Source organism: Pyxicephalus adspersus, chromosome 10 (assembly GCF_032062135.1).
Source record: "Pyxicephalus adspersus chromosome 10, UCB_Pads_2.0, whole genome shotgun sequence".
Lineage (NCBI taxonomy): Eukaryota > Metazoa > Chordata > Amphibia > Anura > Pyxicephalidae > Pyxicephalus > Pyxicephalus adspersus.
The window spans coordinates 43,077,767-43,221,945 of NC_092867.1; the positions used below are offsets into that span (position 1 = coordinate 43,077,767).

Sequence of the window (144,179 nt, forward strand, 5' to 3'; positions counted from 1 at the left end):
AAAAGGCAAGGGAGCTTTTTTATCATAAGCATAAATGCTTAAACTGTGGGATTCCCTACTTGCACAAGCAGTATTGGCAAAATCAATAATCTAATAGGCTGGTCTGGATTGTTTTCCTACTGCAAATAGTTTCCTTAGCTTTGGTATTTAAATTAATAACTGTCTTTTTTCTTATAACACCAAGTTTGACTAAATATATATACTATGTAATGCATGCACATTTTCTATGTTTTATCCTTTTAAAGACCCTGAAAGTGCAGAAACATACCTGCTGATCTGCTAGAAATTCACTTAACTGCTTCTAATTGCTTTTATACTACTGACTTTTTTTTTTTGTTATGGGCCAACAACACATTTTTTGTAGACTGGAAGGTGTCTGTCCTTCCCCTTCCCAATCCTTTCTTTTGTTAAGCAAGTGAGTCCCTCCCATTCTCCTCATCTACACAACAAAGGGAATAATTGTTTTTTGTAGTACTAGATAAGAACTAGATAAAAACTGGTGGGGCTAATTAGGCTCCTTTCTGACTTGATCAACAGGTCAAAGAACAAATATAGCAAAACTTACGTGAACTTTAGCTTAGGTTGCTGAGCATAACACAACAGTTTTTTTATTATATCATAATTTTCAACAAAAAATTATATCTTCACAAAACATAAATATCTCTTAGGTGTGAAGATCCTATTTTTACACAATAGATGTACATTGAGCTGTTGACGCCTCATAGAACTTGGTTATTGGCACCCTGAAGCTAGCAGCAATAACCCATGCAGTATTATCTGTGATTTGACTTTTACTTTAAAAATAACTGAAAAACTTGATAAAATAACATATGCTATAAATTCATCTGATTCATGAAATGATGCCTTTAGTATATGAAAAATCAATTTTCAGTTTAAAAAAAATCAAATAACACTTTTAATGGAAAGTACCACACACATTATGATTTTACAAATTTTACCTTATGAATACTTTTTAAAAAAATCTCCACAGCCAGTAAGGCGTCTAAGGCCAGTACCTTTTTTTTTTTTTTTAAAAAAAGTCTGCTGATACTTGTTGATTGTCTTGTAAAAAAAAATAAATGGTTGTTACAACTACAGTCGACACTTCCAAACATATCTTTATTCAGCAGTTTCAGAATGGAGCTAAAGGGCAGCAACCTAATGTAGTCATGCAGGTAGACATTGTCAGGATGACCTGCTGAAGTTCCAACTGTGCATCAGAATGGAGAAGAAATGAGATTTATTTGACTCCAATCGCTTGTCTGTTTCCAGGTGACTGTAGTTCCAGGTGAGATAGTTTGAGTATTTTAGAAACTGAAGATCTGCTCAGATTTTCCTACATAACAATCAACAATCTCTAGCATCTTACAGAGAATAGTGCAAAAATTAGAAAGATCCAGTAGTTTTCCGGGCATAAAAATGCCTTGTTGATACCAGAGGAGAATGAACAAATTAGTTCAACAGTGCCTCGGATCTAGTCATTACAACTAAGGTAAAGAGCATCTCCAAACATACAACCTTCGCAACAATTTAGCATTACGTAATGTCACAGCATACCTTAAATTATTGCTGACCATGTTCTTCTCTGGCTACTTCCAGCAGGATAACACAATATAACACAAATCTGAAAACATTTCTGGTTTCTTGAACATTACAATAATTCACTGTACTTAGACTTCCTCTGTCACTAGATCACAGTCTAACATAGCATCTTTGGGATGTAGTGGAAAACAGGGTATGTGCATTGTGGATGTGCAGCCAACAAATTTGTAGAACCTGCATAATGCTATTATGTCAGGATATACCAAAATTCTTGGAGAGTGTTTCCAGCATAATGGTAAATCTTTTCCACAAAGGATTATGGCAATTCCAAAAGGTAAAAGGGGGTCCAAGCTGGTATTAGCAAGGTAAACCTCATGGGTGGTAAGTGTAGGTACCTTAGGATGAGTCATATTTGCAGTTTAGAATCTTCTAAAACTGGATTAGATTAATTGGTCATGTCTTCTTTCCTGTGTTCTGCTTTATGAATAGAAAGAGGGGAAGGTCAAAGAGCAAGTGACCAGTTCCAACCAGCATTAGGAGGAGGCATTTGGAGACCTTTTTCTGCCTCTGTTTACTCTAAGGGGCTTCAGAGACATAAGCTGCGTACACACTTCCAATTTTTATCGTTCAAAATGAACGACGAACGAAACGACGAACGATCGATTGGGCAAAAATCGTTCGTAAAAAAAGTAACCAACGACGCCAACGAACGAGGAAAGTCAGTGGAAACGAACGACCGGACCGGCGGATCGGATTGGACGAGGATCGTTGACCATCGTTCGTGTGTACGATCGTTCTATCGCTCAAACGATCGTATCTATTGTGTGTACAATATCTACGAACGATCGTGTCGTTATCTGTATGTGCAGGATCGGTGCTATACGATCGTTCGTAGATATCGTGCAGGAACGTTCGTCGTTCGTTTAACAACGATAATAATTGGAAGTGTGTACGTAGCTATAGTCCATTGTTGAAAACAGACTCTCTGGATCCCCAGATACAGAAAAAAACTAAAGGTACCTAGCACTGATCTGTTGTCTTCCAATAAAATTTGTTTTGCAGAATTCTTTTTGAGAACCTAAAAGTCCTAAAAACTTATCCCTACCTCCATCAGAACCTCTGTGATGGTGTATGATATAATAAAATGGCCATAAGACTTTGCAGGAGGTTTGGGATCAGATGGGGTTAGTATGAGATTGGAATAAATGAAGAAAACGCTCTGGTTTATATAAAGGTATTAGGTGTGATCAGGTATATTTAAGTACCACTAAGTATTTGTACTTAATTTGTACCACCATTTAAAAAAAATGCCCAAGTATGTCAAACACAAGTGGCATCACTTATTACAGTTGTGTATAAACCCAGTTGTGAATGGTTTTCCTAAGTTATCCTTATGGCTTATCCTATCATAAGTTTTATATTTTTGAAAGGTACCTACACAAAGCAATTTCCTCTGTATGCATGTGGGACAGATTTAAAGGGGACCTATCATTAAAATAAACATTTTAGACAAAATTATAGGTTGCATATTGCAGCATCGCTAAATTATAATATTATTTTAGACTAAAAAATGCATCTTTCAAGCCATAAATAAAAACCTGCTATTCAGGAACTAGGCAAGATCATGATCTGTGACTACCAATCATTATGGCATTGTTTTCAATAAGCAGAGAGATAAGAGGAGCAAAGAGGTTGCCCTCTGTACACTATCAATATACTATACATATATGCATTTTACTACATTATTACGTCAATAGTTTTAGCGTTTATAGCCCATTCACAGTGTTATTATACACATTTACCTCGATGCATGTACACAGCTAAGCTTTTGTTTTCATAGTGCTAGTTCCCCTCTGTTTGGTGCGTTGACGTGTTTTTCATGCATCAATGCTTGTTATAGAGCCTATTGATGAAAATACATTTTTTGTTAGAACAAATGAAAACATGTATGGAAAGGTGTGAATTCTGATTTTTTTTTTTCAGTTTCAGATAGAACAGGAAAGGAATATTTTCTGCCTATGACTACAATGGTTTTTTTCCCCCTTCTCTGATACCAGGACAAAAAATGAGACAAAATAACTGTTAGGGCAGATTCATACCTGCGTTAGGATTGAGTGATCCCACACGACTCTCCGCAGCTGGCACCCTGCCACTCGCAAGGTCACTTACACCTTGGAGCTGGTTCTTAAAGAAGCAGCATCTGCACATTTGACAGCTGGCGGCAGTGAGCAACAGTGATTATGGCTCACGGCTGCCCCTATTCCTTCCCCATGGGGCTGCTGCTGGGAGGCGCTACATGTTCCCTGGCATGAGGAAGCAGTAAACGTGCTGCAACCTCATGGCCAGTGTGAACATAGCCTTACTGTTGCAGGACAACACAGAGAGCAATGAAAAAGTTTTGTCTCTAATATTTACTAAATGATTTTTGGGTTTGGCTGTGTCCCCATATTAGTAGAGGTTTCCCGAATGTTTTGTCCTGACAGGAAGTGAAAATCCTATAGGAATGAAGTCCTGTCAGAAACTCTAATTCTTAGCTACTCTATTCATAACAAACAGTTTTGCCTTGAAATATTAAAATATATTAAACCGGCCTTAAATAAAATCTAAAAAAGGCTGCATTGCCACATCAGATTTAATCTTTACACATATGAGTATAATTTCTTCTACAGGTATAAAGCTCTGTTGGTATAAAACAACACATGGGCAGTTCTCCTCTTAAACACCTTGACAAACAAGGACTATTCTTCACATTATCTATTATTTCTGAGCAGTGATTGCTGTCCAAATCATGTAACTCATGCTACCAAGAAGACATCTGTTGTTATTGTGTTCACTTAATGGGCAGCCACACTGTTGCGCCAAAATTGGACATATCATTTTACACAATAGAGCTGATTTACAAAATCCAGAGAAAAAAAAAAGTATGAATCAAAAGTAGATGGAGAAAAGTCTAAATGCATATCGTTGTAAGCAAAGACTTTACTTTTTCTTTAGGTATTTATTTTTATACAGGCACTGATCGATAACTTTATTAAGTAAGTTCTCAACAGCTTGGTAATGCATCTGATCACCCAATCACATGGCGGAAACTCAATGCATTTTGGCATGTAGGTAATATCAGCATGACCTGCTGAAGATCTAAGTACATATGAAAATGGGAAAGAAAGGTGATTTAAATAACTTTGAAAGTGACAAGGTTGCTGTTGCCAAGTAGGCTGGTATACAATTTCCAAAACCGCTGATCTACTGGAATTTTCACTTACAGCCATGTCTAGGGTTTATGGAAATGGTCTGAAATAGGGAAAATATACAGTCAATTGTAGTTCTCATGGGAAAAATACCTGGGTAATTCCAGAAGAGGATGATCAGACTCATTGAAACTGATAGAAAATAACTTAAATAACCACTCATTGGACCTGATTTAATAATGCTCTCCAAGGCTGGAGAGGATACACTTTCATCAGTAAAGCTGGATGATCCAGCAAACCTGGAATGGATTTCTTCAAAGTCATTTGCTATTTGTCAAATGTTTTGAATTCTGGACCAGGTCCTTTCCAGGTTTGCTGGATAATTCAGGTTCACTGATGAAAGTGTATCCTCTCCAGCCTTGGAGAGCTTTAAAAATTAGGCCCATTGTAACCGAAGTATGCAGAAAAACATTTCTGAATGCACAACACATTGAAGCAGATGGGCTACAGAAGCAGTAGGCCACAATAGGTACCAATTCTGTCAGCTGAGAACAGAAACTGAAGGCTACAATTTGAATGGGCTTACCAAAATTTGATAAGATTGAAAAAGCATTGCCAGCTATGATAGGTCTTGATTTCTGTTGCAACATTTAGGTAGTAGGGTCAGAGTTTGGCATTTACAACATGAAAGCATGGATCCATCCTGCCTTTTGTCAATGGTTCAGGGTAGAGGTGATGTGAAGGCGTGGGGTTTTTTTTCTTGGCACACTTTGAGCCATTTAGTACCAATTGCACATCACATAAATGCCATAGCCTACCCTAGTACTGCTGCTGACTGTGTTCATCCCTCTGACCGCAGTGCATGCATCTTCTGATAATGTTACTTCCAGCAGGATAATGCGTCATGTTACAAATTATCTGAAACTATATATATATTTTTTTAATATTATGGAAATGATAGCATATATTATATAAATTATGGAAATGCTATCAATGTCTTTCTGGAGAGAATTACCTTGACTTCCTGCCTGAGAAACAAAGAGAATGTAGGTGTAAATCTCTTAGCTATCAGTGGAACAAGTGTTGCCATTAGAGGATTTCCCTTCACTTTCTATTCTGGTGACAAGTATAATATTATGGATTTCCTATCATTCTCTGACAATGTTTATCAGAATAAACAAAGATCGTTAATCTTACCAGATGGGCCACAGACATCCAATGGGTTAAACCCTGAAAAAGGTTACAACCCTCCTCTATTTAAAAACAAAAAGAATTGGGCTGGAAATACACTTTATCTAATTGGTAATATATAATAATCACATTGATATTATTTTATTAATACGAATAATATGATAGTATTAGTAATTTGCATTGATATTATATTAATATGATAATATCAGTAATATAATCTTAATATATTCAAATATTAGGATCATTTAAAAAGAATATAATCATTATTATTGTAATATTGTTATTAATAATGATAATAATAATAGCAATTAAATCAAAATAAAATTAACAACAATGTTGGTCAAAAGAGAGCAGTCTCAAAATAGGCTGTATTTACAAAGCAAATCAGGAACAGCTAACATTTATTTTTACTGTTATTTTTTTAGAAATATAAAAAAATTGTTAATATTTAACGATAACAGCATTGTTATTACAATGTATGTATTCTGTAATGTAATTGTAACAATGTTGTTTTTATTATTATTGTTATATTATTTAACAGTAACAATATTGTTGTTTATTATTATTATTATTTTGTTATATTGTTATTTAATGGTAACAGTATTGTTGTTTCTATTGTAGAATATTATTATTAATAAACAGTAAAGGTTGCAAATGACAGACGAATACAGACAGTGGCACAGGAGGAGAGGACTCTGCCCCGAAGAGCTTACAATCTAGGAGATTATTGTTTTGTTTTAAATATAACATTGTTGTTTTTATTATTATTATTTATAACTTATAATATCTTTTTTATTTATTATAACAATATTGTTGTGTTTATGTTTACTATGATTATTTTAATATTATTTTATGATAACATTGTTATGTATAAAGTGTGAGGAGCTGGCCATACACAGACATGGAATGACTTGTGATGCAGCAGTGCTGTAACACACAGCCCCAGTGTCATTGTGATGGGGTGTACACACTGGCAGAGGAAATAAATCAGTGTATTTGTTTCCAGCAAGGATCAGGCTTGTCCTCAGTGCTCAATCCTCTTGTGCAATCCCTCTCCAGGCACAAGGAACATGTCTTGCAGGACTCGGCTCCATTGACTGAGAGATCTGGAACAGGTTTTCCTGCCTACCAGCAAGCATGGTAATAGAATAGGCTATGTAATTTGACACTTCAACTTACTGTGCTCCCTGCTAGTTGATTCACTTACTCACCCACTAACACTGAGCTCCTTTTTACTGTCTGTGGGTTAAAAAAAAGGGACGGAAAGCAGCAGAAATCAGGGGGAGTAGAGTGGAAGTCTGCGATCTAGCCAGAAAAGAGGATATTATTCATGTGTGAGCTCCCAGCCTGCCTTGCCTACAGCTGGTAAGTTTAATATCTCTTTCACACCTCTGTGTCTCTGCCATCTGAATGAGAGATTCACACAAACAATGGGTGATGGAAGTTTTCAGTGGATGTGTGTTGTGTGATATGGAGGTGAGGAGCTGGCTTTCCCCCGATCGGAGCTGGGATTGTGTGCAGGCAGAGATGAGCCCTGCAAAGCATGCCATGGCATTACTGGAGGCTGAGTTTGGGTCACCGGATCTCCGATCTGGCCATTGGGCTGTAATTGGTAAAGTTAGGCGAGATGGATTGTACCTGCATTAGGCACAGCAGCTTGGGTATGTTGTTGGCTGGTGATTGCTGTCTTTGTTGTGGCATGGAGGTTTAAAGGCACAGTAGTAGTCTGTGCAAGGAATGTGAGCTCTGCAGACAAGGGATTCCCTCCATAAGATTGTGCATGGAATGTGAGCTCTGCAGACAAGGGATTCCCCCAATATGATTACTCAGATATTTCCAAAACACACATCTGGCTGTAATGTTGTAACAAGGATCATCAGCATTAATCTGTCCTCGTGCTGGTGTAAAATTGGAGGCCTATTTTTGTGAAAACAACCTATACAGTCATTCAATAATTGGCATATTTACTAGTGTTAATTTGATCAACTGTGCAGCCTTTCTGCCTAATGATGTATTAATACATTAATCATGTGCATGTAGATTCAAATATTCTCTTTGCTTTGTATTATGTCAGCTAACCCTAATACAAATCACAGTGCAGAGATTGAATCTTATTTCCTAGTTGTTATGCCAGATTGTGTTTTTATTTTAATTCATACATCTACCACTGTCACATAAGTATATATTATTGTGACTGATTGCAGATACTTTATTATTTGTGTGTACAGATGTCCCAACAACTAGCTGTAGCAAGAGGAAAAGGTTTTGAATAGGAACTCAGCCCCTTGAAGGGGGAGGGAGCCCTATCAGTGTAATCTGCCTCAAGATATGCTTCATTTACAACACTTAAGGAATGTGTGCTTTCCCCAAAACATTGACCATCTTGGCCAGTTCTAAAGAATCAGAAAGTCTGATTCAAACTTCAGATTTCAAAAGTTGAGCAAAAAAAACTGTGCTGTGTAACTTTGGCTTTGCATAACCAGCTGATGGTTACTGGTGTGTATATTGAAAACACTCCCCCTATAATGTCTACTGTGACTGCCTGAATTTGTTTAACCCTGTGTACCCCAAGCAAGTATTCAATGAAAACCTTGCGATCTCTTATTCTGAAGATCTCTACCCTTGTGTTTCCTTTTTCATGAATGAATTACTTCATTCTATGTTTGCTTGTGAAGAAGTGTGTGATTAGATTGCTAAGCTTTATTTGTATCTTGTTGCTGCATAACTACTCCCCCCCCCCCTGTAGAATAAGATTGCTGCAATATTTGCAAATTTCAACATATTTAATATGTAATGTACAGGGCCATTATCCGATTATGACATGCGTTTGCTTCAAAACCAATTTCATTACTAGTGTCAGTACATTCCACGGTTTGTCAGTGAATTGTCACCCAGTTAGCTATTGTTGTTGTTGTTGGTATTTGTTTTGTGTTTTTTTTTTTCCTTTGATTTTGCATAATTATTTGCAAGAGAAAAACAAACCACTCAGGAATACCTCAGCAGAGCTATAAAAGTCTAGGCATGATGTACAGTACCTACATAAAGACTGCGTTACTGTCTGATTGGGCAGAGTAGATATTCTTGTGCTTCAGTTCATAATCTGCAAAAGGCTTAATGGTCCTGTGGTGCCAAAGGAATTGCTTTTCTTCTTTTACTTCTGCAGACCTCAGTGTAGCTGCTGTTCTGACTGCTTTTTCAAAGCCTTGACATGAGAAAGGAGGATTTAACTTGGCAGCCTGAACAAATGCTCTTTCAGAGCTTTGCAAAGAGATGGTATGAGTGCGGTGAAGGAGAATAACCAAGGATAGGGGTTTTTATGGGTCTACCTTAGCAAGTAGTCTGCAATGAAATGGACTTATAAATATATTTATCCTTTTCCAGACAGGGTACAAAACAATCGCATAGCTGCTAATATCTCCCATTGAATTGTTTGGCGAGGCTAACATTTGCCTTTTTGCCTTTTGTTTTAATTTGACTTTTGTTTTAGAAAGAGATTTGACAGCTATATACCTGCTGGTCAGAAAGGCCTAATAATCAATTGGGGCTGCAGGTTTTGACCATAGCACTGTCAATGGGTTGACTTTTTTTTTTTATATATCTATTGAACATCACTACTTGTGTATTGTGCACTGCTTGTCTTTAAGTTTTTGCATTTGGAAACAGAAGTGGGGCCCTGATAATTTAAAAGTTATGTTTGTTTATTTTAATTAAAAGGTTTAGTTAATACTTTTTGTATTTTTGTTTTGGTATTTCGACTTGTTTTATATTCTGTCCCTGTTTCAGATCACTTGTCTGATGGTTTGTGATTAGTCACAAACTGGGTTTTGCCAGGTTGCCCAAGTGTTTTGCATTCTGAAAGGAATTACAGACTGGTTTTGGTACCATGCCCTGTTTGCAGGCTGGGGTGTTATTGTTTTATTGTGGCATCAATCTTGTGTGGAAAAGGGGGAGGAAAGGCTGGTGTTCTGTGAGCTCTGATTCAGGTTTGTGAATGACAGAAGACTTGTGCTGACCCCTTTTTTTTCCTCCTTGTGTTCAAGACTAGGATGTTGAAACACCAGTCTTCAGACAAAAGGCACATTGAGCAGCAAGGTCTGCAGCAGAGCACGTGTGACTTTCAGGCTGAATAGGGGCTGACTGAATTTAGTAATGCCCCCCTCCCCTTTATATTAAGGTTGCAAAGAATAAGGACCCATGTTTTCAACTTTTTTAATCTTTTGCAAACTTACAGGGTATATACAAGACATTTCATATATACGCAAATCAATGTCATATTGTGCAGAAGCAACAGTGTATATAAGTTATAAAGTTTTTTTTTAATTACAGAATTTTAATGTTGTGGCATAAATATTTTGTACCTATTTGAATAAATATCATGTACCCATTTGGATAAATTGGCGAACAGAAAAACTTTGTTTTTATTGGTGTGAAACTGCTCTGGATATAATAGTATAACAAGTTAACAGGATAATCAGTTGAAGACAATCAGATTTCACCTTTGGTCAGGTTTAAAGCAATCAGAGCAATGGAAGATGACTGTTGATTGGTTACTATGTAAATGCTTTTTCTTTGCTAGAAAAGGGGATTTACTTTACAAAGTTAGATTCAAATTTAGTTGATGCTGTAATAAGTTGGTATGGCTTGATAAACCTTGCTAGGTGGTATTTGTATCTGAGTCAATCCTAAATGTAAAGAAAATAATTATTGGTTAATGTACTTTTATTCTTTATTTACCTGACCTTGAAAGTGTTAACAAAGCACTCCAACTACAATTTAACAGAAGAGGATGATGGAGAGTAAAAACACTGAAAGACAGAGTTTGAGGGGTGGATTTTTACTCTTTGCATAGCATAGGGTAATGGGAACAGAACATCTACTCCAAGAGTTGTAAACCAATAATTTTATATTAAACTAGTTTTTTTTTTTTATTAAAGCAATATAACTATCCATCCAATTGTATATTTAAAAAACTAAAAGGGAGTATGTAAGAAATGAATGGCACTTTTTCAGCAGGGGATGTGTCTATGGCTCTTTTGGTTCTTATGGTATAATGTAGAACATCTGGTGGCTCTAGGATGCTGTTATGGTGGAATCATTTGTGGCCATGCATTATCCAGGCCTCTGTTCCCCTGGCATTTACTAACTGTTTCAACTTTTACATAAGGTAACGTTTTAAACTGTATTAAAAAGAAAATACACTTGTAAGTCGCGGAACTTGCCCACAGTTTTGAGGCATGTCTGAGGAAATTTTGTTTTTCAGTGATACAATGGTATATATAGTATTAAGGACTGTATTTGTAGTATTGTAGTAATGAAATATTTACTATAAAATATGCCTCCCTGTTTTTTACCTATGTATGCCATTTTTTTTATTGTGATCATCATCACAGTTTGGATTTTGAACATAGAGGCTCAGTGCACACCACTTCCCATGTTGGGCAGAAACATCCTGTGTGCTGTTTTGGATTTTTTGTGGGGTACCTGTTATGGTTACCTGTGGGCAATAGATTCTAAAAACTTCCCAGATGTTGAAAAAGAGATCCATAATTCGTTGATGGTCTGTATTTTGGATGTTTAGTATACAGTAATTTTCTTTTGCCTGTATAAATCTTTTTTGCTTGATGGCTAACTAAACGATCAGCTGTAGCTGTGAATGGCAAAGCCTAGGAGTTGAGAGAGATTTTCCCATTACTACACCCAGTGTTCAACCCAGACGTTTTAAGCTGGGTGGGTAAAACTGTAGGCTGGTGGTGGCCCCCGTATTGTGACCCAACTCATCAATAAGTCGGGTGAGTACAGAAAAGTGAGGGGTGATGCGCCCAGCTAAGAGGGGCTGGGGAAAACATGCATCTATGCAACTTGCTGCCCTGTGGTCCTTCTGTGGTTCCAGTGATTGAATTATATAAATAAATAGACATCATTGCTATACTTTATTTTATTTAGACTTCTTTCGTAGATCCTTTGCTAATTGTTGTTTATGTATCTAAAATGATAAATGAAAAAAAAAAATTTAGGCCAAGTCTTAAGTCAGAAGATGGAAGCTGTATTTATGCATGTCATATACAGTGTGTAACTATATTTTTATGGTATTTTGTTTTTGCTGGTGTGTTTATTTGCCATGTAACTTGAAGTTACAAAACTTTTTTTGTGTTCTCTAATTCCCAACACATTTCCTAAGTGTATAAAGTAGCAAAGTAGTTTGTGTGACACCAATGTATAAATCATTTTAGAACTAATAATTACATTTATTGATGGGTGTTTTAAACACTTTAGCACTGTTTCAGCAATTAGTAATTTGTTTGCTAGGAGTTTAAGTCATAATAAATTTAATGAACTCTTTTTCTCAAGGTGAATTACATGGTGAATACATTGAAAGATTAACCACTCTGTTTTCCATTTGGTATTCATACTGGTAATTGCCCTATAATAAATCTATCCCACATCATCTAAGTTGTGTCTGCCAACTCTACTGCGTAAATTGTTTTGTCAAAAGCAATAAATAATAATAAATAAAGTTTTAGACTAAGGAAGAAAAAACAAAACCTATGTGTTTTGTCGCTTTTTTTGTCAAAGTGAAAGTAAAAATGTCGCAACGCTTTCCTTCTGTTTTCTGTCTTCAAAGTAACACTTTGTATATTCAGAGTTTTCTTTTATTATAATGTTTATTGGGTTGTACAACAGGCGTACAGAAGAACTTCTGTCTACTTGAAGTTACCATTTTGTCAAGTTTTCAATGTCTGTTTTTTGACCGAGGATGTTTTTGTTAGCTTTTAGTTTGTATCCCCATAGAGGGAATTTTCTGACACTTCCTGTTCTGTCTGACACAATAAGAAGTGAGGAAAATTCTTACAAGTAAGAGCACAGACATCACCGTGTTTCTAACCCTCCCACACTATATCTACAACATTAAAGAGCAATTTGTTGGAGTTAGACTTTGGGTAAAAACATATTGCAGTGTTTACTAGAAAGCTTTTTCACATGCTGGGTTTATTACATTTTCGGTCATTTAATTATTCATTTTCTTGGCCTGACCTAATATTTATTAAAGAGGCAAGAGGAGTTACAATAAATTGTCTTGACCTTTTTTTTCTCATCATTGCCAACATGGAACTGTTTAGATTTTTTTTCTATACACATACATGAAAACTATCATAAATTCACTGCGATGATGGCATGAGTACATACATAAAACTATGGATTCCACAAACTATAAAGCTGATTGTAAGGGGTCCGATCTTGGGAAGATTTTTGGTGATATTTCAAAAGCAAGAATATAAACCTTTTTGTACATGGATGTGAAAGCTGTAGAACAAAATTTGCTTGCTCTAAAGTGTTGAACTTCTTCTATCACCTGAACATAATAAATTCCCATTCTGGTGACCTTGTGCTTTAAAGGAAATTTGTTCCTGTTTGCATTTATGGCACAGGCATTCCTGAGATGGCAAAGCACACAATATGAAACTGCTGCTCTTTTAAAACTCATCAATGAGAAAAGTACAACTGATATGTTACAATTCTGCTGAGTAATAAAGCATTTCAGTTAACCACAAGACTCATGTTTACAAGGCCTCATAAACAGATTTCATAACTAGATCTCTGATTGGAGATTATGAGCAGAATGTGAGTGAGAGTTTAGACTTGGAAGATGAAGCTTCTCCGCTCTAAAAGCAGGTAGTTTTATATCAGCGCCAAGATAAAAATGCGTAAAGAAAAAAGGGAATCAAGTTGAACCGTTTGATGTCGGTAATAGATGTTAGATGCAGAATATGTGTGAGCTGACATAGTCGTATAAAAAAGGATTATATTATTCCAAGACCACTGTGGATTTGTCTTGGGAGGGTCAGTGGTCATCTAAGCCTTTAGAAGTGGCTGGTCTGTAAAAACCTGCTCCTCCTCCCTCAAGCCTGTGGTGTTTCTCCCCAGGGGAAGTATATGAAATGTGAGCCAGTAGCCAGCTGTCTGTTGTGTGCCTGAAAACAGCTCTCTTTTTCTTTACTTTTGGTTTGGATTTTACAAACCTGACTTGTCTCATGCAAATGCTGTTTTGTCTGTGTTTGGCTGAGCTATATTGTTTCATGGTTTTCAGTGTTTTGTAGTGCTGAGGTGTGACTTCTTTTGACACTAACCTAGGGGTTTTAATCTTGGTCATATGAACCTGTAGGCATTATCTAACGTATTTGGCCTTTTGTCATTTTCTGGCTTCTGTGGCATTGGTTACACTAGTTGTTGACTGGAATCCTTCCCTTGGAATGCCAGGGTTCCTCTGAAAGGTGTTTAGGGTTCTATAAACAAATGTTAGAGGCATTATTCCCACTGATCACCACTAATGTACTGTGAGCTGTGCATATAGTAATTATAACAGAAATTCTCTGAAGACCTGAAAGTTATTTCAAGTGTTCCCCCATGTTAAGAAGCATGAGAAAGACTACTGTCCAATGATTAGACGACATCTAATGATTTTATCCACAGCATTGTCTATCGATTCAAAGTGTCTGATTACTAAACAGACCACTACTATAAGCAGGAGTACTCTGACTTGCTCATCCTCTCTTTATAGAGCAGGCCGAATAGTTTCAGTTTCCAGCAACATATATTGAAAGTAATAATCCTAAAGCTAAAGAAAACAAACATGCGCTAATTCAGAATTAGCATATGATGGAAAGATAAGCGGAGGTTTGTAAAATAGCTTGTAGATCCTAAGATACAGGCAGTTGAACTAATATACACATCTTGAATTTTACTGTCAAAGTAATCCTTTGTACAACTCTCCTTACTGTGTTGAGCTTTAGGTAAGTTTAGGGGCTGAAATGTCTGGAATTATGATTTAAATGTAAAATTTGATGGTAAAATTTCCATATATCTTCAGTTGCTGGCAAATGCAGGATTTACTAAAGTTCAATTTCAACTTCACCATGGATTAAAATTAAAAAATAGTGTCTTAATATGCCCAAGTTTCATGAACGTGCTACCTGGGGGCACATATCAGCATGATTGTCCTGGTTTCCAGTTTTCTTGGATTGGCACAGGGAGCAGGGATTGCCAGAAGAAAAGAAAAGCCTATATTGGTACTGGACCTAACAGAAGTGTTCAGAATAATGAGGAATGGGGGGAGGCGTGAGTAAACATGGTTGGTGACCAAGCTGTATTCCTTAACTGTTGTGAATGAAAGGGAGGTCACCATCCTGAATGGCTTAATTGACAGCAAATTTAAGTCCTTTTAGTTGATAAAACTGTTTATATGTATTTCAACAGTGTATTAGTCGTATACCTTGAAGTCATGAGTCTTTTTTCATTCACAAAAGCTTCTGTTTTAAATTGTTGCCTTTGGCATTTACCGATAGAATCCTTAAAGGTCTAATTTGTGTTCAACAGATAATTTTTCAATTTTCACGTGCCCACCAAACAGTGGCATGTATGTTACAGGTTGTTCTTCAATTGATTATTTAGATCCAGCAACCAACCAAATTTGGATTTCACTTAAATAGGTTGACAGGTTTCCAACGGCCATTCGTATTATATACTCATGGTTTAATGGGTTGGTTTAATAAATACAAATATTTGAATTAGGACGTGTGTGGCTCATTACAACCAATCAACTACTTTGTTTTATGGGTCTAGAGTTTTTATTAGTGTTGGAATTTAAAAAGAACATATGGTAACTTCTCTATTGTTTTTCACTATCCTTCCCTTTAATACAAAATGTTCCTGCTGCTGTCCTACAAAACAAGTCTTTATCTAAATCTTTTTTTGAGATTATTAGAGGACATAAACCCCTATTCAGAGAGACAATGAGCATAACAAACATACATTGGTATTGTATATTGAATGTACGTTTCTACTGATGTTAGGTTTGACCATTAACAAATGATCTTAATATGTACGTTTACTGTTTTCAGCATTTTTTTTCGTTCTTCTTTTCTAAATAAAATATGATTGCTAGGATAGACTGTAGGTTTCTGACTCTAAATGGGCCCTTTATTGGTTAATCGTGTCATCCTTAGTAGTTTGGAAGTCTGTGTTGGGGTTAGGTCCCTGCTGGTGAGGCGAGGGGGAGGAGGAGATACTGTCTTTTGCATTGTTCTGCTTCCTGACGGGAAGCAGAATCACATTTTGTGACCTTTATGTCCGTCTGTAGGGAGAAACTATGTGGCCTCCTTCACAAACATTGCTAAGCTCAACACAGGTTTGTTCAGATCTTCCACCACTGTTAGAAAAGTGGAGATTTTAATGCAGTTATTTCTAAATAATGGCGTGCTATAAACCCTATCATTTGTATTTTTATTCTCATATCCCTAAGACATATTCCATAAATATTGAACCTGCTGTATTTCTCACCTTAACGGTAATAAATCGTGTGGTTATTTTATTAACGTGTTTGAAAATATGTGAAAATAGAAGGACTTTGGAAGGCTAAGAAAACATTTGAGCTGAGTAGTATGTCTGTGTGTTTTCCTATTCACTTTTTTAGTATTCGGAGTACCGCTGAGAAAAGAATAAAAAGAATAATAGGATTAATCGTCTAATACTAAAAAGGCCTTTATCTGTAACCTGCATATGTGTAGGTGCAGTTCGTTCATGTTTCCTATCAATGAATGTTAACTTATTGCTAGTATGCCTCTGAACTGTGGAATTTATTCCTTGTTTGCACAGTAGACTTATTCATGGATTTGTGTTCTACCTGCAGTTTTTTTCCCTCTCTGTGCACTGCTTGCTTTTTATATGTGTGGTGCTTCTGTATGTTATCTCCTTGCACACAATGGCCCTGGTTAATGTTTAAGGATCAGGTAACTTTTCCAAGCCTGCCTGCCATAGAAGAACCAGGATACATATTGTAAAATGTGTGCATAGATGATGTGTCTTAATGACCACTTCAATAGATATATGCATGCATACGTGTGCCCCACACACATGTATATGTTCTACCTACAGATGTGTAAATAACATACAAACTGTTGTACTAGTGGAAAATAAATCTTTAACCGGAGTGCTGAGAAGACAGTGTTAACCACTATGCCAGTCATTTCTAAATTTATTAAGTTAGACCTAAGCCTTGCAATTCTTTTTTTCCTGATTATATTTTCAATTTTTATTTTCCTATGAATTATCTTATAGTTTTACATGATTCTTTGCAGTCAACAAGTATTTGATGGGCCATCTACTTGCTCAATAGTTGAACAATAGACTATTTCATAAATCATATTCTCCTATATTCTCTGTTCAGCAACATTAAAGTCCTAAGCAGCATGGGTTCTGTATGTTGTGCTATGATTTTGGCGTCTCTGCTTTCCAGAAACCTTTTTCCTCCATTTTCGTACAATATAGGGAGACTTTGTCTTTTTGTAGACTTGGTTTGAGGCCAGAAGAAACACCGGAGCCAAAGATACATTCCAAATGGAACTGCTGTCACCTTTTCCAGGCCTGTGGAAAAGGAATATATTCTGCCAATAGTGCACTTTTTGTTCAGTCAACGATACAGAGCGCTTATATACCTAGCGATCATTTATTTAGTGGCTTGAACTAGAATGAGCTTCTGTTTCTCACGATATTCATATCTTAAATATATCACAGATTTTATAGTCAGGAAAGCAGTCCAGCATGCTCCTCTGTGTCTAGCTTTTGCTCTCTCTTCTGCCAAATAATGAGCTACAAGCAGGGAGATTCCTTGCCGTGCTTATTGGAACATTGGGTGATAAAAAGCATGAAATACAATGAGAGGTAAAGCTATAATGAGGTGGGAATAACTTCCCAAATATCATGTGTCTGTGGTTGCTGACTAGAAGCATAAACTTCTACTTATCATGTTGCTACAGGGAGCAGAGAGTTTCAGGATCATCACAAAATCTAGCTGATCTCCGTCCAGGCCCACATGTGCTTCACTGGTTGCTTTGATGAAATTTGGCAGCTTTGGTCACAATTCTGCTATAACTTGCTGTGCCCAGCTTTTTGTGTGCTAGTTTTTCACCCAACAGGTTCTCTCTTTCACCTGCTCTCGTACCATGAAATGGTGGAACATTGGACTAGTGTGACTTGTATGTTGCATTGTAATAACTCATGTTTTTTTTTTTTTTTTTTTACTTATTATATATACTTATTTATATTACTATTTAGACCAATGAAATGAACATTGGTATGATATTGTTGTCTAAATCTTTAAAACCTTTGAGCTTGTTGTTTGCCATGGCAGCTAATGTGAACTAATATGGTACTGTGGCCAATATGTATGTTTGGTTTTGAGTAGTGTAAAAGTGGAAACCTCATTTAAATCCTATTGCTGCCTGCAGAATATTAAGGGGTTATTAAATTTTTACCATACAGAGTTATCTATTATAGAGGCACTCTGCCAAATTAAAGTAATTTAACTGATCCTATATACCTTAGATGTATTGCATTTGCCTATTCCATTAAAGCTAAACTAAAAAAAAAAATAAACAAAAGCAAAGCTACATTTATTCAAAAGTTTCTAAAGCTAAGTGACTTTGTTTTTTTTATATTATTATAGTTGTATAGTTATGGGTTACTTTTAAATGTATAGGTTTTTAAAACTTGACCGTTTGCTAGATCATTCTAACTTTAGGCCTATTAAACACAACCAGATACCTTTTCAGTTTTGCATTTTTGGGGGGAGGATTGGGTTAACCCCATGACCTTGCTATGGATTCACAAACAACAGATAGGATCTCCAATTCAGATTTGCTTGATCCTTCATACACATGACTTGTGGACTTTCATGAATTACCCGTACTTCCCATCAAGCCCCAGGAAATCATTTCTGTCGATAAGTCTGATGTTGAACTGCTCCTTGATTCTGAGGTTATTTACGGTAATAATTTTATGGTAGTGGTGATCAGAAGTGAAAATCAGCCCATGTGTACTAGGCCATAGTTAGTGGTTGGATGAAAATACAAAAGGGCTTTTCTGGAGCAGGAAGTGAATCTATGGTCTGTGAATCTCCTCTCTCAACAAGTTACTATGTTACTATGTCAAACACTACAATAATATTTGTATATGAATCACTATTGAGATACATGTTTACATTTTGCTGGCTTTGTTTACACTGTTGTGGGGAGGGGGTACAATTTTACACTGTATCACACCAAAGAGGAACATTGTGTACTACAAAATGTCATCTCAGACCTACCTTTCTTAACATTTATTATGCCTGAAGATGTCGATTAAACTCAAAGCACATAAGCTTTGTTTTTTGCTGGTACTTTCTGTTATGTATTCCAGTGGCGTCAGCGAGAATCTGACTCTGTTCTGATTTGCAAACGTTTTTCAGCCTATTTTTGCATGGGATGGTCTTCAGCAACAAAACTTAGCATGGAATCGGATTCAAAGGCACTTGCCTTGTTGTATTCTCAACTGGAGTTTTTTGTTGTACCTATGCAGTTTTCTTTAACGTACTTTGTACTGCGTTTTTTTTTTTTTTCACTTAACAAGTCGTTTCACTATACACAGATTCACATGTGTGTTGTGGTCTTCTTCCTAGGTGTTTTGATATAGACACCTTAGCAACTCACATGCTTTATGAATAAGTAATTCCTCGGGCTTATTCTTGGACTTGCACTGTAGTAGTCCTTCCAGCCCATTAGTGTGTTGCAGTGAAGCATGATAAAACAGCGCACAGATCAATTGTCTTTGATCCTTAATGTGACCAACATCTAGTTGATATACCATGATGGGGCAGATATATATATATATATATGCACACACAAATCCTGTCGGTCTATCATAACTTCCAAGTGTATGTGCATTTGAATTGTCTGTTGTAATGTTGATCTAGGTGTCCCTATGATGTGATTGTTTCAGCATGCTGCACTGTATATGTAACAATCATATATTTACACCCTTTGTTGTCTTCTCCATTATTTAAAATGGCAAAAAATGGGCACCTTATGCATTGCTGTTAGGGAGGAGGATAAAAATAGGTCTGTGTTCTGGGTGTGTGGTCTGGGTAAATATGACTACCCCGCATACATATATCACTTGCAGGATGAATGGTACAGGAGACAGCGGAGTTTATCCATATAGTCTGTTGTACCTCATCACATCCGCCTTATTTGTATGACCTGCAGAGCTTCAAATTACTGGCAGAACGAGGAGGCCGGCGTTGGCTCGAGTCAATGGCACTGCAGCTGCTGTGATGAATTCTTTCCTCTCCACCAGCATGCCAGGCTCCATGAGATATTATTGTTCTAAGTCACTCCTATAGACCTGGCCTTGGCTTTATTCTTCTCACTGACACCCTATGAATAAAACAAGCCCCTCTCTGCAGTGAGGCACTGATGATTTGGCTGCATTGTTTGCATGAGCTTATTTTACTATTGCTTTTGACTGACATAACATGATTTATTGTATATCTGCATATGTTTGTTAGTGCACAGCATATTACATGACTTTATGTGACCTGTAAGAGCAAATTATTTCTTTTTACTACAGTATAGTGTGATGTACTGGTTTACTTTTACTTAATATTAAGTGTTATTTTTATTGTGTTATGTTGATATTCCTTAAAAATGAATAAAGCCAAAAAGGAAGTCCATTCAATGAGTTAGCCATATATTAACAATTTACTGTTTGCTATTGTTTACCTTTTAAATTGCTACTACGTGGTGTGCAAACTTTTAGTTTTTTGATAAGACATAAAGTATAATTTTTAAAGCTGAAATATTATTACAAGTATTATTGCTTGTGAAGACAATTCATGGATATGTTACTACAGTATTGAAATGACAAGTAAAGTGTATGAGTTTTTTTCACATATACAGCAAATTTTTAGGTATATGTTGTCGTTTTATATATAAATAATTTTTTTGCCATTTTTGGAACATTGAAAATAAAATTTAAAATTTTTTCCTTGGTTTAAAGCATATATGAAACATATGTGAGCAAAATACAGTGTTTACAATTCAAAGTTTGTTAAAGAGTTTGTGAAACCTTTGTTTTGGTTTTGATTGGATGGTTATTAATAGAAAAAATATATGACCCTTTTTATTCACCAGTGGTATTTACCTACATTGACAATTTATTAGCATCTGTCAGTAAAATACCAAACCATTTCAGTTTGTGTATCATTTTAGATGTTTAGATTGTTCTGGCCTTCTTTAAATTAGGATTAACAGCACTTCAGTGCGTCTGAAATATAGAATTTTTTTTTAATTACTACTGCTGTTGTTTAAGGTGTTTTTGGTTAGCTATCCTGATTTAGGATCAAGCGTTATCTGTAATTGAGTTGAACACCCAATTTGCCATACAATATCCTAATCCAACCTAACATTGGTTGGTCTCCTAGATCTACTACACATGAGCTACTCTAATGCCAATTCTTCACTCAAGGGATCGGTCCAACAATTTTCTCATTAATATTGGCCCATTTGGGTGTCTTGATGCATGCCACACAAATGTACAATATTTTGCTTTTCTGTTTGTGAGAAGGAGTGAACCATAGGAGAAATTCAGATCAGATTTGCTTAACTTTTGTTCCCACAACACAACTTTTGGGCTTTCAATTGGGATTTACAACCTGTCAAATCGAGGACCCAAAAATCAGTTGTTTACTGTATGTAGACTATAGAATGTACTTCATTTTTACTTTGGATTAATTTTGATAGGTGGGTGTTTGAATCATAAGTGAAAGTTAGGCCATGTGTTCTAAGCTTAGGTGGTCACAATCCATCCAGTAATACTTCTTGTATGTTTCACGGATAGGATGGGCGTTTTGGTGTATACATTTTTTAGTGTTATTCAAACCTCACATATTTACCAGATAGTGGAACTTTTGTTTCATACATTTAAAGAATAGTGTACTATTTTTGGGACAAATGGGTGGCCTTGGCATCAGGGGCAAGTTTGCCTAGTGGTAACCTTTTGTTGGCTGCAGTATTTTTCTTATAGTAGAATGTTTATCTTTTTCCTCTTCCGATGAAGACACATCAAACTTACACCAGAAAGTTTACCTGACTCCAATTATGTTTTTTCAAAATATTGTAATCCTCGTGGTTAAAATATTTTTATATGGTAAACTTTGTCTACAAGGTTACTATTTACAAAACATCTGCTTGCAATATTGGGGCTAATGTTATGTTCACGTAAGAACATTTCATGCCAGCAATCCTTTTTCATTTAATTATAAAAAGAATATTGAATTTTCCATTGCTCTCTAAGGATCTCATGTATCAATCTGTTTTTACTTCTCTTCAGCCACCAAGCAGCATCAGCCCTGCTTAATTTAAGCCAATTGGTAGCTGCAGGGAAAAAACTACATTTTTTTTGTAGGAGCAGGTTGTTCTGTATAGCCCAATCCCTTAATGGTGTACATATGGAACTCCCATTTGTTTATTATCTTGACTGATGTTCAAAACCCAAGCAATCTGGATGATATCTGTATTGGGCTTTATTTCTTTCTTTTGACCCAAAATGTGAAAAAAAAAGTTTGCCAAATATTACTGAAATGCTGAATTTAGACTCGGCTACATGCATCCGTTGTTTTTGACAAAAATCATGACTGAAGTTTATTCTTTACCCAGAGTTCTTCTAAAGCCATTCTTTCCAGGTGGTATTTGCAAACTTAGCACTGACTTCTTTCCTGAATAAACCTCAGTGTTTAAACATTAACTGATATAATTGAAAGGTTTTATGTAAATCATTAACCAAGCTAGGTTTATTAAATAATGGGAATGAAATAAAAATGTGCACAGCTTATTTATCACCTATATATTTGAGACTTGTTGATCCTTTTTGTGTTTCTACTGGCATTTATATATTTTTGTGAAATGTAATAATATTCTGTGTCACATCAGACTTTTTCTTTCACAGGAAAACATAAATGAATGTCTGTAGCCATTAAAATTTTGGTCCAGTTGACAATTTTTATCTGCACAGGCTTTATAAACAAACATACTGAAATTGCATGGGTACATACATTTGTGTTGAATGTAATATTGGAAACAAAGTTAAAGTTGTACTGTTTTGGGATATTGTTGCATTCTTTGGTTGCTGGAGGGACGTCTGGCAGTAAATATTGGATGTGGAATCCTAAAGCAATACCTAACAGAACAGCAATTGGCACAAGAAATAGGCTATTGATTTCCGGTGTCTAGTTAGCAGAAGAATGGACTTAGCAGGCATGTATTTTGTGAACTTCTCCCTGATTACTGCATAATTACAATGACTATAGTGTTCATTACCTCTTCTATTGCAAAGCAGTGTTTGTGTTTTTGTTCATTGTTGCCTACTAATAACTTTCAAAATCCAGCTGCTCAAATAAAACACATCCATACACCCTGTAGATATTGACCTTTTTATGAATATAAAGGTCGTATTGATAGTCCTAGATCATTTGTGAAACAGAACATTTCCTATGTACAAAGGCTATACGCTCAGTCTGTGTATTAAAGGCCCTTAAATACTTATTGATAAAAAGATTCTGCTGAGGAAAATTGTCTTATGTCCTCTTCCTGACCTTGGCAACATATGACATCTTCTTGATATGTGAAAAACTGTAGATTTTTCCCTGCAGCTTGATAATGCTCAAACTTTAATACAAATATTTCTAGATATGCTTTTTATTAGAAATGGTTTGGTCCACCCAGAAATGATATTGAAGTAAAGGCTTATGGGCCAATTTTCCCCCTTGGGTCCATTTATGTATTGTATACTTTATAATTCGTAGCTTGCTGTTTACTTGAGCCATTTGGCTGTTTCTGTATACTGCTGCCTATTATTTTTGTTGGAAAGACTTCCCAATATTTAATTCCCTCGCTGTAGGTGAGGTGAAATCTCCTAAAAAGATGAATAGATGTATCCTAAATGAAAAGCCCAAATCCAGGCTAACCTATTTAGGTCATATTCTGGTTGATTATAGCAAGTGAAGGTTTTATCTGCTTCATGACTTCAAAGAACTTGTAATGATGGTTAGTAGATTTTAAAGGTTGTATTATTTTAATACTAAACATAGTTGGAGATTTTAAACAGCTCGGATCTTGGACAGTGACATCACTCTGTCCTATGCGTTTTTTATTTTGATAATCTGTTACCAAGTTTACTGTTTATGAAGTGATTTCCTAACTAGTGACATGATCAGCCTATTTTGGTAATACTGGTAGATTCAAAACAATTCCAGGCAAACCTCTAAATATACAGTTCAATTTACATAGTTACATAGTAAGTCAGGTTGAAAAAATACAATAGAACATCAAATTCAACCACTAGGGATATAAACATATCCCAGATAAAAACCCTATAGACCAGTGGTCACCAACCTTTTGGTTGTTACAGACCACTAATGTCACAGACCATGCATGCACGGGGAGTGTGTGTCACTGAAAGGGGAAGACACTTCCCCCCATATTGACATCATGATGCCGAAACCCCCCAACTCTCCAATCGCAGGTCTGAGCCGAGAACACCGGCCAGAGCCGCGGACCACCAAAATTTTCTCCATCGGACCACAGGTTGGTGACCACTGCTATAGACATGGTTGTCCAGAGGAAGGCAAAAAAAATCTTATTTATTAATTATTATTAATCTTATTTGCCACACCTAGGGATACCTGACTGCTCATGGTAGTAAATATCTGTAAGTTCCAGAACTGTACATAAATACTAATCATTTAGTAGATAAAAAAGGAAATATATACAAGTGAATACATTCTTGAAGTACATTTTATGCAAATTGTATCTGTACAAATATTTGAAATTCTGTTCAGATATTTTTGTGATTCTCATACTACTTCCCACATAGCATATCTAAGTTAGTGACATTTTTATTTCCTGTTGCTGTTTTGCAGTTTCTGTTGCATGCACAGTCTCTCTAGGAATGAACAGTTTTCATGCTGCTGATAGTATGTTTTACCTTTATTATTGGCTAAATAAATTGATTACGGGCAATTATGCTGATGTCTTAGGTTTTTCAAATGCATTTTTGAATTTTTACTGGAAGTTGTTCTGTTTTAGCTGTACTTGAAGTTCTTCCTAAATTTACCTAGATGGAAAATAACAGAATGTTGCCGTGGGCATTGGCTTGACCTAAGTTTGTAAGGTGTGACTTTAACTATTCACTGGAAGCTTACCAACCTTGATTTTAACACTCACATGGATTGTAAATTATATGATCAACATTAAACCTGCCTATTATATTCAGTGTTCTCCTTAGCCCCTTTTAGCCCGGCCTAGCATTTGACACTTTTCAGTAATCACCCGGCGTTTTTTGGGTGGTTACTGAAGAGTTAGGTCACTATACAGGGGCTGCCACCCGCCTACAGCTTCTTCCCATCCAGCTTAAAAAAAAATTCTGGGTTAAACACTGGTATTGTTTTGTTACAGTGGAGAGTTTTTTTGTAATAAGTTTGTGGTGTTTTAGAGATACCTGTTAATACTTCACACTCTACATAAACTATAGCCCAGGTGTTTTACTATTTATTCTTGGAAGGAAAACTGCAGATGATGTTCGATAGTAACGCTAAATGCCCCCCTCTTTTTTTAGATTTGCAGTAGGAAGTCATAAACTGTTCACTCTGTATCAGATGCACTATAATGTCATCAGGCTTCTGTCTCACACCAGAACATGTTGTCTCTTTCCTTTCATCATCGCTGTGTTGCAGTAGAGTACAATCACCGGTGGATTCTAGTCACGTCTGATAGAGAAGTTGAAGGCATTGTTATCCACTTTCCCTTTTTCTAGTACATACCTAGGTTTGGCCTGTTTTACGCTGTTACATTTTAAGAAACGCGTGTTTTCACAGCCATTCTTTGTTGCATTTTATAATTATAATATGCAATATAATGCATATGCATGTTTTTTTAGGTAATCTGTAGTAGTGCTTAAATAAAAAAGATTCTGGCAATGTTTAAAATCCTTGTTTTTATATGTGCATGTAATAATTAGAACAAAGCAAATCTTCCCACTTTTGCATTTTGGTTTTGCCTTCCTGTTAATCGTACTACCTGCAAATCTACCAGAAAAGTATATTAGGTTCAATTTGCTAACCTATACCGAATGTTATTTGTTAAAACAATCACCTGAAGGTATTATTACCCGACTTTTCCAGATTTTTTAATTATTTGTGGCTGCTGTGGCGTTGGTGACCTGCTGGCTGACAAACGTTCATTTTCTTCTGCAATTATTATTAAACAGGATTTATATAGCGCCAACATATTACGCAGCGTTGTACATTAAATAGAGATGCAAATGACAGACTAATACAGACAGTAATACAGGAGAAGAGGACCCTGCCCCGAAGAGCTTACAATGTAGTCAGCTCTGGGGGTCCAGACAAGTCATAAATGAAATTTTTCCACACATTTAAAGAATTCATGTGACAGACTTGTTAAGAGTAAGATCTATAATGATCTATGGCAGGGGGTACTGTCAATGAAAACTGCATATTAGAATATCCAGAGATATTGTCCACTGGAGTTATGTCAATTTAGACTTTCTGTACAGGTGAAGCTTGGCCTGCCCAATCTGAAATCTAGAGCAATCCAACTGGTCACTAAGATCACCCATTACATTTTGAACCAAACTCGGTTGAAATTGCATCTCCTGCTTTAGTGGGTACCAGAATGTGCCGTGTAAAAGGTCCCTAACTTCCATCTGTATGTACTGGCATTGTATACTCAATGAAGTTCAGAGGTATGCAGTGCTGAGGAAGTAGAGAAAGAGGATCTAAATGAACTCTAAATCAGTTAGCAGTTTGGCTGATGAGTGACATCCTGCTAATCCATAGTATGGAGCTTTAAATGTGAATTGAGAGGTAATGGGTGAACGTAATGTGAGTCGAGTGTAGTTGGGATGCCTGGTGCATATTGCTGTATATTGGTACATTTAGGAGTGGTGTGAGGATAAACTGAAAGCTAACCCCCTTACAAGCAAGAACTTTTAAATTCTTCATATTGATTCCTTCATGTCTGAAAAAGCTCATTTAACTGCTGACCTAAAACTCCATCTTTCCATTGCTGTAATGGTACATTATTTAGCATATATTTCCCCACTATAAGAACACAGACACATTTTGTTTGAAAACAAGCCCTGCACTGAAGGTAACTCACATATTCACTTTTTCCATCATGTGTTCAGTTTGAATTGCCTGGGTTTGTGACAGGTTTACTGCAAGTGTCCCACAATTATTAAAAAATTATGGTCGTGTTAAGAGGATCTGTTCTTTTCGATAACACAGAGGGTCATATGGGCAAGTTGGTGCCCTATTACTGATATATTTAACTTTTGCACTTACTTGTACTAATACATTCCTTGTATAATGATCTTTGCATGCTAGTATTTTAGCTAACCTATAGTTATGGTTATAACTGATTATACAATACTTTGGTTATTTGGGATTACAGAACAAATCATGTCTAGGTTTTACAGTTGGGGAGAGTGAAAGTATGTGAGTAGTTTAACAAAAGACAAGTGACCAGGGCTGACACCATTCAATCCACAAAAATACAGCGTCTGCAAACTTAAACTGTGCTGCCATGTTCTTTTTAGGCTGTGTGCTTTCAAACAAACCATACTTGTTAAGTATTTTCTAATTGAACTGTCATGAACTTTAACATTTATTATGCTATCAGTGATTTGTAGTCTGAGATGTAATTCATGTTTTTTTTTTTTTTTGCAATTTTTGTGAGCATTGCATAGGGTGAATTTGCTTGGACATCCACACATGGGACGATTGGCAGCTGTCATCCACTTCTGAACAACCTCACTGTAGAATGATGAACTTTAAATTGTTTAGAAATGGCCTTTGATAACCCTTCCTTGATTGATTGCCAGCAACAACTGGTGCATAGTCCCACTGATGATGTCTTTCCTCCTTGGTATTGTGTTGACACACCCTAACACTTCAGCAAATTGCCAAAATTTATTTTTTTAGAGGTGCTCACGCTGAAGGTAAATAAAGTGCATTTGATTAGCAGCACCTGGCTGCTACTTACTGTTTTATTTTTTTGGAAATGGTTAGGTATGTGTTTTTCTTGCATTTTTAGCCTTTTTTAAATAATGATATAGTATAGTCACGTGTTGTTGTTCATCTGAAGTTGTATTTACCTAATTTTAAGACCTGCTAAGGGACAAGATGCTATATATGTTCCGATCTACAAAACGTTAGGATTGATAAAAGGTGTACTTTCTTTTTCCCATGGCTATATATAATCCTGTATGATAAGTATACTTGTGTGCAAAACTGTTCTTTATGTTTACAGCTTCCAAGATTTATTTTTTTCTGCACCACGATCAACATCTTGGGCTAAAGAGAAATGAATGCTGTATGAGCGGAAAAAAAAAAGTTGAATTTCATGGTCTATTGGAAAAAAAGCTGGAGGGTACTCTGATGTTCCTCTTAGTTTGCTCGGCAGAGCCTCACTTATACAGTTTAGGCAAAAAGCAGCACAGCTAAAACTGAACTGGTGTATCTAGGTCAATGGTCTTAATCCTTGCTTTTTATTAAAGGATGGATGGTCTGCAAAATATTCTCTTATGCATTAGGCCTAGCAATGTAAATGACACTGGAACAGCACAGGCTTGTGGGGGTTTAGCCCTGTATATGGAAGCAATGGTGAACCTGCATTAACCCTTCAGCTGCCAGAAGGCAAAAAGCTTTGTTGGTTAATAAACTACAGTGGTGTGATAAGTGACTGGTGAAGCATAAGTAACAGTCTCAGTAGCTGAGAGGCTGCATTGATACTCTGACAGCTTTGTGGCTGTGCGGAGTATTGTATCCTCAGCCTGAGATCTACTGAAGCAGCCAAATATGTGATATTTAGCCATAACCTGCTTTTTAACTGCAAAGCTTTAAATATTGTCAATAAACTGCGCTTGTGAAAGTTTCTGTTTACTGGTCCTTAATTAATATAGCTGTTATTTTTGAAACCAGCAATACTAATTATAAATATTAGCAAGGCAGAATAGGAATATATAATCTGTATGTGGTTTGTGTCTAATGTTACCTGACCTCTGCATTGTGTAGGATTGTTCGGTGATGGCTTTTGTCTATAGTGAACTCTAGTGTTGTTAGCTTTGGGTAATGAGCTCTGGTTGCAATGTACAGTGTCTTTGATGTGACCAATGCTTGTCTATTTCTTAACAAGTGCTGACACCCAGGTCAACCCTAGAGAACAGTTATGGCTTGGTACTTAGATGCAATCTGCCAGGTAGTTCTAAACGTATGTGCTTATGTACAGAACTACTTGTCTATTGTGGTCATTCATCCTTAATAGTGTTCTACTGGCTAGGGTTATAATGGGCAATAGCATTAAAATTAGGGTTTAGGTTTGTTTACGGGGTAGTGAGAGGGAGCTGAAGGCTTACTTGTGCTTCTCTGCTCAAAAGAAATCCCTGAAAAAAAATTCTCAGGGCAGAAAGCTGAAATGTAAGCTTTTTATAAATCAGTGTTGATATTTATATATATATATATATATATTTATGAGATGAACACACAATAATAGATAGATAGTAATTTGAAAGAGAAAATGTAAAACATTTGTCACTGGCTGCCTTTTTTTCTGGCACTAAATAGAACTAAGAAAATTTGCCTTTTTGTTCATGTGGCCTGATTGATATGTGTCATTTGGACATTGTTTTCTCATTCTTTAGCAGCCAATTGAAATCTGATTAGGGGTGGCTAACACATCTTTCTTAGTATTGTAAATGTTTTTAAAATATTCATTGTTTGGAAAAGATGTGCGTTTGAATAATTACATGGATGTTGGTGCATTCCAGTAGTCCATTGTGTTACTCACTCCTCTGGTCTGTGTGATTTACAAGTATATTTTTGGTTTCTTCTTGCTGTGACTCATTAGTACAGGTTTGTTGTAAATGGTCTCTTTAACTTGGCCTGCTGTGAAACACTGCACACTTTAACTTCAGTGCTGGTTTACTCAAGGGCAGCTATCTCCTCCCATCCAACACAAGCAGATCATAACCCTTTGCATCTGACATGCTGCTCCTTACTTAATTTCCTTTGAGACTTCTGACAGACTGTTCTTGACAGCCAGAAACCATTTGTAGCGCTGTATTTCCTACTTTACTCGTCCCCTCCTCTCTTTTCTTCAACAATTTTCAGTTCAAAGACCGTTACACTTTTGGGACAAGCATATGCGTCTATGCTTATTGATCATTTTATTTCTTTATCTCATCCAGCTAATATGCTGTGCATCATCTTAAATATTCTAGCTCTTTCACTTAAACAAATAGATACATCTTTGCAAATGCAAATATAAAGCCCTTTGTTTGTGAACCATTGCTGCATAATATACCCAGATCAATACAGCCTGCATTCACCTGTACTGTAAAGGGTAAGCACAGCCTGCAGCAAGCACACAGTATAAATTGGCACAGCAGTGCATGGCTCTGTAGATCCACAATAATACACTAACAGTGACGATCTGTTGGAGGAACACTAAGGCGTTACATACATCTGTAAAAGATATTGGTCCCTAAGCCATGTTGACCAGTTCCAATAATGCACTTGGAGATTCACTTTCGGTTGAAGTTGTAATGTGAAATATCCTGTTCACAAAGGTGACCCCACAAAAAACTCGTTTATTTGTGTTTTTTTAATACCCAAGAACAGTTGACAAAACATTTTCCCTGCAAACCACAGGTTAATCAGCAAGCATGTAAATTGATCTTTTAGAAGCATTCAGAATGTTGTGCTATCAAAACGTGATCTGTTAAATAGTATTCACTTTAACACTTTTATAGCCTGCTGGGCAAGAAAAAACCTGATAATCTGTGAATTGAATTCTCATATTTATGAAACATTAAAATTTACTGGTGCTTTAGGAAAATGTCTTAAACAAAAAACAAAAAAAAAACAATGGCATTCATTAGTAAGATTTGTTTTGATATCATCCTAATGGCTTGTGGCCTGGTGTAGAAGGATATAGCACTGTGCTAAGTGTCGCCCCACAATAGGAAGGTTAGATGCACTGGACCAAGCTTCCATCTGTCTCTGTCACTCTGGCAGAGGGGGATAGAGACCCAAGGGGTCCTGTCTTCTGCTGTGATTTGAAAGAAGATGGCCATCTGTCTCCCTGTCACCCTGCAGTGGGAAGGTCCACACGTTCATATGCCTTTTCTTTTACTTATTCAATATGAACTCTGGACAAACACAATGGATATGCAAGTACATTTTTCTTTCTTTCTTTTTTTTTTTTTTTTTGACAAAAGGCTCCACACATGTAAAGCATATGTATCATAACCAACAACAAAGGAATACAAAAAGTATTTTTGGGAAAAAAGTGTGAAAGTACATTTACGTGAAAAAGAGCATTATCCTTACAGCTCCACCATTTCCTAGGACAGTACTAGAGTGTGGTTTCTGGAACATTATCAGTATCTGTTGTACCCAGGGCATTGTCGATCTTTGAAACCCGTTCATACAGGTGCAAAAAGGGGGCTTTGGGCTCACCAACAATATCTTGTAATAAAGTTGGCTAACCCTAATGGGTGAGAAGAACACATCCTTTGTTGAATCCTTTCTCTGCCACTGAAAATTTATTATCACGTTCTGAAGAATTATTTTTTTTTCCATCTCTTGGTCTTGTAGGGCTTCCAAAACAAAAAAAAACTCTGTTAATATGTGATCTATCACTGTAATTGTGACAAAAATATTGCTAGACGTAGGCCAGCACGTGGATTTCTCTTGTGTTATTGACCCAGTACAGCTAAGCTAAATAGCTAGTGGTGTATTTGCAGTCTTTCCGGCAGTCACGTGTGCTTGGAGGCTTCTTGATTTTCCTCTGTTTTCTATAAGCTGGAGAAAGCTGACACATATTGGTAGGAAGTGTGTGACACCATAAAGGAAACCCCACTTCAGTCTGGTTCCTTGCACTTCTTGTCTACACTGTGGTGAATGCTGCTTTTCAGTGTTTTTGTAATCTTAATACAACATTCCTTCTGTGCCCCCCTTCCTATGGTGCATGTTGTGTTTTTAACTCGTACAGAAAATGTGCTGTCTCTAAACTGATGTAACTTATGTTGGTTAAATAATAAAAGTTATATATTTTTTTCTCTTTCTTTTCATTGTTTCAATGGTCAGTGTTTTCTGAACATGAACCATGAATGGTAACTTGTGTATGGTCAGTCAAACTGCTGTTTTAGGAACAAAATATTTGTAGATGGTGAGGATTCTGATTTTAAAACATTGGATAATCTATCTTGATTCTAAAATCTAGCTGCTCATTTTTTATTTCTTTTTTTTTTGCATTTTACACAAGTGTTATGTATGGAAATATTGAGAAATAGATTTCTGCTGTTCAAAGCACATTTATTTTAAAGATGTGAAGAATTTTTCCATCGTAACAAGATGTAAGTAGCAGATTCCAGGATCTCTGCATTTTCCATAAACATTTCCAAAGTCTCCTTTAGACTCTAAAACATTGCACATATAGTGCAGTTAGAATTACCTTTCTGTCCTATGTCTATAAAGGGCATTTCTTCAGCTTCTACGCTTAATTTTACTTTCTCTTAAACTATGGGAAGCGCTATCTGCCTGTCCTGGCTAGAGAAGCACCCAGGTCCCGAGTCATTTTTACTGCAGACAGTGGTACTACTAATCCTAAACTCCACAGAAAAGTGAATGATGAGCTTGTGCAAGAAGGAAGAATTTTCAGCAGGTTACAAGGGGTATGTTTAAAGCTTAACCACTGGATAGGCAGATATAATGTGTAGTCTTATTAGATGTATTTTGTGTATTTCTTTCAGATCTGTGCAGTAATCCATTAAGAAAGTTTTGCTTTGTACAGAAGTTCCTGTAATTGGGACCTGTCACTGCTGCTCTTTCTCTTTGTCATGGGTGACTGGTTTTCCACGTTATGTTGGTACATTCAATTGCAGCTAAAAACCTAAAGTTAAACTCAAAGGAAAATCTAAAGTTATTATTGCAGTAAGGCTTTCCCTACTGCAATCATTTGTCTAGGGTCTAAATTTCATTGAATTTTAATAGGGTCTATTTGTCTAAAGAGAAGTGATACTTGCCTTATTCTTCTGTTCCATGGCAGCCATTGCTAACTTGCTGCGAGTTGTGGGCCACTGGACCTGCACTGTATGGTAAGGCTTCAGAGGGCCTAATGTCTTCACCAAAATCCTATAATAATGGAAACCTCCAAAAAAATTGTGTCCATTTAGACATATAGGCCATATATACCAGTACCAAGATTACAAGCACTCCCTTGGTTACCCGACCCTGTTCTATCACTTATAAAAGTGCTGAGATTTGGACTACATCAAGTAGGTTAGTTTCTGGTGCTGACTTTCCCGTCTTTCTCTGTTTTCTAAGCTCTGTCCTTCTCTTGCTTGCTCCCTTAGAGAATTGACCAAGCAGATTATGGTAGCAGCGAGTATGCTACTTAGGCAGCTGCCCATGAGGGAGAGGGAATGTTTTGGACGCCAGATCAGATTCTCATTAGGCATTTCCAGTGAGCTGTATAACACACAGTGTGCAAAACCATGGTTAGGGCTCTGGCGGGGAGAGAAATAAAGAGATCCTAGCAGCTGGAGGAGGCTGAGAGCAAAAGCAGCTTTGCTGTAATTGAAATAAACAAACAAAACACATTTCCAGACACTGGTTATGAGGATATAATAGACGATCTGTGTGTTTGTGTTTATGCATAGATGCAGCTGACACCTACAAAAACTAAAGATGACTAATAGGTGTGAGGAAACCGTGGTTATGATACTGGTTATCTTCTCTATTTAATTACTGTCAGTGATAGACATAATCTGGAGACAACAGAGGGCTCTGCAGGAATCCTTACATTAAAAAATGAAATGGGCAGGCTTTGTCACTTAGTAGCTGCTAGTTGCATTAGAGAAACCTAGAGGTAAACCATGGCAAGTGTTGAAATTGCTGCAGCAATCTTTTTATCCAACATATGGTTCAGTAGGGTTTATTATTTATGTATGCATTTACTCCCTCTAATTATCCTGACATATTGTAAATCCATTTTACAGAGCTCAAGGATCCATTCACATTGGTCCCTATCTCTTAAAGGAGCGTAGAATCTAAAATATCGGCCTCCCTCATGAACATGCTAGGGCCCATTCGCCAAAAATTCAATTATCCTATTGGTATGTGTTTATAGTGTGGGATAATTTTGGTGCACCATAGAAAACCATATAAACCGGAACAACCTACTAACTACTTGCAGGTGGTGTCCCTGCTGGGATTTGAACCCAATGCTGTAAGTTTGCAGGTTCTCGCCATGTTTGCGTGGGTTTCTTCCGGGTACTCCGGTTTCCTCCCACATTCCAAAAACATGCAGTTAGGTTAATTAGTTTCCCCCAAAAAATTGACCTTAGACTGTTGTAATGACATATGACTATGGTAGGGTCATTATATCGTGAGCCCCTTTGAAGCACAGCTAGTGTCATAACTATGGACTTTGTACAGTGTTGTGTAATATGTCTGCGCAATATAAATACTGTGTAGTAATAATAATAAGGCAAAAGTGATGGCTATTGGTGAATAAATCAACAGGAAAGCTAATCTTACAGATCTGTCTGACCTTTCAAAAATCCAGTCATTCACAATTTAATAATTGTCTTTATACTGCACAGATCTGCAAGCATGAATGAGATATTGTTGTAACATTTTATTTTTGTTTTACAAACATGACATAATGCTTTGAAGTTTCATTTCAGCATTGTGTCTTTATGGTTTTGTATAGAGTATAGAGGGATTCAATTCTGTTTTTTATTGATTTACATGTCTTTATTGGGAGATGTACCCTCATCTGTTTGCCCGGGGGACCTATGTCACTGGGAAAACCAAAATGGTGTGGCTGTTTAACAGAATGGTGGTAGAATGAGATGTTTTTTGTTCCAAAGACAACCATTAGAGGTAGGATTTTCAATATATCCTTTTTTTTCTTGGGGCTTGTTCACACAGATTATTTTGGAATGTTGTGGTTATTGCTTTACAGCTGTATGAAAACGCAGCCATCTCCAGTCAGGTTGCCTTTTGTCCTAGTATATGACAGGCAAAGGCGTGTTTAGGCAAGGAGTAAATTGAAAGTTGACCTACAAAGACTGCAAGCAGTATCTGAAAGTGCAGGTTTTACCACCTTCCCCTTGCATAATCTACCACAAAGACTTGTTCACACAGACTTTTAAAAGAAGGTAACAGAGCAGTTGAATTGTATCCCACCTGCCAATTTACTGTTTCCCTGGGTCATGAGAGTTTTTAACTGAAGATCCAACATTCTTCTATGCATTCTGCAGCATCCAGCAGTCATTTGTTGTCAGTTCAAACTAAATGCTTCTATCCATCAACCACTAGGAAAAAAGGCAATAGTTGGAGTTGTCCGTGTTTTTTTTTTATGCCATTGTGAAGTAATAACCACATCGCTTTACATATGTACATGTAAAAAAGCCTACTGTTCTTCCTCTGGTACAGGTAAATCTAGTGGGGACATCCAGCAATAAAAAAACTGACACTAGTTTTACCACTTTATCTAAATCCATAAAAAGAAAAGTTTGGCAAGAAATGAACCTAAATCTGTCCTGTTATATGATATGTGTTTTGCTCATTTTAGTACAATAATAATTGTATTTAAATCTGCATGAACATGCTACTGCTAACCATGTATGCATGTTGTCCTTTTTACCAGGCAAGAAAAATTGTACTGTTTGGCTTTCCTGGTTTAGATATGTGCTTAGATTGAACGTTTATATTCATGGAGTGTAATTCTGGTCAAAATATTATTTTTTCCCTGCCTGTCCTCTACTTTGAAAAAATCAAATGAGTATTAGGAAGCATTGAAAGTCTGCCACAAAGAATTGTCAGCATGCTAATCTGCTATAAAAGTACTAGGCAGGAGAATTGATTTGGTCTGGATTTGAGTTTAAGCCTTTGCTATTGTAAAGTTCATGTTTTGGCACACATGGCTGCTTTTTCTTTTAAACAATGTAGGTGATTGTAAGTGATAAGCTAGTGATTTCTTTTCTTTTTTTTTTTTTTTTTTTTTTGAATCAAGACAAACTTTTTTTGTTTTTCATTTGTTTTGTCTTAGTATATATAATATATACTTCTTAATAGTGAGCTAGATCAGCTGCAATATTAAACCACCTGCATAATAATCTGTTGAACCCCTGTGGCACCAAACAGCTCTGACCTACTCAAATGTTGACTCCACAAGACCCCTGACATTGTTGTGTGATATCAGATACAAACATGTTGGCAGCAGATCTTTTTTGTTTTGTAAGTTGTAAAGCTAGGTACACACATGCAATAATTGTCGTTAGAAAATGAAAAAACTAACGATTAATATTACAATTGTATTGTGCACAATTCTGTACATGCTGTAACGATGCGATTGTTCAAATATATTTCACCAATAATGTACACGCCAGATACGATCGTTTGAACGATGCAGGAAGTGACATGTAAAGGAGAAAGTGTACTGCAGAACCATCCCCGATTACTGAACGACCCTACACACAATAGAGAGCGATCGTTGCACAATTAGATCCGCTGGGACGGTCGTTTGTTTCCAGCGACAATCCTCGTTTGTCGGCGGCGTTGATCAGTCGGTGTGCACCTTTTTTGTTAATGATTATCTGATGAACGGTCGTTAGTTGTTCATTTTCAACGAAAATTATTGCAAGTGTGTACGCAGCTTAAGGTGGGGTCTCCATAGATTGCACTATAAACTTGCATATGGAGTTCTAAAAGGAAGCATAATTCTAATGCTCACATGCCCATTGTGGGGACTTTAATTGTGAACAGGAGTCAACATGTACAATTTTGGGCACCCAGTGGTTTACCAGTTGCCTCCTTGTACTGCCTATGATAGGAACTATACACTGCATATGGCAACACGCCACAATATATGTTGGAAATGCTTTAACCCTGGCCACCTAGCCATAACAATTGGCTTTTTTCATGTGTTTAGATCCTTTTGCTTGTTCTTTTTTGGGATTCCTCTTCATCCTCTTCAAGAACTGACCATTCACTTGCTGCTTAACAAAATTACCCCTTGGCAGGTGACAAGGTTAGGGGAAAATCAAAGGTATTTATTTCACCTTTTAGCATAATATTATGACTGATTGGTATATGTGGTATGCATATTAAAGAAATTGTTCTATTGTTCTGCCTCCCTGTAAAGGTATTTATGATCAAATCTTCACAACCATGATTAGGTAAAATGTTTTTGTACTAATGAAGGTGCAAAGTGACCCTAAATCCAAATAGACTTTACCTACTGGAGGTGAAATGCTGTACCACTTCTCATATGAGTAGAATTGTTAAGAGCTGATTTTTATAGTTTTGACAAAGGAAACCTTATGCTTCACCAATTACCTAGCAGATCATCTATTTAAAATGTGCTGCATATATATCTACTATGTTGCACATGTTCTTTACATGCTGATGGAGATACTTCAGTTTGTGAAGTAATTTTACGGTGACCATTCTGACACTCCTATGGCCCTTTGTAAAAAATGCATTGTTGTAGGCACCAAGCAGTATAAACCATTTGATACGTTTTTCTCGAACCTGGGAGCACCAAATTCTGGACTTCTCCAATTCGCTAATGTTAAGGTTTGACAATTCCTAATAGTGTCAATCACTGGCCATTTTTACAGTTTAGCTTGCTATTAGGTACATTTGCTAGTGTTTGGGGCCAACAACAGTTAGGCTGCATTTACACATATTTCATTTAATGTGTATGTGCTTTAATAAAATAGAAATGTATATCAACTGAAATTTGCTGTGCATAGCCCAATTTCGTGCATTACCATTGATTTCAGTGGAAAAGGCATGTGCTTTTAATGGATAAGGCTGGAGCTACACTGACAATTAAATCTTTTTGCTACTGGAGGATTTAACCATTTGTTGACAATTATCTCATTAGCATCGCATTGATTTTAGTCTACTGCACATAAGATGCCCCTTAATGCTTTTAATTCTTCCACTAACAAAGAGATTTATTCACTGGTATGGTTCATAAAGTGTGAGAGACTAAGACCACGTATGGCTCGGTATATTGCACTTGAAAATTCACACATGAAAATTCAAACAAACGCTAGAAAGGAAGGCATGGGTACAGATTAAAAGCTCTCTACCCAAACTTGAAAAGAGTTTAATGCCGAAAAGAATTTTTGATGTTCTGTGGTATTACTGTAAGATGTTTTGGACAGCTATTTGTGGAAACTAGTTTGTCATGGCATGACCTTTTTTTAAATTATTTTGCTTAAAACAAAAACTAATTCTAGGTGACATTGGTCCTTTTGTGCAAGATTTTACTGCTGATCTGCTTCCTTAGACCTCTCAAATATAGAACAATCTCCTTTTTTTGGCTGAGGTTGTTAATATAATGTTTTGTTTTTAAATGGCAATCATCAACTTCAGTTGAGCCACTGCTAGATGATCGAAATCCTCATCGACCCTCTAGTTAAAAAGGGAAAATTTCCGAGTCTAGTTCTGTGCTGAGAATGTGCGTTACATTTCTTTTACTTGGCAATGAATTGTGTGCTCAGGGATGAGAGAGCAGGAAGGAAGGAAGAGGTCTAAAGACTGGAAGTGGGAATGAAATGGCATTCTCCCCCAGGGAAGGTGGGGAAATGTAAAGGTGGAGGGGGAGGAGAGCTCTCTGGAAGAATAGGTCTGTCATTAGCATCAGCTGATATCTGTAGGGGAGAGTGCCTGAAGCTTAGGGGGCAGGGTGAGAATTGTTTGTGTGTCCAAATAAAGCTAATGTTTGTCAGAGATGTTCTTTATTTTAGTCTGTGCTGCTGAAGGGGAAGAAGCACAAAGGCTTTAGTCAGATCTTAAGCTATGTACGTATGTGAAATTTCTGACAATGGAAAAGATCTTTCATGACCGTTTCCATTGACAGTACAAATGAGCGCTGTACACATGGCACCGATGAGTTCTATGGAAAGGGGGAGGGGGGAATGATAAATAGGATGCACCCTGCTGCGTCCTCCACCACAGGTAATAATAGTCCTCCTTGGTCAGTCATTTACTTATCTGCCACGGTGAATCACTAAACAGCATCGAAGAACCACTGTTCACTTGCCAAATTTTCTCAATGAGAAAATCACGACCGTTCATCTCAGGAGACAATTATGTAGCGTGTACACGCTTTTCCTAAGATATATATACACACACACACACACACACAAATATTTGTATATCTGCATGTAATTGTTCCCTTAGCCCGTATGATGGCAATACACCAGTGTTTCTCAACTGGGGTTTCCTAAGTTCGCCAGGGGTTCCTCGATCAATGAGCAATCTGTGCCATTCAGGTCAGTTTAAATGACACCAATGACCTTGGGTCAATCTGTAAGAACGACATTCTTCCCAATGACCACCATGCTAACATATTGTGTCCTCTGGATAAAGTAATTATAACAGAGGTTCCCCGAAGACATGAAAATTATTTCAATGGTTGCCCATGTAAAAATCGTCCAGAAAGGCAGCAGTAGACCCACATAAAGGGGTCGTATTATAAAGTAGTGTATCTGACATTCACTAAAACATTTACGAGCCTGTGAATCTTCCAGGCTGTTGTGTTTCAGTGGCAGTAATTTTCTCCACCAAGCAGTGCTTCAGTGCAGTCAGATTCACTTCTTTTTAAATAGATGTTTTTTTTATACAGAAAATGACTGAAATGCTTCAGACCAGAAATATTCTTTTGCAAAGTAGCTGTCATGAGGAGAACAAAATGTTTGCCTCATATACTGTTGGATTCTCATCTGACTGTACCAAAATCAGATGTTTTTAGTAATGATTTAACATGGTGTATGAGCTAGTTAAAATTCAAGTGTTTCTTATGATAATGTACCGCTAAGGAACAGTTTCAGACCAATGCTTGTGAGTAAAATCTGTCAATTTAATTAAACCTTTTTGTAATTGAGTACCCTAAACCATTTGTGTTTGGGACCATCAGTGGAACTACAGAGACCAAAAAAAATATTTTTTTCTGCACAACTGTGAAATAGTTGAAAGGTAATAAGATTTCTCCAGATCATCACAAATTGTTAGTTTTCAGAAATGCTATGATAGTGAGCAGCCATATTGTGTTAGAGCTTTTGTTTGCAAGCTTGCCTGTGGCTTGCAAAGATGTGATGCAAATGCAAGCAGTAAAAGTGAGCACCTGTCATGTATCGCATATTAACATGAGGTGTTTAAAAAAAAATTTTTCAGCTTCTTTTATCTCATCCCACAACCTCTAGGTAGAACTCATACAAAGTTAAAGTTTTTGTTTTTAAGTGTTTTACATGCACATTTTAAGACATCACCTTACAGCTTTAAAGTATATGTACGGGCTCCAATTTTACAGTCAAACCTTTCTCCCCTTTTACAGCTTGTCTAATTTCATTTTCCCTGCCCTTCTTTTACAGGGCCAGCTTTTGGCAATACCTACTGATTCATACACCCTCCAGAACTACATCTCCCAAAAGCCCTATTCCTACACACTGTGTGCATGCTGGCTGTTGGGAGAAGATAGTGGCATAATGCCCATAATGTTTAAGTATACACAGCATACACACACATTTACACTTTCCACATTTTTAAATAAATAGATGAACAAAAATCCCAGAAACCATGTGGCTTACAAATATAAATGGTGTAAATATTCAGATTTTCACTTACTTTGGAGATGAACCCGAGGAGCTGTTGTCTCAAAGACAGTATGATTTATCGATATATTATGCATTCATAATGAACTTGAATTACATCGGTAAAAGTTAACATTTAATAAAATAATGGTTTTGGTTGAAATACAATCATACATTGTATGTTATTCTAACACGACTTGAGAAGAAAACTTGCTTAGGTTTAAATCTTGAGGAATATATCTACCAAGGATTCTGTTTAAAAGAAAAGGGTCATTAGGCCTGCCATTCCATATTTTGTCAGATTTGCAGGATCTACCCCTGCGAGTATGATGCATATATCAGTTGTGAATGATCTAGCCACTGCTCGTTATAATTTAGCCTAAATCTTGTATTTAGAGAAATGGGGAAAGGTTGACTGACTGAGAAAAAAAGTTGAGTATAGGTAAGATATAAGATCTTTTGAGCAGTAGAATTGGTTTCTAATAAATATTGGCTCTACTTTTAAGTTAAAAAAAAAAAGAACCGTGGAAGAGAGAATTAGGATCTCGGTTGTTAAGAGGATTACCATGTATCGGTACTATAGAACTGTAATGGTCAGGTAAGGCCCAGGTCCGTTGATCAGAATCCTAACCTTATTAATGAAGCACGCGCTTCATAATTTTTGTTTTGATTAGGAATCAAAAGATCCAAGAATAGTCATTTTTATGGGGTTGAGTTTATTTATATATATATTTGGCTTGTTGGATTATATGTTTTAAGCAATACGTCTGGCTTTTGAACTGTTTGAGAGTGTGTGTAAGTGTATATGTATTTATTATATTTATCTTTTCAAATACCATCATCAACACACTATCATAGGTCGTGTGAGTCACAGCTGTATGTAACCCTTCACAAGCTTTTTTTGGTGTGCTGTGCACTGGTCATATAAAAGTACAAATACATTCATAAAATGATGTGTGTCTATTTGCAGGATTTAAGCGTTCTGCTAGTCCCGATACCGCTAAAGCAGATGTATCTGGATCTGTAGTACTTCGTCATATACTAAATATTTTCTACACATTTATTTTATTGAGAATTTAATCTCTGGGCATACTAATCTTTTGATTTCCTGCTAAGTGTTTTATGTATCGGTTTTACAGTATGGATGTGACCTAACCATGATTTTCTTCATAGTGTCTGGTTTGTTGTGGGATATATTATGCATTGTGGCAATATGTGCTTTCATCATCTAAAATGTGCATCTGTGTGGTATCTTGCATTTTTGCCTTTCCATTGAACAATTCAGAAATACTGACAGCAGTTAAGAGCTGGCATAGGGTAGCAGCTGGCTCTGAGTTGCCCCCACCTCTTTAAAAGAAAAAAAAAAACCTCTCCTCCTGGCAGGTCTTGCAAGAACTGTGTGAGCCTGAGGACTCCATCCCTCCCCCTTGACAAAGGCTCATAGCGTGCTCACCAGGAGCATTGCGTGCATGACCACAGACTCCCTGCCAGCATCCAGAGGACTGGGAGATCCAGAGGACTGGGAGGCAGGGAAGGGGGAAGGTGCAGGAGAAGATTGCTTGGACCTTGCACTGTTCACAGGCTGCATGTGTTTAATCATTACTGTAGGACCTTGCACTTAACCCTTGTGCTTTAGGAAAGCCTGTGTTTCTGCAAAAAGCAGCTTATAAACCCAGTTAAGGCTACAATTTTCTCTTTAGTCTTCTTTCCCAATATTTATCTTTTCATGTATGCCATCTATGAAAGAAATTAAGTTTTCTGAGACCAATGATATAGTACTTTTTCTCATCCCACTTCAGTTTTATAACACTTGGTATAGCAAGTCACAACAAATAGGGGATTCTGCACTAAAAAAAGCACCGGGGAAACCCAACTGTATGGATGTCTTTATAAGATTCCCTGTGCATGTGTGTAGGATGGTGACAAAGGAAACCCACCCCTGCATTCGTGTCCTATGACCCACTCTTATAAAACATGCACAACAATAAGTGTATTCATGACACTTATTTCACTGCTTGATCACTTGCCAAAAGTCATGTATAGACAGCACAATACACAGACAATACAATTTTAAGATAATTTTTTTTTCAGCAATGGGAGTTGGAGGGTATATTGGGGTGGGGGGGGGGAGCACAAAAAATATATATATATTCAGGTATAGGACACTGCAGGTAAAACACATATTATGCTACAATATAGGGCCTCAGAAATCTGCAGTAATAAGATTTTGACTTTACAACTAGGAAATGAGTTTCATGTTCATGGCAAGCATGCTAAGTAATGTTGAACTGTAACACTTACGGGAATTTTTTAGGTCTCTCGGAGATATATCCCCACAATATTACTAAATAAGATAACAAAATAAGATAAATTCTAGTGTTTGAGCAGTGTTCACAAATGTTGGACATAGATTGGTCACCTGCTTGCATTTTTTAATTTTATAAGTAACTTCTTACAAAGGTAATATATTGCCTTCTGTTCAACCAGGAATAAAGACTAAGGAAACGATTCCTCCTGCCTGCAGCAGACTCATGACAGCATCTTCTCATTCTGTTCCTATTTGATCTCCTTGATTCCAAATTTCTTCAACATAAAAAATATTTAACAAAACCTTTTTGTTTTTTTATTACATATATTTTGAGTGTCCTGCATGCCGAATCTAGCCTGGCAGCATTGTTTTGTTGTCTGAGCTGTCTGGCATCCTGTTGAGGTGACATTGTGATAATGTAAAAATGTTGGCACGTTAAAGGCTTCCTGACCTTAATGGCTATTTTCTTGTAGATCTGCAGGTATAGTACTAAATCAGCTAGCCATTTAGAAAGCCCTCTTTCTGCACCTAGTCACATGGTGTTTCCATAGCCTGACAAGAGATTTAATGTAAGTTCCAGTCTTTATTAAGGCCAAGAATTCTTCCTAAACTTGGTGGCCATTTTCTTGCAATTATAGATCAGTAAATTGGCCGATCAACTAAAAAGTTTGAAGATTCTTGTTCTAGTAGCATCCAGTTGGCAGCCTAGAGAACACTTATGCCATCTTTATAGGCTTGTCACTTTAATCTTTTTAGAATAGAACACACCTGAATTTTGGGTTTGTATTAGTTTATTTTTTCTTCTACTAAAAATAATATTGGGGGAAGTCTTGAAACTCATCATTTTGTTGGTAATCTGTGACCTTTTAAAGGTGCACAGCGTCTCTCGGTATCTAATATAACAGCATTGTTCTACATGGTCCTTCCAGACAATACGGATGTTAGTGCAAAGGAAGCAAGGGTAGATTTACAGAGGACTGTGGTATGCTATGCATAAGCGTTATTCAGCCTATAGGAGTAATTTTCTACTCTGACAGTTGCAGATTTTATATACTAATATAACCGACTCTATTTGTTAGGATTCTTTTGTCAAACATGCTGCAATAAGATAGTCTAGAAAGATGCCCACTGTAAAGATTAGTAGAAAAACGTTCTTTAAGTTTTTCTACGACACGTTGCTGCTCAACTATAATGAAGGATACAAAATGGTTGTAGCGATACAGGAATAGGGTAGCTGCCCTTTTTCTTGCATTACTACTTATTGATGGTCATTGACATGAGTCCAGGACATGCAGATGTCTTGACAGAACTTTCAATTATTGGCAATTACAAAGCCATGACTGAAAAATAGGTGGGGATGCCCATGATGGTCTCCACACATGCACCATCAAAACCATAAAAGTAAGTAGTGATTTAATTTCTTTATTTTAATCATTTAGCACAAAAATTGTGTTCTGGGGGCCAAGACTTTGTTAAGATGGTTATTGGAAAGTTTGGCAATGCTGTAAAGATGCTTTAAATTAAAAAATTAGGTGATAGTATATGATAAAAAGTCCCTTGTTTTTCCTTCAGCTTTCACCATGTACAACATGGTACTGTCAGAATGGGAATATAAATGACCACTAATCCCAGCAGAGGTTTTAACCAATCTTAGCCTATCTAGAAAATTCGAGCTTGAGTGTTTTTTTAAATTTAAACTACAAGAAATACAGAATAAATACATATATGGGAACAGTTTTACTGACCAAAAGGAATGATACTTCTTTCCATTCAGAAAGTAAATTGCCTTGACAACATTACCAGGTTTAGCTGAATCCCCCTCCCATTCATATTCTAAATTTTCTTCATTCTCCTGAAAATCCATGAGTGTTCATGAGCTGAATGTAATACCCAGTGCTACCAGTTATGAAAAAGTATGCCATGCTCCATACTTATAACATTTTATACAGTATATTGTGACTTGAAGCTTAAAGCTAGGTACACACTTCCAATAATTATCGTTAGAAAACAAAGCGATTTGCGACCGATCAACGATGCACGATTATATTTGATTGTATTAAATGTATTTGATTTATATTATATTTGTATTGTGCACAATTCTGTACATGCTGTAACGATATGATTGTTCAAATTAAATACACCAATAATCTACACACACTAGATTTGATTGTTTGAACGATGCAGGAAGTGACATGGAAAGGAGAAAGTGTATTGCAGAAAGATCCACAATCACTGAACGACTGTACACACGATAGAGAACGATCGCCACTCAATTAGATCTGTCAGGACAGTCTTCCATTTCCAGCGACAATCCTCGTTTGTCGGCGTTGTTGGTCAGTCGTTGTGCACCTTTTTTGTTAACGATTCTCGGACGTTCTGTCGTTGTTCGTTTCCAACGACATTTATTGAAAGTGTGTATGCAGCTTAAGAAAGACCTTCCTTTTCTCCTGGCAGCTGGAAAAGGGAATGATCTGTTTGTATGTATGTGTTGCTGGGCTGGTCCAGTTAGGCACACAATCATCTTTGAGTGATCTCAAGACAAATTTAAAGAAATTATTGTAAGCAATGCAGGAATCATTGGTAGAAGAGGTCCTTTCCTTTGCAAAGAAACAGTAGGTTGGACAGGACTCTGGTGCTAGAATGGGGCTTGTTTCTAGTTACCCGACTAAACCTCTGAACAGAGTTTGATCTGGGTGACAAAGAAAGTGTGCAGGTGGACTTTGCTGGTTGTCCTGAATAGGGCTGTTCTCCGCGTTCCTAAAGCACGGAGTCCAAAATTAACTAAAATGTTTAGATCGGCCAAGTTGGCTGACATCTGTAGAGCGATGGGTGTGAATCCCCAAGTATTGGCAAGCTTTTTTACACGGTCAGTCTGTGGCATCTGGGGTGGGTTGCCAAGGTTTTTTTTTTCCTTTGGCTCTTTCAGAGACAAGACTGTTCTATGCTACCTAGTTCCGGACACTGTAAGAAGGAATATTTTATTATATTATAATCTGAATTAAAATAAATCTGCACTATATACTATTGTTAGCGTTTTTCTCCTTTTTACCTGACATTATAGAACCCAGGGATGTTTGAATAATGGTTTTCTTTTTACACTGCTGCGCTACCCCAGAATTTAGCAGTCTCCAGGGACATTTTTGCAGATTTGAATCCCTATATAATTTGGGATTCAAATACTAACATAAATACTGAAATAAGTAATTTGAACCTGTATGGGTGTACTAGGTTTGGTTAGGAGGCAGGATAGAATGTTACCTTACTGATTTAAGCTTAATATACTGTTTAGCTTATAACTTTAAATTGTAGTTTTCCCATATTTATGAGGAATTGTTAGATTTTTTTTTTTTACATCTTTATGAATTGCATTGTTGTTTTAGAGACATTCTGTGCTTTAAAATTGAATTCAGCTGCCAATTTCTTTACATACATACTGTACATTACTGATATTTGGATGTATGGATGTTTTTTTTTTTTTTTTATCTTTCTGCAAGAGCTCCCTCAGAGACTATGGCATTTATGGAACCCTGGATTTGCTTATATGATATCAGTAAAAGCAAGGTGTAACTTTAGATCCAGTGTATGATCTAGTAGTGTGTCATCATGCTCTCTGCTTATATTAGCATATACTCATTATGTTTTTCTGGCATGGCGTCTACCAGAACAAAACACACCTTGGTGTCTGTAATGGGGCCAGTAGTTGTTTTTTACATTTTGTCCTCAGACTTTTCACTTAGCATAAAGCCCATTTATAGAGCTCAGTATAGGAGACTAAAAGAATGGTATAGGTGCTTCTGCTGAAATGTTTGGTAAATAAATTTTCTGGTTGGCATGCCGATCCAGCTTCAGGCTTCATTTTGACCCCAAAATAGTGAGTGTTGACTTCACTGGCTGCACATTTGTTTTAAATTGGTAATCCAAGAAGTCATATAGTGCAGGAAGCCAAGAGACTAGCATCTTTATTACAGTCAATGATCAAAAATTCTAATTGTAAGCTGCCAGAAAGAAGATTATAAAAATGTCTGAAAGGTGATAGGTGTATAAAAGATAGTTGTTAAACTATAATATTTTTAGCTGCTTTGAATGTGGAGTTTTTTTTTCTCATCAAAATCTTAACACATTTTAAGTCTGTTTTCAGTTGGCTCCTAACAGTTTAGAAACGCATATAGTTTACATTGTGGGGTAGCAGACTGTCAGGGGCTGCTATCTGCAGTAAACTTTGAAAATTAATTTTCTTCCCAATGCTTAGAATTTATGTTACAATGAGATATGACTTTTTAATTTAAAGTAAATTAGTGTTCCTAAGTATTCTTTCCCTGAAAATGTAAAATTAGTGTTTATTTTTCTAGAACACAAACTGAGATTGCATTGTGCAGTCTAAGCTTTACTTTGTGAATGTCATAATTGTGTTCTCTATTAGCTAAATTTATTAGACTGAAATTACTTGAAGTCTCCTTGATCACCAAGTGTTGAGTCACACACAATATTTTTATATCCTCAGGCCAGATTTGGGCACAACAATGCACAACTGTGCACCAATGCTAAGCAGGAAAGCAAAGTCTGTATATGTATTGATAAGATTTACATCACATCAAAGTACAAAAAACATTGAATAGTTTTCAGGTTTCCATTTAGAGAGAATATTGGAGATTTCAATATTTTTTTAAGAAGCCTGATAAATACAGTTCAGGTTTGGAGTTTGGAAAATACATGGATGCTGCTGAATTTTTTCTTTCCATCAAGCTTTTTCTTTGCACTCTGCTGTCTTTTTACATTCCCCAGTTAAGCCTTGTGTGAAAGGATGGGTGATAAAGTTGAACCACACAACCTTAGGGCTCCCTCATTCGCACTAGATCCCAGTGGATACAAGACGTTCCTGCCATCCCTGATGTCCCTGCTTTCTACGATAAAGCCCTGTAGATCTCCGTATCCGGAGTCATTTTAATGAAATGGGTAACACAAGCTCTCTAGCGGTAATTAGGCCTATTCAAACAATCTATTTTTGAAGGGAATGTGGTTATCATGTTTTCCTATTGTAAAAAAAGCAGGTTACTGCTTGCGATCAGCCCTTTTGGCTGCTAAGAAAATTTAGTGTATTTATTTCCAAGAACAAAAATGTAATAAATTGCAGCTTACCAGTTCTTAGATGTAGTTATCAAATTATTTTCCTTTTTTTCCCCCTATACTTTATGGAGCAGCAATGTTGTCAGGACAGGAAGTATGCCTGATGCATTTGACAAGGGACAGTTTTGGAATCAACATAGATGTTTTTACCTATTGAAGTGATGTAACAAAACACAAAAGGCGTTTGGCTGGGTTATAGACACATTTCAGTATTCTATAATACTGTAATTATCTGATTGCAGCAATCACATTGCTTGGGGACCTGGTGCCATGCTCAGGGTCTTGTGTCATGTACCCCTAGAACAGATATTTTCAAACATGTTACCTGTAAATCATGTGCTTGAAATATACACTGAGCAGTGATCAGGCTTATTCACTACAGTTTGGTCAAGGACTTTGGAACAAATATTGATCTGTCTTCGTGGACAATCTGTTGACAGTGTGTCAAAGAGCTTTTGAAAAATTACACTATATATTCGTTTTGAAAAAACTGTTCAAATTCTACTACAAGTGATATAAAGCATTTTGTAGCTAGCGTTTTAATAGCTAAAATCGCTGGCAGGATTAGAATAGAATCTTCCCTGTGTGTGTGTAAGCTGTGGAATATTTCTGCATATGTTGGTGGTTTTTGGTTCTGGGCATCCAGGTTTTGCTGCCTCTTTTGGAAAGTGATGTATGCAAATCTAAATATTCTACATGCTTTTGAGTGGATTGGATCAACAACCTTTCCCAGCCATACAAAATTCTGCTGCTAATGTAAACAGGAAACCTTTGTATGTTCAGTGATGATACATTGTAATTTGCTGTTATATTGTGTACCTGAACTTATTTCTGCTATACCTTACACTTATTTACATAGTCACTGTGATGTATTTCTTTGCTGATCATATTGCATATGGAGCTTTTTAGGATCCCTATGCCACACAGAAAAAAACATCTGTCAAAAAAATCACTTATGCTGCTAATATTAAAAGCCTATAGCGCTATCTGAGAACTTTAAACTAAGAAAAGAGCAATAAAACACAATAAATTTGCTGTACTGGTAGATAAAATATATCTCAAAATGCACACTTAATAGACAAATAAGACAGTTACACAGAAACATTCTACAAATAAAGAATTCTGTGCATGCTTGCTCTAAACCAGTAACTACGAATGTATAGATACAGATAGCCATTAATAAAGCCAAGTAAAAATGAAAAAAAAAATACACACTTTTCTATAGGTTTTTGCACTTTTACATCTTTGTTGAAAACAGTGAGGGTGGGAGAAGTAGTAATTAGTCATGTCTGAGAGTGTTGTGTGACTAGGCAAAGTGCATGTAGACTATGACTATGTAGAAATTATGATATATAGAAGTTAAAAAAAAAATTGCTGAAATCTGTTTTCAGCAACCTATGTACCGCACACTGTTGGCCCTTACCACGGGCCATGATCTGCCTGCATTGCATGGGGAAGCACAGATGACCCAGTAACTGGGTATAAAGTAAGATATATAATAAAAAAAAGGCTTTATGCAATTGTTTCTTCGGTATTAGAACCCACTGGGGAAAACGGAGGAACCATAGAAGGCAAAATGCTCTTAGCGGTAGTGTAGCATTTGGGAGAAAGCACGGTACAATTTCTTCAGAAGTGACTGTTCCAATGCTAAAAGCTTTAAGAATTTTGGCTAAGAATGGCTTGGCAAATGTTTTCGTAGAAGTTTATAGAAATTGCTCTTAAGAAGGAAATGTGAATAATTTGCCAGCTCTTTTTAGAAATAGTCTTTAAATAGGAGCAGCCAATGGGAGATTTGAACAGTGATTGCACTGTATGTGTAGCTTGTTGGCATTCTGGGAGTGTCCTAATCCTTGTTAGCATGAGATATCTGTGCAGAAAATGCTGTGGTTAGTCCATGACAGCATCTCCCCATCCGTGTTTTATTCCAACCTTCCCCGGCAGTGTGCAGAGGAGCTGGCTGCTTTATTATGCCCCTGGTGGCCCATTCTAGTATTTATACACACTTCCTGTCCTATCCCAGGAGCATAATTATTTCTATTACAATATGCTACAAAGGCTTATCTGGCCCGATTAACTCAGCACTTGCTTTCTTTTAATAAGTGCTTATTTATGAACTGTTAAGCAAAAGCCTTTTTAAGGTAGAGCTGCATCAAACAATATGCATTTGGTCTGCTGCAAAATAAACGCACTCAACCTTGAAACAACTCTGTAGATAAACACGCTGCATGTTATAGCCTTTCTTTAACTGCTGAGATTGAGGTTATTCAATGTAGTCACTGCTAATACTCTTGTATTATTTGTGTAATGCATAGTTTGTGTGAAATCTGTTTTTTTCATGAGATACTCTGAAAATGTAAAATTTTTTAGCTTTTGTGAAAGTAAGGCTCATGATTGAGATTAGAAGCAATTCTCCCCCTCTAAATTAATTTTCCTAATGTAGGAAATATTTTAAAGAGCATCACAATAGGATCAAGGTAATATTTGTTGAAGACCTTGTTATTGGGTGTGATAGGAAGATTTAACCAGGTTTTGTCTAAGGAACATTGACTGTACTTTCAGCGAAGTTGATCTTTCGATTGACAAATTGACATTGATCAGTACTCTATTAAATGTGAAATGTGAAAATCCTCAAGAAAATTGGCCAAAGGAAATTGTTTCTTTTTTTTCAATGTCTGCTTAATTTAATTTTGTTCTGATTTTTTTTGTCTTCGTCATATTTAAAACTACAATTTATTAATAATTATGTTAATTTTTTTGTCCCAAAACAGTTTGAAATTCCTGAAAAACATCAATGTGGTCATTGTGGATAGACGGAACCAATAAATACCTGAAATTACTTCGGTGTTTTCATTTTTAATCTGAACTGTTGGAGTCCACAACCAGCACAGCATCAGTAAGTTTTTTTTCTTTTTTTTTTTTTTATACTTCACAACCACGGCAGTCATTTCTGAATACTGTGTATACTGAAGTGATTTTATTCAGTATCTCAGTATGTGCTCACACAAAGCTTAGGTTCAAAGAGGTTTTATTTTATGACTTTCTTAAAATTTGAAACTTTTCTTAGAAAAGTTAACATATACATGGAAAAGCACCAGGTCTGTATTAAGTGTCCCTACCAGCAGCTTATAGTAGTCTTCATTTTCTTGTTGATCGGTTTGCCTGTTCAAGAACCTCTTCCAGAAATCAGCTTAAGCACCAGAACTGTTACTTAGGAGAAAAGAGTGTATATTACACCCCCCCCCCACCACCACCACCACTATACTTGGAAGTACCAAGTAGTTCTCCTTGCATCCTGTGGCTGAATGGAGTGGGAAGCAGCAAAAAAAGTATGACCTTCTGGTAGGGCTTCTGTTAAACTGAACCTGTTGCTTTGTTGTGTGTAGGCAGATCATAGGTTTACTTTATGTCCCCCATTACAAAAGATTCTCTCATCTATAAAAATATAATGTATTTAAGATGGCAAACAGGATGTCTGCACCAAGCTTCATTTTCGGGAACTATGCAACTTTTAGCAAAAGTATTTGACAAACGCATTACACATAGGAATCTTATTAGCACAATAGGCAAGCATTCTTTGTGTCAGTTAATGGTCTGTTCTTATTTTAATATAAAAAAAATATAAATCCTAAAAGATGGTTACCTGGCATAAAGAAAGATGGCAACTGAAGTTAACAAAAGTATGTGTTAATTTATTTCCTAGTTTGGTGTATTTGCCCATCATTTTACACTTACAGCCAGTGTTTGGGGCCAGCTTTGGTTCCTTACTCACATGGAGTTCTTTGGAATAAATAAGCAAGTCACCGTAAGGTCTCGTCATTTAAACACCATCACATCCAGTTTTAGTTGGCCTTTATCCTGAATACAAAATGGTGTCAACGACTGATTGCTTTTGCTAGAATTCAGCCTTCACACTTTCTACAATACACAATGCAGCTGTTGCACGCTCTTCATGGTATCTCCCCTTGGCATCACTGCTTCTGTCTCTTGCTCTTTGTTTTGAAACAGTGACGTTTCTTGGGCAACACTGGTGTTTAAACAGGAGACCGTGTCTGGCAGCCTATCTCATGTACCAGTCAGTGAATAGGAGCCTTTTAACCCTTCCCAGAATACCAGTGCCTGGCTTGTTCTCTGCTGTGTGGGTTGTGTGTTTCAAATAAAGTGCTGAAAATACTTTTTAGAAGAATTGCCTTCAAGGTTTAGAAGTCCAAATACAAAATGTGCCTGCTCTGCCGGATTGATACCAAAACATACAAATTCAAATGTCTGTATTTTGGAACAAAATACCTGCACTATGCCTATAATATAGTTGTCTTTAAAGAAATGCCCCTTACATTTAGTCAGTTTCAGTCATCTGTACCTTTTGTGATCATTACCTACATATGTAAGTGGGTAATGAAAAAGTGTCTCTTTATATTCATGGTCAGCGTAAAAGGGTCACATCGAATAGAGTAAAAGGCATTCCTGCCACTGACCACCACACTAATGTACTGTGATCTGTAAAAATAGTAATTATAGAAGAGGTTTCCTATAACCTGAAAGTTATTTAAAGGGTTCCCCCATCGTAAAAAGATTAAGAAACACTGTTTTAGAGGAACCGTAGGGTGACGGGAAACCCTGAATGAGAAAGTCTATATAGTTCTGTAGTAGTTTCAATTGTATTACTTGTGCTCCAATTGTTAATTTTTGTCCAATTTATTAAATTAAACTGCGTTTGGCTGTTCTAAATTTCCATAGTTGGTTGGCTTGAAACCGGTCAAGTTCACGTCAGAAACAGGTAAATTCTAGTTTCAATGAACCTGTCAGTGAATTATTAATGATCTTAGAAGTGTCTCGAAGGCTTAATTCACAAGGGGCAACCACAGACCAACTGCATGGCGGCCACTTCACCCCCTTGATCCTTGCTATCCCTCTGTGGCAAGAGATCTCATTCATACAGTGTGTACGTGCCTGCTGCTTGCAATATTGTGCTATTATAGCTGTTCCAAGTGAATTCACCCTAAGGGATGTCGAACTGATGCCATGAACATCGGGCCAAAGCCTATCAAAACTCCTCACAGTGTTAAGTAATCATTCAAAAGGTAGTCCCATATACAGCAAACTGTTTGTGGTATATATGTGTTGTAAACGACTTGGCGTTTCTTTCTGATGATGGTCTTGACTACTTTGTTGGTGTAGAAACTTCTTTGACACCTTTATGGGAGAATCCAGTTGCACATCTGCATATCACTGCAGCTTAAAACATTCAAAGTCTACTGTAAAGGAGAATTCTGTAGTCAACCCAAAAAAAGCTTCGCTACTTTTTTTATTGCTTTGCACAACTTGGGCCACAAACTCAAGTAACTTTGTAAATCTGGACCTCTGAGCTTGGATGCCTATCATTTGCCTATCATCTTTTGTAAGGGGGGGGCTTAACTAACCTTTTAATTTATCCAGCATGCTTCGTGTTTATATTAACAAAAAGTAGAACATTTGGATATGGGTGAGGATTATTTATAATCAACCTAATGATAGAATTAATCTTTTTCCGGATGTTGGATTTCGTATGTTTTATAATTGATTGATTGAATTTCTACATTTTACACATCATCATAATAACACCTACAGACATTAAAAATGATTCAGTCATTTATAACACAGAAAAAGAACACTTTAGCTGAATTCTCCTGGCATTTGTATTGCAGTATTCTGCTTTAGTTTTTTTTATAGATATGACCCTATTCACCTTTTAAGTAATAGGTTGGTAAGAGCATAACCATAACTGCAGGTTGTTGGTTATAACTGTCCCTTAACTCTTTAAAACAACATTCTACTTTATCATTAGACTGAGGGCTTTCTATAAGGTATTACCATACAACTGGGAGTATATTTATGAAAATGCGCATTGTATTATTTAAATATTTTATGTAGCAAATGGTTTAATGTTTCTTTTGATAACAGATTATTCAGAATTATTCATTTTTAAGTATTATGCTCTGTCTTCTTTAGCTATCAATGCCTGTTGTTTAAATCATGTGGGTGTTTCTCTGGTGAAAAATAAATAAATAAAAAATCTGCTTAGCACTGGCCTGGGGCTTCTCTGTTGGAGGTTGCTCCTTACAGCCATGATGTTAATTTCATTATTACAATAATGGTGTTAGCAGCACTTTATAGCAGGGCTGAGTGACTTTTGGTTATGCTCTGGGATGCATTAGTTAGACAAACAATGCAACGGTTATTTCTTCAACAAAGAGCAACTGCTTCATACACTATTCTATCTTCAGTATAACCCAGACCGGTGTCTGTAATTCATCTGCAATCATCAATTCAATAATTCTGTCTTCTCATCAAATGAATGGGTGAGCATGTTTGGTCTAGTGGATGGTTCTTGTGGTGGAATGTAGCAACTAGCAGAAGTCATTTTTATATAGAAGCTGAATATTTTTTTCTAACCCAAAATAGGCCCATAACATTTGAGGATAAACATTTATGTTTATAACATAGGTTATATTTGTTTTTGGGAGGTTAGCTTTTTAAGTTGATTTACTACACCTAGAATGCATACGTGCAAGCAATTTTTTCTTCTACCATGTGTCTTGCTTCAATTCCTTTGGCCATGATACCTGCAAATCTGGCCACACACAGACCAATTTTAAATTGGATTTGATATGTTAAAGTGTCAATGCAAGAATCTGTTTCACCTAATTATTACCAGACTGCATGTTCAGGTTGATGTTTGCATTATATAGAGGACAGTAAATCTTTAGTGGAACAATCATCCAATCAATCGTACAATCATATTCTAATGTATGTGTCTGCCAGTAGTTTTATGTATTAGTGTTTCTGCAAGTCTATGATTACAGCATTGCTATTCATTCTGTGAACTAATAAAGAAGAATTGTTATATTTTGATTATGGTGTTCACTTTAGGAGGTTTGGGAGAAGATTTGTGCATGTTTAAGTATTTGAATTTGCTTCTATCTCTCCCTCTTTTCTATTCTATTCACCCCCCCCCCCCCTTATCTTGTATCATACCTACCTCAACTTCTTTCTTTGCCCTTCTGAGTAATCAAGAGGACAAAATCACTATATATCATCAAAGGTTTTTGTGCTCATTTGGCCACCCCTGTTTGGAAATGGTAGATGCAGAGCTCATTCATTATTCTGGAACTTTGGAATGTGCCATCATTCGTATTCCATATATATCTTTGACGTCCTTTGTTGTTCTATACTAATTATTTTGTAACTCTGGTTATGGTTTGGTTATGAAAAAAGAAAATGTATTGAAAAATAAAAAATAGCAGTATAAATATCAGTAGAATATGCAGGTGACATTTCCTTTGTTAATACCTGAGATTTCTTAGGCTGTTTTCAAATGCAGTATGTATTTGCATATATTTGGCAGACGTAATGATGACAACTGAGTAGCAAGTTGTAGCTGTTTCTTAGGCTATCAATGAAGCTGCTTGAAAACTTCTCATGTATATTTGGAATTTGCCGTATGCAGTCTCATTAGCACCTTCTTCAGGTGTCATTTCTTTCTCATGTGGGGAAGGGAAAAAGGTGGGAAGTTATAAATAGCTGTGAATGTATTGCTAAAGTCACTGCTGGGTTGTCGAAGAACATATTACCTCTGCCATTTTGCTTCAGTAGTAAATATAGCTCAGCTGGGAGTAATTACAGGAATGCATGAATGAAATGCCTTGCTGCTCCATGGAGATACAAGTATTACTTTACTTCTTTGGAGCCTTAGAAGGAGATAGGACATATTAAACACTTGGTATGAGAGATTGACATGGCCTTTTTTATAAGGTATAAAAAGAGATTATGATATGCAAAGCTAAAACTGTACCCAGTTTAAATTATTCAAATTCTATAATTCCTTTGTTCACTCATGATGAATTGTCTGCAGACAAATCCATTTTATTTAAAGCAGACATTCTTGTAAGCATTTTTTTTAGTTTAATCTGGAAGCAGGTCTACGTTCTTCATGGACATCAATATATTTTTGTACATAACTTTTCTTGTCATTGCCTTTTGGCTTTCCATCACCAATAAAGCTTTGGTTTTGTAATGAAAGAGGAAAGTAAACGCATGCATGGTTCAGTTTTTTTTTCTCCAAACTTTGTGGTCCTACTGCCATCAGTTGCATTGGCTATTCCAATTAGTGTGGCAGTTATGTAGCGCTAAATGTTTTATGAGACTTGGTCTTTGCGCAAGACAAACGTTTGTGATAATCGTGGACAAAAACCCAGCTTGTATACAGAAGATCCCAGATATAATTTATTATTCTCCTTAAGAAGGGCCTCGGAACACCTGACGACCATGGACATTTCCTATGGGGAAGGATGCAGCGCTGTGCCTGTTGCTCATTCTCCCCCTTCTCTCTCAAACTGAACAACACTGTGGTATAATACTTGTTTGATATACTGTGGCTGGAAATTATAGCAAAAGATAGTTGCTGTACACAGCTAAAGAAAAGTTCTGAAAAGGGTTCGCTTATTGTGTCTTTTTACCGAGTAATCAACTGGAAGATTACATTGTAACAAAATTAGGTACATTTGTTACAATTTAATTGCTATGCTTCTGATTAAGTCAGATATAGAGCTGATAACTACCAGTGAAAACAGTGCAAAGGCTGTTGGTCTTTTAACAACACATACCTAGTTCTGCACAATGCAGAACTTGTAAGCACTGTTTGTTGCTGCTATAAATATTGAAAAATATTTTTTAGCTGTTTTTACAATATTAGAGGAACCTAGTGAAGGCGGTCTAAGGCCACATATTCTCTTGAGTACTAAAAAACTGGGAACAAACCTGCTGTAAAAACTGTAAGTTTCTAAGGGAGCAGCAGTTCCATACCCAATCGAGAGGTTCTTATAACCTAAAACATTTTTATTAAATTTCAAACCTAGACAGACTAATGACAACCACAACCCAAGACTAATATACTGACAGAACAGAACCTGCAGCTAAAAGACAATAATTCAACAGTAGAATAGTATTGTTGTATTTAGGAGAATGTATATTAGGAGATATCCAATGCAACTATATAAGTAGATTAAAACTATGCTTGTAAACAATAATGTAATGATATATATTTTACTACGTGCACTGTCATAGAGGAGATACTACTTGCACTGCTTATATCATGTTCATTTTAACAACAGATCTGAACAATCAGATTCTAGCTGAAAAAAGAATACATATTCACACATTATGATATACATACATTAAATCCTTCTGAAGTCCAGAGGAGTGCTATTCTGCATACTTTTTTTTCCCTTGTAGACTCTACCCTGCTGAATGTCTCTTGAAATATTGAAAAGGTAAAAAGGGTGTGATAGAAATATGGATTATGCATAGCACATAGAATCCATGCCAGAGTACAAGCAGTGGTTGAAGCAAACCAGTCGAAGTGTTTCAGAGTTTGGTATGCCCATTGTTTGTATTTTCATGGAACCTGTTGCTTTAAGATGTGTATCCCATCCTTCTCTTTTTTCACTATCCATTGATCCACTATGTTCCTATAGCAAGCATGATTATCTGAACCGTTATAATATGCGCTTGGTGGTTTCAGTGCCTCAGTGGGTAGTAAAAGAAGACTATGGATTCCAGCCTAAGAACATACACTTTAAAAATCAAATCAGCATTGGTACATCTTATATTTCTGTCCAGATAGGATAAAAATGAAGCAAAATAGACACAACAGGGTTGTGAATAGTTTTTCGTTCAATGGTACTTTTATATACATATATCAATGTAATGTAATGTATATACATATAAATAATTTTCTTAGGTAGGTACCTGCACTGCTCTGTGTGAAGATCTCAATGTAAAAAGCATTATTAAAATGGTTTAATTAAAAAGCTATTGTTGTAGTAAATACTCCCCTTCAAAGATACATTTGTACAGTGAGCCATGGTAATAGATGCAGTTATACACTTACACTAGGATTGATTTATTGCCGGTTTTCACTTATTTTATTTGTAAAATTGTGACTGTTCTTTTCCGTTACTGTTTGTATTGCTTTATCATTCTGTTCCTCCTTTTAATTAATATTTAATGAGATGTTTTATGTGCAGAAAGCCTGATCGCTCAGCCTATTTGTTTAATAATGTGTCTGCAATCACATGGTTATTACTAGTCTGTGCAGTGTCGATTGTCAGCTTTATATGACAGGGATTCCCCATCTTCTTGTCAATTGCTGTCACTTGTACTTAAGTATTGTACAAATGTTTGATTCCCCTGTCGAACTAGCATTGTGTCTCAATTAGCACTGTGGTTCCGGAGACCTGGCATCTTCTAACAATATGTAATGAATGTTGAATGCATGTGCTCTGTGAGAACGACAAGTTAACACTTTTCATACATGCTGTCTACGTTTTTGTGTGAAAACATCTAAGTAGGTGTAAATACATTTTTTAGTTTCCCATAGTGTTAATATTAGTAAATTTTATTATCCATCTCTCAAAAAGGACTTTTTTTTTACATTTTGTGTAAAGCACAATCACATATCTATGTATGCCCAAATTTGTGCATTTTTGATAGAGTTGTATTTATTGTTCTGCCTGATTTAAAGTAAACCTTTTATGGGAAGATATATTATAAACTCCTTGTAAAAATAGAATGCAAGTACCTCAAGGTATCTAAATTTCGAACACATAACTGCAGGGTTCTTCTGAAGCTCATGACCTGCTTAGGCTGGGACCTTTACCTTGTTGCTGGTTCATTACTGTGATACTAATCAATACCCAGTAGTTGTGGAAGTTTAATTTCTATAATAGAGTACCCCTAGTAAAAGTGGTTTTGGAGTGTTGTGCTGACACTTTACAATCACACCTCAATATATAATGTTACCAATATTTACAGGTTGTATGCATCTTCTGTCCACAAAATCTGGTGGGAGGCAAAGGTATTATCAACCTTAACTGGCTTCCATCTTGTAATTTTCCCAAAAAGTCTATAGGATAGATCTATTTGGATCAAAAATCAAGTGGTAGATTGTCCCCAGGCATACTCTTACATATTGATATGCTTGTACTGGTGACAGTAGAGTAAGGAGGAACTACTAAAGGATGGCTGCTCTGGCCCCCTCCACTTTAGTTGTTCTAAGATTAAGAATTACAAAACTAGAATGATGACCATTCATGGCACTGTAGAAAATGACTTTTCCCCAATGTATACCTGCATTGCTTGTAAGCTTAAATGGAGCTCCTGGCTCATAACACAAAATCAATAATAAATGTCTACAGGAACTTTTTCTGGCACTTTTCTTCAGATTGCCACATAGAAAGAAGAGGACAGATTTATAGGATAGGTTGTGGCAGGATTCTACACTTCTCTTCCTTGGAATGGATAGGAGAAAGGATTGTGTCATGTTACTGGGTATTCAGTTTTTTCTCTTCGCCATATACTTGGTCGTCTTGCATTGTAAAATGTTGTAACTATTGCTTCCTGGATGGCAAACTATAAAGCTTCAGGTTTGAAATTAGGCACTGATCCCAGTCTTTCTGGCATGCAGTTAGGCAAACTCCAGTCATTCAGAAGGAAAATATTCTAATCGCTGCTTCAACCTCACTCCATTTAAAGCCGAAAGCTTGCAGCCTGCTAGCAGGCTTTCAGCAACCTTCATTATTATTTGAAACCTGTTGAAAGCCTGCTAGCAGGTTGTATCGAAGTGACAGCATACCGATAATGATCTGTGTTTAACATCTGCAAACTGGAGCTGAAAGTTATTTAAAGCAGAAATATATTTTAACTCTAAGTTTGGCTGTTTAATATAAATTAACTAGCATAGGTCAATGTTCTACAACAGTCAGTCAAAAAATTCGCTTTTAAAGAATTTTTGTTCCCAGGTAGATCTAACCAAGCATTTCCGGCATGCTACATTCTACTATCAGAGGTGTCTATCAGAACTTCAACTTCATCAGTGACATATACCAACCATTTCTGCATTTTAATACTATATTATGGTGATAGCTTCTTCAGGAGACGAGGTCTAAGGACAGGAAGACTTTCCCGGTGAACTGCCTTACAGCTTTGTGGGATGAATGGTAACACAGGTCTTTCCCAGTTTGGGGAATATCAGAAGTTTAAGTATAAAGCTGGCAATTTTCTAACACCTGGTGCCGCATACAAGAATTGAATTAATGCAGATGAATATATGTAAGGGACAGAGCTAAATTTATTGTAACATCCTCCAAGTGAGACCATGAGAATCTTGCGAAAGATTCCTCCTAAACTTTACTCCGCTTTAGATCTTATTGGGTAAAATAGTACAAACCTTTACATGTGTAAGGGACCTAAAATGCAGTTCATGGTGTAGAAAACATTGAGTTGGGTAATTTAATGCAGTGTTCTCCCCAGCCCCCTTTAGCCGGGTGCATCACCCGGCACTTTTCATTAACCACACGGCTTTTTTTGGGTGTTTACTAAAAAGTTGGGTCACAATACAGGGGCTGCCATCCATCTACAATTTCTTCCACCCAGCTTTAATGAAAATTCTTGATTGAATACTGGTAATGGTAACACTAAAATGAGCCACAGTAAGGTTTTCATGTTTTAGTACATGTTTTCTTGTTGGGCACATTTATGATGGTCTAACCAGGTAAAGTGTCAATTCTCGATGGGACTCTGCTGAGAGGAATATTCATACTCTTGGACATTTGATTGAATAAAGATGTGTGAATTGAAATTTTTAAGATGTCAGTCCTTCATTTTGAGGTCAGTGTATTCCCTTTATTTTTTGGCATTGATACATTAATCACAAAAATGAATGACACTGATAACCACTAGCAGGGCCCTCCTAATTGCTGTTTAAAGGTATTTCACACTTTGCAGTGCCACACTCTGCCAGCAGAACACCTAAGAGTTAATCTCTGTCTCTCCCCCTCATTTATTCAGCTGTTTTTCAATGCACCATTGCCTCAAGCCCTTGAGTCCTTTCATCAAGGCTCTTGCCATTCTGTGATCTGCAGCGCTGTATATCAAGCTACTATTAAACGCAGGCTGGTTAGTGTTTGGAACCTGGCAGTGCTTCCTCCCTCTCTAAGGAAGAGTGGGGGCTGCAGACACATAGAACAATGCATCACCTAACAGATGCCATCTTGTACTCACCTGGGTCTAGTAAGATGATGTCTGTTATTTCAATGATTTCTTTTCCCCCTTTTTTGTGAGTAGCGTTATATTGGTATAGTTATTTATGTGTTGCTTGGATGGGGAAAAGTGTTTGATTCATAACATAAAATCATCCATTACTTCGTTTTGCTATTTTGACCTTTTAGAAAGCAATTATATCATTTTTTTTAATTTATTTTTTTTATTTGCATTTAGTCCTTTTCCCTACAGTTAAGTTATTTTTCCAGGATTTAAATTTAATATATTGCTATCCTGTCGGTGTATGGTATAACCAGTAAGGGCTTCAACTGCCAAAATTGTTTTTATTGCGTGAAGTAAGGTAACCATTCTTTTTACTCCCTTGCTACTTTTGGAGCCACTGACTATGAATAATGATCTGCATACCAGGTTTTGGGATCTCATATGCACATACTTGGTTTCGGCCATTGGCTGTATATCCAGTAAAGCATGAGGACAACTGCCTCAACGCATGTGTATTCAAGCGACGCTCACATATTTGAGTTTTAAAGCTGAAATAAATTTTAGTTTGAATCCAATAAGTGCAAGTGCACAAAGCAAAATATGAGTCCTATAAAAGTCTAACACAATCTTAGTAAAGAAGTCAGTCTTCCTCTGCCATGCTACAGAAAAGTACCCCAGCTATCTGTATACAAACAGTGGTCTCTCTGCATGTGCACCCTTCTTGTCAAAATTAGAGCTCTCTATTGAGTAGGGAGCATAAGTTTTGTAATTCATTAAAATCATGTTATCTTTGTCCTTGTTGTGTAGAAGGACAAAATGTACTTAAGGATGAATGGTAACACATGTCAAATGGGTCTTAAATACATTTTTTTAGGAAAAGATAGGGCTTTGACAAGGAGTGGGAGAAAATCTATGTGGGGACCTTCAATAAGAACATATCTTGTAAGCATGGAGGCAAATGAAACCATTTACAGAAATAATATAGATTTCTGTATAATATACAAGAGTAAATAATTTAACTTCTTCCTCCAGTAAAAAAAACACAATTTTAGATTTAGTTGGATTTAACAAAAAACATTAAAAAAAAAAAAAACACACAAGCACATTATCCAAAAATAAGCTGTTCATGTGTTAAGGTTGGAAAAAGTAGTAAGTCACATTCTCTTGTGGCATTATGATAAGTAGCAGTGGCTTTGCTGCATAGCACAACTCCTTGGGTTAATATGATGAGTAGCAGTAGCCAGTTGTAGAGCATATGATGCCTGGCAGCAGCATCACATCTTCCTCAGAGTTTGTTGCCACAGAAAGATGATTGGAAAGACCCAACATTTTTCAAAGTTTTGGATATGAAAGTTTTCTGACCATTTTTACAGAATGGATGAGGATTAGTTTTCAGGATTGGATATATACCACTGGTATATAAAATTGATGTGTATGGTTTTCCTCAGGGTAATGCAAACAGTTATATTCTGTAAATTGCTAATATTCCAGTTTTCTTATATCCTAATTTAGGAATATTTCCTAAATTTTATGATATTTGTTTGAGATGTAAATATAGAACCTTATTTGTGCCTAAATTCTTGATTAGAAATTGATCTATTTTTATGTTTATTTTATATATATATATATATTTTTTTTTAAGAAAAAGCCTTTTTTACTTTACCATCTTTACCATCAGAATTTTTGATTTTATGGCATTTTATGCTAATTTGTTTCTGGAACTACATACTCTCTCTCCCTCTTACTAGATCCATGATTTAAAGAGAAACTTCATGCAGAATTTTAAATATGTAGTAAAATGTATATACGAAAACTGTTTTATTTCAAAAAGTTTCGACACCTGTCCTACACAGCCCCAAAAGATTTTATCCACCATCCTGTAGTTTCACTTTAGAATTTTCAATGACACATGCCTGCATGTGTTGTAAAAAAACTAGCTGGTAGAATGCCCAGTAAGGCACAAAGCTTGACCAATATATGTAAATTGTAAGACTGGCTCAGCAGAATTATGAACTATTGCTGGGCAAAACTATTCACGTGTATATATTTCAGCAATGTGCTTCTAGTGCCAGAATCTCAGGAGCTGCTTCAATGGCCGCGTGGGTTGATGTGAGAGTATTCCATAAGCAATGTTATTTGTTCCTTTTTGGTTCAGCTTAATTATAAGGCTTTGATCAGACACATGGTCGATCTGCCATCCTGTAACTGCTTACCTGGTAACGCCCAATTTCTCTAGGCAATTTTTTTACAGACATTTTCCAGACTTTATCAAATCTTGAAACTTGCTATTGGATTGATTTTTGTCTTCCATGGGAAATATTTAAGAAGTATAGAGAAATGAATAGCATCAATTTGAATCCCCCCCCCCCCCAAAAAAAAAATGCCTAAATATTGTTTGACAGTACGGTAGGAGTTTCTATTCAATTCTGTGGATGTGGATCAGCAGTAGACCTGAGCTTCTCAGTGTGGCAACAAAACTACCATTAAAATCGCCCTTCTGGTAAATGCTTACAAAAACTGGGTTATCAAAGCTTTCATTTATTTTATATTGATTAGGGAACTTGACAGTGCTTTTACATGTTGCGGTACCATTTACTTCATCCTTCCATCTGTAAATAGCTATTGGGATAGGGTAGGTTGAGGGTTCCATGGGTGGCTAAATGAATGCTAAAATGAGTTTAATATTTTTGGTGTGGTTGGCCTATTTCTTTCTGGGCTTTTATTATTTTAATGTCACATTTACAGTTAATTATTATCACAGATACTGCCATTTAAGATGCACACTATTGTATTATCATTGCCTATTGTGATTCCATAAGCAGCAAGGTTTTCACCTTTTCTGAATTCTCACAATATTTTCTCTAAAACTTCTTCAAGCTGCTACTTCTAATGTGACATTGCTGTGTATCCTGCCCTCTTTAAGCACCAGGTTTCACAGATGAGGAGGAATTGGTGTTTTACTGTTGCCATTTCAGCTGCTACATTTACCAAGAAAATATATAATTTTTTCCCTCCCACCCAATGCATAGAAATGTGATTCATGCCTGCAGTGCCCTATTGTTGTTTATTTATTTTTAATACTTTCCCCGGCATGCAACATAATAGCTGAGCGGCATGGTAGAAGTGGAGCAGGCATTAATGATTGATAAAAGCTGAGAGCTGTTAAAAAAAAAATCCTGTTTAATGCTGATGAATAATTTAATGCACTCTGTATGTTTTTAAGAAATGATGTCCCTTTTCTAGTTCTTGTCTTAAGAAGAACAAGCTCCTGCAAGTGAAAGTCATTGCCTTTTAGTACTATTGCTCATGTGCTGCTTCTGGTTTAGGGTTAATAAAGTAACTTAAACTGAAATGAGTTGGGACCTTGATGAACTAGTTTAGTAGGACAAAGTGCAGTAACTCCTAGTAACCGTAAAACGGTCCATCTATATCACCTGACTGTTTAAAACTTATGAAAGGGGAAAATGATACTCTTTCACTTGGTTATATATATATATATATATATATATATATATATATATGTGTATTTTTTTTTCTTGGTTGTACTGTACAGTTTTTCAGCAGTGTTCTTCATGTTCTGACAGCTGCAGTAAGCAGCTGACTATGTCACCACAGGATGAAAAGGGGATAGCCCCATGTTTCTTGGCTCAATAATTGCATCTAGGAGTGTTTTAGGCCTTGGTATTAACATGACCTTCCTAATAAAGTCAAGACATTGCCTAGGTAAGGACATCAGGCCTGCGTGAATTTAAAAGAGAAAAACAGTGTCTTGTGCATTCTGCCTAATGGTATTTACTTTGCGGCAATTAAAACACATTCAATTTTTGGCTTCCAGCTTAACCCGTAGACACAGAGTAGACCCTGGCAGCAGCAAGTGCTCGAAGTCTCTCTCCCTACTGATCTGTTTGTATCATAATAGAATGCCCTCCTCAATTGCTCTGAGCTTTCAGCATGATGTGTTTGCTCTTGTGGTTGCTTCACATTCTCTAGATCTTGTGTTATGGTAGTTTTCAGAAATTCAAGTTCATTTTTTTCTCTTGTTCCTGATAGCATTTAAGTTCCTTTTGCTTCTTCTAAAAGTTCTCAACGCTTGTAGCCTTTTGTCATTGACTTCCCATTACTAATATTGCCACCAGCTTTTTTTCCTTGCCAGATTACTGATAATGCTTTATTCTTTTTGCTGTGGTCCAAAGAAGAACATTACTTTAGTATTCCCTCTTTTCCATTTTTACTTCACTTTTTGTTCTTTTCGTAACATTATTTTATGGTTCAAACAAAAAATAAAGTAAATGATATAAACATGTGGGTAGTTTTTGCATGCAGATTATGAAGTTGGTATTTCTTGAGAAACTCCATTCAGTCCCAAGATTTACACAGCCCAGTCAGAAAGCAAAGCCAATCTGGTGCTTTGACTTTTTACAACAGCTGCTAGGCAGTACAGTTAGTTGCCCTCTCTGCCCCCAGCCTGAAAATGGACAGTCAAAGAATAACTGCATTCTGGGAAGGTCATGTTACCGTTCTATGTTCCTGTCAAATGTGAATACAAGACACCTGATTGGGCCTAAGTACTGCCTTTGGACCTCACTTGCAAAGTGCTGCTGTACACTGGATTATGGGAGACCAGATTTAAGTATAGAATTTATACCAGAAATTCAAATACATGTAATGATTTTAATACATACATGCCAGCATTAATTGATTGTCCCCCCCCCCCCCCCCCTCCTAGAAAGACGTCTAAATGTATGATTTTTGTTTATTATTTATAGGGTTCCTTTTTATAAGAAACTCCAAATGGTAATTGTATGGCGGTGTGTATGTGAATGCTATGTGCAGTAGGTTGTGTTTTTGCAGCACTTAAGTTTTCTAATGTTGAGGTGCATTGACAGCCCCCTTGCTCTTATATTGAGAATTGTTATCCTGTGGTTCCTATAATGGAGTCTTTTTTTAGGGCTGGCCTGATATAACAAACTGACCCAGTGTTGCCCAACCTATTGGAGCCTGGTCACTTATGATCTATTAGCTGCAGAATTCCTTTCAGATTCACATCAGATCAGTTTTTCACTAAGGATAGATATTTTTATAGATCTAGTGGTATAGTTTGCCAGACTCGCAGATTTAAGAATCAAAACACATCAATTCCATGTTTCCTTGTTTTCACTGCTTTATTACTGCTCCGTTCCCCCTACATTTCTGTACTGCTGGAATAAACAGAATACAGAGGAGTTCAGAGTAGGAAGTGACATAATAACACTTCCAGGGACTCGAGACTTAACTCAAGGCTGTTCATTTTGTTAATGTTTTTTGTATGTAGTTCTTCAAAAACTGTTTGAAAATTCATCCTTCCTGTAACTGCTGTTACCTAAAAATGTTCATACTTTCATAATGGTGTATAAAAAGTTATTGAGCATTTTGTATGTCTTTTTTAGGACAAAGTGAGTTTTTTCTGCTCTTTGGTTGCCCGACTGAAACCACCCATGAAGGACAAGGCGCACACCCTTCTTCAATGAATATCCTTATCCTTCCCCACATTGGTAAGAACAGTGTTTATTGGTTTAGCTGCACAATTTCCTCATTGTTATGATTCACTCTAAATTATTAGGTGTTTAGCTAGCCTAAAATAGTGGGTTAACCCAGTTTTGTTTGATTTAGGTCACACTTTCATTTCTGGGGAAATAAGATTGACCCATTGTATACCATTGATTATACGGACAAGTGAACCTTATGCAGTTGCTTTATCTTGTGGGATAAATGGGCTCCAGATTGCTGTGCTTGCTTCTTCCTTATTCTGGGTGCTATGAATGTGGATGTCTAAAGCCACCAGAAAAGATGTCTCCTGATGATTAGATAATATTTTCACATCTGACCATCATCGGAAGTCTGTCTATTGCTTTTAGAGATCTCATTTTGTGTATCTGTTGACTGGAGCAATGCTTTATTCTTTACTATAGACATTGGTATTTAGAGTTTCAAAAGTGAGCTGAAGGCATTCAGCACCTTGCTTGAACTCTTGGCACCATAAAATTATTTCTTCCTGTGTGACTCAAGAGAGATGTTTACCCTTCTTGTTTTGTAATATCGTGGCAGCTGTATAATCTTGCTTTATTTTGTATGCATTTCACTTTGTGTTACCTTGCCATACCTGCTTCTCTGCCCTGTTATTAACTTTGAAAGGATGTAATCGTATGGAGAGCTTTTGCACCTCGAAAGAGTCTGATTTCCTTGGTGCCAGAATCTTTTGAGGAGGATGCTTCTTGTTCTGCTGCTTGTCCTTGTGTCAGACAAGGGAGGACCCACTATAGGGTGTAGAATTTGTTTTTAGCCGGTGAAAAGGTGATGTTCTTAAGTCATCGTGTAATGATAGGATCTTTTTACACTAAGCTTATGGTACAGCTGTAGCCTTCTAAAAATAAATGCATTGTTATACTTCAATCAGTATTTATACTATAGGATGCTTCTTCTCTAATGGTAAGCAAGAAAATTATATCTGTAGTTTGGTTCCCAAAAAAGGCTTGCAGGTTACCTACAGGTTGCTAGGAATATAACACACAACACTAATTATGGAGGAAATATGATATTATGAAATCATGTGTCAAGCTGGTTCTGCAGTGGTAATGTTTATAGATGCAATATTATTGAACAGATATGAGTTGTTTCTATTGAATTGCACATTTGATGATTTAAGTTTGGTGGGATCCAATTTTTTTGTCCAAACTTCAAAGGCTGAGCTCTCTGACCTTTTGGCAACTACATATTTTGCTCCTGTGTAGAGAGTGGGAATCACTTTATGGCAGTTATGCGCCTGGAAACTGGAGATATGAAGAAGAGTTCCTAAAAATAAAAATATAAACATGATGTGTAATAATTTCCAATCATCTACCAAAACTAATATATCTGTTTTGGATGGATGAAACTAAAAGGGTTAGTTGTTACAAAGAACAATATGGTCATATGTCTATTATTCTGTACTTCTGTGGTTTGCTGTGTTCACATGTAAAAATTAGATTTAGGTGTATCTTTATAGAAGGCATATGTTTACATTCTTGCTTACAGCTGGCTCATTTAAAGATCTTGACTGTTCCGCTAACTTTGAGACCTGTTCATGACACATGCAGTGATGGATATAAAAAAACACAACACAATTTAACTTCTACTCATAGACTTTAAGCTCTATTTATAAAATAGAATCGAACATTCCCTCAAACATACCCTGGTGGGAATCCTTTACGGTCCTTGAAACACATGAATCTAGACGATTCCTACAAGGGAATGTTTGAGTGAATGCCTTATTCTCTATTTTATAAATAGAGCCTTTTGTGTTTTATTAGCTATGTGTTATGATACTTGTATAAAAAATAACCAGACTAGATATGATTGCTGCGATGGGTAATCAGGCAGAAGTAATAGTAGGTAACAAGGGCAAAAGAGTCATGGTTGCATTTCTGTACAGAATTCGAGTAGCCAGATCATGTGTGTACCAAGCTTTCCCTGCTATACTTTCTTGGATATATTCAATTTCAGTTCCGTTATTCCAATCTAGTTTGGCAACACGCACGTTAAAGTATCTTAGAAGCTTTTGCCCTATTTGTTTATCCACCCTCAAAAAATCATGGTACAGGAGCCCAGGGGTGCAGCTCCAGTCATTGGCTGTCTGCAACTGGCAGGGGCTGTGACAGCGTGTTCTTTCCTCAGGAAAATAATTCTGTCATAAGAACATTCCCCTAACGGGAACATTCTGTTTTTCTGCTGCTCTCTATGTGTGCGTGTGTTTGTGTACAGAACTCATGGCATATGCTTTGTAAGAAAACGAATCGTACAGGGATTACTGATTGCAATTATAAATGTATTAATTAGGTGTTCATGCTTGTATGTGCTTATTTCTATTATAGGCAATTTTATATAGCACATATTGTGGTCCTGTTTAACAATTAGTAAACGACAATTAATTTTAATTTCACCGCAGACTTTTCTTGTTTTTGATGGAGTTGTACTTTTAAAAAGATCACTGCACAGTGAAAGATTAGTGAAGTGATCCTTTGACGGCTCCAAACAGGTTTATTTGGCACTTAAATACTAATATGACTGTCTTGAGGGTTTTTATGTGGGATACGTTTATTTCCCCAGTGGTTGAACTTGATGGACTCTTATTCAACCTAACTGTATAACAAATGGAATCCAATGGTTCCTGTTCTGTGATATTTGAAGACCGGACTGATTGGATGTTATGTAAAACAACAAAAAATCTTGACGGCCAAGTAAATATCAAGGTATCAGATCAACAGTATTCTCTTCTGTGTGTCGTTTGGCTAATTAAGAATCTGTGTCAGCATCCTTTGCTGTTATAGTAGAGGGCTGATTGAAGGGCCATTTTGGTAATAATTCTAAATCGGATCTACATTTGTCATGTCCTCTAGTACAATTTTGTGTGGAAGCAACAAAAAGCACGATTTAAACCAACTCTTGTGAAATATGTAAAATAAAATATTCATTAAAAAAATAATTTACTGTAGTGTTTGAGTTTTGTGTGTCCTAGTGCACTTTTTCTACCTATGAAGACTGCATGGATCTTTTGAGAGAGGAAAAAAATCTTCCCTAAATGTATTTCAGCAGTGTATTTTGTTGCTTCCATTATGTTCACTAAATGAGTGAGTGAACACAGTTACCAAAAGCAGCCAGTATGTAGTAGATTAAAGTATGTAAAAGTATAATATAAAAAAAAGCATGCCAAACAAGGAGGTTAAAGGGGAGCAAAGTATGGCAATGTATAGTACTATAGCATTATGTCCATCAGTAGTTAAAATACAGGGGGCAAAGTATGTATCTATAGCATGCTGTGTAGTATATAGGAGACCTGAGCTTAATCAACAAATCATGAACAGTGTAAAGCTAAAATACTAACTGCCACAATTTACTGAAAATATAAATGCCTTTGTAATCTGTAAAATGGAAGTTATACTCCCTCCCCCTAAATAAAGATACTTTCAAATCATTTGAATTTGTAGCATGTGAGGTAAAGAAGAAAAAAAATTACACTCTAGATCTTGAAGATTGTCATAGCAAGCTGTTAATGAGAATGTATAATGATCTGTCAAAATGTAACCCTGTATCTAAACAGCCCTGTTTGTGCACATTCTCCTCCTAGCACCCTGATAATGCCTAATACACATGGAAAAAAAGTTGGCTTCAATAGGAAACTCTGAATTCCCCATAGATTGTATAAGGAAGATGCTTTGGTAATACCAAAGCATTTTTGGAAATTTGTTTTGACTTTGTTAGTTTATAGGTCAAGAGAAAAAGCTACCAGCCTTCTCAACGAGCATACATAAAATACAAAACATAAAAGGCTTGTAATACATTCACTACTTTATTAATATGACACATTTTTTATAATGGATTAGATCAGTGTTTCTTCATTCTTTTTACATAGGAGAACCCTTGAAATTACTTTCAGGTTTTAAGAAACCTCTTCTAAAAATACTGTACTATATCCACAGCATGTTACTGCAGTGGCCAGTTGTAAGGGATAAGTCCTACATTGCTAGCCAGTAGGAAGAATTATATCCTTACAGATAGCCAAAAAGATTATTGGTGCCAGTTAAAGTAACCTGAGACTTTTAGACATCTCGCATTCTCTGTTATGTTGCAAGTTCTTTATTTGTAAAACAAGGCCAATTGGTGAAGGTTGGAAGATCATTATTACCTATATTTTTCTTAAGTATAACATATAGAAATGTACAGGTCCTTGTGCCATTTTAGATTTTAACGAGAAGGTAAATGATTTTCCTGATTGGGTGCTGAGCATAACATTGGTTCATACAGGGCATTCAGTATTTGCTTCCCCCCACCTACATGAGTACTCCAGAAATTGGTATTCATGAAGTGTAACACGTTTCCTTGTAATGGCCTCTCCTGCAGACAATTATTATTGTGTTATCCTTACGGTTTTATTTTTATTAGTATTTGGTTCTCATGCAGCTTTGTCTGTGTACGTATCCCTTGTTCAGCATGCAAATGCCGCCAGGATCAATGCACAGGAATGAAATCAATCGAGCAACTGCTGGCACATGGGAATGGGGGCTGGGGGCTATAACCATTGGATACTATATTACACATTAACTCTCACCTTGCAGGGAGGCGGAAGCGTTTACATATATCCACTGCAATGTGCATGGTTACATGCTGCCTTTCTTTCCAGCATCTTCTGTAATGTCTCTATTTATAGTCCATGGCCATCTATTAAAACAGGTTACTGATGCATTCATCTGATGTAATTTGGGTTTATGTATATTTAACCCAAATCTATGAAGACCATATGTTTTTCTACTATATACTTTTGTGTACAATTCTATTTCTTCTTGGTCATAAAATGTATGTTAAATTCTAAGCTATATGTATGAATGAGTTTATAATATTCCCTGTGATTATGGGGTCTGCATTTTATGTCACATGCACTGAAGGCTGATTTGCCAAAGGCCCAGGATAAAGCTCCATGTTATTTCTGCTGGCCGTTTTGCAGTCTGCATTGTGTCACCTCGTATAATGTAAGATTCATCTCTCCTGGCCCTCTGCACAATCCCATTCTTGTCACGTATTGCCCTGTAACTCTTAAAGGGTTTTTTAGAGATATGAAGGGTTTTCATTGATTTATCCTGATGCAATCATCAAAATAATATGGTCAAACAAAATGTCAGGTTTAAAACAAACTCATTGGCTCTGCAGGTTCTTGATATGCCGTTTTTATTAAGACTCTCTACCTTGGTATGCATTTCAGCATGCTTTAGCCTAAACGCCAAATGTGTTATTTCCGTCTTTGGATGGTTAAATTCAGATGATTACCTTGGTATTGGAAAATCTGTAGAATTCTCATCTGGTAACCCCAGTCATGTTACAAAACGGTTGAAGAGTTTGTGGAGCTGAAGTTTTGTTGGTGGCATATTTAAGGAAAATACAGATAGCATGACCTGCATGCATGCCATTTCAGTGATTTGTGATTAGGCAGGCATCCCTAAACCTATGCCTTGGGGCTTGTTTGAAAATCCACATCTGATGTCTGAAAAAAATAACACATGTCTCTTATTAAGGTGTCCAAAATGCTCCTCGCCCTCTCTCCATGTATTATATTTTTATGGCACATGATAGAGCACAGCAGGAATAACAATTCTTTGGACCCCAGAGAAGTGTGGAAACACAACAAAAGCTGTTTAAATACAGACAGATCTTTCAGCAGTTACGCAAAAGAAAAAAATCATCAAGGCTGTAAACTTCAAACCCATATTGTAACAATGCTCCTCCTAAATGAAATTCCTGCAGGAAACACTTGTTGTTTTTATTCTATATGTTCTCTATCCAGCTAATGCTGTTGAACAATATTTTGTTCGCACACTTTAAATCTATTTGCAAAGTCTGTTCACTTAATAGTTTACATCATAGAGTTACATTTTGGAGACACACAGTTGTTTAAAGTAACCAAACATTAATTGAAAAACATACCCTCCTGGTGGCCATGATGTCATAGTGACACCAAAATAGCAGTAAAAACACAAGCACAACCTGAAAATGCAACACTTGTCTGTATGTGTAAAAAAATGTCACTGCATGCTATTGTTATCTAAAGAGCCACAAACAAAAAACATATTTTACTTTCAGGAAAAGGAAAAAGCACCCCTAGTTCAAAACATACTTTTTCCTTTTCTCATATATGGAGGAAGAAAGTAACTTGTGTGACACATGGATATTACAGCAAAGCTTTTCTTTCCAACAAAGACCAAGCGTCAGGTTACTGGAGCCACAGTTATCCCCCCCCCCCCAAATTCATTGCATATTAGGGGCAAACTAGGACCATTTCCTTATTTCTCTTCCACACCTTGCTTTAAAGATAAAACAAGGAAGGTGTTTAATGAACTAGCTTAAAAAATTCCACCAACATAAACTGCATATGCTGCAGAGTTGGGCATTGTGTACTTTTCTGGGTCCTGATTGGCCATGATCAACTTTCAGAAAATTGGAGGTGGAGGTAGAAAGAGACAACTGGGTTTGTTGAAAAAGATTTTGTTGGGTAGAGAAACCAACTAGCTCTGTTATAGTTTAAAGGTAGTGATCTGGTGAGGTTTTAGGGGCCAGGAACACACATTGTGATGGAACACTTTGCTGTTCCATTACTGACATAGTGATGGTCAAGAAAACACATCTATGTCTGTCTGACGTTCCATAATATTCTGAGTTTATGATTGGTATCTTTTAGGGTGTCCTAGTATTTGAATTTTTGATCTATTGCTGTCTGTTAGTATTTTCACTTTTTCGCCACACAACAAGGGGTTAATGGGAGTATTGAAAACAGCAATGGATTTGTGGGACATATCCTGTTCTGTCTGTATAACTTCCCTTTTGTACTTCTGCCCTGACTACCCCTCCTCTCCTGCATGTGTCTCCTCTCCTGCCTACCCCCTCCTTGTAGAAATATGTCAAGCCTGGAAAGAGTTCATTTCAAAGGTTTTTTCTTTTAAGCAGAGCATAGGGAAGCTGGCTGCATGTGTAATGTATATCGTCCTCATAACTTAGCTAATAAATTACAAGGAGAGAGGGAGGTGGTGGGGAGAAACTCCTCGCTTACTCAGAGTGTCACTATTTCTTGCTATTATGGGTTTGCCAGCCAAAAGTCAGAGCTTGTTAAAGTGGTTACAACTCTTAAGGGTCCAAAGAGTCTGTTTTGCGGGACTTAGGTTAAGGATGTTTCCTGCCCCCCTCCCCCATCGTCCTGGCCCTGGTTTAGACCTGTTATTGGAATTAGCTCTTTTTGGGATCTACACCAGGAAAGAATATTTGGTTTATGTATATTAAGAAAACCGTTTTTCTATTTAAAAGTTTTAAAACGTTGACTTGTTGGTGGCCACAAAATTCCGCTGCTGTAGAGCCAAAAGATGCAAATTCTACAAATGTGTTTTGAGTTTTAGAAAAATACAGATCACTCAAAGAATATTCTGTGGAGGACATAACCACTCAAAGAATATTCTGTGGAGGACATGGAGGGAGTGTCTCTGCTGCAAATGTTAAAAGTCAATCATGTCCTTCAAAACAACTCTAATCCAAGATCAATGTAGAGACCCAATGTAGGATTGCCTCTCAGTGCTTTAAATCCTGATCAGGGTATTCCTTCCTCTTATCTTAGTTTTACTGACATACATTCCTGCTTCCTTATTTTTAGGGGTAGAAGTGAGAATAATACAGGTAGTATTGGAATGTTGGCGTGGTGAGTTTGGTTGTGATATGATAAATGTTTCTAGGAGATTTGTGTTGTGGCCAAATAACATACCCAGGTCTGTAACTCTGCTGGTCTCCCCCTAGGTTGATTATTACAGCTTGGTCACTGGCCTATTCTTATGCTGATGAAGTCATTACTCTGCTCTTTTTTCCTGTCAACAACCTACTAGTGTTAGACTGACAGCATTGTGTTCCTCCAATTCACCTTTTCAGGAGGTTTTTTAAATACATCTAGTGTAGGTATCTAAATCTGATAATACGCAATCTGTAACGTTAAATTTGTAGAATAAAATCTTACTATTACAAGCTTACTATTTTTCTATTTACTATTTTCTGTCTTGGAAATGTATAGATATGCTTATATCACCAATGACCCTGGGTGATTTCACTGTGAGGTATGTCTGTTCGTATGTGTACCCATATCAACAAATTGTGACACTTCCAAACTGCAAAATGTATCTGAAGTTCAAACCAGTATTAACATTGAACAACAATGCTGCTTTGAGTAGAAGAGAGAATGACATTATTCTGATTAGTGTGCATGAACTGCAAGTTGTGATTTACATGACATTGTCTGATTAATATGTGCTGTGAATATATAGCACTGAATTGTTTGAAATGTGTCTTTATTTCTAATCCCTCTGCAGATGTACTTTTGTTCTTTTATCTCTATCTATCATAGAATATTTGGAGGTTTGATTGTTATTATGTTTTATCTTACGTTAACATTGAAGTTATGATGATGTGTGTTGCTTTGATTTGATCAGATATGATTTTTACAGTCTGTGGCAAGTTATAGCAATTATTATAAGCTACTGTATATTTCATATGACTAGTGTTTGCTAACTTTCAGGTTCATCTTTCTTGATCTTTTAAGGCACTGCTACAGTGACTTAAATTACACTTTAAGTAAACATTGTAAAAAAATGCTGTCATTTTAATGACTATTGGAAATATTTGAGACAAGCTTCAGCATTAACTTATGTAAAATACCTTTCATGTCTATATGACCTGCAGAAATTTCAGTTTAATTGTTTCCGGTGTATGGCCAGATCTGCCCATCAGCATATCATAAATGATTAGATGTAACCCTGGAAGAAACACATTTTGAATCCATGATAGAAAGGTAGTCTTGTGGTCCTTCTTCTCTTTGTGAATCATGCCGCCAATAAATATAATGTGAACAATACAAAACAGTTTGTGTTTATGATGTAAGCATATTGATATGTATATGAGCTGGAATATCACTATACAGTGCAATAAATATTACAGATACATTATTCTAATAGGACTGCCATCTTAAACCTCTTCATATTACTAGTCCGAGAGCTGGGACAGGCACCCATGAGAGACAGTTCAGACATTTGCTGCAGTCTTGTTGAAAATCTGTAAATTCTCTGTAAAATCCCTGTAGCCTGCATCTTTATTGTATTGTATGCACAATGGACAACACACATGAGATGTGAAGTGTGTCACCTATTAGGCTAACTACTTGCCTATATACTTCCAGAAACCATAACAACACAAACACATGTACATAAACATATAAATATATGTTACAATTAAAAGCTGATTTTGTGTGAAAATGTTCTAGGAAGCTACTGAGAAGCACATAAAATACAAGAGTTGTAACACCATGGTGAGAGAACAACTTTCCAGCTCATCCCTGTACTGCCAATTAGCAATATGTACTAAAGAATGTCGGAGGCCCTCTTTCCAGAACCAGCATCCAGGTGCCTAGTGATAACCTATAAGTGTATACAGATTCAGTGTTGCCAACGTAACTATGCTTTTAAAATTAATAAATAATTTACATTTTCTTTCCTCCAAAGAAGGAACTGAAAACATATAACACAACCTTACTGGCTCTCTGTTGCCTCCTAAAATCTTGTAAAAAAAAAATTATAAACATATATATACTTTTAGGGAAGGGGGATGTATGTGGTGTACAGACTTATAAAAATGGCTTTGTTGTTTAACATCTTTTTTAAGGTAGAAGTGGATGAGGTTACTCACAGAAGTTAAAAAGTCACCAAGATGACATTGTCAGACGGGGAGGGTGTCGGGTTACTGCCAGGTGTGTGAGTCTGTTAGTCAGGTACATTCCAAGCTGATGGCCCCAACAAAAGCTGCATTCCAAATCAGCCAGCCTAAGCAATAGGTGCACGCAACGCTGTCAGCTGTATTGTCTAGGACTGTTAGAAAATATTTAAATGTGTTGCCGATTAATTTAAAGACTAACATACTGTATGTTTCAGAATGTGAAGCCAAACACAGTACATTTTGTTTAGACCTTTTGTCAATGAGAACAAACCTAAAGAGAAACTAAACTAAAAAATGCCTAAAAAAACCAAAATACACTTACCTTTCAATCCCGCAAGGCAGTCCGAACCATCCGAGGGTGTCTTGCATCGGGTCCCGCGTTGTCCCCGACCCGGCGCTACGTTCGCAGCCATCTTCTCTTTTTCCTGGTTCTTCATCCTACGTCACCAGGCCCATTGTTTGTAATGTTGCACACATTTTAAACAAAAAATACTGAAGATGCCTCAAGCAGGGAAATGCAGTCCACTGCCTTATGTATAGCGCAGTGCACTGTTGTGAAAAATAGAATAGTTACAATTTATCATGGTCTTTGATTTACATGAGTTGTAATGCAGTGGCCCTAACAGTCAAAGTAATGCAGTGGCCCTAACAGTCAAACTACTGCCTAAAAAACAGTAATATTGTAAAGTGCCTCCAAACACTGAATTGTAACTGCCAACTTTATCAAGCAATTAAAGCTTTAAAACAAACCATCCCTGATCTCTCCAGCAGCTTGTATTGTGAAGTAGTTACTTCCACAAAGACTATAAAGGTAGATTTTTAGACGGTGATTCACATTTACAAAATTGCACTGCATTAGCGCCTATACATGTTTAAGTTTCTGCAACAGCAGACTGATGTGAAAGGGCCTTTAGAAAAATGTGTTATTTTCATAAGAGGAACTCTAGATATCTGAGGTTCATTACAGGTTCTAATTAAACAGATTTGGACTGGTCCTAAATGTAGGGGATGTGCTTACTTTTTCCACATTCCTCATGTACGTTTACATTGATCTATATCATGAGAATTAATTATTTGTGGGTACTATTTGAATGAAGTTCTAGTGTTTGCTATTTAAATATGTTGAAAAACATCAACAGTTTCCTTGGAGAGTACATACAATGTAATGACTGTAAATACTTTAATGTGCATAGTCTGGAACCAGGTTTGTTTTAACCTACCATAACCTGTATCATAATCCTTAAAACTACCCCCCTAATGCCCTGCCTTTCAACCCTCCCAGATGCCAAATTGGTAAAAATATTGCTGGTGCCTAAAATTATTTTAATTGCTGCTTGAATTAATACAAGCACTGCTGTTTAAATATTTCCAGTAATCACTGAGAGCTTCTTTATTATTCGTAAGAGACAGTGCTCGGCCTTGGTGATCCAGCTCCAGCGCTGCATTGTGGGAAACTACAGGTATATCATATGTTACACCATACCTGGAAGTATTTGTATTTTAACCTGCCAATAGCAAAGAAGATGGTACTAAGGATACATTTAGGAAAATGTAACCCCTAACTTTAAACCTCTGACCATAACCCTAAGCAAAAAAAGTTAAAACTATTGTATGTTGTGGCCCACAACCTACTGATTTGAGATTTTGAATGGCACCTTAGGAGCACATAATGTGCTTGCAGGGTTATCACAGAGAAACAAACATTTTACCAATTGTTTGTTTGCATTGAGCCAGTGGAAGGGCTGTAGTGTGACACCCATTTTAATCCAGTATGCACAGTCTATAAAGGTTACATATGCATTTCCCATTTTTTCAGGGTTGTAAGAAACTTGTACAATCAGTGAGTGCAAATATCCGAATGGTTGATATTAATGTTTTCTTTCCCAGCTTTACAATACTTTAGAAAAAATGTATTCATGTATATTTTTTTTTCTCAAACTGTGATCATATCCCACGTCATAAGTTAGGAATTGCTGCGCCATAAGGTATAAAGCTATATTTCTTTGTTATCTGTGTTCTGTGGAATGCAAAATATGTTGTCACTCTCTATACAGCAACTCATTTCTCTGGGTCTTTATTGATCTGAGTGGAGCCATCAGTGTTGCTTTTCCTTGTTGAGGGTTGAGGTAACCTTATTTATTACTACAAGATAACAGTATAACAATGCCACACAGTGGCCAATTCACTGAAAACAGACGTTGTGAAAAAACAGTCTGTGATTTGGGTGTAACCATGATTATGTTGTGATTTTATTTTAAATCATAAAAATGTGTTCATCACATATTATGGGAAACATTCAAAAATCATAAAAAAGGTAAATGTATAGAAAAAATATTAATAAAAATAATGGCCTTAGTGTTAAGAACTTGTATATGCCGGTATGGAATAGTCTAGTGCTTCATCAATGCCTGGAATATGTTTCTCCTGACTACCTTTTAATGTCAGTTTGATTGTTAATTTAGCATTAACCCTTAATTTGGGACAAGAAATGAGCATCACGCTAGCCTAGGACAAGCATACAATTTTGTGGGGGCTATTAAGTCGCATTATGAGACTGGATGAGTGAAAAGCAGACACAAATGCCTTTTGGACAAGTCTGTGTAAAAGTGGCTTGTTAATGGGGTGACAGGCTCTTTGAAAAGAGTGTGAAAGGGCTGCAGCTGGCTTTTTCTCTAAAATATGTCTGCCCGGTTTCTAGAGGAAAGGGGTGTATGAGGGGCCAGCACTGTAGAATGCAGGTGCCACACAATAGAGGTGGCTGACGGCCATTGTGACATGTCCCCGCACACTAGAATCCTCCATCTGCCAGTGAACAAGACGCTTTCTCAATCTAATGGGCAACAAATCATATCTCAGTGCATGTTTTCTCCTGCAGTGTCTGTGTGTAAAATGTCCTGCTGTCTTCCAGCCAAGGCTGATCTGGCTCTCAATTTGTTAGATGGAAATTCACCATTGCACATAGAGTGAAAGCTGAAACGTTCCTTACTCCCCTCTTACTCCCTGTCCCCACCTCTGCGTGCCACATCCCTACAGATGGCCCCATTGCAGCTGCACTAATCCCCATATAAAAACAAAGCCTTTGGGGTCCTTCACAGGGTTCTCCGAAATTCTGTTTTTTTTTTTCCTTTTCCCTTCTTCTTGGAATTATGTGCACATAACATGAATATCGGTTTGCTGCCTTCCTGGCACTGCCTGTTCATAGTAAGAAACAACCCCCTATGAGTAGACATAATAAAGCTTTTCTTAGAGCTCATAAATTATTACCCGATTGGCTTTCTACAAAAAGACAATATTTAGGGATTTACAACTGCAGCCAAACACTGTTGTGTAGTTGCGTGATTTTTGTTCATGCGTATGTGTGATGTAGTATTTTTATTTACCTTTTTTGCATGTTTTTAGAAAAAGCAAAAAAAATTTTGCGGTGATTACATCTGCCTCATCTTTCTTATTTTGTCCAGGAAGGTAGCAGACGACATCCAGCCACCTTTAATCATGTGACAGGCAGCATTGCCATAGGCATGAGGACTTTACTTGGGCATTCATCTTCATGACTATAGAAAGGATAGAGATGGAGGAGGGTTGGGCTATCACTGTTTAGCTCAGGAAGTAACAATGATGATTGAAACTGCATATCCGGCAACAATGTCTGAGTAGCCAACAACCCCACTTGGTGGGAAATAATTAACAAGAAAAACGACTGCAATTGTTGTAATGTCTGGCTCTGACAGTGTGTTCTGGCCAAATACATTCTCCCTTTTCTCTACTGCATTGACATGAACACAAACATTTGGTCAGCAGAAGGTGGTTGGATTTGTTTTATTTATTATGAATGTATTAAATGTTTTCTCACTCTTCTAATGCCTGCTCTAATTTTCTTTAATGCAATGATTGCAGTGTCTTTTCCTTTCACATTTGCCCTTGGCTAAACCTGTAATCACTCGTCTATAATAAGTATACGTTTTGTACAAGCCTTTGTTGTGTGTTTTGTCTTTTGATATAGTTCGTGATTTGGAAAATAAGTATTGGTTTAATACCTCTTTGTTACCTCCTGTTCCACCACTTATGATTATTTAATGGCGATTTTTTTTCCCCAATCAGTCTTTTCACGGCTGTCATTTGCTGCTGCATAACAGTCAGACTCTGTGTTTATTTACATATCAGCATTGCATGTTTACATGTTCCATGCCCTGTGTGTGTACTATTAGAGGCAGCCTGCTTCAGGGTGACAGGCAGCTGCGCAACAGCCACAGAGAGTAAAGTTGTTAAAAGCATGGCTCATATTTTCAACTGCGGTTGTACAACAGGATGTAGCATATTATTTGTTATAAATAACATTGTGGAAAATCATAGATAGCTGGCACTACAGGGTCCATGGTTAGGGGGAAAAGGGGGCTCATCAACAAAAATTTGCAGAAATTTATACTCTTGGCAAGCTTCAACGTTCCCAAATGACTTTGAATTAGAACAGTTATCCATGGAAAGTGTCATAGTGATCAGCACAGAACTCCTGAGGGTAGTTCACAGGAACAGTACTTAAAAATGCCAGCATTGATGAACTTTTTTACATAAGCATTAATGAGATTTGACAAGTGGAATAACGTACTTTAATATATGATCATTAATGGCCACTGATGCACAATTTCAAACCATTGCATTCTGTAAGATGTTTTATTACCATTTTTCTGGTTTTAAGGAACTTTTCATGGTAATTTTCCATGACATCACCTAGTTTTTATCATAGCTCTTTCCATCACTGGGCAATAAAATGCTCCTACGTCTTTGTATTTTGGGAGGACAAAATACTTGGAATATAGGACTTTTGGTCAGTTCACCTTGTCCAAATAGGTGCGATTATAGCAATGTAATTTTTATGTCCCAAGTACTTTGCCAGGGAGAATCTGCTTGTGAGGAGCATCAAGGACAGGTCTTTAGGCTGGATGTACTTATGTTATGTAATGAAAAAAATCTAAAAACTGACCAGTCTTCCAATGATTCGTGTGACTTGTGAGTTTAACCAATTCATAGAGCCTGGTTGCAGCCCTCAAATTGCTTAGTCTAGGTACACATGTGCAATAATTATTGTTTGAGAACGAATAATCAACAAATATTCTCGATTTTTTTGAACGGTTGTATTGTACGATCGTTCAAATATAATCCACCAATAACGTACACACTAGATACGATCGTTTGTGAACAATGGTTCGAACGATGCAGGAAGTGACATGTACAGGAGAAAGTGTATCACAGAACAATCCACAATCACTGAAACGACCGCACACACAATAGATTACGAACGATTGTCGCACAATCAGATCCACCAGGACGGTTTCCAGCGAGATTCCTTGTTTGTTGGCGTCGTTGTTCACTTTTTTTGTTAATTATAAAATGATCTTTGGTGGATCGTTCGTTTTCAACGACAATTATTGCATGTGTGTACACAGCCTTAGACAAAGAATCCTTTAGTCTTTGGCAGATTTGTGACTGGTGGGAATGGTCTTTCATTGTATGTACTTCCTGTGTGAAGGTAAAAAATGGGAGGATAGAAAACAATAATAAATAGATAAAAATTATTGATAATAAATAAGCAGATCAGTCTATCAGTCTGTCCCACCAGCTAGTTGTTTGAGATCTTCAGTTTTTTTTGCTCACATTTCCTCCAATTCTGTCGGTGATTCTGAGCTTCCGTGACATTCTCCAGTTTAAACCGATCAATTGGGCTGCAGTTTTCTAGTCATAATGAACAGTTTTGCAGTACAAAGCCCATTGATTTTCTCTTCGACTTATTCACAGCCCTGAGAATCAGCTAGTGATAGAGGCAGCATAGATGTCCTGCTATCTATAAAAGTTTTATGTTCTGTCTATATACACATATGTTCATTACTCTTATGATTTGTGTAAATGCATGTAAATAGTTGTTTTGTACATACAAGTGGAAACCAGCAGGAGCTGCAAATTTTGCAATTTTGTCTTATACTTGGAGCTGGCCACATGCCTGAACACTGAGTGTATTGCAAAGATATTTCCTGAAACATTCATATGTGAACTACAAACAAAGGCTTGTATTTAGGGTGTTTTAGAGGATCTAATAGAGGATCTAAGTGCAAGGGCCTGATGTATCCCTCCTGTACATACACAAGGTTTATATTTTATGTTTGTTGAAGTTTTGCAATAAAAAGACACAGACAACTTTCATAATATTAATAAACATTTTGTAATCATTACAATGAGCAGAAAAAGTGTGACTAGGGCTCACCACACCAGCCTAGTAACAACACTATAATTTAGAGACCACAGAATACAGCATAGAATATAAGCTTAAATAATAAAGATAAAAGTATTAAAAAATATTAGTAACACAAAATAAGTTGCATAACCCTAATAGCAACATACATCTAAAAAGACCTGAAGGAGTCCCAAGGTAAGTAATTTATTCACAGGTTTGGGTGATGGTAATCCCACAGGACCAGACAATAGGCAGAAAAGTGGTAAGTAGTTTGGTTTCCTGGAGAAGCTAAATTTGAAACGTAAGCCTTGGGCAACTATGTGCGGTCAAGTCCATGAAAACCATTGCCTGGTATCTGGATTCCAGTGGAGAGTTCCCCTGAACCAGTGATTATTTTTTTCTACTATGATATGAAAGGCTGAATATGAAAGTCAAAGTAATTTTTGATATGACTTTTACATTTCCACAAGCACACTTTTTTTAAATAGAGATTCATGTACTAGCTGGTAAAGGGAGTTCTCAATTGCTTCTTTCGCACACAAAACTAAACTTTTACAAATTACTTAAGTACTTACCTACTAAAAATTAAGTCTACTTACTTCTGACAAAGGAATATAATTGTAAAAAGATACAATGCAGATTTTTTAAATATTACTTTTAAGGGTGGGCCATGCATACTTCAAGGAGACAATACATCCAATTTGAGTGTTACTTACGAATGCATGTAGGGGTTAGCCAATCATAATAAATGATTACAGCCCGTTTGTGAGCTTGCACTGCACTTTCTCCTTACTGTGGAGAAGGGGAAACTTGTATGTCAATACACCTGCTGACTAACTTGGGGGGGTCCTGTGGATGTTCAGAGATGAGCAGATGTTTGAACGTTGCACTGCCTGTCATTCTCTGCTAGTCTATGGGCAGCCTAAGAATTAACAGAAGTAACTTCTTTGTCCAAGCTCAAGGTTCTCAGTTTACTTTCTTCACAAAAGGTTAGACTTGGCTTTCTTTCCAACCTCCCCCTCCTTCTGTTGGCTAAGTGCAGCTTTCTTTACCTCTGGGAATTGCCAGACATCACAGAAGGAGGCAAAACTTAATTCTCATTAACCTGTTCAGTGCTAATAGAGCTTCTTCTAGAAAGGATTTGGTGTACTGCACACAACTCGTCAATCTAATTTTTAAGTGTAGTCGTGCTAAAACATGATAGAGAAGAAAAAAAAAGCTGTATACTTAATAAAAAAACATTTGCTAATTACTACTCTGTGCTATACATTTAATAATCAAAGGGAAGGGATGGGGAAGAAATAACTGCTCAATATGGGTATTTGTCATAAGTAAAATAGGGTCTCTGATTTAACTTGGTATAACGTCTAGGCTAATATAAACTAAAACAAATCTGGTTGGTTGGTAACGGTATTGTAATTAGGACCTAGTTGGAGTTCTACTACTTCGAATATAGCCGAAATGCATGGCTGTGTACTTCGTAACCTCAGAATTCCCACCATGGGAGTGTAGATGTGAGAATGTAAATCTTTCTATGATCAACACTTCCTTCCGTCTCTTACTTTTCTTTTTTCTTAATTTATGAGGTCCAGGAAAAGTCATTAAAACCATTTGTATGAGCTGGCAAGGAGCACTTTTTCTCATCTGTGCCCATTTTAGGTATTTTTAAATGCTTTAAATGTTGTATTTACTTTGCTATAGATTTACTAAAGCAAAAAATGTGTATGTTTTTTTTCCATTGTAGTATTGTTTTACATGTATAATCTTGTCAGATAGCAGTTAATGTATCTTTTTGGTATCCGATCGTTAGATAGTAGTGTATCTTTTAAAAGATATAGGCTGAATTCAGATGGGCGGTTAAACCCATCCACGGTGCTCAGTTTCAACCCATGAGTGGTGAGGACGGGAAATTAAAGAGCAGTTGCTGAGTGGTTCACTTGCAGTATGTCGTAAAGGATCATGGGTCATTTGCTGTCCTTCAATATACTTTCAACATGGAAAGTTTGCCTATTCAAGTCTATGGAACACTGCCCTGAGGCACTGCATAAAGCTTCAGAGAAACCACAACCACACTACCTTCGAACGCCTGCCAAATTAAAAAATGGATTTCATCCACTTGCATTTGTTTCAGTGATACCCAGGGCTTTGGGGTGATTGAGTACACAGATTGACAGAAGAGGACTGCAGTAATACCGCTATAAAAATGCCAGTCTGCCATATTCTGGTAGTTTTATTTTTTATTAAAAGTATATTTTGGTCAAAAGTAGTTAGTTAGGTTACACCACAAGTATAGGCATAGGTTCTAAAATCTCCTTATATAAAGACATTGTGTACACACAGACACTGCAGTCTTATGTATGGGGGCATTATGGAAAATTTGGTTTGCTTTTTATTAAATAAATTGGACTCCCCTCCTTCGTTGGTGCTGACATCTTCACCCAGTCCTTCTAGGGCAGGGGTGCCCAACAGGTGGATCATGATCTACCAGTAGATCGCAAAGGCAACGTGAGTAGATCAAGGAGCCCTGCCTTTCAAAATGGTAACTCCTGTGTGCGGTAGAGTTTAGGTCCAAGTTTTTTTTTTGTTGTAAGTGTAAAGTAAAAGTAGCTTGCAAGCCAAAAAAGTGTGGGCACCCGTTCTAGGGGTTTGAGATCGCCATCCTGATTGGCCAGGCTGGAATTACATAAATCTCATGCATTTGCTTGGAAGTTCATGAATTCCCAACCCCTGTGGGTTATTGCAGTGGTACACTTTACAGAAGTTTACCAACTGGCAGATAAGTTTATTTTTTTTTTTTTGCAGAACAGACATACTTATGTTAAGTTCCACTGTGAGTTCTACCACTCTGTCAAGTTTCATTTGAAAAAAATAACATTTCTTTTCTTTGTGAATTTGTCACTCTTTCATTTTTCCAATGTTTTCTGTTTGCTCATTTTAAAAATCCATTTTCTCTGCATTGTATTTAAGCTTTTAAATTGTACATTGTAACAGGTGGAGCAGTGTTATGGCATGAATGGTTTGTTTGTAGCACTAAACAGTTTTGTTTTTATGCACTTTGCATCTTACTCGTTTTTATGTGTTTACTCTCCTTTGCCCTAGAATGTGGTGACCTATGACCTTTTAGTATGGCTTGAAAACATGGCCATTAGTTTTCTCCCAAATGAATTGTGGCTTTGTAACATGGGGTTATCTATAAAATTTAGAGGCTAATAGAGGATTTAAATTGTCCATAAAAAGTATTTATTATTCAATATATTATTCAGTTTGCAGGCCTTGTTTTAGAGCTAAAAAAAAAAAACATACAATGTACGAATAGGTATACTTATGTTAAACACAGACTTAAGGTGCGTACACACTTCCAATTTTTATCGTTCCAATCGAACGACGAACGATCGATTGGGCAAAAAATCGTTCGTAAAAAAGTAACCAACGACGCCGACGAACGAGGAAAGTCGCTGGAAACGAACGACCGGACCGACGGATCGGATTGGACGACGATCGTTGAACATCGTTCGTGTGTACGGTCGTTCGTTGATCGTCCATGTTCAGAGCATGCGTGATGAACGAACGTCCGTTCACTTTCCTGTCGTGCACATAGTTCCTCTATCGCTCAAACGATCGTATCTATTGTGTGTACAATATCTACGAACGATCATGTCGTTAACTCTATGTGCAGGATCGGTGCTATACGATCGTTCATATATATCGTGCATGAACGTTCGTCGTTCGTTTTCCAACGATAATAATTGGAAGTGTGTATGTAGCTTAAGCCAGCTGCAAAAGCAGTATTAAAACTTTAACTTTTTTTTTTACTTTTGATAGTTGATGAGTTGAAATTCCATTGTGAATGGTTTTCTTAAGTGCAGCTTAACATACTTACCAGCATGCTGTTATGTGTTTGTAAACAGTGTAGCTGATTTTCTTCATTTCTGAGTATCTGTTATCACTCATTACCCTATGCACTACCCAGTTGTATTCGTAGCTTCACTTGCGCGTTGTGGTATGTGTGTGTGTGTAATACATATACACATTTACAGGTACAAGATTATACAATTAGCTGTTGCTCAGCTCAACATGCACTGGAAACCTCACAAGAAGCTCCTCTCTTCCCCAGCTAGTAAAACAAGAATCCCTAGAAATCTGCAAATATTGGGAGAAATGAATCATTTTTATACCCATCAGGCAACCACTGTGAGAGACTGCAGATGTGCGTTGTCTAAATATGTAATCTAGCACCAGAATGAAGTAAAATATAGTCCTTTATTGCTTTCATATGAGTGAATGTAGAAGTTGTTAAGCTCTTTGAAAGCCAGTGTTTTACCTTTTATTTGTTTCTGATTTTAGTTGATGATGAAAATGTTACGTAGTATTTAAAATCGATGTATTTATTCACACATACCTAGAGTGAAAAAACCAAAACATATCAGCTTTTCCAGGGGCTACAATACTATTACTAAAACATTCTGTAGAAACTGCATTTTGACCTTTTGTAAAACTGCAAAATGCCCTGTTACCTTATAGAGAGGACCCGCTGCCAGGAGTGAGGGCTGTTAACGAGACACCAAACTCTGGAAACCATCAAAGTCTTGTTTTACTCTGTTATTTATTAAGACTGCAGGAAATAAAGCCAGACCACCAGTGGTATAACGATCCCAGCTGGGCCTGAATGCAGCCATAAACAATGGCCCACGGGTTAACGTTCCTGCAAGGAGCTAAAGATCCAAGCTTTTCTGGTCTGCACGCCATACTTTTCTATAGACAAGCTAACAGTCCTGTCACATGCCTGGTGTATAGTGTTCACTGATGAGACAAAATGCATTAACACCAGTTAATAGAAATGTACTAGTACATGGTTAACATACACATGCATAAATACATAGTTGCTCTCTGCTGGAGCCAATGTAGCAATAAATCTTTTTTTTGAAAAGTGCTATGGCATGTCACCGACCTATATAGAAGTGTTGACCTAATCTAATGTCACTAGCATTTTAATATTCCCTTTGTCCTGATTTCTGTACATCTATTGACACATTGATTGTTATATTAAGAAATATACATGGTAAGTATGCACCATTGATGTTCTATATTTACCCTAAACATTTCTGTTTTCTTTTAATGCTTAATGTTCTGCATCTGCTTTTAATTTTATATCAGATTTAAAGCTACTGTTTTGAATTGCCAAAAACAAGTCAAATGATTACAATAATTCTCTTTGCACGCCTTCACAAGTGTTATTCTCTGTTTCTGAAGCAATAGGTCTTCCATCCAAGTCCACACAGAATTTGCTAATAGCTCTCCCCATTGCAGGGTTAAACTGGAATCTCTGTTTGGATAAAACCTTCAGGATGAAAAAATGTTTCCATTTAAAAACACCTCCCTGTCTCTTCCTGTCCCGGAGGCTTTGCCGAGCTTTTGATGTCTGTAGTAAATGAGCACTTTGTGTCTCTCCCTCTCTGCTTCCCTCCCACCCTTCTATCCCAATTGTTCCCCCTTTGCTAACTGAATATTCTTTTGTGACCCCAAAATAAAACATTTGTTCGTCAATCTGTCTAATCCTCCACCATCAGTCTGTCCTCAAACTTTAGCTTGAACAATCTCAGTCTTGTTATAGTTGGTGCTGGCCTGGTTTTGGTTCTTATAAATCATCCAACCTTCACATGAACAGAATTACATTTCCTGTCAATAAAATACAGTTTTGTATGTTTAAGGCATTGTAAATGTTTTTCATAAGATTCATTTACAGATATTATTCTATACACTGGTATTCTATAACCTATTTAAAAAATGTGGTTCTGTATTTAACAAAAAAACTATTCATTGTATATTTATAAAGAATTGGCACACAATGGCTTAGTTTGTTCTTACATCAGCCTTGTGCAAGTTGTGTGTAAGTTTGATCGTTTTATATTTAGTACACAGTGATTCTGGAAAGTAGACAAGACAGCATCTTTAGCATGCTCTTGTGGTTCATCCCACCTCCACTTATTGGAATGACAGATTATTGGGCACATATGTGCTGCATGTTTGTTCTAGGACTGTAACTGGACCAGCATGCAACTAAAAGTTTTTGAAGGATTTTATCAATAGAAGGACAAAGACTTTCTAGTACAGGTTTCATTTAAAGGTACACCTGTAATTTTAGGGCTAAATGTCTTGCTAATTACTTTCTCATTTTAGGTTTACTCAAAGTTAGATGGATTTGTTTAGTTAGGTTGTACCATCAAGTTTTTGTTTGACTTAAGACCATGGAACAAGCAATACTGAGAACATGGGCCTGATTTATGAAAGCTCCCCAAAACTGGAGAGAATACACTTTCAGAAGCGAAGCTGGGTGATCCAGAAAACATGGAATGGATTTTTAAAAATGATTTTCTATTTGCTAGCAAACATTTTGAATCCTGGACCAGATCCATTCCAGGTTTGAGGATCACCCACCCAGCTTCACTGATGAAGTGTATTCTCTCCAGCCTTGGAGAGCTTTTATAAATCAGGGCCCATATCTCTGTTGATGAAAAAGCAATCTAAGACCACCATGGTGGCTTTCTAGATTATCATTCTCTGTACATTTCATTAAAATTTTATTATGGAGAAGGGGAAATGAGATGTATACAATGAAACCAGTTCAGCAGCTGTTTTTGTATCTGTCTCTGACTATTTTAGGATTTTGCTGAAGGTTTATTGCTAAATTTCTATACTCCTTTTCACTCATTATTGGACTTTCTTTCTAATATAAGCAAGTCGTTAAGTAATCCAGCAGATCCTCTTCTGCTCTTTCGAAATAAAAGAAGGCAGCAGAGGTAGTGTTGTAGGACTCATAGGAAACACCTGTTGGAACAATGTTAGGTATGGCAAATTGCTAGGCATGAGCCAGCCCTGGGGTTGATCCAGAACACACTGAAGAGATGATACCAGTCTGTCTTGCGTTGGGTTTTCCCAGCTAGAGCTGTAGTCTAATACTAGGAAAAGTGAGGTTTAGGTAGGATAATGTGTGTGGGTGTGTATGTGTGTATACGCATGCGTATACGTGTGTGTGTGTGTGTATATATATATATGTGTGTATATGTGTGTATATATGTATATATATATATATATGCTACATACATGCAGAGAAAATATGCTGTACTCTGCTAAAAATACCACAGCAGTGACTCATGGGGTTATCCAGTGCTCAGGCACACAGATTGCTTTCTTTCTATGCATTTTTTTTTCCAGGGAGAGCTGGCAGAGCAGATAAAACAGGGCTGGCCCAGTTCAGCAGTGAGCGATTTCTTAGCACTGAACTGCTGCAAACATTGCAGAATTTATCTGCTTAGTGTCAGAAAATTATTAGTTTTATAAAGTTATTTTATTATATGATATCTGCATGTATGTAATATAAACACTGAGCTGAACGCTTCTTAAAAATAAATGTGTTCATCTGCTTGCGATATGTTGATACCCAGCTAGTGCACTGATAGACAGAATCTCTCTGTTAAACATGATATGCAAACATACAGTAAAAATTGCTAGACTTTGCACTTTGTAAAGTTAACAGCCTTTTTTTTTAATTACATATATTCTATTACCTTTCACATTAAAATGATTACATATGGAATATTCTGCATGAAGCTTACATAGCCAGTAGCTTCTTTTAGCCACATATCCCTTTTTTCCCATTACAATTCGATTTTACTTGTTTGTAATACTTATCATATAGGTTATATGATATCAGACATATTGTGGTGCAATTACAGTGCTACTTTTGTGCACTGCTATATGTCAGCAATATACACAGTGTACAATACACATATATGCATTTGTGCAATTGCAGATGTGAACCTTTAAAGGTATAGTTCTCACTGATATGTAAGTATTTATTATTGGCATATTGATAAATATTTGTGTCTCTGGAAAGCTTGTTCTTGCAAACATAAGTAACATTGTTTACTGTAAGCTACTGTTTTGTTACAATATGATCACAATAACCTTGTGTTAGAAGTTAAATGATATGATGTATTTGCAGTTTGAATATTTTTCATAACTAAATATACTTTTGTTGTTTTCAAAGTGTTTGTATAAATCAAACAATTTTAAGCTTACTGGTCCTTTCAATTCAAATTTTCCTTCTAACTTTATTCAACATTGGTAGTGTGGGTGACACAAGTACTTGTACTGGTATTACAATGTATGTTGAAACATTGGACTGATGTCCAGTAAGGTCCCATGTTTCATCCATTGATTTTGCCCTAATGAAGATGAAGCACAAAACCCTGGGTAAATATTTTTTTTTTTATGGAGTTGTGAAAAGTACAATTCACATCTTCATGGAATTAATCTGATCTCATAACATCACCCTATTCTCTGTATTATTCCCAAAGCATTTTAGGGATTTTCATATTTTGAAGCCACCTACCTAACCTGCTGGATATATTTCTAATTTTTATTAGCACAACATGCAGCTTTTCAAGCCTTACCTGAATATCTGAGTGGCACTGGTGGTCTGAACTACTTGTTATCATATATGGAAGTATGTTAGTATGTTTGGATATTTTATTTATGGAACATGTTTTTTTTCTATTATCCTGTCCTGTTTGTGTGCTGTTTCTATTATAAGTCCTGTTTGTGTGCTGGTATCTCCTCACCTGTCATCCCCAGTACAACATGCTACCCGTATACTTGTCTTTCTCTTTTCACCCATGTCATGGTGTTAAAGCATGTCATTGCCTGTGGCAAGGAAAAAAAAAGCTTGTGATCCCAGTGATTGACAGTTGTGGGAACCACGTCAATGTGAATGAACTAAACATACTCCTATCCAAAGTATGCATTCTTTCCATACTCTTTGTACATAGCCTCTGTATATAAGAGGAATTCCCTTTAAAAAACTGTCAAAAGTTAAATCAACAACAGTGAGTGGAGTTTGAAGTTCTTCCTCTTTAATAGTTTTCCTGGGGCTTGCCCTGGAAGACACCTGTCTGCAGCCATTGCCTCTTCCTGTCGTTTGGGCTGGGGCTGCCTTATGGACTGTCTGTGTAAAATACTTTTTTTATGTTGTAAAACTATACTGTTTTTCACACCCTGAAAAGCTTTTTAGTGCCAGGTGGTCCTAACTTCCAACATCTGTCTTCTCCAGGGAATATCAGAGCTGCCTGTGAACTCAGGGGAATCCCAGTATCCTAACAATGGATCAGACAACTTTGCTTTAATGCTTTTTTTTTTTTTTTTTTTTTTTTTTTAATAGTTAAAAAAAAGTTTTGTGTGGAGGGAAAAAAGGATAAAATCCTTACCTTGGTTATGAAGACAGGGAGTGGAATATACAGAAGGAATGGAGCATCTGTCAAGTTTTTATTGTTCTGAGAGTTCTAAATACTCTGACTTTTTTTTACCGTTTTTTACCATTTTTTTTATCAAAAATGGGAATAAAAATCACTTTCAGGCTGTACCCTTTGCTGAAACCATATCTTCATATCATATTTGTATCCACTGACCCAATTTTCTGAGTTAGGCATAAGGAGTCCTGGAGAAACTGACGTTTTAGATTTTATATATATTCTGGAGAGTTTTAGCTGAACTTTAGGCAAATATAAAAGACACAAATGCAGCTCTGTACCCATCAATATGAGGGGATGCTGAGAAGTTATGAAATAACACATTTATTCAACATATTCCCCCCTGAGACTGATGCATTTGGTACAGCGTAGTTGGAGCTTTTCTAGACCGTTCAAAGAAAAGTCCTTTGGTTGGGCCGCAAACCAGCTTTCAGCAGCATATTTGACATTAGAAATGTCCTCAAAACGTTGCCCCTTCAAATTCTTCAAATTCGGGAACGGATAATAGTCCGAAGGGGCCAGGTCAGGTGAGTAGGGGGATGGTGGACCAATTGGAAACCCAGGGTTTTTCAATTTGGCAGCCAAAACGTTGGACATGTGCGCAGGTGCATTGTCCCGCAAAAAAGGATCCCTTTGGTCAACTGTCCAAGGCGTTTCGTCTTAATTGCCTCCTTCAGCTTCAGGAGGTTAGCATAATACTGTCCGGTGATACTAGAGCCCCGAGGTAGTCCACCAACAGAATACCGTCTTTGTCCCAGAAAACAGACGCCATTAATTTTTTGGCCGATTTCTGGGATCAGAACTTCTTGGGCCATGGGGACCCGCTGTGGCGCCATTCCTTTGACTGTTCTTTGGTTTCAGGATCATAGATGTGGAACCAGGTTTCATCCTCCGTCACTAACCTAGCTAAAAGGTCCTGTGCAGCTTTAAAATGGGCCAAAACAGCTTTGAATGCTTCATCTCGTTCCTTCTTCTGATCACTGTTCAAACATTTTGGCACCCACTTCCCTGAAAGCTTCTGTATGTCTGGGAGAGGGGTGATAACAAACCCAACACGCTCCCGTGAGATGTAAAGTATCTGGGTTATCTTTTTAGCGGATATTAGACGGTCCTCAATAATCAGCTTATGGACAGCATCGCAGGTTGCCAGGTCAGGTGAGGTTGGGGGCCGCCCACTGCAGGGCTCATCTTCAATGGTGAAATGCCCAGTCTTGAAACAAGATATCCAGGTTTTGACAGTGCTGTAGGAAGGACACTTCTCCCCCAGTGTTTGTGACATCTCAGTGTGAATGTCCTTTACTGACTTTCCCTGGAGAAACAAAAACTTCATGAAGGCCCATAACTCCAACAACGTGAAACTTGCTTGTGCCTCTGCCATCATAGCTTCTCACGAAAGAAAAAACAGTTTGAAGAATCACAAAGAGCTGATATTTGCACAGTTACATACTAAGATATTAGGCTGTCATATGCTCATACACTCACATCTATATAAAGATGTACGAGGAACTTCTAAGCACCCCGTCATACATCTTTAAATGCAGTTAAGGTGAAACTACCTTGACTTGACATGGTATTGATCTCTTGCAGCAAACCAGGGCAGGAATGTGAGATAAAGTGTATAGGGATCAAGTCTGTTCCGTGCTATGTGGAATTATGCTGAAAAGAAGAGCCTGAGAAAAATGATCATGCAATATGGACCTTTTTTTTTTTTCTTTTTTTTTCATTTTGAAGTTGTTTCTACATACCGGTATATATGTGCTGTGATGTGTGAAGGACACTGACAGTCACAGACTGTCACAATTCTGCTGTGGATCAGGTAGGTTTTACAATGCCCACTTGAGAAGTTCAAGTAACACAGTGAAGCACCACTTGGTGGGCTAATGGGTGATTTCCACACAAACACAGAAGTGCTTGTAAAGTGAGCTTAACATATTGATTGCCAAAAGCTGATTATCCCCTCAGCATTAATGAGGTTCTGCAAAAGCCTAATGATTAAGATGAAGCTTTCAAACCACAGCCCAAGTGTGTGTGTGTATGTGTTTTTTTTCTACCACACTGCATATAAATGTATTTTGAAATATCTTATATAGGTGCAGTGTGAGTTCATGAGCTAATGAACTAGAATTTGTTGCACAGTTCCGATCTAAACTTATTATTTTGTTGACATTAGAACTTTTGGCATTTATATAAAAGCAGGTTCATGTACAAGAACGTAGAAATATTCTTGTAATAGAAGGTTTATGATGAACAAGCAAGCAATGTACACAATTGTGTACGTATTCAGTAATAATATAAATCTTTTTCCAGCTTCCAAACAAAGCTATAATCAGGCTATATTTATGTTGTGCACTTTGGACCATATTCTCAATGTATATTGTGTCTACCTGATAGACTTTTATTCACATAAAAATAAAAAATCACAAAATAGAAATTGGGGTTCAATTCCTTGTGCCTCCTGAAAACAGAAACATGAAAGTAAATAGAGTGAATACTACTTTTAGAAAAGCTTACAGAGTTTGCTAAAGAGTGGTAATATCACTATAGCATTGTTTTTGATAATTGGATATCAGATAACTTCGAGATAATAAAAAAAAAAAAAATAATTCTGCCCAGCAGGAAAAATGTTGTGCAAGGAATACCTGGGAGGCTATGCTGACCACCTTCTAAAAATATAATTTTTTTGGCTGATCCTTTGCAAGGATAATAAAATACACCATACAGTGGTACTGGTTGCCTTTCTCTCACCTTTTTGTTGAACAGCTTTAATCTCTGCCTCAAAACAGGGATGCAGATAATGATTTATGATTACCTTAACTTTTCTTATCTGAATACTTGTTGCAGGTTCATGTCTAGCTTCCCATAAAAAGGTCAGCGGTGGCAGGTCCTATATTTCTCCTGTGACAGGTTTACATTGATTAGCATCTTTCTTTGTGAAATGATGGGTTATCAAAGCAAAAACCTGATTGTACATGTAGCAAACACAATTTGATAACTAGCCCTTTTCTCCTGAAAGCACAAAGTTATTCATATTTGCCTGCTTACGTAACCGCATGGTCACCCACTTCCAGGCACCCCTAATAATCGTATTATTGTACAGCGCTGTGTAGTATGTTGGCGCTTTATAAATACTGTTTAATAATAATATTTTACATTCTGTAGTGTCAACTTCAACATTTGACCAATGCAGTGTCATGCGTTTACAGTATGGTTTACTTCACCCTAAGGGGTTTTGGGCCATATCCAGTTCTCAAGCAGCAACTTCAATGCAACTGTGCTAAATAAATAATAATAACTGTGTTCAACTGCAGCTCACTGTTGTTTGACCGTGTTTCCAAGTCAGAGAAAGCAGCTGGCCACTGAACGGCTAGAAGTCACATTCAGGAATCTTGCTGCAAATCAAGGCAACTCATAGATAAACGCTTGAATAAAATATTCTTATAAGAATATAATTCTTACAGCCCCCATACAGTTGAATAGGAGCGGTTGGGAGTACAATTAAGCATCTGCAGTTTCCTAGAGGTCTGAAAGAGGTCATATAGCTCAAACTAAATCAGTACGGGCACACCTCAGAATTGCCAAATAGTGGTAAAGTACTTATTCCCTGTTGTGTAAAAATCACAGATCTCATTTGTTATTGATTTTTTTAATATATTGTATTCATATTATTACTCAGCACTGTACAATAAATAGCCCAGGTAACAGTAACATGGTCTCCGGCTACAAGATACATTGATTGTTTGCCCCCATAAAATTCTGTATTTGGCTCTATTGTGTTGAAGTGGCAATCGTAATGACATGATGGGATCAGCTGGAAAGCAGAGCTTACAAGATAAGCAAATATGGTTGCTTCCATGTCTAAGTATTATTACAAAATGTATTTAACAGCAAGATTTAAAAAAAATTTTTTTTTTCTATTTAGCTGGTTTTGTTACATGTACTATGTATGTGAAAACCCATTTAAAGGCCATAGGTTCTTTGCATAAGTAATATTAAAATGATAAGGTTTATCCTCCGATAATTGGGTAACCTAAAAGGATAAATTGGTAACACTGTAATGGTAGTATGTTGACTGTTATTTTTAGCACTGAGATTATATTAAAATAAATAAAATATGATTTTCTTCAGTGCCTCTGTTATTGTTCATTTATTACAAAGTAAATTCCTGATAAAGGAGAAGCTGCTTGTTTGATTCAGCCCAGCGACAGATATTGTGCAGACCTCTGCCTGTCTCCGGCATTTGTTGATATTAAAAACTCTGCATCTCTCATTAAAATGTCTCTATTTTGTTCTATATTGTTTAAATATAGCTTCCTAATGAAATGCCTTTTTATTTCATTCTTGCTGAATGCTTTGCGTTAAAAGTTAATTTGCAGTGTTATGCAAATTCTGTTTAACTTCAATCAAGTTTTTAATTATGTTTTTACCGCAGTAATTCCCATTTGATTTGTCATCTCCTGCTAAGTATTTAACGTTTGCAGGAGTGGGTTTTTTTTCCTCCTGGTTTTCTCACACAGTCACCTGAACTCATTTCACACTCTTCGAGAAATTTCCCAACTCTGTTTATTATGTACACACACACAGAATTACCTTGTCGATGGGATATGGTCAGTGTAGAAATGCAAATGACTAAAATTACATTAAACAGAGTGTGTAGTCATATTTAAAGAAACATACAAATGTATATAATTTTTTTTTCATTATTCCCTTCTGTTTACAAGCTTTAATAGCTCAAGCAGAAATTTACATATGGGTAACTGGACATCATTCTTATTACTTTATATATTTATATAGCACCAGCATATAACGATGTGCTTGACAACGTTCATAGTCATGTCACTGTCACTCAAAAGGGGTTGCAATCTAATATTCTTTTCATAGTCATATGTCAATAACCCAGTATAAGGCCAATTTTGGGATGGAACCAATTAACCAAATTGCATGTTTTTTGGCATGTGGAAAAAAATCTGAGTGCCTAGAGAAAACCTGTAAACACAGGGAGAACATGCAAGCATACTGTGTTTTGGCTGAGATTTGAACCTGAAACCTTAGCGCTTCAAAGGCCAGAGTGCTAGTCACCAAGCTAACTATGCTGCCCCACATGCTTTACCAGATGGCTAAGAAGTCTAAGGTTTCAGTCAAATTGAGACAAAAAGGCAAGCAGCAACTCTTTTTTTTTTGGCAGTGTTTAATTAGGATACAAAAAAGTTTAAAAACAAAAAAAAAAATACTTTTTGGAATCCTCACAGAAAAAAATGATTGTTCCTAGTAGTGACTACAAATAATGAAACTACCATAAGAAAAAAGGCTAAAAGAACTTGCTTAGTTTTCCATGATTGAAGCGTTACCCTTGCCTGGCTATAATATAAACCTCAAACTTCACAGACATGCACCTTGTAAAGTCAGAGTCCTGAGCTGAATACCTGCTGTGACCATAACTCAGAAAACTTTAAGGCTTTTACCGATAGCCGAATAGGTTTTCTTTAACTATTGTCCCTTTTTGGTTAAAAAAAGATGCATGCCTCCAATTGAAAAATTTAATGAATACTTTTTTATACAGTTGTACCGTAGAGTGTACTATAGTTCATAAAAAAAAAAAACATTCTGAGAATTGCAGTTGTAATGTGACAAATGTTTTGAAATACAAGGTGATAGAGGCAATATTGCTGTCATACAGCTTCCAGGACATGACGTGCTGCCAAACCTGCAGTTGCAGATCCAGGGATTCACTTGGCATGCAGCCTCTGTACCTTGATGTCCAGGACATTACTTGTTGACATACATACCCTGCACTTGGAGGTCCAGAACTTTTCTTACTGGATTTCCTTTCCATCCCCTGCACTTGGTGTTACAGGACTTGTCTAACTGGATCTCCTTTCCAACTGGTGTCCTCAGCTGTTCTACTTCCCTTATCTGTTTTACATATATGTCTATAAAGAATATTGTAAGATGTGGCTCTTCTTTTTTGTTTTCAGAATGTGCATAATGAAAATAAAGTAAATCACAATTTTGCTTTTATCACTGAATAGAGAAGACTATTATTTCTGCTTAGTCAAAACTTATTTATTATTGCTTTTGCTGGAGGTGCAACAGAAAATGTGAGAATTTCCACAAAGCAAAGGGATTTTTTTTTTATAGTTGTCATCTCACCATTTGACCTTAACTCTTGTTCCAGTGGCAACTTTGTGTGACAGTGGTCACCAGGAGAGGGTAAATCGTCCCAGAAGAACCACAGAATTCATTGATGGTTCCTAGAGTTTTAATCCTTCCCTATGCCTAACCAAGAGTTAAAAATATTTTTTTTACTCATGTACCTTTTTTTTTGCAGTCTTCAGATTCTTTAGTATTTACATATGCTTTGCCTTTACATTACATTAATGCGGACTGGACTGTGTACTATTCAGAGTATTGTCAGGGAGAGGGTGTGTGCCATTAAACATCTATTGTGGTTACAGGCCGCAGAAGTAATTCTGATTCTTCTCAAGATTTACTATTTAAGATCCTTTTTTGAAAACAAAAAAAAATATTTCTTTTTCTGCAGTGAATTTGAGTAATCTCTTGTGTCAGTCAGTATTTGGCACTGCAGACACGGGGGCAGTTTCCCAGCCTTGCAGAAAATGGCATCCTCAGCAAATCTTTATCCTGCCGGTGCCCATTCTGTGCTAATGGACTATGTCTCACCATTTGGAGGATGTCCAGAGCCCAGTCCGACATAGCCTTGTCACATCCGATTTCACTACAAGCGTTGAGAAAGAAGGCTCTCTAGTAAAACAAGGTTGCAGAAGGAGGTGATCAGTATAACTGAGAGCATTTAACTGCCTTGTTATAGCAGTGAAAAACAGCAGAGCTCTGTGGACAGGAGGTCACTGAAGTCAAAATAGTGCGTCTGTGTTGCTGAGATTCTATTCTTTTCTGCTTCTACACACAAAAATTATACTATGAGTGTTTTCATCTGGTGATTTGCATATTGTATTTTATTTTTTTCAACTGTATGTATTTGGTTTTCTATTGTCCTGTACTCACGTTTATTCTATTAACCTGTAGAACTCCAGGCTAACATCTGTATACCTTTTATACGTGTGTTCACGGTTATAATTGTCAAAGCATTTCTAATTCTGTACATCTAGCTTGCGATTCACATGCCTCATTACAAAGCTGTTCAGCTTCTTTTAACCTTTCAGACCCAGTGGACATCCTTGTGAACAAGGCCTTGCTGTGTTACTTCCTCTTTTTATGGATAATATATCATCAGTCACATTCCAATTTATAAAGCAGGTGTGAAGATGATTGGCGGCCTTGAGGGGAAAATCTTACTAATGATATATCGGGCTTTATGTATAGAAGAGATGGCAAGCATCCAGCACAAGGTGTGTGTAGGGAAACCTTTTTTTGCTCCACAAACAGGTATGCAAAAGGCCCTTCCAGATTTGCAATAAAATGGAGCAGGGCGGACTGTTATAGTGTTACCAATGACATGAACCGTGTTCAATATACCTTTTAGTAAACACTATAATGTACACTTTTTTTTTAACAAGCAAGTGGAGAGGAATAGTTAGATTTGCTTACATTATCTATCGATTGTTAGCTTGAAATTATAGTTTTAAATACTGTTTAAAGACTGTTTTTTGTTCAATAATGTGTTTAAATTTAAAGCCTATAGAATACAACTATGGCATTCACAATGTATTTCCTGTAACCATCTCTGTGCAATGTATAATATTGAAGGATGGGTAATTATCACTCTGGTCAAGCTTATTAAAATTCTGCTCAGATAGCCTCAACACATGCGTTTGCTTTTTTCTTTTTATGCTACTTCGCCATGTAAAGCTGCACATGACTTGTTTTCACTGCAGCTCCACTCTTGCGTCTTGCTTTAGGGAAACAGTGTAGTTAGGGAGATGGAGCAGAGAGAGAATGAGACTGTGCTTTCACAGAAAGCGCCTTAATGTACAGCTCAGTTCATAAATCTGTCAGCTTCCTATGAATGGCGGTACATGTGGAACCATTCTTTGACTACACTCCATGCAGTGTGCACGTCTCCCTCCACTTTAAGCTTGCAGAATGCTTCGGGCTCTTGAATTTTATGATTCACTCTTGCGGGGTTGTCAGCTGGTGGTTTGGGGCCCTTTATACTAAGCTGCCTTTACCGGTTTTTGTTTTCGTAAGTTATGAAGGAAAAGAATGCCTTGGGAGCAATATGTGTAATGTTGCGTTTTTCAGTTTTGCCATAAAACAAAGTTTGTATCTGGGTCTATCATGATCCTTTACTGTTTGACACTACACAACGCACTCATCTTCATAAATGTGCACTGTTTTAGGTGATTTCTAAGAGTGTACTAGCTAGGTGTATTTGCTAGATGATTGGTGTTGGATGATGTCGTCGTCATTGCGTTTCTACTCCTTTTCACATATATGGTTAGATGTGTATACTTATGGGACCAGGTTTGACCCCAGCAGAGTCCATTACAAATAATTCTTAATAGGGATACAAAAAAAGTTTTCTGAGAAGTAAATTAGGGAAGGTAAACACTTTCACCATTGATTTCTTTGCCTGTTAGTACTGCTCAGAGTGATTTCAGATATTTACTTTGTTTTATGTTTTGATAATCATATTTCATACAGAAGTTTAAAATCCTCTAATAGCCTTCCTAGACTTTTACCTGGAGAGGAACAGTGAAGCACAATCAAAGTGGAGTGTATGTATGTAATACGCAATTCTGGCTGACCCCACATTTTGTATATGTATGTACAAGGCTTCTTAACCAGCAATACACATTCATGCTATCATTACCTTAATGTAATCTTTTCAGCAGATTGATGTATACACAAGATGTTGAAGCATTTCTCTTTGCTATCTTATGGAACTGTAGGTGCCACCCTGTACCCTTATGGCAGCAGACAGCACATCACAGCCCAGGATTGTAGTCGCTGGCATTGCTTCATCCCCCTGATGTCATTGTATTTCTTTTATAGCAGCTGCTTCACATTACCTGACTTTCAGAAAGACTGTTCAAAAATCTATAATGTCTTGCAGACTGATCCAACACATGCAGGGTTAATTATGCTCATGCTCAGGATTGCAGACAGAATAACCAAGCAGTATTTTTCTTTTTCTTTTTTAATCATTGTGTTTCAAGTGTGTAGCTGATAAACTGTTCTGCATAAGGCTTCTATCTATGATCAGCTAACAAAAGCCAGAAGAGATGTACTGCACACTTCCCTTTAATGTCTCCCTTTGGCAGCTTTAATAGATCTTAGCAACACTGTAGCAACTGAACCCTACAGCTAGCCTCATGCATCTGCTTCAGATCAACATGCAGATTTATTTCCTGCTACAGGTATCCTTATTTGCTGGAGTAGAGCCAAATCATTTATTCAGAAAGCCAGGTAATGCCCACCTGTTATGTGCACAGAACAACAATCAAGGTCAAATTTCTGATGTCATTATTATTTGGCTTATTTTTTTTTAAATTTACAACATTTTATGAAACACTGTACCTCTGTTAAAAAATAACACCTTCCTAAGTCTACAATCCTCCTAGTCTTGTCAGCGGAGCTGGACAAAAACTATGACAAAAGTTGTAACACTTAAGGGTACCCTTTGTGCAATTAGTTTTTTTTTCTCTGCTCTTTGGAATTTGTCCTTTTGTTTAAAAAAAACCAAATCTACACAACTCAACATATACACTACCATTTATATGGGATTTTCTGTTGCTTTAGCTAAATTCTGTATATGTATGGACAGCCCTGCTGGTCTAAGTACTCTGCAAAGGCCAAGTACATAATATATTTAGTTTGGAGTGAGCTTGTAACAAGGCTCCCCAACCCTTTAACAAATGCCATAGCTATGACCCTAGCCCTGGCTTGCATGTCTATATTTCAGCTGAGTTTTACAAGATAAAGCAAATTTAGTGGGCAGAGAAACATTACAACAGTTAGCAGATGTGTCAGGACATACCAGTTCCCAGGTAGTTCAGATTTTGGCAGGATTCAATTTATGGTAATTGTTGTTTATGAAAATGATGACATTCCCACTAATTTGTAGGCATTTTTGTTGATACTTTTGAATATTACAGGTTTCATTAGTATTTTTATAGTTTGCGTGCGTATTTTGCAAAAAAGTCAAAGTGAAGTGTGTGCTTGTTACACAGCTTGTTAAACTCACAGAGCACTTCTAATGAACTTCATGTTAGGAGCCTGTAGGTTCACAATGTGCTTTCCAGTGTGTGGGTTTAAATCACCTCAGGGTTATTTAATGAGCTCCTTTCCATGTGTATTAAAGTCTGATGTGGCTATGAGGGGAAGGGGGACTGCAGTCTGTTGGGGGAAGGTGGGTACTGGCTTTCTAAGAACAATAGAATTTCCCAGCCTCCATAAAACCAATGGTCCTCCCAGTCTGGCTGCTTTTTTAGCTGCTGGAAAGACCCTAATTCAACTTGGCCACTTGCCTTTCATATTTTAGTGTATGCTAAATGAATATTTCTGTTACTGATTGTTGCTAGCTGGAATGCTTTTGCATCAATTTAAATTTTAGAAGTAAGTATAAAAGAATGCGCCTGTATGGGACACACACTTGTGTTTTAGCTATTGTTTTCTATGATCAGGATTGTATGTCACCTGCCAAGCGTGCTGGTGCTAAATGTGAAGTAGAGCCTCCTCAACAAAATCTTCAAACAACACAGAAAGCTATCATGCAATATAGCCAATTATAATGAAAACCTTTTGCTGCTAATAAAGTTTTTCACTTTAAAATACAGTGTTTGAATGGGAGCTGGTCACTGAAGGCAGTGGTACATTGGTTATTATTACTTTGTTTTCTTTTGTTGTTATATTATTGATCTAGTCACAGTGGATTTTCCCTTTGACCTAGTGGGGAGTCACAGCAATTTCCAAGGACACTGTGATACATAAATAAATAAAGACGTTTTGGGAAAAACATACAGAGATCCTGAAACGTATTTATTAAACTGTAGTGAAGTGTATTCTAAATCTTGGTGCTCTGATAATTCTTGCAATTCTTGCGTTTTAGGATGCAGAGTCTCTTCATTAGAAGAGAATTCAAAAACAATTTGCAGAATTTTTTTATGGTATAGCCGGTTCGGGACATTCTCAGGGACCAGATTTTCTAGAAACAAGTCTTGATCCTTTCACTGGGACTTTGAAGCAATTAATCAATGTTTGTATTAAGCTTCTGTCCTTATATTGCAACCTCCAAAAGCCTTTTTTTTCTGTAACCTCTGCTTTGGGTATACTCAAATTCTTTGCTTTGTTTTTAACAGTTTTTTAAACCTTTTAAAATCCATGTTTCGTGTGGAGAATAATGTATGTATAATTTGTAGTATCTGTAGCATCTTCTTAATATTTTATTATGCACCCGGACCTGGTGCATAATAACCTGGACTAGCTACTGCATGTTTTATCCCTCAAAAAATAAATATTTGGCCATAAATAGGGTGATGTTGCAATTCTATGACCACATGAAATGACAGGGCAAGAATTGGGCTGTGCATGAAGTTCATGGTTGAAGATAATAAACCCTTCAGACTGTGTAAAGGATCCATTGCATACATACATAAGTACATACAGATCCCTGCATTCTTTGTGGATGACTGTAAAAAAGTTAATTTTAAAGATTTTTAGTCAATTTAAACATTTGGTTATAAATGTGGACATTTTATATAATAAATATGGTTTAGTGGTGTTTTTCTTTAAAGTTTTTTTTATTTGGGAATTTTAGTAACTTGCTTTTAAATAATTAATTTGGAGTGTTTCTGTCTCGGTTGCTGCAGCATTGAGGACAAAAATGTCACCCTGGTATGGCAGAGTAGTTTGCATGTAATAGATTATGATCTTATGATCATGACTGCTTTCTTTGTGTGTGTACAGAATATATTTGAGCACCTTGCACAGATTATGGTTTCTTGGACTGTGGAAGAGGTCCGGCAGTTCTTGTGATTTTGCCCGTCTGCTGAAATGTTAATGCTCTGTTTTATCATAAGAAATGTGAAAATTATTATCCTGTCTATTTTTTATTACCTTCTAATTGCCTAATAAAGGCTTAATCATAATTGGCCAAAAAAAGATTAAAGTTACGACTGGTCATTTTACAAGTCACTTTATCTCAGAATTTCAGTGGTCAAGTTTTGCCTGATTTTTGTGTTTAGCTTCAGCAATGTGTATTAGTCATAAAACTTCACTTAGAAATCTGTACCTATTTTTTTCCTATTGATCTTGTAGTGTGTGTGTGTGAGAATTTACTAAAATTAGTCATTTTTAAAAATATTTGTTATTAGTAACATTCATTGTTTCGTGGTATAGGTAGAGGGATGAGTTGGTTCATGCATGCTTCTAGATTTGGGCCAGTTGTAATAATGCAACATCCACCAATTGGTTAGTCCTGATCACCCCCTAAATGTTCATAAGTGGCTTAGAGTTTTTAGTACAGGCAAAGCCTAAAAAAAGAGGCTTTGTACCTTCTACTGGGTTTTTAATGGTTACCCCTAAAGTACTCATGAACTACAGCTACAGTTGCCCGAATTCTAAAACCGCCTTATTAGGTTGTGTTTCTGTGTGTGACTCGATGGTTACTGTTGGGAAGAAAACCAGCAATTAAATAATTGGTTTACCCATTCAATTGCTTTTGTTCCCAATTTTTAGGTCAACCCCATCCTTTTTTTCTTGTTTCTAATCCTCTTCCTTGACCATTAATGAAAGGTAGCTTGTCCGCAAAATTGTTAGCCAGACCGCCCTGTTGTGGGTAGGAACTAATTGGTAATAAACCCCCAGTGTAACATTGTTCCCCATGTTAAGCTACACAAAACTACCATTAGTAATATTATTGTTCTTTATTTTGCCCCTAGGACCAGCAGTTTTAGTTTTTTTTCTGAAGCTTCCCAGTACTTCTGTTTGGGGCCTGTGCTCTTGTGTATTAGCTTTATGTTTTATTTAGCTGTCTATGGAGAATGCACACTGAAATCTATGGTCATTCCACAGAATGGAGCCCCTGACATGCAACATCATTTTGAGAAGAACAGGGAAAGTTGGGGTTTAGGTTTTCTGTGCATATTAGCTCCATAAAGACATTCAGTGAGACCACACATAACAGTGTAGTCATCTAAAGTCATTTCCAACTTTTCCCACCCTACATGTGCCTGAATATACCTGCACCAGCCTCTTAAAGCACTATAGATATAGCTGAATTTCAGGATTTTATGTCAAATAATGCTTAGCTTTCCTGATAAAGCCATCACTTTCCCACCTTACCTCGCCTCCTTCACAATCTTTTTGCTCAGTGACAGTCTGCCAGGCACATTTCAGCCCTAACTTATATCAACATAAGGTATTTTTTCATTTGTTTCCTCATGTAATAGTTATTTTGTAGTTTTCCCTCCCTTCAAGTAGCTGGTAGGCTTACATTCTACATAATAATATTAATAAACAGGATTTATATAGCGCCAAAATATTATGCATCGCTGTACATTAAAATGGGGGGATATAACTCCTGTTTTGTATGTGTTCTACATATATAATATTTATATGTGTGTTGATATACTTCTTATCTGAGCCAAACTACAATATCATTGTTCGTACTATTTAGCTAAATACCAGGTATGCGTTAAAGGTGCCTATTGTATTTTTCTTTTTTTTTTTGTAGCTGATTCTTCTGGTGCCTTTCCAAGAACAAAGAGCTTAACAAGCACTTCTAATGAGCAGACAAGATATAAAACTACTGAAGGATCAGTAAATAAGAATCCCTCATGCTTCTGGTTCATCTTTTGCTGCTATTAACCAGGGTGATCTCACTGAGGAAGCAAAATATAGAGATCAGGCTGTCCGTAGGTTAAAGACCTAGCACATGAAAGGGCATTGCTTCTCTTGGTTTTTATCATAATGTCTATATGCCCTAGGGTTTACATTGTATTTTATATTAATTCATCCAGTTCTGCAATCGGCTGCTATCTATTTGGGTTGTAATTTTTTCTACTGAATGGAAGCAGGGTACGATACCCAATTATACTTGTGTTGAGTGATCATTGTGCATGCACTGGGGAAGGAAGTTCAGTTCATTATTCTGAAGCAAAATGTACTTTCTCCTTACAACATACAATAGTATTTAAAAATATGGTATAATAGATATGACAAAATATATAACAGTTGAGTTTAGTGCATGTCCAATGTTTAGAGTGCCGTGCCACCAGCAACCAATAACGGCAGTAGTGTGTCCTCAGTACTTGACACATACACTTTCAAAAGTATTATCTGACTAGCAACATGAACAATAATCTGTTGATATGGGATATTGCAGTTGGCACATTGTTCATTGCCTATTATGTATATATCTTTGTGTCTGCACAAGTTTATTTTATCATCTCATTCCCTTCTCTTTGCTTATTTTGTTAATTTGAGGTTTTAGAATGCATTTATTTAGGAATGCTAAATTATGTGTATCTGCTTATCTAGCGTCATGAAAGGGAAACGCATAGAAAACAGCTGTAAATTAGTGATGAATGTAATTAGCAGTGACATGATCCTCTGGAATTTAATGTCTCATGGACAACATTGGGAGATTCTACATTCACTGTCCCCAATCATGACAAGATCACATTGAAGGCATCAACTACAGGCTTGCCAAAGGGTTAATTTCCAGAGCTAGGAAACAAAACATCAGTAAGGAGTGTCTGCAGTTCTTCACAGCAGATATTCTGCACTCTTCTTGCTTCCCACTGCTAGCACACTGCTGAGGTATAGATTCATGGCTTGTGTTCCTCCACCCCTCAACTACAACAATCATGGCATTGTTTGGGAAGATCTGCTGTGTGGAAATGTTATACTGTTCTCAGGCATCCTCCACAACTTTCTACAAAGAGAACATAAAGCTGCCTTCCTGGTTTAAAAATGGTAGAGAACAATTTTGTTGTACTAGTAAACCTTTCGCTGAGATTTTTATAGGAGGCAAGGAGTGGGAGGAGAACCAATCATCACATGTTTGTGTTTTCACTGCTCTTATAAAGTCAGATTTCTATGTTGTATTTTGTAAATAATTGAAATCCATGTGTTTAGTGTGCATTCGCCGCTCTGCTGAAAGCTGTCAGTTAATAGGTGGTATAACGTTGCAGATCATGTTTGTGGGGTCTGATTCTTAAGTTTTAGAAAAGTTTATACTAAATATGACACAACAGAAGTTTCCATTATGGTTACTCAGCATCTTTCAATGGGATTAAAACATTATGCATTAAATAAACCTAAGTATGAAAATGTTCACCAATATTATAGGCAGGTGACTCCCTACAACTTTTACACCATTTTTTTTTTTTTTGTTCAATTATTGACTAGTGGGAATTTAGGAGGTTCAATGTATGCACAAAGACATTTGTTGTTTGTAGTTGAGTGTCAAAGGTAATTTTTATTAAGTACTGGTTCGCACACAGGTATACTTGTCAAACTTCAGTGGTACCAAGAAAAGAGTGTTGGCTGGTTGGGTAAAAAGCTGTATAACTTTTTGCATGCAGGTGAATGACTTTCCACCTTTGCCATGTTAGTCAAAAAGTACATCCCATCAACTTGTCTGTTTGATCACCTGATGTTCTTTGAAAACCCTGTGCCTAGGGGCATAAAATGTTTAATAGTTATGTATGTTTTTCCTAAATAAATTTTATTTTTTACTTTCCCTATTTTTTTTGTTACTGTAGGAATATGTTGTTTCATTTTGATTTGGTGTTTTTGTCTTTCTTTTCTTGTTCATTTTCTTTTTTTTTTTTTTTTTTAGCAATCAAAGATATAGTGGCATTTAAGCATCAATGTTTTTTATTTGTAATGGTAATGTTTGGCCATTATATAATCGTGTAATTTTTTCTTATTGTCTTCAGGATAATGGATTTAGGCAAGTGAGCAAGAGAAGGAAGCTGACAGCTGTGAGTATACGTGCACTGGGGTATGCAGGTAAGGGTCTCTTCACTATATCACATTTGCTGAATGCAATGCACTTCACAGTAGATAATGATAAACCCACATTAAGATCTTTTAAGATTTATGCATTTTCTGTTGGCAAATTGTATCAATTGCTGTTCTTTTTCTTTCACAATATTTTTACATTATTACCCCACACAAAATTTCTTTGTATACATTTACTGCTGAGAAGAACTATAGGAGCATGTCAGGTTATTGTCTAACTTGTGTGGGCACCTTTTTTTTTTACTATGGTTTTATCTTTGAGTATTGTTGAGTAGGCGCTGTACATTCTGTAGAATAACAAAATAAGAAAAAAACAAACCGACTTTATTACTGGGTCTTGCATGAACAAAGAGTAATTGTCTATTAAGGGAAAAAAATCTAATGCTACTTTAAAGTATATCAAAATTTAACTGTGTGGTATTTAGTTAACCAAAGGGGTAGTTAAAATTGGTGAGGCTGTGGCGTGGATACCACGTCCTCATACTTAGAAACGACACCTGAAATGGATTGTCTCACCCGTGGCTACTTGTACGGAATGAGTGGGGTTGTTAGCGAGCTGGACCATAACTGTACAATGCTTTTGTTGGCATAGTTCTCTGTAGTGGCCATGAGGATGACAAAACAGAAAACAAACAAAGTTGTTACTCCATTACAGGAATTGCCTAAATGACCTCCATGTTGCTTTAATAAAACCTTCACATTTTAAAAAGCATGAAAGCTTAGTGGGCTTAGATCTACTCTAGATCTTGAACAAAACCAAGTGTTTTTTTTTTTTTTTTTTATGAATCCCATGTTTCTTTTTTCTGCAGAGCATTGGTGTTTATTTAGTATTTGATATATTTGTATGAGGTTTGAGGTATTGCTGCTGGTGTCGGTGAACTGGTTATATTCTCACCTAAAAACTTGTTTTTGCACTGACTGCTCTTTCTATGGAACATTTTAGGAGATTGTACAGTGGCTTTTAAAAGTGAAGAATGCAAGAAATGCTTTGTTTTGTAGTCCCAGTTTCCTGGTTTCCTGTGATGTCAATCTAATAGCCATGCCAAATGTGCTCATCAGGTGTCAATCTAACTACAGAACTTTGCAAGAAGGGGAAAACACTCCTTTTGCACTCTTGTTTTTAACACTTGTCATTGCTGTACATCAGTGGTTGAAAATAAACCATTGGTGCCTATTTTTATCTGGAAAAATACATTGACTTGAGTAAAAACCAAAGGCAGAAAATGCAGCTGTTAACCATTAAAAATGTTACCAAAAAAAATGTTAATTTTACCTTTAAACTGACACACTGGGCTCAAGTTTGTGTGTCATCCCCCATTTTTATATACAGGTTAAAGCATTGTACTTTATTTAGTTGGTTATGATGGGTCACTTGCTCATAAGTGGGTTTTTTTGCAATATTGTTGGCCACCAGTAGATAGCACTTTGTCTTCATGTGAAATGCGTAACAAACTCATGTCTTAGGTGAAAACAGTTTGTTGCACACTTTACATTAGAAAACAGTGCCATCTACTGGTGAGAACCAAGTATCTTTTCTAATGGCATTATGAGGGGAAAAAAATCTTGTACTTGAGCGTATAAGCAACGGCCAAAAATAATGTGGCATGCACTATTATCCAAAAAGCTGATGATGCTCAAAAAATCCCTGATTTCAAACTTTATTACCCATAAGGATATGACAGTAGGTACTAGATTTGTAGTCAATTTCTTAGAAGAATGATCATTCAAATCTTTTCATTCCAATAATCGTAATAATTTTTTCGCTTGGTACAAATTTACAATAACCAGAAATAGCTCACTCACTAATTTTGTGCAATCACAGTGTGATGCATGTCAAGCTGACCACCACGAATAAACAGTAGTATGGTAAATTCATTAAAAAATGCTAATGCTTAATTTTGATAAGTCATCTGTTATCCTTTCTAGGGTAATGCCAGTATTTGGTGTCCATGCTGATGGCATTGTTTGTTTTGCATAGTGCCATGTTTATATTTGAACTCCACTTTCAGCTATACTAAATTAAAAGTGTAGACCTGAAAAAAAGATTGTCTATCCGATGACTAAAATGCCAGCTCCTCAGACCACCATTGCTGTATACATGAGCATTTAGGCCTCCACCCTATGCCTGTAGATTGATTTAATCAGCGTATACAAAGTGTCCTAGTATTACAAATACATATGACTTTGGCAAGAGAGTGCAGACTATCAGCAGGTACAAGTCAAACAAGGTGTTTATGTCATTTTATCCTTGTAAACAATTTAAATGGTTGTCATTATCATTCTCCCTCTCTCTCTCTGTCTGGTCTTAGCAGAGAAGGAGAATGGGGACATAGATAGCTCATTGACCTGAAATGCTTTTCTCGGAAGAATGCAACAGTGACGTGAATCGGTCAGATCATGAAAGGCTTGTTAGGGCTGGGAGCCAGTCTACATCCAATGAGACTCTGATTCAAGGGAAGAAACAAACTGCAGTATGTTAGCCAGGAAAAAAATTGCTGATCCTTGAAGTGGGAGAGGAGGAGGAGGTGCAGCCTCCATGTGCCTGACTCCTGGAATGAAATATTTCTCTCTGTGAGAAATTCAGGTCCTTGCAGGTCACATGGTCTCCTTTCACTGGTGGAGAGCGAATGTGTTCTTTGGTATTTCCTGAGATTTCATAAACAGGAGGGTGTGGGGAGGGAGGCAGAGGATGAGAAAGGTTATTCTGGGAGGGGCAGTGACAGTGAGCTAGAAGAAAAGGTGCTGCATTGCTTAATCATCTCCCTGGTTTGCTTGTTTAGGTTAGACTTTAACTTGTAGTTTCGTGATAATTACAAGTCACGTGTAAAAATCCGTATACAATCCAGTTTGCATTTCTATTCTGGGTTTTTACAAGCTACAGCCCTTTACTTAGGCCTGGATTTTTTGCAAAGGAAATATAGACCCAAACCTACGACACCAGCTCACATTGGATAATTATTGTCTGAAATAAAAGATTGTGATCGTATTTAGCAAAATCTAAATAAATCTAAAGTCCCCCCACATTGTTTAGCAATCTGCCTTGGTGGATTACTAACGTGATGACCACGGTCATATCCTATAGGGAAGGACACATGCTGGTGCCTCCCGCTCATTCTTCCCTCTCCAAAGAACTCAACAGCTCTGTGTGTGCAATGCTCGTCTGTTCTAGTGTTTCTGCAAACGATTGGAAAAAAATATTTTCAGTGACAGAAATTTTACATGTGTACATAGCTTAAGGCTCCAAAATCTGAGGTTATAGAAGACCGCGCACTACAGGCAGCCCAAGAGACATAATAGGTTCTTTTCCTACTTTTAGTTATGTTTTTAAACACAGAATTAACAGGGTAGCCATGCAACTAAAATAGCATTATCTTTTAATACCTGGAACTTTGAATGTGTGTTCATGGCAAACTGTTCTTTTGAAGGTGTCAAGATCATTCAGTAATCAATCATCATTTCAATCAAGATTCCATTTATATTAAATTGGCCAAACTGGATATCAGTCAAACTAATGTCAGATCATGTTTTGCCAATACTAACAAATCTGCAGTGGGGTATACGTTTACTCAGGCTTGACTTTTTGGACATCATGCTGATCTTTTGGGTTCACAATAATCTTAGCCAAGGACATGCAAAATGAACGTCAGAACTCCTGATCTGCATGCTTCTTTGTGTCATTGAAGACATATTTCTCTAATGAAAGGTAAAGCTGTCACAAACCTTAACAATGTGAAAACCAGATGTCAAAATGATCAACAGATCAGAGATCAAGGCAGTGGTTTTATGCACATCTTGACTTTCCCTTTTCAACAACATATCTGCTAATACTTTAATGTGATTGTGCAGCTTCAGTGCCCAGTAAGAAGTTTGGGCAGGACCTCAGAAAGGAGAAATCTGAGATTGGCAAATATTATTCTGTGCACTGATTATTTTTAACATTTATTTTTTGCTAATGATCTCCTGTGCCTTTTTTAGGTATTCTCTGTTTTATCTTGTGCAGAATTGTGATTGGTTTCTAATAGCTGCATACGTCCCAGTCTTGTTTTAAAGGTTTTCAGTAGGTTCCTGTGTGTTTTAGCTGGATCTAGTTTGTGGCAGTCACAAGGTCCAGCAAAAACTCCTTCTTTGTTTAAACATGAAAAAAAAGGAATATATCTATTCAAATCTTCTTCTACAAAGAATACACACACTCACACTCACTACTTTGATGCTCCAGAGTTTGTTATATTATGTGAGACTTTGTATGAATGCTATGTTTTACAAGGAAGCCCATGACAGGCTGAGTACACAATTTTAAGCTTTGTGTATTGATACACAATACCTGGAGCTCACAGTGAATATACTAAGGCACTGTGAGAAACACAAAAATATTTTAATTTGCATATGTTTGGGGTTATCTGCCGTGGAATACCTTTAAATGAGTGCTAAGCTCAGAACTGACAGTGAACCTAACCTAATTCTCAAATATCAAAATTTTGCCAAATGGGTAACTCAATATTGACTCAGCCATAAAAATCCAAAAATGCAAATTCATTTATAACAATCATAGGAAAGTTTGCTTTGGCTGTAGATAGGAATCTGGAGGTATCTTGGTTTAACGCTATATAAACTTGCTTTTGTTTTGCAAAGCTTTTCATTTGCTGCAATCTGAACTTTTATGACCTCCCTAGAGGGTGGTTATGAATGCCTCCAGCAGGTAGATGCACTCAATATTGTATGCAAGGATTTTGCAACTTGTTCTAAAATCTTCTTGTAATAGTTGCCAGCTCCTCCTCCTTCAATGGCACTGAGGAAAGAATAGAAATAACGCACAGATGCTGCAAACACGTGTTGGCCCACTATCATAGTATGTCTCTGTAGTCTGAAAATATGATGTATGTCCATTATCGTGGTGCCCTGTCTGTAACTACTTTACACCTGGAACTGAGTCTGCCATCTTGTTATGCTTCCCAAACCTATATATGTGTTTCTCTTTAGTGAGAGGTTTAGCTTTATATATTTTTTGTCTTTACCACTTTTGACGTTTGCCTGGATCACAGTGCTTTTGAATGCTTATTCTCTTTTATGCAGGCATGGTGAGAAAAACAGTCAGAAATGGATTTATGCAGGAAGTGGAATATTTGAGCTATTCATGCTCATAACAAACTTGAACTTCTTGTTCTTCTCAACAGTATAACAAAACGGAGCCCAGTGACCAATGGCTATTTATGTAGTGCTCAGATACCTGACACGTGGCATGTACACGCAATGAGCCTGATTTATTAAAGCTCTAAAAGGCTGGAGAAGATACACTTCCATCAGTGAAGGTGAGTGACCCAGCAAAACTGGATTAAATTTAGTCCATGATTCAAAACATTTAGCAGCAAAAAACTTGGTGATGAAATCTATTCCAGGTTTGCTGGATCACCCAGGTTCACTGATGAAAGTGTATCCTCTCCAGCCTTGGAGTGTTTTATTAAATGAGGCCCAATGTCTTCCAGGTATTACCTGTACTTTGTACAGCAGTCTGCTTAGCTCTGTGAAAACCTATCATTATCAACAGTTAGAAATTGCTAGCTCATGAAGACTTTACAATCTTTATCCTGATCCTAAGCACCAAGAGTTATCCTCTGACAGAAGAAGACAATCTGAAATATAGGGTGGGGGGTGGGTTTTCATATACAGTAAGCATGCTCTTTTATAGTAAGATTTTTTCTGGTTTTGCACATGCCCAGCTATGGTTTTCTTTAAACCCTGTTTTTTTCCTTGTATGAATATATATATATGTCGTAGACATTGGTGGGCCTAATTTTTATGTCGGCTGATAATGTACCATGGGATTTATCTGAAGAGGCAATCTAAATGCTTTCATTTGTTTGTTTCCATATTTATATTGCAATGTTAATTTATGTTATACAGAGTAAATAGGAAAATTCACACAAGTTTTAGGCCCCGGGGAACCTATAATCTAATGTCCCTGCTACAGACGCAAATATACACACATTTATCACAGGAACTGCCGAGTCCTTTTGTTGTTTTCTTTTGTTCAGTTAGTTTTAGTTCATAACTAAATACATTTTATTAACATATTTGTTAAATGCCCAGAACACATCTGTCTTCAGATCAAATGAAGGAATGTGTGATTTAATTCAAGTTCTGTAGTATATAAAATACAGTAAATTTCAATGATTGTACTTTTATTATGATTAAATTTTAATATCATTAGTGGTGACTGTACGGGGATAGTTTTTGCATACAAAATCTGCATATACATTTTTTTGAATTTTTGGCAATTTGTGTGATTTCTGTTGCAATAATTAATTGATGATATATAATAATAGGTATACATTTGTTATATGGTATCCGGCTATTTCCCTTGTACCTTTTCCTGATTTAATCCAACTCGTCCCTCTATAGATGCATTTATTCCAAGACCTCATGGCCCATCCTTCTGCTGTTTGTTTAGATTTGCTGCTTCCAATTCCTTCCTGATTTGTACTGTTTTGGGGCTCGTATACCTTCATTTACTGCCTTAGGACACAACCCCATGGAAGTCAAAATGGCTGTACTGAGTGGGTAGGAAAAAAAACTTGTGTCCAACAGATGTAAACAAACTCCAGGAGCATGGCCCTTAGAATGTTGGTAAGCAGAATCAGGAAGGGAAATAGGTCCCTGTAAAGTGGGTGGATAAGTGCAGGGTGTATTAAAATGTACTTCTTACCTAAAACATTGTTAGGCGTGTTTGTCTAAAAAGACTCTTTCCGACTCAGGCAGCATAGTTGGCGCTATATAAATCATGTTTATTAATAATAATTACATATCCATGTACACACAGGGAAAAAATGTAATGGAGGAAATCATCTCTGAAACGATCTTAGACATTTTCCAACATGCGACTACTAATGAGCACCTCTGATGTTTGTGGATTCTTGTTAATGTTCATATGTCAATTCCTGCTTGTGTTGGTGGCATTTGCTCACTAAATGTGATCCAAATAGCGCTGCCCTTAATCTCCACTTTACCAAGAGCCCCGGACTGTTATGTGCTTGAGTACAAATTAGAGACAGATGTGATTAAATATTTCCCTGAAAGCTCTGTCTGTGCTATAGTGGAAGCCAGAGAGCTAGGTGGACATGAGCTCTGTATCATCTGTATCTGAGTATATTTCTTCAGCCATCCTTGAGAAAAGAGAACAGCAAACATAGGAAGGCCTGAACAAGGTGACAGGGCCTCTGCTGGAGTCAAATAATTTACTATTAACTGCAACCCTTCCTCCCCCTCTCTTAACACTAATAGATAAGACAGCTGTAAAATCTGTTCACATTCCCTCTGAAATCAATACACAACTAGACTAGTATTATGAAGGGAGCTTGTGTTTAAACAAGGTCAGCTGAAGGTTAAGGAGAGAGAAAAGGTCTCACTAAAGACTTGCTGAGAGTGGGACCTGCATACAGCCATGGACCCTTATTTTCATAGCACATATTTTTCAGTCTGTAATCTACTTTTTAGAGCTTGACCTGCAAATAACAGCATTTCTTCAAATACTCATTTTACAATTCCCAGTGCAATACATTTTATTTAATAACACTGCAAAACTTAAAGATAAGGTGTACTAAAAAAGCCCATAGACACCATTCACATTATTACGGATGTGCAAAATCATACAATTTCTCATCAATGCATTTTGCCCTAACAAAAAGTTATCCACAAGGTGTTTTCCCTAAAATACTTGTTTGAGCAGCTGTGAGATTTCCAAAAATAAAACTATATTAATATGCAACACTTGATGATGCCTGACTACATTAAATTGACGTTTTAGTTATGCATATCCTCGCAGAGGCCTTATTTGTGATGTAGGCGTTTTGCATTAATTGCATTCATTTATTGATTTGCATATGTGTCTCTGATATATAAGTTTAATTTTCCCCCCCTCCTAATTACACATTTGGTAAGACCATCCTTTGGCATCATTTTGTGGAAGGAAATTGCGGCTAAAACAGAATTTACAGCAGCGCAGGGCTCTGCCCTAATTTAGTTTTGTTGCACCACTAGAGACGTGGAAGAAAATGATGCAGTTAAGTTGCAGATGCAATTCATTTTCCCTTTTTTAAGTCCTTTTAAAACAATTTACAGTGAAGATAAACCCTCCTTTTCCTCCTTGAGCTTCTCACTTAACCCATTTCAGTTCAAATGAGCTTCCTAAGCAGTTATAAATTAGTTCCATTGCTGGGATCATCTGTCTGAGTGATGAAACTGACAGTGTACATGCATTTTACTTTCTCTGTGTGGACGCAGTGAGCAGTCCTGAGCAAAACTATCTTTATGCAAAAAGTATCATCTGCTGTTTTTAGGAGCTTACACTCTATACTGCAGATAGAGGGGACAGCTGAGGTTAGATTCCCTCTGCAGCGAAATACATCAGCTAATGTGTCATTGATGTTCATCTTCCTAACCGAATATTGTAGACTTTTTAGATTTTTTTCATGCTTTTTTGGTGAAGAAGGTTTTCAGATTTATTAGTTTTTGATGACTTTGTGTGAGCAAAATCTAAAATTTCTCTAAGACGTTAGATAACAATTAACATTATGGTGTTAAATGGGTATGACTCTCCACATCTTCCAGTCACTGGGTTTTATTTTTTATTTTGTTATTCTGTCAAATGCTTTGCTGTATTGTAACACAATAATTGTTAGGGTGAGGGTCCTGCGTGCAGAAAGTTATTACATTCGTTAGTAACGTATACAGAGGGCAATGAGCAGGTCTGGTGTCTAAATACAATCATTGTGAGTTAGGTATTCTTTAGTCCCGTTCCTGGTTGTGTTGTAGAATTGGCTACCAACGTAGTTCAGTACATTTTTTAATGGACATTTTTTTTTTTTAATGCTATGGTTCACACTTGTGCGTTGTGCTAAAGTGTGGTGCATAACTTAGACTTTTGACATTCTCAGATGACATTGAGATATTTCTGTACAGTTTGTCAATGGACTACAATTTTTTCCCTATCATTGGCCTTTCAACCAACCTCATCTTTGGCTCCTAATGCCAAATGTATAATAACAGACAACCTTTTCGGAGCTGTTTGCTGCTGTTTTTTTTTTTCTTTCCTGGGAGCTAGGGAACATTGGTCCTAATGAAGCATAAATACATTTCCACAAAGTTTGCCCGGCACAGCTGTCATACAAGTGTCAGCCTTCTCTGAAACCGGGAGCCATGCAGAGAACATGAGCAAATGGTCAGCCTGAAGTGGCAGGAGACATGGCTGACATTTTTTTATGCTTTTTTAAAGAGCTGAATATTACACCCAACATTGTCTTCAGGAGCCTATATTCAGAGCATATTATTGTTAATAATAGAAAATGTTGCTAAAGTAGTCAAAGTTTAAAAAACAAAGTAAGGATTTCGAATGCTTTTTTTGTAGGCAATGGGACATTTTAGCATCCTTGTCATACGCTAGTCCTATTGCAGGTACAAGATCCAGTATTCTGTAAGCGGTAACCACTTTCAAACATGAAGATGCAGCAATGTTTCAGAATAGAAAAAGTAAGATAAAACATTTTCATTTTATAATCTTCAAGAAATGTTATAAAATTGTGTTTCTCTAATTGGCACAGCCTTTTTTTTTAAGTAGACGTTTGTATTTTGCAGGTGATAAATATTACGTATCTATCAGCTGAATAAACTTGTTTTACATGAAGCCTAGATGACTTTCCATTTTTGCTCATCTAAGTTGATAGATGAAAGGGGGGGGGGGGGGGGAGCAGTTTGTCTCTTGCCTTACCAATAACTTTTGACTTTAAAAGGGTGCTCAGAGGATTTCACTGTCTTGAAGGGTTAATGCATGCAGTGCTGCTGTCAGTTCAAAGATAGTGCAATGGTCTTGTGTCTGCCCCCCTGGTTACTGGATGGCCAGGCCTGGGTGGAGCCCCCAACAGAGCCAGTTATTTTCCATCTTTAAAGCTCAGCAGTGTCTAAAATTCAGTGTCCTAGCTTCAACTTCCTCCCCTGTAACTGCTGCAGTGTGCTCTTTGCCTTCCCCTCCCTCCTCTGCACAAATGGATCCTGTAAGCCTTAGATTTGCACACGGCTAAATACTTCAGCCAAGCGGCTACATCCGGATGCAGTGTGATTTAATGAAAAAGGCATCGCTTGAGAGGTTATGCTCATGGTTGCCAGCTAAAAGTAAATTTACTGAGTCAGTAAAAATTAGGTAAACTGTTTAGCCATCAGGAACTAGAAATGAAAAAGCCATCACAAGCCAGGTCAATATTGCGCACCATTTGATATTAGTCATGAGTAGGGATGGCAAAGTTCATAATGAAATATTTTTTACACCCTACGATTTATAGGCAAGTTTCAATACATGGCAGTAAATTATATGCAAAACAGCAATACTTGTCAGTAATCTGCTTTTTATAGTGATATTTTGGAAAGCTGGAGTCTGTTTTTGCCATTTTGGTGTGTTGTTTGATTACAGATAATAAACACATGACCAAATAAGTCACTTTTTGTGTAAATCTATCCTAAGGAGCTTCTGAGAATCCATCATGGACCCCTGACAGTACCATCTGCTTGGTGTGACCAAGAATCCCATGTTTAGGATTCTTTTCATGCTCTCCCACTCTCCCTGACTTTAAACATTAGAGGAAATTGTCATTGTGTTGACCATGATTAAATCATAAAATCTGGGGGTTAAGAAAATGTAGTAAAATGTACTTTGAATTCCAACATCGCATTCCCTATTTATTGGAAAGACAAGATCTAATTGGGTTAAATGCTGCACCCAAGTGCCTAAATTAGCAGCAGTGTAGTCACCCCCGTGTTGCTCCAGTAGCATCTTTTTAAAATATGTTTATTTATGGATATCAAACTGAAAGTTTCACGGGAATTACAAAAATGCAGTAAGCTTTTTTACAGAAGGCAGGTATGTTCTACCGTTATTGAAGGTTGCAACCTATTGTTGTTCTATCTTACCAATAGAGTGCTAAAGCTATGTATCCATGTCATACAGTTAGGTCCAAAAAAATGACCCAAAACATTCGACCAAAGCAACCCAAGAGTTTATTAAAGCAAAGAAGTGGAATATTCTTAAATAGCCAAGTAAGTCACCTGGTCAGAACACAATTGAGCATGCATTTCACTTGTTGAAGACTTCGGACAGAAAGGCCCACAAACAGCAACTGAAAGCCGCTGCAGTAAAGGTCTGGCTGGCAGAGCATTAAAAAGGAGGAACCCAGCATCTGGTTTAAAAAATGAACATTTATTTTCAGCTTTTTAATTTGTCCAATTACTTTTGAGCCCCTGAAATTAAGTGATTGTGTAAAAAGAAAGGCTTTAGTTCCTCATATTTTTATGCAATCTTTTTGTTCAACCCACTGAATTAAAGGTGAAAGTCTGCAGTTCAACTGCATCTGAGTTGTTTCATGTAAAATATTTGTTGTAATGTACAGAACCAAAATCAGAAAAAAGTTTTCTCTGTCCATATATTTATGAACCTAACTGTATTTACACCCACACTATAACAAAGGTATGCTGTTCACACAGTGCTGTTTAGCTCTATGTAGAGGGGAGGACAAGCAGAGGAGGCCCCCTGCTTCGTCCTCCAGCAGTTTTCGTTGGTTGACTGTTTAGTAGTCCCCCTCGGAGGAGTGTGTGTGTGTGTGGCAGAGCATTAAAAAGGAGGAAACCCAGCATCTGGTGATGTCCATGAGTTCAAGACTACAGGCTGTCATTGCCAGCAAAGGGGTTTCAACCAAGTTTTAAAAATGAACATTTATTTTCAGCTTTTTAATTTGTCCAATTACTTTTGAGCCCCTGAAATTAAGTGATTGTGTTAAAAGAAAGGCTTTATTTAGTTCCTCATATTTTTATGCAATCTTTTTGTTCAACCCACTGAATTAATGCTGAAAGCCTGCAGTTCAACTGCATCTGAGATGTAAAATATTTGTTGTAATGTACAGAACCAAAATCAGAAAAAAGTTGTCTCTGTCCAAATATTTATGAACCTAACTGTATTTACACCCACACTATAACAAAGGTACGCTGTTTAATGCTGTTTAGCTCTATGTAGAGGGGAGGACAAGCAGAGGAGGCCCCCTGCTTTGTCCTCCAGCAGTTTTCGTTGGTTGAGTGTTTAGTAGTCCCCCTCGGAGGAGTGTGTGTGTATATATATATATATATATATATATATATATATATATACATACATACGAACCTGTAGGTGTTTCCCAATGAGCTTCCCTGAAATTTTTTGGTAAACAGTTAACACAGGTGTGTTAATGACTGAAAAAGTGGCTGGCGGAAGAGCAGAGCTATAAAGTCATTGGAACGTTTCAATGTGAAATGAAACTGTCAGCTGCTATGAGATGCTATGATTGTGCTGAGACCATCAGCTCCGCACGGCCAGCTAATGAAAACAATGTAACAACCTTCATCCTTGGGTTTACATTAGGATTTAGGTTTAGTCCTGCATGTGTTCACATTTCTCTATTAACACAGTAAAGCTCCTAAGCAAGATATATTGGAATTAAAGTAGGAAAGCTCGCCCTCTGCTCCAAGTCTTTGAAACACTTCCCAATTCACAGAGATAAAATGTGATTTTTTTTGATCATCCTGCACTAACAGAAGTCATCCTGATACAGTTACATATTGTCCGTGTCCCCACTTAAAGCCATACATGTGTGTGGCCGCTTACATTGGCATTTTCTCAGAGAGTTGTTTTGTTTTATTCATTCCTTTCATTTAGTTTTTATTTTGAAGCCTATTGCTGGTCACACTTTTACTCATCTTATCATGCCTACCAATCACCTTAATAAAATATTTGCAGTCCCTATTTCTTTTCCCTCTCTAGTGCTACTTCCAGAAGCTTGGACCACTCATTCAGTGGTGCAGTCTGTTCTTGTGTCCATTGGTCTCCTCGTATTGACATAAGTGCAACAGGCTGTAATAGAGGATGCTGCTGCTGAACAGCCAGTAGAAAGTGTCCATATCATCTGAAGGGGTCCTCCTTCTCATTCAGCAAAGGCCAGAGCACTAACCTCTGGGCCACGGTGCTGCCCATATTGTAAATTGCATTAGGGCTGCAAGGCTGGGCAGGCTTGCCTGAAAATATGCTTTAAGTGTTGTCAAATGTGAATGTGTATGAGAAATTATTTATCTCTTTTATGGGAATGCTTGTGGGCACCCAACAACCAAACGATTATCACTGTACATGTATTCATTGTGGTTAAAGTGGACCTTTCAGTCCATGTGCATATCTCCTCCGTATGCAATGCCCTTCTATTGCCTGTTTCTATAGCAAGAAAGCTGTGACACTCACATTGCACGTGATTGTACTGTAAACACATTTTCATTCAGACTGCATTAAATTATATTGGATTGCATTATGAATTATGAGATTAACAAACTTAACATGACCCCTCATCATTCAGCTTGCGCAAACATACCCCCTGACAGTGTGAAAGCACAGAAACATTAAGTGACATCCACTACTATTCTAGGGACCTCCTAGTCGTGATTTGTTTTGAACTCTTTCATTAGCACATAACAGAAATGGTATTTTTAGTGTCTCTTTAAGATAAGCAGGTAGAATTCCTACAGAATGTTACATCCTTACAATATATGTAATTGACTGAAGGCAGGGGGATAACACAAAGCTGGACTTCCATTTTAAAATTTCAGCCTGGCAGATGTCTTATAAGTTATACTGAATGAAAGTTAGAAGGTTTTGGGGGGCATGAGCCTGATCTCGGTTTGAAGTGTTTTGCCCTTGATTTACTGTGATCTTATATCACAGTATCTATTATCAAGTTGGATTTAGCCTAGAACCCCAATTTCTCTATTAGTTAAGCCATATTTGATGCATGTATTTATCATTTGAATTGTAGCGCTTATGTTTTTTCTTTCTACTATATATCCTGTAATCCAACGATTTCATCATCAGTTATTTTTTATTGTCCATTTTTATTCCTTTTTTTATTAATGAAACATTAATAAAAGCTTATAGTGGTGGTTCCAAGTTTCATGGTGAGATCATCTACGTAAGGTTCAGCCACTAGGTCCTGTGTCATTGATTATACGTAGATGAGGGATTTGGCTTCTATGACTTAACTGGCAGAAGGGGAAAGGACAATTTCAAGCACATGTAATGGGTTTCTGTCACTACTGTAATAATTAAGCATAATGCTGTGGTGTGTAAATGGGGTTTTGTGGCACAAAGTATGGCACATATTGTAGTAATGACAGACTGTTGTGTTCAAACCAAGAAAAAGAGACTCATTTGGTGATTGTCAAATTCTGTAAAATGATTTTATAGAATATGAGCTTAATGCTCAATATACTGGTTTGAGATTGACAGGAGCATAGGAAGAAATTCCAACTAGTGCCATTTTAGCCAAGGACCAATTAATCTTTCAGAAAGTTTGAGGATCTGTGCATAAACACCTACAGGAATCCAATAAAAAGGGTAAACTCTTTTCGAAGCAAGCATGCTTAAGTGAAGTACATTATTTTCATTGTCTTCTATGTATAAAATGTTTAGTTTCCCCTTTATTGGATTGATATCTTTATACTTGGCTCAGCTTGACATGCAGGTTTATACTAACTAAGAGGGGAGGAGAAATGTCATTGTTTGCACTCCTGATCAATGAACAAGAACACTTCTCAGAGAACACATACCCTATGTCTATAGGTACACTAAGGTGTGGTTATCACTAGAGCTGGCAGAAAACAAGTAAACTTAGCAACTGTCATTTCGTCCGGTTACACAAAGGGCAGTTAGTTGAAATTTTAAGATCTATTAGAGAATATCCATTGGGAAATGTAAGAAAAGTCTGAGGATTCTGATGTACGCATTGCCTGTCAGAATAGCATGTATGGGCTGAAAGTTCCTAATGTGTTAGCAGTACTTGTGCATGCACTCATCCTTTTTGTGCTGGAGTGCAAGAACTGGCCATTCTTTGTGCTTTAACAGAGGTGAGCGTTGAGAGCTGCGGCAGACGAATACTTTGAGGAACTACAATGAGAAAAAGTCTTGTGTTAGTTGGAAGTCAGAACAAAGGCATTCGCAGTAACAGCTTTCAAGGTGTCTTGTTACATAGGCTCACAGCAGCTTAAAGACCTCATCAGCTAACAAGCCCATTCCAAGTTGTGCTGCTGAAGTTGATGGCAATGTGATTCTCCTGCGTGCTGGCTTCCCTCTGAAACCAACTGAAGCTCAAGACACTTTGATATGTGCTTTACAGAAAAACAGGCAACAATTGGGCATAGCAGCATTCTTTATATATAGGAAAGTCATTATACTATTGCAATTTATGTTTGTGCTACATTACAATTCTTTCATAAACTTTTATATTTTGAAATGTTTGAAAAGGCTAATTTTTAAAAAACATGTAACATGTTTAAGCGTATGTGTGAGATTTTTGTAATTGATTTTGCATTATTTTAATTCCTTTTATCACAAGACAAGTTATATGTAAAGCCAGACCATAAAGTATCTGATAAGAGATGACTTTTTAGGTCCCAGTAGTTATGTATTGTATTAAAAGCCCTGTCTGCTTGAGTTCTGGTAGCCCCAAATCTACAGTTTTTGGTGATTTGAATTCCACAGCTTGTATCCTAAGCTTCTCTTCAAAACTGAACTCCAAGCAGATATTGGGAAAATGGCAGTGCATTCAGTTATACATTTTTTTTAAAAATGTTGTGTTTGAAATGCTCCGTATCAATAAGTAAATCTGACCCAGGTCCAGCTTGTTATAATCTCATGTATGGTAAACTGGGAGAGGAAGGTGCAGTACTTGTCAGTTTGATGTAAATTCATCATAAGTCTTACAAAGAACACACTGAAAGAAAGTAAAAAGTAGAGATAACTTTATTAGTCTACTGCTTCTCCTTCACTGTCCAGTCATAGGCAGGTGACAGACAGATGATCCGGCAGCGTGTCATTGAGGGACTGGTGATCCTTGGCTTCTGGAATTAAGGTGGCAGTGCAGGATAGAACCTGCATCGGGAGAATGTTGCCAAGAGGACAATGTTGGATATGTTGATCTTGTAATTATGTTTATCTACAGGATAAACAACCAAGAGAGGTTAAGGGCATATGTCAACTAGTTTGTATGGGTAGGGCTCCACTTTAGGTAACAACTGGTAGCTGTGCATAATATTAATCTGTTTCTATGTTCTGGATATGTAATAGACAAGATGTTAAATAAAATTCTCTTTTATTAAAATACTTATTAGTTGCTTTTATTTTTTTAAATGATTGAATAAGTTCAAATTGTTGGTTCCCTTTTTTGAACCACAACATACAGAACAAAATGCAATACAGTGCACTGTGTATGTGTGTTGTAATGTGATTGCGGCAATTGTGCTGTAAAGCAGTAGTGCACCACAAATCATTTCAGTGTGCTGCAGGAATTATTTTTTCATCTATTGAGGTGTAATGACAGCCCATTCAAAATTGGTTGCCTAAAGCAATGCTCCTTAGAGCAATGCATTATGGTGTGAACATCCAATTACTGAAAAAGTAAACCAGCAGTGAAAAATACACATAATTTATGTTTTTTTTTTTTTTTTTAAAGATAATTTTGTGGCCTGAGCATTGCATCCAAAGCTTTGCTCACCAGTGCAGTCATATGTACAGTTGCTAAATGCATTACAACCATTGAGTAAATTTTGCAACCAGTTGTAATGCTAATGATGTGCATCAAATATTATTATTATTAAACAGGCTTTATATAGCACCAACATCTTACGCAGCGCTGTATAATAAATACGGGTTGCAAATGACAGACTGATACAGACAGTGACACAGGAGGAGGAGAAGAATAGGACAGAATGGAGGATCCATAGTGAAATAGACACTTTCACAGTGTGTAACACTTTTATTTTTATTCTGTAATTTAGTTTCATCTCTCAATGAGATCAGAGAATTTCTTTAAACCGATAAATGTTTATCTACATTTTGACACAAAACAAGCTGTGTATTGAAATGTAAGCAGTGTGATCCGTTAAGCTTGCAATTCATATCCAGGAAAGCTATGGTTGCTGTAGTAAGCATCTTTCTGTTGCTGCTTGCTATGGAGCTAACAGAACAGAATAGATGATAAATAACCTGATAAAGCTGTTGTAGGGAATGATCTATCATGGTCTAAAGACCTAGACAAGAACTATGCAATTAAGAATCTGATTGGACTTGACGTGTCTAGGAAGAGGCAAGCTGCCTCTATAACCTTGCTGTGATAACACTTGCTAAAAGATGTTAGTGACGCCAGTACGAGTGTCTTGTTCACTGAGATGAGATTGTCATTCTATCTTTGTGGAAAGTTGCTAGTTTAAAAGAGAAATCTGCATTCTTTTAAAAAGATTATTGAAATCTGTGAAACTGACCGGGGAGACACAAACTGCTCATTGCTCAAAGAACCCCTAGCAACCCCTGGAGGAACCCTATGGTTTCACAAAACCCTGTTTAGGAAACACTCCTATAGATGATGGATCCTGCTGATACTTACAAATGCCAAAATGGGACAACAAAACACTTTTATGGGATTCAACTTTATTTCTTATGAGTGTGGAGGGAAGTTGGATTCGGTACTTTAATATGGGGACTCCTTCATATGGTTAGGTGACATTATTTCAAAGTACAGGGTTGGGCTAGAATATTGCTTGGGTTTGGATAGACACATACTTTTTATGAAAAGGTGTTTTATAGGATCAATAGTATGACTCTATGTTATTTGCCTTATTGATGGAATTTAACTATTAGAAGTTTGAAAATATAAACTAGAGAAAGGTATTGATCACATTTACCCTTAACGCTTTTGTGTTTAAATATTTGAGCATGCCAATATTCCTTCACGATGCTATGTTTTACAGTTTTTTTCTTTCTTTAAATAGGCGGTGACCTTGCATTAAAAAATATTACTTTGTAAAACATAGTGAACTTTGTGAAATGTGACAAATCATACATACGTTCTGATATGAGAGTATGAAACTGCAAACTGCATTTTGATTGTAGCCTTTCATATCTCCCTGCCAAAAGTATATGGCCGCCTAGACTTCAGATCTAATAGTCATGGAAAAAGTTATGTCATCATCTCCCTCCTTCCTGCCCTGTTGGTGTTCTAAGTTCACATGTTTTGGATTTCGGGAGGTTCCAAAGGCCATAAAGGAAATATGAATTAGAGAGGTAAGCTATGTTTGGTAGCATACTCAAATATACCAGAATAACTCCACATATGGCAGCATGGTTAGCTCAGTGGCTAGTACTCACAGGTTCGAATTTCGGCCAGGACACTATCTGCAAGGAGTTTGCATGTTCTCGTGGTTGCGTGGGTTTCCTCCGGGCACTCTGGTTTCCTCCCACATCCTAAAAACATTCAGTTAGGTTAATTGGGTTTCTTTCACAACTGCCCATAGACTGTGTTAATGACAGTTGACTATGATAGCAACATTAGATTGTGAGCCTAATAATGATATAGAGTGTAGATAGTGTGCGGGACTGGTAGCAATGGTGGAAATGATGTTTGATTGAATTGGAAAATTGTTTACAGACATTTCCGAATCCTAACGTAAGGTTCCCCTTTGGATTAGTGGTTTGATCCTCAGCACTGTGTCGACAGGTGTAAAACACGGCTGCCTCATCGGTTCCCGAGGGATTCCCGTGAAACTCATTTTGTTTGATATATAGAACCACAAATCACACAGTTTTGTTCTTTCTGGCAGTCCTTTAACAGGGAACTTGTAGCTAGTGCAAGTCACATACCAATGAAATGTGTAAATCTAAGACCTCTCAGATCTGTGAGCTGTTATCTGACATTTTGCAGAATTGTGCACCTGTTCTGTTTTTTAGGTATATATTTTATTTTAGGGGTTTTAGTTCTGATTTTTATTTTAGTATCAATAACAACAATTAATTTATAGCAGTTGAACATGTGTTGCAGCAAGATGTGGAAGAGGTCAAGTCCCTTTCTGAAGCAGTAGTTTTTTTATATTTAATTTTAGACTTTTTACATGATTCGTATCAGATTACTTTTTATGCCTTTCCGTGTCTATTTACAATTTTACTTTCAGAATTAAGTTTGCAACAGATTAATAGAGATGACAAATGAATTGCGTCTTTGTGTCTTTAAATGTTGTTTAGGACTTTTGATCTTGATAGATGCAGCAAGACCTTTCCACTGCAACATCATTGTGCTATTAGTTACCATTGTGTAATGGGAAGGTGGGCAGTGATGCACAGCGATGAGGATCTTGGGGTTCTTGTGCTTCCTTTATGATGGATATTGGTAGAACAAAAGGTGCAGTGCAATAAATAGATAGCACTATAGAGTGTTTTGTCGGCAGTAAGAGCAAAAGTCTGTTCTACTAGCAAGACTTTTATTTGCTGTTGACTTAAGGAAAGGTTTTACCTATGTTTCTAACCGCAAGACATGTTCCTCAACAAACACAAAAGTGTGAGGTATGCAGTGCTGTGACCTGAAATTTGTGCTGAGAAGATGTAGTAATACAATCATTCTGTGTGTGAACACCTTACAGAGGGAGCTGTCCGGTCTGCATCTTGTGTGATGGAGATTTGTGCTCTTACCTCTTCTCACCTTCATTTTGTACTAAAAGGTCAGCTACTTAAAATCCTTTTTAAAGGCTTGTGCTGTTTTCTCTGCCCTTTGCCCAAACTCCACACAGTGCTGTAAAATATGTACACATCTCAAATGTGTGTTTATGGATTCAGGAGTTTGCTCATACACCTGCAGTTCATTTAAAAGGCTAGTCAAAGCAAAAGCAGCCAGACTAAATGGCATACACTGATATACAATTTACTGTGTACACGGTAGACAGAACCCATTTTTATTTAACTTGTTTATCTGGTAATCTTTCTGCTTTTTATTCAGATCAGTCTTTGGCCCTAAAAGCCCATGGTCTAATATCTACGACAGGGTCTCATATTGGCCAATCAAAAACAACCATTTTGTGTAAAACTTAAAATGCCAGTATATTTTAATATTAAGGATACTGGAACACCCAGGGTAAATTTAGGCAAATAGGAACAGAATGTGTAAATTCCATGCAAATATTGTCCTTAAATAGACTTTTAGACCTCGGTACTTCAAATACTAACCATGTTTTCAGTAGGTTGTCCCACAAACCCTCTCCTGTAGGTACATTTAACTCCTATCCAAATCCCTTGTTCACTAAATTAAAGGTGTCACGGGGGTTTAAACCTGCCATTTCCTGTCTTATAAGTCCAACACTATCTAACTGGTGATCTTACTGGTGGATATATATGTGAAGTCTCTTCATTCTGACATAAAAGTGTTAGATTAGGTTCCCGCTAAAGTATGGTTGTGCGTATGGCAAGAAAGGCCTGCCAAAAGGGTGAATGCTCCAAGGGAACACCTATATTTTTTTTTTAAAAATGGCAATGAGGATAATGGACCTTGTACAATATTTATAGTGTTTTACCACTGCTTTATAATTCTAGAAAGTCCCTATGTTCCAAACATAAGATGAAGCCATTCAGCCATCACAGCTAGTATTTTTGCATTTATTCTCATAACACGTTGTTCGAAAATTGAAGATAGTCCTGGTAGTGCACAAAAGTACAGCTGATGAATTACCGCCACTTTTTCTCCCATAATGTGCACTGTTGTAAACATTGGGCTGATGCATTGTGGTACATGACCCCACATCATCACATCTGCCATCCTGAATGAATGTAGACACTCCTATGCATTTTTAAATTTTGCAGAAGCACCGATCTAACCCACTTCATTTTGTTTAGACAAAAAAAGGTGTGAATCTAATACCTGTACTATAAATCAGAGATTATAAAAGTTGCTATTGCAACTTTTATAATCTTTATGCATGTAGAGAAGGTCAGCTTGAAATGGTTCTAAAAAATGCAGCTTTCCTGGTTGGTTTTCAGGTCTTCAGCCTTCAATGCCTTCTACATGCATCTGCATGTTTGTTTAAGGGTTGTGACTGAAACCTGTGAAACCAAAAAGATCATCTTTACATCCAAGCAATTAGCACTTTTTAGAATTAGTTCATTGTGGCAACTTACATAACCTGTCAGTGATGAGCCCTCTTTAATTAGCTGTGTGCACATTTTTACAGTTTGTTAATAGATTTGGTCATATACTATATCCATCTGCAGAAATACATATCGGACAAGCTAAATTCATATGTTTTATCAGAGTTTACAAGATTAGATTATTCACAGAACCTGTGCCTTGCTAGTCTTACGCGGGGGGCATTGTTCCCTGTGGATAAGCAGTACTAATTTTAGTGGGCTGACATGTCTCCTGAACTATACTGACAGCAGAAATATAGGTCTTAAGCTACATACACACTTCCAATTATTATCGTTGGAAAACGAACGACGAACGTTCATGCACGATATATATGAACGATCGTATAGCACCGATCCTGCACATAGAGTTAACGACACGATCGTTCATAGATATTGTACACACAATAGATACGATCGTTTGAGCGATAGAGGAACTATGTGCACGACAGGAAAGTGAACGGACGTTCGTTCATCACGCATGCTCTGAACATGGACGATCAACGAACGACCGTACACACGAACGATGTTCAACGATCGTCGTCCAATCCGATCCGTCAGTCCGGTCGTTCGTTTCCAGCGACTTTCCTCGTTCGTCGGCGTCGTTGGTTACTTTTTTACCAACGATTTTTTGCCCAATCGATCGTTCGTCGTTCGATTGGAACGATAAAAATTGGAAGTGTGTACGCACCTTTACTCAATAAGAAGGTGTGGTGCAGAGAGGCCACTGCTTGCACACAGAGAGCATGGGTTGTGCACAAATCTACCACTTGTGTAAACGTAGCCATATGGTAATTTGGGCTAGCCCAATAAAGTGAAACACTTTGTTTTATTTTTGCTTCTGCACATGATTGGAAGATGTGAACAAAGCATTAGCCAAGGGCTACAATAATTTGCTGTCCTGCTAAGAATGTTAAATACTTAGTTATATCTTTCAGTATCAAAGAATCATCACCAGTGTGGCCCCGGCCTTGCTAAGCTTCACCCCTCTGTATATGTTAGGTAACGTCCAGCCCAGGTTCACTTTTCTTTACCCTTTACTTTTGTGTTCCTTAAACTTAAATATGTTGGCTACTTGTATCAGATCCTTTCATAATAATTCTACACTGCAGCTGAAATCAGATGATCAATAGAAACCCAGTTTAATATTGCATAGCTTGACCCCTGCAGTGTAAATTGTCTTTCCATAAACCACATGCTATGACATACAGATAAATGTAGGCTGAGATATTTCCAAGCAGGTTAAAAATATCCCCCAGATTAGAGTCTTGGAGGAGGGTGCTAGCCCAGCATGCCAGAGTATTTATATATCGGCTATTTGTAGTTAGCAGAAACTTACGAACTGGAAATATTTAGCTGCGCACTAATTTCTTCTTAGGTGTTAATTAAAAATTGCTTTTGGTGCCTCACAGTCTCATCAGGGGTTTCCATGTAATCTCCTTTTATAAACTATTTGCTTAGTATTAATATACCAGGTAAGTATTCACTGGCAGAAGCTTTGCCCCCACCTCGTCTATCTCCTTCCCTATATTTTATCTTGTTTCTGATCACAGAGCACCACTGGATGTCTGCCACTTAATAAATAAATTAAAACACTGGAGGAGAGATGTTTGGAAATACAATGGACTTGTTTAACTAATGGGCTTCTAAGATAACACCAGGTGTTTTCAGTGAAGACAATATTAGAGCAGAACTTAATAGCCACTGATCAACAAATATTGTTTGCGCAGTTTTGATAAAAAGTAAAATCTGTTGAATTCCTGTACATGCATATCATGAATTCTTTCTGCAGAGTGTACAATCAGCCACTTAATATATCGTATGCAGTGGTAATATTTATGAATGTAGAGAAGGTCAGCTTGAAATGGACAGTAGTCTAGAATATAATTTAGTATCCCCCCTCTGATGTTTGTGCTACTGATGCAAATTAGGAGAGAGTACATGTGCAAATGTTGAATGATGCTAATTTTGGTCACTGGGTGGCACTGTGTAATAAAATCTGATTTTTACTTTTACCATTGCAGATCATGTATGGGGGCATCCACCTAATTACTATATTATTAGTATATTAATATTTCTTTAGTGCAGGGCAGATCCATAAGTACTCTTTACCTACCTACAATCCTGAATATTGAAATAATAATTGCAAGAAGACGCAAACAATTTGAGAAATATATTATTATATATCCTTTTGTGTCAGCCCTTCTGCCATGGGTCCTTTAAGAGATTGCTGGGGGTGGCAAATTACAATGTTCATTGCTTTTTGGGTATATCAATACTAAAGACTTGTAAGGCTATATGAAGCTTTCCTTAGATAGTCAAGCCACGTAGAACTTTTTCCCAGTCCCTCGATATATTAGAGTATATTTTGTGCATATGCATGTACAGTTCTCACCTTTACAAATGCATTTTGGCACTCGCAGAGATTTTATAATATTTGACTAAGCTAATCTTCCAGTCCTCTAAAGCTGCGTACACACTTCCAATTTTTATCGTTGAAAATGAACGACGAACGATCGATTGGGCAAAAATCGTTCGTAAAAAAGTAACCAACGACGCCGACGAACGAGGAAAGTCGTTGGAAACGAACGACCGGACCGGCGGATCGGATTGGACGACGATCGTTGACCATCGTTCGTGTGTACGATCGTTCGTTGATCGTCCATGGTCTGAGCATGCGTAATGAACGAACGTTCGTTCACTTCCTGTCGTGCACATAGTTCCTCTATCTCTCAAACGATCGTATCTATTGTGTGTACAATATCTACGAACGATCGTGTCGTTATCTGTATGTGCAGGATCGGTGCTATACGATCGTTCGTAGATATCGTGCAGGATTGTTCGTCGTTCGTTTAACATCGATAATAATTGGAAATGTGTACGTAGCTTTAGTCCTTACATTTCGTAAAGTTGTCATTTAATAAAATCCCTACCCCGTGAGTTCCTAGTATCCCATCCAACCTGACACAGCAATTTATCCACCTCTGTGGTCTAAACTAGATCCTGTTAATACAAAGCATACATATTATAGCCCTGTTCTTATGGGTGAGCCATACCCTCAAAGGACACCTGAAGGCTACCAAGATTTCAGCTTACTTATGTTTCACATATACAGTATGAAGAGAAAACATTAGGACCTTGTTGAACAAATATTGCTTAATTGGGAAAGGTAACTATTTATCCTACATTGGCTACACTCATAGTACTACTCCCTTTGATAGTTCATTTACAATTCTCTGCAATTTTTGCAAAAATAAAAATATAAAGTGTAAGTATTTTAAAAAGCCACAAATTGATATTTGACATATACATTATTAGAAGTGTCTCATATTCACACGATTTAAACAAATTGAAGTCTCCGTGATGCCTACCTTTCCAAAACTATTAATCTATCACTGTAGCGGGCTCAGATAATTGTATACCATCCTCTGCAACATTGTTATCTGCGTACATCATATCTCCTATATAAGGGATGACATCCCTCCTCAGCAAAACATAAGAATGTAGTGTTTAGGTAAACACAAACATGTGTAGCAGTAAACTTTCCAACAGAATAGGGATAACACATGTTCAGGTAATTTAATATGTGTCTATCCCTGACGAATAGAAAGCTTTGATTGTCTGCCTAAGCTTGTCCCCTGACTGTACAACTCCCATGGTCCTCCATGGAGAAAAAAAAAAGTGTTTACAAACTAAAGTGAAAAACACAGCCGAGTTACCTGGAGGATTTAGCAACACCCACAGGAATTCCGTGCTAACTAGGTCACGCTGGAGAGCAATAGGGATGTAACCATGGGCTGTCTCCCTGGGTGTGCAGCAGGATTTGTGTTTGCTGCAGACCTCTCCCACTGGTGGAGGGCCCTCCTGGAGAAGGCTGCACCTTGTGATTTCCTCCCTGGAACCAGGTGGGTATTGATGTACTGCTACAGGACTTGGATCAATCAGTGTAGTTCACAAACCTATTCTAACATGCTCCACCTTCTTCAGGCATGTGCATCCTGTTCATTCACCTAAGTGAATGTTTGTTATATATGGCAAAGTGCCTGTATTTTATTCTTATTTTATTCAGGAGTATGAATTTATGGTTTTGTGCACACTCTGTAATACATTGTTTATGGTTGTATAAATGAGACCCTACACAGGGGATGATTTGATGATCCCTATAGAATATTTTACATTTCTATAATCACAGTTTGCTCCGGCATGATGTGCAGGTTTAATGCAGAAATAGCCCCTGCCTCCATGTAACTGGCCATTGTAGGCTGATGAGATGCAGTGATACTCTGATTAGGAACAGCCAATCCAATATATTTTGTTGTTTGTACTTCTGGAGACAGCAGGGTTAAGTACAGATTGTATATCATCCAACCCATGTACGTGTTTAGTAATGGATTCCTGTGTATTCTCTTTTATTTTCCGGTTAGCCTACACATTGAGTGCGGAGAATGGTTGCCATGGTTATGCCGAGCTGGGAGAGCTGGCATTCCTCTCTGGGTCACTATCGCCTCCTGTCACCAAGGGGCTAGCGAATTCTGTGTTTTGCAAAGGCGTTCTGCCCAGCAGGTCTGTTACAGACTGTAAGCTCCTCTGCCAAAGACTACTAAGTGGAATAGGTAGACTAATTGGGTCAGAGGAGGTATTCCTTGTAAAGCCGCCTTACCGAGGGATTCCATCATTTTTCCACAATTTTTTTTTTTTTTTCTGCGCCTCCTCTTTCCCGATTTACATCATTTTTTCAGCGTAGTCCTCCCTCCCTTCTTCCATTGCTTACATCACTCCTGGTTTCTCCCTCGTTACCTTGTTTTTCATATCTGCCTTCATTGGTCATCTTCCGCTGTTTGACACACTCCACTAGTGCAGTAAATAGATTCCATCAACCACTGGTGAACTGCACTGCAGTGGTGAATTATTTCTTGTACTGAAGGTATAAATGGAAGACTCTGCATGTTGAACATTGGGAGTGTTTTACCTGTCTCTTATTATTCTTAGGCTCCGGCTATAGCTTGCTATAATAATCATCGATGATTGATTTGCAAATACTTTTAGTCCTTTACCAAATTCTAAGATATTGGTATAATATAAATACAGGTAGGGGGCGTTTTTAGTAACATACAATCATTAATAGGTATGCTGGCTGACCTAATACAAAACATTTATGGAAAGCTGAAGCTGTAACTTGGGGTGTATGCCTATACGCCTTCAAGAAGTGCAATTAAATCATTCACAGTTTTCATTATTTCACACACGTCAGTCATTGTTGATGAGCTAGTATGCTGATCTTATATCAGATTACCCATAGGATATGACACGTTTTTACACACAGCATGATTTGTTGGGTCAGTGGTTATCATTAGTAAATCTACCTTGAAAACCAATGAGGCAACAGCTGCAGTGACACTAAGTAACACATGTTCTGTCACAGCCCATGTAGTTTAAAGAGTGCCACAACCACGTGCAGTGTATACTTTGTAAAGTAACCTTAATTTCTAGCATGGCTAGTATGTTTTATCTCTTACAGACCGTAAATGGCACTCCGGCCACTGAGGATCTACAATTTCTAAACGCTGACCGTTAAAGCTGGCAGTTATAGTTCGTTGACATCCTGTTCTGTATCTACTGAAAACAAACACCTGAATTTATGATTTTATTTTATAATTCTGGATATATAATATGTTTCTAGATGTCTGGGAGAGGGCGTGCCACCTATGTTAGCCATGTGAGCACTAATGTATGGACAGCAAGATGGATTAGTGGTTAGCACTCTGGCCTTTGCATGCTGGGTCCCAAGGTAATTGGGTTCACCCCCATATTGCTCTTAGACTGTATTAAAAAAAGACATATGACTATAATAGGGACATTAGATTGTGAGCCCTTTTGAGGGACATGACTATGGACTTTGTATAGTGCTGCTGGACTTTGTATATGTCGGCGCTATATAAATACTTTGTAGTACCGGTAATAATAATAATGTATTATGTCAGAACAGTAAGGTCATCAGAGATTTGATGTGTAGTGGTGCTTCATCATTGAGAAGCTTGGGGTTAAATTGATGATCAAGATATTGCTTACCATAAAGAGGCAAATCGTACCTGACCATGGTTTCCTGGCTCAAAAAAATTATAAAGCCTTTGGGAGATCTTTTTCCCCTTCTTTTTTCTGAAATCAGTATCCATGCGTGTGTTTCCATTGTATTTAGCAGGTTGAGTTCTGCATCTTTGATTGCATCTTTACAATAAACCTGTTTCGTGTGACTACTTGGCATCTACACTTCTGTGTTTACATATTAAATTGTAAGGTTCCTAGGTTGGATATACTTCCACTGAATTGATACAGAGCAGCGTTTGGAAGGTACTCAAGGTCATTTTTACTTACAAGGCTTGAGCAGAGCTAGCAGTTGTTCCCTGACAAGTACTGAACTACTCAATGGATTTTGTTTTCCAAATTGGAAACCTCCTCTTAGTGAAGTTTATCTAAGGTGATTTCTCGGCTTCTAGGTGTAAATTATCTCCATTAACAGAATCCCAGTCAGTATTTTATTTGTTTACTTTGTAGATTTGAGCAGTGTAAAACATATAACAGCATTATATCCCATTCTGATTCTGGAGAAAGTCTTTGACTTTTTCGATTATTTGTAAATCCATTCATTCAGCACAGTGATGACATATAGCTACAGGTGTTACTTCACACTGGAAGGGCTGGTTAGATTTCTATCCCGGAACTCCTTTAGTGTTCACAGGGAGATGCTTGTCTTACAAATATAGACTTCTTCCAAGCCTGAACCGGATAAACCAGCCCTCAGCTGACTCATTATGTGCAAATTGCCTTAGAAAAAACGTGCACCTAGTCACATTTTACTATCCGCTAAGTGCTGAATACCGGAGCATTGTATGTGTATTTAGGTGGGAATATGAGTTATATCTGCTGTATATATTGTATCCACCACCCTTAAATGCTCTTCTCCATCCATAATTTTGTATAGTCAGCTTTAAAGCTGAACTCCTGGTGAACAGCTAAATGCACCATGGAAAATACATATAAGGGAGCTTCTATACCTACCAAAAGCTTTGTACTACAGTCTATAGAGTCTTGACATTTACCCAGCTAAGCCATATTCCCAATTTTATTTCCTATTCTATGACATGCTACAGATATATCATCTCCATGCCCTCAGCCTGTGATTGCACAGTGAAAGCAGTAGCAGTCCTTATGAGCTCATTTCTCTGCTCAGTAAGTTCTCTTCTTCACCTTTATTGGAGTCATCTCCAGTAGTTTCATGTAACTTGTTGCTAGTTTTTGACTCTCCGACAGCATGGCTTCACTCTCCAACCACTGCCAGTGTCTGACCATTTTCTCTAGTAAGTCTTCACTCCATGACAGTCTCCTTTAGCATTCTTTATAATAAATCTTATATGGGAGCCTTCAGTGATGTCAGGCCCTTCATGCCTTGTAAGTTTACAACCACTGATCTGTGTTTACCCACTAGCCACAGAGAGAAGTGGAAGACCCAGCAGAAAGTGCTGGGTGTAAAAAGAGTAAAATATGGGCTCTATGAGCTTTGACCTTTTAAGATAGATCACATGACCAAATGCCTAAAGCTACCTGTAGCCAGCACTGAATAATACCTTAAACAGTAGATTCTCTGTGTAACTGAGATTATTACCCAATATGTTTACTATAGCTTTGAAGTGTACCTCTATGTACTATTACATCAGGGGAACATCTCCTCCTCTCCTTTCTATGATCACTGGATTACACTGATGGTGTCATGGGGGATGGGGTCTGGGACCAGTAATAGCTGGCCAGGGTTGGAATGTAACTCCACTTACATAGTGGCTGCCTCACAGCCATGCAGTACTGAGGAATTGGTCACAAGGTTGGCCTGAAATAGGCAGCTGCAGAATTCCTGGTGTTATATCAACCACAACTGACTTGTTCCTTACTGTTTGCTAAAAGTGAACTAAGATTAGGCAACCTTATCCTTCAGATTGTAGATTCAATATAAATTTATAGGAATACATTCTGACCACATTATATGTGAAGTTACCTGTACTTCTTAGAATATTTTGTATCAAATGAGTCACTTAAACTACATGTTATTTCTAAAGCAATGTTGAGGTTGATTCTAATTACAATCCGACTAATAAAGCAATACAAAGAGGAGTATATAAGAAAATTGGTAGACAGAATGTGTTCCATGAGCCACATGTGCTTGCACACTGCACTATATCTAGTTTATCTCTAGATGTAGCAGGTGTGATCATGTGACATCCAAAATAGAAAGAACAATAGATAGCAGGCTACATTTCCCTGCTTCCCTATGTTACGCTATAAAGCATATGCATACATAGAGGTGGATCCTATAGTTTACAGGAAGAACATGAGACATGAAATGGACACAGGAAGTCACAGGTCTTTGTGAAAGGATACATAGCTACAAGGATTTTTAGTTCATGTATAGGTAATTTTTACACATTATTGTTTTATCACTATGCTTTGGCTTTAGTTGGGCTTTAATTTGAAAGACAGCAACTTGTGACTTTTCATCTGTGTTTATTTTAATCACTTTATAATTCACAAAAAGAAGCCCAGGCAATTACCATTAGACTGTGTGTTGGAGGCATGTGGATCACAAGGGTGGATGAACATTTATAAGCATCTGGGAACTGCCACTGATTTTAATTTTTTTTTTTCTGTTAAGGCCAAAAGAAACCAGTTCACTTAACATTTACTTTTTTGTGGGGGGAATTGAGTTGATCAAAGGTTGTTCCACTGTTTTTACCACTAGAGGGAGTCCCACTTATGCAGCTGTATGAATCTTTTCTCCGCTGTAACTGTATATAACTACTGTATGCACCTTACTACCAAACCAGTGATTATAAAGTAACCCTTGGTCGCCCTTAACCTATCTCAAGAGCACCTACATTTGTCCACATTTGTTATACATCCTAATTACCTTGTTTTCCATATAAACTGGGATTTGTTTCATCATTTGATCTTTTTGGAAAAACTTTAATTTTCGAAATTGCAAGCTAGAGCCATAAATTATTTACATCAATTCACAGTTTTTGAAATGTTGGTTTACATGACCGTATGGAAAAGGATTTGATATTTGTCTTAACCGAAGTAGTGTAATATAAATATATTTTCGAATTAGCATTATTGTAATGATTCTTTACTCTGGTCTGTTCATATGTCTCCCTTTCTGTGTTGTCATCTTAGAACTGTAAAGGAAATACAATTACAAACACTTCCCTTTTTTGAAAACCACAGAAACATTTGTGATTCTATTTAAAATGTAGCAGAATAGTTGTTTCTACATTATGGCTTTATGTACTAGTTACTAATGTGCAGAAAGCAACCCTGTTTTGGCAAATCCTCCAATTCTTTCTATTGAATTGCAGCTTCTGTTTCCTATTGCCTCTTCTATATGGTCTGATTCATGTAGCAAACCTCCCACCCCCACCTTCAATAAAGAACAAGTCATTCTAAGGAGTGGGATTCCTTTCCTTTGACAATTAACCCACCATTTTTACTGCTGGTATGCTATCATTCCAAGTCCTTAAGCAATTTGTATAACCAGCTTCTGCTAGTCATATTCATTCACTAAAGAGAAACTGATAAGGGAAACCAATTGTGTGCAGACAGAGGTGTAACCAGGGGGGTGGGGAGAGGCAACTGATCAAGGTGCAAAGAAAACAATAACACAATAAATTACCAAATTCCTCATAGGTTAGAAGCTGAATTGCCACACTGAACTGTAACATACAAATGTCCCATGGAATGGTAATATCTGCAACTAGACTATATTGAGATTTTCCAGAAATATTTGGTCTGAAATGTTTCCACAGTCACAACTTTATATACATTATCCTCTGTTGCGCGCATGTGTGCTAGGCACATGTGTTTATGGGGGATGTTCCGTTACATATCACCACACAGCAGCAGTTTGCGGAGTCCTGATTTTTTGTTTTGAAAAATATGATCAGAAATATTTAAAGTACAATAGATCAGTTCTAAATTAAAAATGGGAGCTGCCATTACTCCAGCGAGCTAGTAATGCCAGAATGAAATTGGATGTCTGAACACTTGTTTTTGGGATATGTGGCTAGGACGGTATGAAATCTCTGGATCAGCAAGTCAGATAGGCAGGATTTGTAAGAGGTTTTACCAAAGGTGATCTACAAGTTTCCTAATCCATTTCCCTGCTAAATGCATTCATGATAAATAATACTTGCAGGTATTATTTTGAGGACAGAGCTATCTTCATTTTTCATACAAAATTGTTTTGTGATGCTAATTCACAGATACATCTCATATGTTCATAAATATCAGACACAGATCCTGGCCTGCTGCACCCTTGTGACTTGCTACAAATTTATTAATCTCAGTCTAAGAAAAGTCAATAAACTAATTAAAAAAAAGAAATTTTCGATATGTTTTTGTGCAGACATAAAATTACTGAATTTAAACGTTTTGTGATCTTTGTTCAGTTAACTATGCATTGACGTGACTTTGGACTTGTACGACGCTGCGTAATATGTTGGCGCTATATAAATACTGTGTAGTAATAATAATAATAATTGACCTTGTTTTTTAGTTTGGCCCCATAAAATAACTTGATTAAGATGAATATGGAAGACTGGTGTTTCTTATGCATGTCTAATACTGGTATATGAATGCATAGGATTGCCAATAAATATGGATGTCCTGGTGTTAATATTGTTTTGATAATAGCATACATCAGGAACAGCATTCAGAGGAATGGAGGTAATCTACAGCTGGCTTCATATGCATGATTTTTTCCCAGACTTTCTGGCTGCAGAAGAGATGTATTTGTAGTGAATGAACGTGGTCTGTGCCATCTATTGAATGGCAGTCAGCATGTCCAATACAGCTGCAGTCAGTGGTATCCTAAGTTCAGGGAGGAGTGTAAAAAAAAGGGGAGGGAGGGCCCATCAAACACCCCACATTTATTTTCATGAATGTAGTTTGCTATTGCCCCTGCCTAATGAATGCAGTAGATTGTGTTTTCCCTAGCTGCTGATGAAAGGGTTAAAGGATAGTGCCTAGCACCTCCCCTCAGTGTAAGTTTTGTAATGTGAGCTGCTTGGTTTTTTTTTTTTTCTTTTCTCCCTCTCTCTCCCCCCCCCCCCCCCCCCCCCCCCTTTCCTCCTCCTCTGTCTCTCTGCCTTCTGGCAAATGACTGAGGCTGCCGAGTGTGAATGTGTGTATGTGTGTGTGTGTATGGTGAATGTGTGTGTAACAGCAAGCAGCAAGCTCTCTAGACAGAAAATTCCTGCCGCATGGTGCTGAGGTGAGACAAAACCCTGTTCCCATTCTGTGCTTGTGAACCGCTCTGCAGTGCTGCACTGGGGATACATTGTGTCTGCCTGGGCATGTGTGAAGTTGGGAGGTTTAACCTGATTCTTTTCATTGTCTCTGGAGGCTGGAAACACACACAGCCAGTTGGCTGCTACACACTGAGCCATTAGCAGGGAGCCCATCTGTTATTGGTTTTGCCTGGAAATCTGGAGACAAGCAATTAATAATTGATGAGTGTTGTGCAGTAGCTGGACAGGCAGAGAGGAGCAGAGCTGGGTGTCCTTAGAGAGGCAGCATGATGGGAGCTACTGCCTGGCTTCTGAAAGACTTGATTGTGCCTGGCTTTTGTTCTGTGCATTGACACATATGTGGTCCCCTGCTACAGGGTAGGGGGAGGAATTGAGCCCCAGGACTGCTAAACTTGTGGGTAAGTGGCTTTCTTCTTAGGGGTAAGGAGGAGGGGTGTGAGGAGTTTGTAATGTGTTGTGTATATTGTGGGTGGAGAGATGCATGGTGTAATGATGCTACCGGTATGTAAGAGACTGCAGCACCTACAGGCCTCTGATCAAGGTGTTATATGGGAACAAGTGCACACTACTATTATCACTATGTGTTCCCAGATCTTCCGTGCCATAAATAAACCTATCAATGTGCTAGGACTATAGACTTCCATTGTCATTTACGGCAGATATTGTTTGGGCTGATATATATATATATATATATATTTATATTTATATATTTATATTTATATTGTCATATCCTTTGGCTTTATTTAAGTAGATACAGCATTGCTGTGCTTTTTTGTTGCATTGGTTTTCTTCTTTCTTTGACTTACAGTTAGTTAAACTGTTACAGGCCTTTGCAGAGTTGGAAGAAATCCTAGATTTGAGTATCTTGCTTTAATAATTTGAGTGAGTTACCTGCTACTTTTCGGACTTTTTTTTATCTTCCTGGGAATAGTGTGTGATGGGGAATTAGAAAGATAAATGGATTTCCATTGACGTATAAAGCCTGGCTCTTATTGGTAGAGATTGTGTATCCGGATGCTGCAGTTACAAGTAGCGACAATTCATGGATATCACTGGAGAACAAGGTAACGCCTTCTGGGCTGCAGCTTCCTGTATCATAGTGTCAAACCTGAAACATATCAGACTCCACTCTTTCCAGCCCTTAATATTTGTAATTCTGCGAAATGTACCAATGTTTCTTTACCTCTTTATTCAAAGCATGTTTGGAGAGATATAATAATCTGTGCATCCTCGTCTGTTAGAAAACAAAGTTAGCAGGGGAAATTTGTGTTAAATAGAAAACGGTTCTCCTAAACATCTTTTCTTTACATTATCGTGTTGTAATATGCCAACTACTGTTACTGATTAGTTGTGGATACTTTGACATGATCTAGAAGAGACTGGTACAGGTAATGGTTGTACAGCGGACACATATTTGTGGTCTCTTATTAGTGCACGGATGTGGTTAAATATATCAGGTTGTCCCAACTTCTTAGATTTGAGGTGCCGCTTTCTTGTTTTATCAAATTACAATTGGAGTTTGGTAGTCTCACATTCATGACCAGGACTGCTTTAAAATCTAAGTGGCCTGAGGGAAAGGATTCCAACAGTGAGCTCCCTTTGATGTTTCTCTGTAAAGAAGAACTTGGAGTGCATTTTAATGCAAATTTTTTCTTCACTTTAAACTTTTTTCCCTCCTGTAACTCACCATACACAGTATAAATTGAACCGGTCTGTTTGAAAATTTACCAACAGCTGTGTTATGAATAGGCTCATCTTAAAGTAGATCTATACTTGTATATGGTCTGCTATGCATACCAACAAATAGTAATGGAGGAGGAAAAAAATTACTATAGTAAGACCCCAGCTGGAGCGGAGCCAAGGATTATCTAGTCCTGCTTGTCTATTGGTCCCCCCTAACCCCTCTGTAGGGGATGGCCACTGTTCAGTCCAAGTCCTGTTTTCCTTTAGTTGCTGTTTGGTTTAATCAGAGAATTGTCTGCACTCTGCCTAATACAACACTTGTTCGATGACCCATTCAGGATGTTGCTAATCTCTGTCCAGCCTGGGTCAGAAAATACCAGTTGTCTTGCTGTAACAAATATGTAGTTTAGAAGTTCTAAAATTGGCCGCATGTGTGTATGTGGTGAGCAACTCCTAAATGTAAAAAAACAAACGCCTTGGCATGCTGTAACGAGCCATTGGACGGGAGGTCTTGGGCCGCTCAGTTTGTCCTTGTTGGTACACAGCTATCCCATAAAGGCTGAAGATTGTACCAAGAGTGAAGTGACAGCTCAGTTACTTAAATATGCCATTGAAAGTGTTTTGTTATGTCTGTTAGGTTAAAATATACCTTTTGAACATGCAAAAAAGGAAAGAGCACAGGAAGTTATCAATTACATTGTTCTCAGCTATTTCTGAGGACTGTAGCAACATGTGCCTCTGTGTTATGGATTGTAGTAGAAAGGTTGAGTTCAGTAGTCCAACATTGTTGTCATGTCAGATGAGTTGTTCTCTTGAGACTGTAAATGTGTTACTGGCAACTTATTGGCAAGTAGGAAATAAATATATCCTATCTATGGACTGATCAACTGCAGTATTTTTGTTTTTGGGTTTAGATATACTTTTCCGGATTCTCGCCGCCCCTATATGTTAAACCATCTTTGTGGTCCTATTTACATTTCTAACATTTTATAAAACATGGACCATAATATTGTTCATTGATTTAATCGTGAATTAGCCAGAGCTTCACATGAAAAAAAAGTAATCTCTTGACTGCACCAAATGGAATCCTTATCATCTCCTGTGCCCATCAGCTAGAAAAGCTTTGGGTGCCCATGTATTACCGAGTGATGTGGTTGTTATATATTTACTAATAAGTATATCGTCTAGAGCTTTAGTTCACATTTTGCATCTGGCCCCGGAGAAGTTTAGCACGGTCCCTGCCAAACTAATCAAAGATATAAAACATCAGCCAGCCTGTAAGGAAGACTGTGATCCAAATATTCACATTTTCTTTAACACCTACTGAAAAGGGTAACGCTGATGTTGTACCGGTTTTCCATTTACAGAGCCAAGGATTAATGTCTGGCTTTTTCTCTATGCTGGATGTAGTCCTCCTTGTTGGAGTATATGTGATGGCATATGCTTCTCCTTCCAAGTAGTATGTAATTTGTGAATAATGAATGCAATGGTCAGGACTTTCCTTCTAACAGATTGATGTGATGACAAGTGGACTGATCTACAGGACAAGCAGTACACACATAATATGTAAAGATTTTTTATCATCATGCTGTAGACCTGGCATTATTAACATTAAACTGATTTATTGTGGGGCCTCTATACTCTTGTGGCCTCTTTTTGGGAGCTTTAAAAGAAGCATTTCTGCATTTTATTTTCAGTGATAATGATGTTTGTAGAACTTGGCTTCAGCTTGAGTTAGAATCCAGACAGTTTGGATCTCCCTGCTGACAAAAGTTTCCAGTTCTTACTGCTGGCTTTGCTTTGTCACCTCCCTGGCACCATGATGATTAACCCTTTCCCTTTTTTTTCCAGTGTGTTAAAAAATCCTAAAAGATATGTTAGAAATGTAAACTTTTTACAGCTTTAAGGTTAATTCAATCAGCCAGAGTGTGAAAAATCTTTTAGTAGAGGTTACAACTTGGGGGAGTTTCTCTTCCCTGCCCCCACCAGCTATCTGCCCTTACACTGGTCAGTTCCTGCTGTTCTGTGTTTTCCCACTGTGATGAGATTATTGTCTCTTAGAAATTGGGCTCTTTTAAAGTGACCCTATTGAATAGAGGCTGTCTGCAGTTCTTTCTACTGCTTTACAAATTGGCATATCAATAGGCTTGGGTGGTTTAACCCCTTCATCTCCAGGAATCTTGTTTTTCCTGAAGTCATTAATGCATTTTGGAGGTTTATTTGTTGAACCTCTCTGCACATTATTGTATTTGTTTACTATGAAATGTTTTTAATGAGACATTGATGAAGCGATCACCTCTATGAAGACTAATTCTCATAACACTACCTAATAG

The 144,179-nt window shown here is 37.1% G+C and overlaps 1 protein-coding gene and 1 long non-coding RNA gene across 7 annotated transcripts in view; both read left to right on the top strand.

Moving 5' to 3' along the window:
* The first annotated feature begins 7,098 nt into the window (after positions 1–7,098).
* Positions 7,099–108,547, top strand: LOC140339403 (uncharacterized). Its single transcript, XR_011922435.1, has 4 exons — positions 7,099–7,286; positions 50,691–50,815; positions 66,426–66,530; positions 107,688–108,547. It is a non-coding gene; the product is annotated as an uncharacterized lncRNA (long non-coding RNA).
* Positions 108,548–132,699: 24,152 nt separating this feature from the next.
* Positions 132,700–144,179, top strand: part of ZMIZ1 (zinc finger MIZ-type containing 1) — a 48,870-nt gene continuing 37,390 nt past the window's right edge. Inside the window, exon 1 of one of the 6 annotated variants that reach the window (XM_072425090.1) lies at positions 132,700–132,717. The gene's annotated coding sequence lies outside the window, so the exon portion shown is untranslated. Of the gene's footprint in view, positions 132,718–140,010; positions 140,127–140,231; positions 140,562–144,179 lie in introns of those variants that run through there. The other 5 variants (XM_072425086.1, XM_072425088.1, XM_072425087.1 and 2 more) reach the window with 5 other exon arrangements.